This window comes from Cucumis melo, chromosome 7, assembly GCF_025177605.1.
Source record: "Cucumis melo cultivar AY chromosome 7, USDA_Cmelo_AY_1.0, whole genome shotgun sequence".
Classification (NCBI taxonomy): Eukaryota; Viridiplantae; Streptophyta; class Magnoliopsida; order Cucurbitales; family Cucurbitaceae; genus Cucumis; species Cucumis melo.
Genome location: NC_066863.1, coordinates 4,130,600 through 4,274,778, shown reverse-complemented (window position 1 = coordinate 4,274,778; position 144,179 = coordinate 4,130,600). Strand labels below are relative to the sequence as shown.

The 144,179-nt window shown below is 34.8% G+C and overlaps 8 protein-coding genes and 1 long non-coding RNA gene across 18 annotated transcripts; 3 read left to right on the top strand and 6 right to left on the bottom strand.

Moving 5' to 3' along the window:
- Positions 1-31,953: 31,953 nt before the first annotated feature.
- Positions 31,954-44,250, bottom strand: LOC103504217 (uncharacterized). The gene is made up of 16 exons (XM_051087710.1): positions 44,144-44,250; positions 37,024-37,179; positions 36,104-36,428; positions 35,815-36,027; positions 35,651-35,743; positions 35,448-35,564; positions 34,938-35,369; positions 34,791-34,847; positions 34,473-34,703; positions 34,164-34,402; positions 33,911-34,078; positions 33,718-33,822; positions 33,569-33,617; positions 33,376-33,471; positions 33,190-33,293; positions 31,954-32,077 (listed from the first exon to the last, which is right to left on the bottom strand). The coding sequence occupies exons 1-16, from the start codon at positions 44,248-44,250 to the stop codon at positions 32,074-32,076; spliced, it is 2,496 nt and encodes an 831-aa protein (XP_050943667.1). The 3' UTR covers positions 31,954-32,073.
- Positions 44,251-71,243: 26,993 nt separating this feature from the next.
- Positions 71,244-74,648, top strand: LOC103501792 (uncharacterized). Its single transcript, XM_008465487.2, has 9 exons — positions 71,244-71,469; positions 71,551-71,629; positions 71,994-72,072; positions 72,560-72,641; positions 72,909-73,017; positions 73,345-73,433; positions 73,504-73,568; positions 73,660-73,738; positions 74,339-74,648. The coding sequence occupies exons 1-9, from the start codon at positions 71,401-71,403 to the stop codon at positions 74,483-74,485; spliced, it is 798 nt and encodes a 265-aa protein (XP_008463709.1). The 5' UTR covers positions 71,244-71,400; the 3' UTR covers positions 74,486-74,648.
- A 1,452-nt stretch (positions 74,649-76,100) lies between these two features.
- Positions 76,101-79,910, top strand: LOC103501794 (probable E3 ubiquitin-protein ligase ZFP1). Of its 2 annotated transcripts, XM_008465488.3 has the most exons (7): positions 76,101-76,265; positions 76,370-76,484; positions 77,602-78,284; positions 78,590-78,981; positions 79,110-79,226; positions 79,304-79,474; positions 79,583-79,910. In XM_008465488.3, the coding sequence occupies exons 2-7, from the start codon at positions 76,468-76,470 to the stop codon at positions 79,712-79,714; spliced, it is 1,512 nt and encodes a 503-aa protein (XP_008463710.1). In that variant the 5' UTR covers positions 76,101-76,265; positions 76,370-76,467; the 3' UTR covers positions 79,715-79,910. The 2 variants fall into 2 exon arrangements, with proteins under 2 accessions (XP_008463710.1, XP_008463711.1); XM_008465489.3 differs by lacking the exon at positions 76,370-76,484.
- A 442-nt stretch (positions 79,911-80,352) lies between these two features.
- LOC103501795 (ras-related protein RABA1f) lies at positions 80,353-82,615 on the bottom strand. The gene is made up of 2 exons (XM_008465490.3): positions 82,141-82,615; positions 80,353-81,157 (listed from the first exon to the last, which is right to left on the bottom strand). The coding sequence occupies exons 1-2, from the start codon at positions 82,359-82,361 to the stop codon at positions 80,725-80,727; spliced, it is 654 nt and encodes a 217-aa protein (XP_008463712.1). The 5' UTR covers positions 82,362-82,615; the 3' UTR covers positions 80,353-80,724.
- Positions 82,616-97,842: 15,227 nt separating this feature from the next.
- LOC103501796 (basic leucine zipper 34-like) lies at positions 97,843-100,227 on the top strand. The gene is made up of 4 exons (XM_008465492.3): positions 97,843-98,514; positions 98,636-98,726; positions 98,804-98,930; positions 99,546-100,227. The coding sequence occupies exons 1-4, from the start codon at positions 97,904-97,906 to the stop codon at positions 99,719-99,721; spliced, it is 1,005 nt and encodes a 334-aa protein (XP_008463714.2). The 5' UTR covers positions 97,843-97,903; the 3' UTR covers positions 99,722-100,227.
- A 160-nt stretch (positions 100,228-100,387) lies between these two features.
- LOC103501855 (glutamate receptor 2.8-like) lies at positions 100,388-105,048 on the bottom strand. Of its 3 annotated transcripts, none has more exons than XM_051087970.1 (6): positions 104,838-105,048; positions 103,690-103,911; positions 102,263-103,506; positions 101,731-102,043; positions 101,244-101,641; positions 100,388-101,146 (listed from the first exon to the last, which is right to left on the bottom strand). In XM_051087970.1, exons 2-6 carry the CDS (start codon positions 103,865-103,867, stop codon positions 100,748-100,750), a joined length of 2,532 nt encoding a protein of 843 aa, XP_050943927.1. In that variant the 5' UTR covers positions 103,868-103,911; positions 104,838-105,048; the 3' UTR covers positions 100,388-100,747. The 3 variants fall into 3 exon arrangements, with proteins under 3 accessions (XP_050943927.1, XP_050943928.1, XP_016903069.2); XM_051087971.1 differs by having other exon boundaries at positions 103,690-103,884; XM_017047580.2 differs by lacking the exon at positions 104,838-105,048 and having other exon boundaries at positions 103,690-104,797.
- Positions 105,049-109,073: 4,025 nt separating this feature from the next.
- On the bottom strand, positions 109,074-112,526 carry LOC103501797 (glutamate receptor 2.8-like). Of its 2 annotated transcripts, none has more exons than XM_008465493.3 (5): positions 112,268-112,526; positions 110,871-112,111; positions 110,254-110,566; positions 109,765-110,165; positions 109,074-109,680 (listed from the first exon to the last, which is right to left on the bottom strand). In XM_008465493.3, the coding sequence occupies exons 1-5, from the start codon at positions 112,488-112,490 to the stop codon at positions 109,288-109,290; spliced, it is 2,571 nt and encodes an 856-aa protein (XP_008463715.2). In that variant the 5' UTR covers positions 112,491-112,526; the 3' UTR covers positions 109,074-109,287. The 2 variants fall into 2 exon arrangements, with proteins under 2 accessions (XP_008463715.2, XP_008463716.2); XM_008465494.3 differs by having other exon boundaries at positions 109,765-110,162.
- A 3,765-nt stretch (positions 112,527-116,291) lies between these two features.
- On the bottom strand, positions 116,292-124,062 carry LOC103501798 (glutamate receptor 2.8-like). Of its 6 annotated transcripts, none has more exons than XM_051087969.1 (6): positions 119,460-120,922; positions 118,131-119,374; positions 117,767-117,887; positions 117,575-117,667; positions 117,079-117,476; positions 116,292-116,929 (listed from the first exon to the last, which is right to left on the bottom strand). In XM_051087969.1, exons 1-6 carry the CDS (start codon positions 119,725-119,727, stop codon positions 116,534-116,536), a joined length of 2,520 nt encoding a protein of 839 aa, XP_050943926.1. In that variant the 5' UTR covers positions 119,728-120,922; the 3' UTR covers positions 116,292-116,533. The 6 variants fall into 6 exon arrangements, with proteins under 6 accessions (XP_050943926.1, XP_050943925.1, XP_050943923.1 ...); XM_051087968.1 differs by adding an exon at positions 123,916-124,062 and having other exon boundaries at positions 116,293-116,929; positions 117,575-117,887; positions 119,460-119,678; XM_051087966.1 differs by adding an exon at positions 123,886-124,028 and having other exon boundaries at positions 116,293-116,929; positions 117,575-117,887; positions 119,460-119,678.
- Positions 124,063-138,002: 13,940 nt separating this feature from the next.
- LOC127150336 (uncharacterized) lies at positions 138,003-139,745 on the bottom strand. The gene is made up of 4 exons (XR_007822626.1): positions 139,164-139,745; positions 138,987-139,059; positions 138,847-138,911; positions 138,003-138,248 (listed from the first exon to the last, which is right to left on the bottom strand). It is a non-coding gene; the product is annotated as an uncharacterized LOC127150336 (long non-coding RNA).
- Between the last annotated feature and the right edge of the window lie 4,434 nt (positions 139,746-144,179).

The window sequence follows — 144,179 nt, the reverse complement described above, 5'->3', positions numbered from 1 at the left end:
CTACCTTAGAAAAGGATATCATAAAAAATGCACGTTTGGGATATGGGTTTTCTTACCGCTTGACTTGTTTCTAGGCTTGGGGGGAAGCATCCTAGTCTGGGTTAGAGGGTTCAAACCTTGCTTTTCTCTATGAAACCTAAAAAAGACTGTTTATTCAATCTCAAATTCTTTGAGCCTCTCGTTCTTGATAAAAACTAGGACAACTCAATTCTATCATAAAATAGTGATTCCCGAATGAGATTTTGAGTGGAATAAGACTTCTAACGTCAATAAGAAGCTAAAAGACTTAAAAGGAGGCACGAAGCGAAGTGATTGTTAAGGAGTGCAGGTCAAGATGAACAAGGTCTAACTTTGAGCCTAGGAAAGGCACGAAGCGAAAAGCCTATCCTGAGACTGATCAATGTTGTTGGGAGAAAGCCTATGAATTTCACCTCTCTTCTTTTCTAGTTCATCAACCATAGATTTAAAGGAAATTGAGCATATTTAGCAATTGCACCTGCGCGTTAGGAAGGATGGCCAGAAACCCACAGAGCAGTGAGGACCTCCTGCTTTATCCCATAGGTAGAATCATAGGACTGTTATCATTCTTTCTTTTTTCAGAGGGTAGAATATGCTCTCGCGTGCAGGTTAGAAGGCGAATCGAGTATGAAATATTCCTAAAGTGAGAGGTTTGAAAGGAAAGGTATGAATATGCTTTCAATTCAAACTTCCTATATACATTCCCTAGTAAGATAGTCAACACCTGAACCTCTTTCAATATTATATTCACTTCTTTCGGTCATTCTTTACTCTTCTTTCGTCAGTGACTCATAAAAGAAGTTGAATAAGAGAGAAGAAGTAAAAGAAAGCTCCAGATGAATTAAGCTATCACTATTAAGTGGGGTTGGTTATGAGCTCGCCTATCACTAAAAAGATTGAGTCTGATTATGAGTCTTGTTGCCTAAGAGTTAGAAAGAAGAAGAAAGTCGTCCTAAAAGAAAAGTCCAGATGAGTCAGAAATCCATATTCACCTTCAAGGTGCGAAGTAGCTCGACTAAAAAGGAGACAATGAACAAAGGTTTGAGAAGTGACTTCCATGGTGAACATCCATAAATCAAGCCTACGGTTTTCGGTTTAGGAATCAATGAATAAGGGCCAAAGGCTGAGGAATGAAGAAGAGACCAAAGGTTTCAGGACCAAGAGCAGCAAACTATTCTTCTGGAGTTGGGTCCGTTGCAGAAGAAGTTGTTCTTCTTCGAACGATCGGGACAACTACTGACACTTGAAAGGCGTATAAGAATCCAATTTCTCCCTACAGACCCCATCATCTCAGTAAAAAGGTAATGAATCAGAATCAATCAAGCCTAATTAAGTTACCACGGATCGGTGAGGGATCAGGAAGAAGGAGGGGAACTCGTCATGGCAGAAAGAGCTCTTCTGTATCAGATTAGAAGCGACTGGAGAGAGTCTGAGTCAGAAAGTCGCTCTCAGTTCAAGGGAGTTTACGAGTCATAGTCTGTGGCAAAAGTGCGATGCAGAAAGCTTCTTATCTTATCCGATCATGCCTAGTTATAGTTATCCAGTGCCTTCTTTCCTATAGGAGTCTTATCCTACTTACTTGCAACTGAGACTGCCTCCCCACCTGTAAATCTACCTCTGATCCTACTTCATTCTTGTTCATAGTTATTCCCTTATAATGAAAGAGAATCAAGATGGATTGGAAGAGTTTCTTTGCTCCTAGTCGAGACGTCTAAGAAATGAAGAAAGAAGCTATTTACACTCCGTCCCAAGGACACCCTTGACCAACGGGGAGACTAAAAGCGATCATGCCCTTTCCCGAATCGATTCATGAAAGAGGATTTCCAGCGGGTTTAAGCGTCAAATCAAGCCCCGATAATCGGGTTCAACCTAGAGAAGAGAATGGGCCACTATTAGACTCTGGTCTCATCTCTACCAAATGTAGTCAATGACGGATGGTTTCGCATAGTCAGTAGTTTCAGGATTTACCTGAATATGGGACTCAGTGAAGAGACTAGCAAGCCAAGCCATCTCGCGGAGAGGGACATCGGTCGAACCCATTCCCATGAATATGGATGAGACTAAATGAAGGAGGAAAAGGAAGTGTCAAGGTTTCCCCATTGCGTAGTCTAGATCTTATCTTCAAGACCAAATACCTGCTTTTAATAAGATCTGTCTGTTTTAGGACTAATGAAGAATTACCGGCTTGGATCCAAAGTCATCAATCAATATGATTTCCCAAGTGAAAATCCATAAATAGAATGAAAATTTGGACTCTATTCTGAGTTGGAAAGGAAGCGAGATCATCAGTAGGAAGAGACCCCCTAACAAAGGAGGTATTACAAATCCATTAGACTGACAATATTAGTTTACGTGAATGAGTGGGATCGGATCGAGCAATCTATAGCTTTCCCTAATTTCGTCATGTCCACAAGTCCTCCAAGTTGGAGTAGAAGTGTCAGCACATTTTTCTTTTGTCCCAGGGGGAAGAGTCTAAGGAAAATGTGGATGGGAGGTGGTTGCCTATCAATGCAATAGAGAAATTGTTTTCCTTGATTTCTTTTATACTCCCTATTGAGCCTGCTGCCTACAGTTGTGGCCATCGAGCTGGGTGAGTATGGCATGAATCTAATGACCCTGGGCGTCCCTTTCCTCTTGGTTCTCGATCTCCTCCTTGAACTTGTCGATGATCTAGAGGTTAGGGCCCGAGTCCTTTTTCCTATTTCCCATCGAGTCAATTTAAACCCTTTGTTCAACAGCCTCATGATCAATGTTTTTGGGGTACTAGGAGGTACATAGACCGAGAGCTCTTTGCTTTTGACGATTGGTTGTGACCCAATCTAGAATTTCTTGCAATTCCTCGACTATTTAATCAAAGGAGCTGCTCGAGGGCAATCCTAGACGCTCAGAGTCTTACCATAGGTTTCCTGACGGTATTGTACTTGGACAAGAATAGATCCACCGTCTCAGAATCATTTCTGAAGTACAGGAAGTTGTCACAATTCTTATAGACCCTATTGGCCGATTCGCGCCTGAGAATCATGCTACTACAACTGAAGCCTCATTTTCTATGATTGGCCATAGCTTCGGCTTCCAAAAGAATCTGCTCCTGTGAGAACTAACCCCAAACATATGTTGGTCTTCTTTGACTGACAACATAGGCACTCAGGCTTCCTCAAGCTTTATGGAAGGTAAGATTGCATGCCTTACCATTTCTCCAAGGCTCCCCTTTAGTGCTTGCCTTGTTCTAGCAAGGATCGGAAAGGTTGGCAATATGATGATGGAGTTCCAAATCCTTCTACCTTTCCTCCGCTACCACCACAGAAGTGCAATGGAAGAGGGATCTGGCCCGACTCACGATTTCCTCTTGAGAAACTGTCGTCTGCCCCTCCTTTCCGATTGGGCCAGAGTGATTTTTGACATGACTAGAAAGCATAGGAACTTTGTAGCTCATTCCCTTAACATGAATCTCGCTCATAGCCCTACTTTGTGAAACACCTTCCTTCTTGTTTCAGCAGAGATGCCTCTGAGCCCCGCATAGTACTTCTTCTTCTATACTCTTGAAAGAGAAGAGAAAGCAGCTAGCATAATAAGGAACCGAGGAGTTGAATCAGCCTTCGAGAAGTTTCAAACCTTCGTGAAAGAATAAGGAATCGAGGAGAGCTCGGGCAGTTTCGGACTGAGCGCTTTGGAGGAGCCGATCAAACTGGGACTATATGTGGGTAATCGGTGCTTAGGGAATGTCTCTACTTGAATTTCTCCATAGGCTTCCCAAGGGAAAGATGCGAAGAAGCTGTTGATGATTTGAAAAGACAACCTACGGAAAAGAATCTCAAGAGGCATATTAATCTTTGTAATAGCCAAGTCAAACATTAAAACCATAATTCATGTAGAAGTCGTGTAGTAGGAGATTCCAAATAGTAGGTGGTCCCTTGGCTTCTAACCTTTCCTCTTTAAGACTCCTAAAGAAGGCTCCTCTTGAGTTTTCTTCTTCTTCTCTTCTTCTTACCTGCGACAACAAACCTACGGTAACTCATATTGCATTGTTTCTCCAGATTCCTCCGTACTTTAATATAATATAAGGCAACTTACCTACGAAAGAAAATGTCATCCAGACTACTACGTCCTACATGCTAATCTTTCTAAGAGTCTATCGTCAAAATAAAGACCTTCGGAGAGTTAAATTTGAATCTTTAAGAAGAAGTTGATCTCATCCGAAGGACCTTACCTATGGCAAAGAATCTCCTCCAGAGCCTGGGTTTCGTACCAAAAATCCCAGTTTAGTAACTTTTGGCTATAGCTAGCTACAACTTTTTGATGAAAATCAGTAAAAAAACCACTATTTTCATATATAATCAGAAAGCTCTTTTTCCACTTTTAAAGTCAAAAACGTCGACTTTTTGAAATCTTTTCAAGGCCCTACGGATCCCTTTTCATTTTCTTAACACATGAACTCATAGGTAAAAGCCCATACCTACGAATATGAGTTGCCTCCCTCCTAAAATCACTCTCCATATGAGTTATAGTTGTCTTATTCTTCTCTGATTTTCTTTGTCGCTCAGCTTCGCTAATCAAAGTAATAGTTTATTGCCATCATTAAGACCTTTAAGTCTTTTTCGAATTTCTTTGAATTAAGCTAGATAGAAGATAGAGTGAGTAAATGTGCTTTAACCTCCCCCACTGGTGGTACTTCCTTCTATAGTACCATCTTATCAGGGAAAATGTACATTTTGGTGACATTGTAGTGGCCCAGATTTCTTCTAAGCAAAACATTACGGATCCTTTTACAAAAGCCCCCACGTCTAAAGTGTTTGAGAGCCACCTATAAAATTTAGGGCTACGATGTTTGTAAACTAGCACAAGTGGGAAACTTATTGGGCATGTGCCCTAGTTTATTATATTCATATGTTTATTGTACTCATATGCTTTATTCTCTCTTATGGTGAAATTCAAACATTTTCATCGGACTAGAAGTTTTAGTCTAAGTGGGAGTTTGTTGGAATTTATGTCCTAAAACTCGTAGTTTGTAATCATATTCTATTCAATAAAGTCATTATTGAGAAATTAAATACTATAATCTTAAATCCAATAAACTAAGATCCCAAGGCTATTTTGAGTAAACTTGAACTTTATGTAGAGACATAAATATGGATTAAGTTCGAGTAAATTACCTAAATAGTCTATAGTATATAAAAAAAGGTTAGGCGCCTTATTCAGAGATACTATGGATGCAGCTCGTTTTGTAGTTAATACAAACGATGTAATCCTGAATCATTCATGTAGAGACATGAAAGTGGGGGCATCCTATGTAAAAGGTTTACATAAGGCAGAACCATGAAATAGTCACTTTTATGTTATAATGTCGTTTACTGTTTAAAACTGACTATCTCGATTACTGATGACCTAGATAACTTAATCTTGCTAACTGTAAACTATTCACACGAGATTATCCTTAGATTTTCATAGGTGAGGGTAACTCATTAGCGTTGGCCCAATAAGCCTTCCATTTCGAGGGTAAGATCATGTGGATAGTTGGGAACATAGGATGCAAGACGAAATTCACTCTTACCCGCTTTAAGGTTAGTAGGTAGATTGTTCCCTTAAAAACTGAATCCAAGTCTTGAACAAAGGGACCCTACCCTATCATTGGCCCGAGAGGGATTCGGTTTATAGGTTGAACCTTAAACCAATTGTTCAATAGTGAATCAGTGAGACTTAAGGAACAAGATGTAGCCTCAGGGGTAAAATGGTATTTTGACTCAGCCAAGGTTATGAACAACTTGGGAAGGATTAACTTACTGATCATGGCTATATCAGATGGACAGAAATATATCTATAGTGAGGGGAGTGCAACTACGAGACTTTAGTGGAATGACTCGTTAGTTAGAATGTTGATTAGCTTGGTCTAAAAGGGTTTAGCCAGTTAATCTCAGATCGTTGGAACCCATGATCTATAGGTCCATTAGGTTCCCCTGCTAACTCATATGGAATTAATTTAAAACAACATGTTAGAATAATTTGAATTGTTCGAATTAGGTAAAGAAAGAGAAACCGACAAGTATATATATGATATAGTCGTCGATTATAGCTTTAAGCAAGAGCTTGATGATTAAATGTGATTTAAATATTTAAAATATGAATAGATATTCATATTTGGAAGCTCGAAATTAATGGAAGTTGTTAAAGATGTAAAAAGTCAAAATGTTGACTTTTGACCTTAATAAGTCAAACTTTGACCGACTTTATATTCAAATGTGATTTGAATTTTAGAAAAATGAATGCAGATTCATGCTCAGGAGATCAAAATTAGTCAAGATGGACAAAATGGTAAAAAGCCAAAATGTTGACTTTTGACTTAAAAAAAGTTAAAGTTTGACTTTGACTAAAATGGTCAAATGACCATTTTGCCCCTTGACCAAAGTTAGTGGAAAAATCTAACATTTTGTTGGACAATTCCACTAACTCTCAGTGGGCTATGTGAAAGCTCATGGTGTGACACCAAGCCCGCTAAGAGAAATAAGAATTGTGAGTAATTTCACTAAAGGTTAGTGGAATAATAGGTGTTTTTTTTTATGAAGAAATTACATGGAATTTTGCATGTAATTTGCTTATAAATAGCTTACTTTTCAAATTGAAAAAGACTTTTGGTTTTTTTAAAATTTGAAAAAAAAAATTAGATCTCAACCCTCCAAATTCCATTTCCTTTCTCTTTCTTTTTCCTTCATTGAACAGGTCCAACCCAGTTCTAAATCCGAAGGTTAGAGGGTCAACTCTAGTGGAGGTCCGAGATTGTGTTCGTGAGAAGCTTTTGAAGTATCGAGAAGCTACAAAGGCAAGTTTTTCTTAATCCCTTTTTTAATATAATTAGGGCTCTCATAAAGCATGTTAATTACTAAAATTAGTTTAGTTGTAATTAGAGTAATTATTTAATCCTGTTTCCGCTGCGATTGTATACTTTCTATCACCTTCCTATTGAAAACTGAAACCGACTCCCATCCTGCGTTCTTAGTTAGAGAAAAAGAAAGTCATGAAATTCAATAGAGAAAAACCAACCAATTGGGAGTACCCAAAGTGAGGATCTACCCGATCAAGGGACCTTATTGTCCAAAAGAATTTCCCTGGAAGAAGAGCGGGTTAAGTATCCTCACCGTCTACCAATAGGTCAAATCCAAAAAATGAATGGTTGGTTTGGTGAAAGACCTTTTCCAGTTAGAAGACCAGTTGGCGCATCGATACTTCTTTGAGTTCACATTATCGATAATTCTTTGATCCTCGATCATTCTTTTCTCGTCTTGACCCCTCCTCCTTCGTGCGTAAAAGGACTCTTATTCCATTAATCACAAAATTCTTCCACTAAAAAAGTCTTCCACTTAAAAAAAGTCTTATTCCACAGGTCCTCCGAACAACAGGTTAATATGGATAGTCATTCGGACCCCTTATAATATCTTTTCAATGGAAAAGTCCTCTTTTTTTTTAGCACCTGGACCTTTAAAGTCATCTGAACCTTGATTTTTGGACTTCTTTATGCATTGAATTTCTTCTTTCTGACTTTTGAATGGTCCTCTGACTCAAAGAATGATCGGTGAGACTAAATCAATGAACAAGACTCAAAGAATGATCAAGGAGTGCAAAAAAGAAAGATTAGACTTTGGTGGTCCAAAAACAAAAAGAGAAAACAATGGGCGAAAACAAAGGCTCTATAAGGCGCGAAGCAAAATGACTTTTCAGGAGTGCATTATGAAATAACTCGACTCTAAATAGAGGAATGAGGAGAAGCGAAAGTCATTATCCTTATTAGGTTTAGGTGGGAGCCCTTTCTTTATAGAAATAACTCGACTCAAAATAGAGGTGAGAAGAATTATCTCAGAATTTGAAAGCAAATTCCTTATTCTGTCACTTAGAAAGAGTGCATTAATGAAATAACTCGACTCAAAATGATAGGGTGCAAAGCAGCTCGACTAAGAAAGAAAGGATCAAATAAGAAACTCATTGAATAAAGACTTATCCTTATCCTTAAAAGGAGTGCAACGAAGTGAATAAAGGGTGAAAATAATATTTTAGAACAAAGAGAAGCTCATTAACAGAAGTGCAACTACTAATTAAGCTACGGAGGACGACAGACAGATTCATATGACCTTGATCATCTCAAATTCTTTGACCCTTATAATTTGATGAAATCCATATTCACCTTCGTCCCATTGTTAAGGACACTAAAAAAAATAGGCTTTGAACAATGTAGATGTATCAAAGATGGAACTAATAGGCTCGATTAAATTAAAGATGTTCGGAAGGCTCGACTGAAAGGAGAGGATTCCATATATATTAGCTTTCCATTTGATCCATTAAGTCAAAGATGGAACTAGAAGAATTTGAGGAGTTAAGGCCAAAGACTTTCTACAAAGGCCGGCTACCACAATGGGAAGTTAAGTTGCTATCATTCGCCATGGAATGCCCATAGAACTCTTTCGTAGATTCGATGCTCGAGAACTCTTTTCTATGTTTTGTCAAAAGTCTAATATATCAAGGATAAAGAAATCCAAGAATCATCCTATTTGGAAAGGAAACTAGCTAGGCCTTTCACAAATAAACTCAGACATCTAAGTCAAAGGGAAAAGGGTTATCAGCCACGTCCTTGCCTCATCTGATCTCATTCATGGATGGAAACCCTAGAATTGCAGGTCGAAAGAGATGAAAGAAAGTTCTCTATACACGGAAAGGAACTCCTTTCCCAACGCCAACTAAGCGACTTCAACACGGGGACGAGACTAACTTCAGCTTCCCCAACGACTTCCTCATTCCCATCCAAAAGAAGAAAACCTAGGATCTTGATCACCACTATCTCTCGCGCGCGGTCTTTTTCTGCAAGTTTAAGATCTACTCATTCATCTTTAGATATTATGTCCACTGAAAATTGCAACCTTGACAGGAAAAAAAGACTAATTCCTCTTCTGCTGACTCAGCAACGAACACTGATGAAAGTAGAGGTTCAACTTAAATTTTTTGAGCCTCCACCCCTAGGCTTGATCTTTCCTACTCTTTCTTTGTCTCGCCTCTCCTTCTTTATCTTTCTCATCTTTTTGTATTCACTCATTTTAGGACAGGATAATCAACCTATTTATTACAAGAAAAGGATTTCTCGTTTAAGTTAGGCCTTAACATTCCCAATTTTAGAACTAAAAAGTGACTAAAACCTCACTCATACCGATCGATAGGTAGCTCTCGCAGCCTCTTTGCCTGCCTCTGACCCCTCATTTACAGTTTTTTCTTTCTCCATATTTACTTCTTCTTGTGCTATTACTAGAAAAAAGGTAGAACTACTATCCTTTCTTATCTCTTTTTCTCAATTCAATAGATCTTCTTTAGAACTAGAAAGAAAAAAAATGAACAAGGTTGAATGAATATGAGTTCCTTCATTCGTTCTCTTTCTCTCTTTCTTCATATCAAGATCAATGAACGAGTTAATGAATAAGGCTCAAAGAATGTTTTCCTTTTCGCTAATAAATGAGTATCGTCGATTGAAGAAGAAGGTCGAAAGAAATAGGCTAGCAACTACCAAGATAGAAGGAAATTGGCCTTACTGGATGAAAGCCTCCCATGCCCTTTGAAACTCACGAAGGATAATGGAAAGAAAGAAGCCTGACGCCTCTTCTCGCATTAGCCCATGAAAGAAAGGAAAGGACTTCTTGTACATGGAAGCATCTAATCTCAGACTCCGAAACCACGTAGTGTGTTGATGAGTGACTTAGACCTAGACAGTCTCCTTTATATTGCCTGAATTTATAGAATGAATTGGGATTAGAATGAGTGAAATCGCATGCTTTCTTCTTTGATAATGCATTTGAGTTCGATGTGAATGAGTGAATGTGCTAGTTGGGAATGAATGCTTGGCTGGCTTTCTTCATTCGAACTGAAAAAAAAGAAGTCATTTCTCAATTGGGAATGAAACTGACGATTTCTTTTCTCATAATTCAATCTTGAGTTCTTCGATCGAAGGATAGGGGAAAGAGTGGAAGAGCTTAGTTGTAGAGGGGAGGAAGGGATGGATAATAGCTCGACAACAAGAGAGGAGACCAGTAGAAGACTCCCAAAAAGTAAAAGTGGAATTCTCACATAAGAAAAGAAAGTTCAAGGTTTGAAGTCAGATCCACTAACAAGAAAAGCAAGCTTCTTTTTTTATGCCAAGAAGAAAGCGTTGGGTTTTATGTCCTAAAACTCGTAGATAGTAAATATAATCAATTGACTGTCATTAATAAAGTGTTTTATTATTATAATTTCAATATGTGTTATTGATTATATTATTAGTTTTGTCTTAATAACCTAAATCCAATAAAGTAACATCCTAAGTTATTTGATGAGTCTTGAACAGTATGTAGAGACATACGGGGATCAATGTTCAAGATAAGCTGAAAGGGTCTATAGTATAGGGTTAAGGTTGGGTACCTTATCCTGTTAACACTATAGATACGGCTCACTTTGTATTTGATACAAACACATTGATCCAATGTGTTCATGTATACAACATGCGAGTGAAGGTATCCTATGCAATGAGTTTGCATAAGACTGGACCACGAAATAGTAATCACTAGATGTAACTCCGTTACCTAGTTGGATTTTTATTTCATTAGGATGACCTAGGTGACTTAGTCTTAATCTTGAGTGTATTATGAACTCCTGTTTGCGAGGGATTGTCCTTTGATTTGTACGAGTGAGAGTGGCCAAATTACCGACTCAATATGCTTATCATTTTGGGGACAAGACCGAGTGGGGAGTTGGGAACATAATCACACAAGATGAAATTCACACCTTTCCACCTTTAGGGTAAGTAGATAAGTGTTCCCTTAAATAGTGTCTCTGGGACTTGAACAAAGGGCCCTACCCTCTCTATGGCACGAGAGGGGTTTCTGTTTAGTGGTTGGACCATAAACAGGTTATTCATTAGATGAGCACTAGTATTTAAGGACTAGAGGTAACTCATGGGTAAAACGGTAATTTGACTCAGCTGGTGTTATGAACACTTGTGAAGGACTAACTTACTGGTATTGGTCTATATTCGTGGACACATAAATACATCTACAGTGAGAAGAGTTCAGCTGTGAGTCTTTAGTGGAGTGTACACACAGTTAACGAATATTGATTAATGTAGTAAATGAGTTTAGCTAATTAATCTCATATCGTTGTAGCTTCTGATCTGTAGGTCCATTAGGTCCCCTTCCTAGCTCATAAAGTGTAATGAGATTAATTTATATTGGTTGTAATTTGAAATGTTCAAATTTTCTTTGGGAATTAATATAATGTGTATATGATACATATTAAAACTATAGGTTATGAGAGAAATTTATATTTGAATATGATTCAAATTATGAATTAAATTAAATATAAGATATTTAATTTAGAAATTAATTAATTGGAGAATTAATTAATAGTTTAGTTTAATTTGATTTAATTAAATTAATTAAATTAAAACTATAGGTAATGCGAGAGATATTCATTTAAATATGATTTAGATAAAAATATTAATTAAATATAATTTAATTAATTATTAAATTAATTAATTATTTAATTAAATTAATTAATTAATTTAATATATATTAATTTAATAATTGTTATTAAGTTAATAGGGAACGTGGGTGGTTTTCCCACGTTCCTATTTATTATCTCCAACTTCCCACTTCTTTCGTCATAAGAAGTGGGAATTCTTTGCGTAACAATCACAACGGGTGAGTTCTATGAAGAAGAAGACTCTCCATTCTCTCTGAAAAAATTCTCTCCATTCCTTTATTCCAATTTTTGGTTCCCACAAACCATCTCAATCTGAGACTATGAAGGTTTCCAAGTGGTGGTGCCCAAATTGGTGATTGGTAGATTCAGAGTCATCAACAAGCGTAAGTTTTCTTCTCTGTATTTTTATTCAAAGCATGTTTAACCATAAAAAAGAAATTTTGTAATTTTTGCCAATGTATTGGTATTTTTAAAGTTCCAATTAAAATTGGGTTTCTGTAATTATTCCGCTGTAAAGGTTTTTTATCCCTTCAATTGGTATCAGAGCCATCTCAATTTTAATTGAGAATTTAAAAAATTTGCATTGGTTAGGTGGGATTTCTGCATTATGAATGTGGTTTTTGCAATTGAATGTTTCTGTAATTTTGGCCGTAGATTTACTATTTTACTAAGATCAAAATGTAAAGGCTCCTGCATTTTTGGTCATTTTAATTTATAAATCTGTAATTTAGAGTCCAATTTTTGGATTCGGGGTGTTTTTCTGAGTTTTTTGACACCAAATTTGCCTAAAACGGACTACCGAAAGGTCATGAACGAGAGTTTTTTCGATTCTGTACGAAAACCGAAGCGAAAAAAAACAAATTCCGCGTCTGGAGGTTAAAGAAGAGATGATGTCATCATGACGTCACCGGCTGTACAGACGGCTTGGTTCGGCTCCAGGTTTTTCATATGGTGTCGGTTCAGGCGGTTTTGGGCCGGTTCAAGCATTTTTTAGCCAGTTTGGAGCAGTTTTTGACTGGTTCAAGGTTTTTGGGCCCGATTTGAAGCTTTATGAAGGTTTTGAGATTGGTTTTGGAGCTTTAGAAGCAGTTTTAGGATAAATTTAAGGCTTTATTATTGTAATTTTTGCTTTATTTTATCCTAGGGGCCAATTTTACAGGTTCAATTGTTATTTAAATGCTTTATGGATGTCATTTAGATAAATCCTACCTTAGGTTAAGCATGTTCATGCATTTTTATATATTATAAATGTTATAATATATGGTTTTAATGCATGATTGTGAACTTCATGAGTAATTTAAAATATGTTGATATTTTAAATATATGAAATTGAATAAGCATGATGCATGACATTACTTAGTTAAATATAATTTGTTATATTTAAATTAATGTCTTGTGTATGCTTGATTGATTTTCATATTTTATTTAATATAATTGTTATATTAATAAAGATGAAAATTAATTTGCATTGTGCATATTACATCCATAGTTTAATATAACTGTTATATTAATATAATGTATGCATGTAATATAGTTTTATTTAATTATAATTTGATTTTAATTATTTAAACCATAGTATGCATGATTATATGGCTAATTAACTAATTTTATAATAGTTATAAAATTTGATTATTAGAAACCGTCAACCTATAATAAAGAGTTGCATGCAAACATAGGATCTTAGGTTTAATTTGGTTTAATTTTAAATTGTTTAAAATTAAATAGACCTAAGATCACTTTAATTCTAATAGGATTAGAATTAAGTCTTATTTTTAGTTTAATGAAACTAAATAGGACAAATAGGATTTAAGGTTATAAGGGAACTCCACCGGTGAAGTTCTGTCTAAGGCTGGGGGTACTTAAGTTGACGGTTTACGGAACACCTCCTACCTGGGAACTGACCCGGAACCGGCGTTGAATTAACCTTATTCCTATTAGCATAAGATGTCACTAGGTAAATTAAATGGTTTGATACACCTAGAAACTTTAGTGTAAAGTTTTATTATAAGTGTTATAATAAGAATAGACTTAGTTAGATTTATTTAGCCGGAAGTGTAACTAAACCCTAAATTAATAGAACATTTTAGTGGGAGAAAAATGGTATATATGATATATCGATTTTTTGCTCTCACATCCCTAAGAGTTCACACGTGAGATCCATACTCGGCTTCATGTCGCCCTGGGCGCGGCCTCCCTTCGAAAAGTGTTTGTATGAGTCAATAACAAGGTGAATAGGGGAAATGTTCATAGTAAGTGGGAGAAGGACGCGTGTCCACGTATTCTACGATCTCCTCCATTAGGTTGCATCGTGAGATTTCTATTATCCACCTGCGTGTCGTCCTGGAGCGACCATATCTTTGGAGGGCTTGATCATATAAGTCTGAACATCGCAAACTCCAGAAATGGATAGGATTTCTTAGGTTAATCTTCAACAGTTGTCTTTCCTAACGGTAGCCTGTTGAAGCGTACCTCTGGGATCTGAAAATGGTAGGGTCACACTTACGGGATGAATTAAGTTAGTTAATGAATCCTTGACCGAACAACGATAGCTAAGAACTATAGGAATAAGAGTTATTCTGGTATTAGTAATTAGTTGAGATTGTCTCAATTCAGAAGAGGAGTAATTGATCACCCTTCGGTGATTATTGTTCTAAACTTCTGAAGTATCGTTGCAAAAACTAAATCATTAGTTTTATTAGGGTTCTTTGATTGTTTGTTTTTTGCTGAATTTATTGGATTATTTTATGTAATAGGTTAAGACAAAGATAACTAATACGGTCAATTGTTTGCTATTCCAGCATGTCTTCCTCAATTATTGCATTGCTTAAAAAAGATCAATTAACCGGTAAAAATTATGCAACGTGGAAATCGAAACTGAATATGATTCTAGTTATCGCTGATCTATGCTTCGTCTTAATGGAGGAATGTTCTCCTTTCCCCACTAAATATGCATCCCAAAGTGTTAGGGATGCATATGACTGCTGGACAAAGGCTAATGATAAGGCTTGCCACCACATCTTGGCTAGTATGTCTGACATATTGAGCAAGAAACATGAGATCATGGTCACTGCACGTCAGATCATGGACTCGCTTAGAGAGATGTTTGGGCAACCGTCCATTCAAATCAAACAAGAGGCAAATGTTGCCCATTCTAAGAGGTTTGCACCTTCATCTTCTGGATCTGAGAAAATTCAGAAGAGAAAGAAGGGAAGGGGAAAGGTCCTATTATTGTTGTTGAGGGCAAAGGGAAGGCTAAGGTAGTCATCAAGGGAAAATGTTTCCACTGCAATGTTGATGAGCATTGGAAAACAAATTGCCCTAAGTACCTTGTTAAGAAGAAAGAAAAGGAAGGTAAATATGATTTACTTGTCTTGGAAACATGTTTAGTGAAAAATGACTAAAATGCCTGGATATTTGATTCAGGGGCCACTAACCATGTTTGTTCTTCTTTATAAGAAACTAGTTCTTTCAAACAGCTTGAGGAGAGTGAGATGACACTCAAGGTTGGAACAGGAGATGTCATTTTAGCTCGTGCAGTGGGAGATGCTAAGTTGTTTTTCGGAAATAAATTCATGTTTTTGGAAAACTTGTACATAGTTCCTAAAATTAAAAGGAACTTAGTTTCCGTTTCTTGTCTTATTGAACATATGTACTCAATTAATTTTTCTATGAATGAAGCGTTCATTTCTAAGAATGGTGTACATATTTGTTCGGCTAAGCTTGAAAACAACTTGTATGTATTAAGACCTAATGAAGCAAAAGCAATTTTAAATCATGAGATGTTTAGAACTGCTAATACTCAAAATAAAAGGCAAAGAATTTCTCCAAATAACAATACCTATCTTTAGCATTTAAGATTAGGTCACATAAATCTCGATCGAATCGGGAGATTGGTAAAGAATGGACTTCTAAACAAGTTAGAAGATGATTCATTACCTCCATCTGAATCTTGTCTTGAAAGAAAAATGACAAAGAGACCTTTTACTGGAAAAGGTTATAGAGCCAAAGAGCCTTTAGAACTTATACATTCAGACCTCTGTGGTCCGATGAATGTAAAAGCTAGAGGGGGTTTTGAATACTTCATCTCTTTTATAGATGATTATTCAAGGTATGGTTATTTATACTTAATGAAGCATTAGTCTGAAGCTCTTAAAAAGTTCAAGGAGTATAAGGCTGAAGTTGAAAATCTATTAAGTAAAAAGATTAAAATACTTCGATCTGATCGAGGTGGAGAGTACATGGATTTGAGATTCCAGGACTATATGATAGAACATGGAATCCAATCCCAACTCTCAGCACCTGGTACACCTCAACAAAATGGTGTATCAGAAAGGAGAAATAGAACCTTGTTAGACATGGTTCGTTCAATGATGAGTTACGCTCAATTGCCTAGCTCGTTTTGGGGGTATGTAGTAGAGACTGCAGTTCATATCTTGAACAATGTTCCCTCGAAGAGTGTTTCTGAAACACCTTTCGAGTTATGGAGAGGACGTAAACCTAGTTTAAGTCATTTCAGAATTTGGGGTTGTCTAGCATATGTGTTAGTGACAAATCCCAAGAAGTTGGAACCTCATTCAAGGTTATGCCAATTTTTTGGTTACCCTAAAGAGACGAGAGGTGGTCTATTCTTCGATCCACAAGAAAATAGAGTGTTTGTATCGACAAATGCTACTTCCTTGGAAGAAGACCAGATGAGAGATCATAAACCACGAAGCAAATTAGTATTAAATGAAGCTACTGATGAATCAACAAGGGTTGTTGAAGAAGTTGGTCCCTCATCAAGAGTTGATGAAACCACCACATCAAGTCAATCTCATCCTTCTCAATCGTTGATAATGCCTCGACGCAGTGGGAGGATTGTATCACAACCTAACCGTTATTTGGGTTTAACCGAAACTCAGATTGTCATACCAGATGATGGTGTTGAGGATCCATTGTCCTATAAACAGGCAATGAATGATGTAGATAAGGACCAATGGGTCAAAGCCATGGACCTTGAAATGGAGTCTATGTACTTCAATTCAGTGTGGGAGCTTGTAGATCTACCTGAAGGGGTAATACCTATAGGGTGTAAATGGATCTATAAGAGAAAGAGAGATTCAGCTAGGACGGTACATACCTTCAAAGCTAGACTTGTAGTAAAAGGGTATACCCAAAGGGAAGGGGTTGACTATGAGGAAACTTTTTCTTCTGTTGCTATGTTAAAGTCTATAAGGATTCTCTTGTCCATCGTCACATTTTATGATTATGAAATATGGCAAATGGTTCTGGTTATTTTAGTAGGCTTCTCCTTATCAATGGGTACCGAAGGTGACCGACATCCTATCTTTGCAGCTCTGGAACCCTTATGTGAAAAAAGAACCCAATCATACGGACCTTCCCAAGGCTTGCTGCCTACGCCATATCTGGAACTAGTCTTTTTTCTTGCGAATCATAAAATCTTTTTTTCCGTGAAAGACTTGAATGGGCATAGATATCTCTGTATATCAAGGGGTACTTTACCCTGATCCTCAATTGAGACGATTTAGGAAAGCGCATAGAGGCGAGAGTGGTCGTGGATCAGCTTGGAATTGAGGTACCGATGTATAGTAAACCATAGAATGATTGGATCGACTCATCAGTATGGGGCGTAGCCTAGGTTAAAAGTCTTTTAATGAGGAGAAGAAGTCGACTATTGATCATATAGCTCGATTCTCGATCCAGTGCAGAGAAGTGTTAGGTCCAAGGACTACCTTCGGTGCCAAGTATCTTACTAAATCGACCTTTACATAGTATATTCACCTCCCTCCAAACTCAATTCTGAATTGGTACCAGTTTCCAGTTCCATGAGCAATTCTATAGGGTAGAACCAGATTATAATGGCAAAAGTGAGGTCAAAAAATACATCGCTCAGTTTAGGAAGTGGAGGAGACTACTTTTCAATCTATGATCATAAGCAAAACCCTCATATATAAGGAATCTCTGTGGCAACCCCAGCATTCAACTCCCTAGTAAGGGAAGAGGATCGTGGGAAGGGGATCGTAGAAAGTGCAAATTGGTCCCTCTTCCAAGGTTCGTCTACTTCCTTTTGCACTCTTTTACAGCAAGCTGATTTAACCTATGGGGGTCTTCATCAAATATCCCCTTCGCCAATTTCCTTCTTTCTCTCTGCCTCGTAAAGTTCCCCCACTACGCGATAAAGGAGTGGTCTAAGCCTCTTCTAAGAATGCCTTGAAGCATAGGTGGGATTGAAGAAAAAATGCTTCCTTTTGCTCTTTATCACCACTAGGGTGCTGCTTGAGAAGGGAGAATTCTCATCCATTAGTCTCTGCTCAACAACCACCCCTCTCGTCTTAGTCTCCAAGGAAGGAGGTCTCATAAATTCTATTTCTTGGGGCTTTCCATCTTCACAACGGCCATGTATAATATTCTTTCATCCTTCCTCGAACTTCTGATCATCACCTTCCTTCTCTGAACCTCTCCCTGCCAAATAAACAAAGGGTCAAACCATCATAAACTAGAATAAATAATAGAAGGAGAAAGGATAGAGAGGGAGCTTTCCAATGCCGCCTTGATCCTCTCAAAAACATGTAATTCAAGAACGAGTGCTACCTAGCTCGATGCATCATCATGAACTGGATGTAGCAAATGCTCTTCTTTCTATAGACCAGCCACCACCATCGAAAGCAAAAGAATAGGACAACCATTTGTATGGAAATCCCTTCAATAAGAGCTATAGGATGGAAGTTGAATCCTCTTCGCGAGGGCGGACGAGAAAGAAATTTCGCTAAAAAAGACAAGAGGCCGCATCAATGAAGAAGATCAAGGTCTTCCCATCTTTCAATTCGTGATCATGGACGAAACTCCCCCAACCTACTGTAATCTACTTTCTCACTCATTTATATCGAACTGAGGACTCAAAACTTTTGTGCCTAGCCTCAATCTATCACTTAGCAATATGATTTGGGGTGGTTCTCGGCCATCAATTAAGATCAGGGAAAGGTCGGAGATTAGACACCAGTAAAGTCAATTCTGTTGTGGAGTCGAAACCCAAGCAAAATCAGGATCGAGTGAGTGAGGAGGTAAAGTAAAGGAGTGAAGTGACCCCACTATGCGAGAAAAGAGAGAGGGTTAGGCCCTGGAAAGGCTATCACATCTCCACTCGATCCGTGGGGCTTTAGAAGCTATTATAAGAAATATGTTCTATTCATCAGTCTAATGGAAGGTATGAAAGTGAGATGGAATGAGACCATAAGCAGTTGAGTCTTAAGTAAAGGAGTGCAAAAAGAGACGGATTTCCCTCAGTTGATCAGAGCTAAGCTCGATCGCCCCTACTACACAAGAGAGGCTCCGAAGGAGTTGACTCAACCAATCCATCAAATTTGAGGGATGAACTCTACAGATTGATCAGACTAATCCAGTGTTTCAGAATTATGGGAAAGACTCCCAATAACAGGCTTGTATAAAGGCCTACCAAGAAAAGAAAAAAAAGGTGAATACACGGATCGGATAAAGAGAAGGGAACCTAATTCATGGGTCATGGCAAGACGCGCCACTCACTTCTTACTTGATCGGCAGTTTCAGCCTACCTTCTTTATTAGGTAATTCAGGCTCGATGCAGGGTTCTTGCGTCCAGAAGAGTCCCCATTTTAGAATGATGAATATAGGGAGAAGAGGGGCCTTTCACCTAAGGGAATTCAAAGAGTTGAAGATGAAATGGCTCGACCATACTGGTCCATGGTAGCTTAATTAGACTAATCAAGGTTTGTGGGGTAAGAACCCGATTCTCCTCAGCCTTTAGAGGCATAGGTCCCACCTGGATGTCCCCGTGGCTTGATGGAAAGGGATAATCTCTTTTTCTTTCTTTTGTTGTCCTTGTTGACAGAGAAGTTGCTTATTTACTCTATTTCCCACATAAGAAAATAGGAAAATCCGCTCTTTCTCACACCACCCTTAAAGAAGGGCTCAACTTAGTTAAGAGTGGTTGTGCTTGGAGAAGGAAAAAGGTATCTAAGAAAGGAAAAACTTCCCAGTATTTCATATCTGATGATTCTATTTAATAGAATAAAGGAAGCAGACTGAGTTAGAACACTCACAGGTTTAGAAAAGGGAAGGAAGTTCCTAGTAGGGTCGACCAATACCGATGTCGTTATGGGGCCTGAGCTCGTTAGTAGGGGTCCTATACTTTAAAGCCTTTCCCTAGGGTCGTGCTCCATTGGGTTGAGAAAAAGTCCTTTTGTTTTACAACTCAATTGAGCCACTATTAATCGACTTTCTAGTCAGGATCTTGAATGCTAGCATGTAGACCAAATTCAAGATTTTGACTTCTTCAATTACTACTTAGAATGTCGCCTTATTCAGAAAGTGATAGCTTTCCTAGCCTTTATCAGATTGTTAAATATTTCCCCTAATTTATCAGAAAGTGATTGATTCAAGATTCTAACTGAACTTATGTAATTTAGGAAGTAGCTGACCATTTCCAGCTTATAGAAGGTAGAAGACGATACCAGTTAGCACCTCAGGTAGCGATAAACGAATGCTCTGCGAATTGGTGCTATCTTTTCCCTAGTAAGTTTCCTACCACTGTGTAATGGGCCAGTTAGTCAGAGTGACGAATCCATATCTGGTGCATCCATAAGGAGTTCAATCCTTAGATAATTCATATTTAAACAACTTCACAATTACAAGTCGTATTCGGTCTGAGTAAACTCAGTAACTTTGCTTTTGAAATAGAAGTTCTTCCTGTCGAGCCTTACTCTTTCTCATTCGAATCTGGGCTCAAGGTGAATCAAATGGAGTTCCAATAGATAGGGGCCAGTACACATTCCCTAACTCTGGAATGCAATGTAATAGACGGTCTCCTATGAAGTAAAGAAAGCCTACGCTCTCAATAGAGAAAGACTGACTTACGATGATCCAGTTGAAGAAGATAATGACTACAACTGCAAGATCCACTCTTCTTTCACTCAGAGTTCGCCCGTCCCTAGCTATTGATTCTCCTCTTTAGTCGATCGAGTTCTTCTACTGTCAAAACTTCTGAACCAGTGGGGTACCAATTTCTCCTCATTTTCTACGCCTCTCTCTTTCAATCTAACTTCTTAAGAATTGGCTTTTTCGAGCCCCTTGAACTTCTTTCTCAATTCAAAGTGAAAAGAGCTAGATTCCCCCCTTTACTTGAGCTCAATTGCATAGTGTGGGTCTAAACTTTCTTCCTCTTTGAAGAGGGCAAATTCCTCTTTCTAAGAGTCATTTCATTCTTTTTCTCACTAAGTCTATATAAAGAGTTCATGGCTAGGGATACTAGTCGTCATATTCTTTTCTCAAGAGATCGAGAACAAAAGAATGAAAGACCCATAGGTTTGTTGGCCCTCTCTAGGACTCTCTATCTGGTCTTTCTATTGGTGTTATCGACTTTTCAACTAATGAATCAAGGTTAGATCTTTCTCCTACTTCTGCGTCTTCAATGAGATGAGAATCGAGTTCTCCTAATACAATATGAAGAGAGAATTAGTAGCTATTAGCTTGAACGTGGAAAAAGTCTATTTAAGTCATTAACGAGGCTTAGAATAGATAGCAGCAAAAGGTTGTGCAACTAAGCAATCATTTTTCATGTAGTGTTAATAAAGAAGACGAGAGCTATCTACCAACAACTGCCCTTTCAGTGGACGCCTCATCCCTTGGGTCGATCATTTCTTCCTGCACCTTACATGCAGCGTGTTCCGACCCTCTCTCCTTTGAGGGGAATGATATCACCAAAGTGTTGGGTTTATGTCCTAAAACTCATAGATAGTAAATATAATCAATTAACCGTTATTAATAAAGTGTTTTATTATTATAATTTCAATAAGTGTTATTGATTATATTATTAGTTTTGTCTTAATAACCTAAATCCAATAAACTAACATTCTAAGCTGTTTGATAAGTCTTGAATAGTATGTAAAGACATACAGGGATCAATGTTCAAGATCAGCTTAAAGGGTCTATAGCATAGGGTTAAGGTTGGGTACTTTATCTTGTTAACACTATGGATACGACTCACTTTGTATTTTATACAAACACATTGATCCAATGTGTTCATGTATGTGACATGTGAGTGAGAGTATCTTATACAATAAGTTTGCATAAGACCGGACCACGAAATAGTAATCACTAGATGTAACTCTGTTAACTAGTTAGGTTTCTATTTCATTAGGATGACCTAGGTAACTTAGTCTTAATCTTGAGTGTATTATGAACTCCTGTTTGCGAGGGATTGTCCTTTGATTTGTACGGGTGAGAGTGGCCAGATAGCCGACTCAATATGCTTATCATTTTGGGGACAAGACCGAGTGGGGAGCTGGGAACATAATAACACAAGATGGAATTCACTTCTTCCCACCTTTAGGGTAAGTAGATAAGTGTTCCCATAAATGGTGTCTCCTCGACTTGAACAAAGAGCCCTACCCTCTCTATGGCACGAGAGGGGTTTCTGTTTAGTGTTTGGACCATAAACAGGTTGTTCATTAGAAAAGCACTGGTATTTAAGGACTATAAGTAACCCAGGGGTAAAACGGTAATTTGACCAAGCTGGTTTTACGAACACTTGTGAAGGACTAACTTACTGGTATTGGTCTATATCCGTGGACACAGAAATATATCTACAGTGAGAACAGTTCGGCTGTAATTCTTTAGTGGAGTGTACACACAGTTAACAAACATTGATTAATGTGGTTAATGAGTTTAACCAATTAATCTCATATTGTTGTAGCTTCTGATCTGTAGGTCCATTAGGTCCTCTTCCTAGCTCATAAACAGTAATGATATTTATTTATATTGGTTGCAATTTGAAATGTTCAAATTCACTTTGGGAATTAATATAATGTATGTTGATACATTATAATATAAAGTTTATATTTTAATTAGACTTTATTATATAAATTTAATTTTGAATATGATTCAAACTTATATTATGAGAGAATAAAATATTTGAATGAGTTCAAATATTAATTTAATGTGAATTGGATTCATATTAAAACTATAGGTTAAAATTTAATTTGTATGTAATACATTTAAAACTATAAGTTGTGAGAGAAATTTATATCTGAATATTATTCAAATTTTGAATTAAATTAAATATAAGATATTTAATTTAGAAATTAATTAATAGTTTAGTTTAATTTGGTTTAATTAAATTTGGTTTAATTAAATTTGATTTAGTTAAATTAATTAAATTAAAACTATAGGTTATGCGAGAGATATTCATTTAAATATGATTTAAATGAAAATATTAATTAAATATGATTTAATTTATTATAAATTAATTAATTATTAAATTAAATTATTTATTTATTTAATATATATTAATTTAATAATTATTAAGTTAATAGGGAACGTGGATGGTTTTCCCACGTTCCCATTTATTCTCTCTAACTTCCTATTTCTATTTTTTTTTTTTTTTGAAGAAGAAGAAGAGGGAATTCTTTGCGTAAAAAAAAGAAAAGAAGTTCTGTGATTTTTTTTTTATCATCGCATTCTCTATAAAAAAAAAATCTCTCTGCAAAAACTCCCCCAATCCAATTTTAGTTCCCACAAACCATCTTAATTGAGAATAGAAAGGCTTCCAAGTGGTGGTGCCCAATTTGAAGTTTTGTAGATACAGTGACGTCAACGTCGTAAGTTTCCTCTTCTTTATACTTCTCTGTAATTTTTTTTAAAGCATGCTTAGCCTTAGAAATTAATTTTATACTTTTTTCTTGCCAATGTATTGGTATTTTTTTGTTCCAATTAAAATTTGGTCTCTGTAATTCTTTTGCTGTAAAGGGCTTTTTATCCCTTCACAAAGAATTGTATTTCAAAGAGGAAAGTGGGAGTCAATAAATCGATTAAGAAAGATAAACAAGAAAATCGACCCAGATGTGAGATGAAATCAATAAAGAAAATCGATCAAGAAAGAAAGATCAAATCGATAGATTTTCTCGCAAGAAAGATAGATCAAATTGATTAAGACAGATCGATTAGGACAGATCAATTAGGGAGATCAGACAGATCGATTAAGACTTATCAATTAGAGAGACCAAATCGATAAATACAAGAGATTAAGATGTAGGATTAGGCTATCAAATTGATAGATTTTCTCGTAAGAAAGAGAGATATAATCGATAGATCAAACCGAGAAATTCAATCAATAAATACAAGAGATTAAGACAGATCGATTAGGGAGTAAGTAAGACAAATCGATTAAGAGAGAGAACAAATCGATTAAGACAGATTGATCAAGAGAGAGAACAAATCTCTTAAGCTATTAAATCAATCAAGAAAAGAGATCAATCAAAGCACTGAAAGTAGAAAAAGAAATTCCATGAAGTCAGAGGTCAAGCCATTTCTTTGAATGAGATCTTGCTAGGAGAAAGCCAAGACCAGAGGCTAGAGAAATTTCCTACTCAAAGAACCGGTACGTGGTAGCTTAATTGTAGGGTAGGTGCTTTTTCATTCTTTGAATTGGACGTGAATAAGAAGATTCAGTCAGTGATCCACGTACGAAGCAGAAGCACTCCAAAAAAATGAAATGAACAAGGTGAAAAGCTCAGAATATTCCATTGACTGAGTTCCACTCCTAATAAGGGATAAGTCCTTATTCAATGAGCTTCAATAATTCTTTGATCCTTACAGTCTCAAATTCTTTGAACATCTTCTTCCTAACCTCACTCGAGTTTCTTTGTCCGTCTCCTCTCCTCTCCTTCTTAGTCAAGCTGCTTCACACCTTTTAGCTTGAATATTGGACTCCTTTCAATCGAGCCTTCGCCTAATGAATATGGAGATCTGGTCTTTAGACTCTGAGGGTTTTGAGTTCTATTAATCGATCCTCTATACGAATATAAACAAGTCAAAAGGACGGAGAAGCAGAGTAGGAGTTGAGAAGAATGATCGATAGCTATTACTTTAAAAAGAAGAGAGACTTCATAGGAGGGTGAGAGATTAGAAGGGACTGTCAATTCCAATTTGAATGAGTGGAAAGAGAAGAAAGAGAAGAAGAGAAAGAGCAAGAGCATTCGTTCTTTCTCAATTTCACTCATTAAGGAGAAAAGAAAATCAATTATCATTAGTTCAGAATGACTTTTCTCTTGTAGTGGACTCTATAAGAAGAAGATAGAACTTACTTCTGATTTTAGACAGTTGATTTCTCTGTTAATTCTCTCTTGAGTTTTGAGTCTTTTTCTTTTTTGATAATTTCCCCTTCTCTTCAAAGTCAGAGTTATCCCTAATGTTCTTCTTTGAGCCTCTGGACCCCTCCAGAATCATTGAGGCGAAGGACTATTCCATACTCTTTCTCTTTGTTCTTTCATGAGATTCATGAACAATTCTGAATGAGAACGAAAGAAATAATAGGTCTCATTCAATCCTTCATTGGAAGTTTTGGGCGATCAGAAGTGGGGTAGAGGAATTGGTCGACTCATCAAGCCCATGACCTGAAGACTCCAAGTTTGAAATCTTGTCCCCGCCTAAGAACTTGAGATGCATTTTTTGTATCAGTGGTACTTGACAAGAATTGTTTCTTATTTCGACCACTTCAAACCCTCTTCTTCTTTGCTTGAGTCACAAAGGATCCTATCAAACAATTTCCCGCCTACCTGAATTAAAGGATTCCTGCCCGTTTTAGTAATTCACAAGTGGTTTATCAAGCCCGATTGCACTCCGCAAAAGAATTAAGACATTTATTTCTCATAGATTCTTCTCTTTCTTTTAGATCTTGCCGCTACGTGGGAGTCCCATTCAACCTTGCCACCTTTCTCTTTATCGCTTCGCACTCTTATCCAATTTGACTAATGGACCCTGGCCTTAGATGAAGACAGAAATTAAAAGAAAGAGTCAATAGTCATTTCGAAATGAAATATGAATTCTATTAATTTCTTTCTTGATCATCTTCTCTTATTTCATCATGATGATTTACCACTAGTATGAAAATTTGCAGGAATTGAGTGAAAGATCTCTTCCTCATGGATCACTTTTTGACTAATTCAAGAGATCAAGGTCTCATTTGTCACATCATTCATGAGATCTCTTGGGCGGAAAGATAGAATGAAAGAGGGCAGATGTAGATGTACCATTGGTTAGCCTATGATCTAAGTCAAAAGCCTCTGTAACTGCAGCAAGAACTTATTCTACCGCCTCAACTACGGATGCTTCCTCTGCGAGCTTCAATTTCGCTAAGATGGGACAAACTCTTCCTCAAAGAGTTAAAATCTTCTTCATTGATAGCCCTCCTTGCAATATTGGAGATCCGCGTAGAGATCATTGTTCGCATCTTTCATAGACTGATCCCTCATCCTCTTCTTTTTTCCGTTTTTGGATGTGATCTTCTCATACTTATGAAAAAAGAATACGAGTCCTTTCCCAGCGGGTAATTGGATTTGACCGAAGGTTAAGGGTTAGGCTTTGAAGACATTGAATTCAAACAAAGCGAATACCCTCTCCGTCTTTTCTTGCACGAGCTTCGCCCTTTTCGGCACGGATAGGTTCCCTTTGTTCATTACCTTTTTTATTCTCCAGCTTCGAAACAAGGGATGACTATCTCCCGTCTGGTGAATCCTTTAGGTCTCCTTTCGTCTTTCAAGAGAATGCCCTTCTCTCCTTTCAATCGAGACCTCGTCTCTCTCTATTTTAAGAAAGAATCCTGGAATACAAAGTCAAATCACAAATCGAGTCAGAAAGGAGACCAATTAATTGAGTGAAACTGCTACCTATCCCGAGGAATCAATTCCTTATCGCAGGTAGAGTAGAAAGGGTGCAAATTAGATGGTAATTGTACCAGACGATCGATACCCTTGCAAATATCCTATGCTTTGCGAGTACAAGCACACACAACAAGGATAGGACACATTAAGGGCGATTTTCAGTGATATAAGGATGAGTTCTTGGAAGTCAACTTTGGCCATTCTCACTGCTGGATGAAGAGAAATGCAAATCCTCCCAACTCATAAACAAAGGCTAGGAAGATGCTCTTAATAGGGACGATTTGTCATGAGTTTTTCACGAACAAAGAATCAAGCACACCGTTCCGTGGGGGACATTATCAGCGTGTGGAAGTTTAATTTGGTCGGCCACTAAAAAACTGACCAAAGATGGTCGTTCATTAAGAATGAAGGCAGATCAAGAAGATTTCTGTTGCGTACGAAAGGTAATTCTTTCTTTTTCCTAGATTTGATGAGAGATAGATGATCCCCAAGACTAGAAAGAAGGGAAAGCGTCAATGAAGATAGGGTTTTTTAGTTGCATAAGCATAAGATAGGGTTGGTGCATCATCAGATCAATAGTCCGCGCTAATAAGGCTCAAAGAATTTGAGTGAAGCACTAGGTTGCGAACTTATAGCATGTTGTGCTTTTTCACGAGCTAAAATTTCTCCTTTTTAGGATCAACCGTATTCTAGACCAAGACTGGATTGAGGAGACCTTTTGAAGTAGGTCAATCTATCCCAATAGAATGAGAATGATTATGCCCGAGAATTAAACTACCATGAACCGATACGAGACAGGACGCGCGCAATAACTCTGTTAAAGAAGAGTGGTATTTGTTCGATCTTCATATTTAAAGGAAATGCAAACTGATTCTTTTCATCTTTGAGACTTGGTGCCCTTTGCTGATAAATGAAATCTTTGAATTTGATAGTCAAAAGGTTTTGACTTGCCTGAGACATGACTAACTCCCTAACAAATGGTGGAGGTTCCAACTTGTTAATGCATTTCCCAGGAAAAAGGAGATTCAAAGCCAGCGCTCGAGTGAGTTTACAAACGAGAGGCTCCATAGGAGCTGCGTGTGAAAGGATCAAAGAATTATCGAAGAATATTAACAACTCACAGAGGAGAGGAGAAGTGGTTTATCAAAATCTTATTTCATCTTATTATTGAATTCGCACTCGAGCAAGTCCCCACTACACGGCTATAAAAAGATTACGAGAAATAGAAAGAAAATTTCTTTCTTATCGATAGAAAGACATTATTAGATGCACTTATAGATTATCTTTGATTTTAGGCCTAAGCTCATCTTGATAAAGCAAATGAGAAAGAGAATAAGAGTTCTTGATCTTCACTTAAGATTCATATGGGATTATGAGCCATTCTTATATAATCCATTTCATATTTGTATTCATCGCACATTCGCATCTCCAAATTCATTGAATAGCCGATCAGGCTAAATGAGTTAAGAAGGACTGGGAAGGTGCGAAGTAGCTCAACTAAGAAGGAGAGGCTCAATGTAATATAAGTTGCGGGCGAACGCACGAAGCAAAGCGGCTTCCAATGAGAAGCAGATTGACTAAGAAGGAGAGGCGGAAAGAATTTGTGAGGAGAGGCACAAAGAATTTGTGGTCGGCGAAGAAATCTACCATATTCATTTTCTAGATAATATACCTTTTAGAAAAGTGACTCGAAAATCAATTCTTTTGATGTTTAAACTTCCATCTCTCTTATAGTTCATTCTCATGCAAAGGAGTCAAACCCGCTTTCATTCACCCATTTCTCACATTTATTCATGTTCAAACTCTTAGACTTTCGTCGGTTAAACCTGATCGCTTAGAGAGGAAGGACCTCGAGAAAAGAGTCTCGTGCAGCTGCAGTACGTATGAGAAGAAAGAAAGAACTAGAAGATCCCATTGAGATTCATATCTCACCCGACGATGCAAATGAAAATCTGATACCACCCTCCACCCGTCTAAACTAAGTGAACAAGTGGGTTTTGAAAAGGAAGACTACCTACTTATGACTCGCTTTCTCTTTCGCTAGTCTAATCTTTCTCTTTCTTAAGTTAGCACCCTAAAACCTCTCCTCCAATCGAAAGTATCCATAACTGAGAGAGTTGAAGTTCTAGCTCGAAAACTCAGCCGCTATCAATGAGTTCTAGATAAGCTCTAAGGCTTCGAAGGAGTTAAAAGCCTCTGCACTTGAAAGTAGAAAACATAATCACATAGAATAAGAAGGCGCACTCGCGCGAGGGAGAGAAGAAAAGAAGGTCAAGAGGAATTAATTTCTCTTTCCTTCATAAGTTTTGAACTCATCTATCTGCCTTCGAGCCCACCTGTCTAGAGTCTTTCTTTCTTTCCGTATAACCATGGGAATTCTCCACTGATTCGGAGTGCAAAATTAATCTCATTTAGATAATAATCGAAGTAGTGGCCTGGCAAGGGAGTTTCATCCCCATTTTCTTGGAGATGTCGGGTCATGTTCACTCGATGATCGAATCCTCTTTCATTCTCTAAGGCACAAATTGGTGGATTTCTTGATTGAAAGAAGTCAAATCAAGAAGCAAAGGATCAAAGGATTTGAGAAGGAAAAAGAGTGGAAAGTTAGGTCGACCGCCTTATAGCCAATTCGTCGAACCATGGATGAAACCCAAAGAGACTAATTTATAGACCAAAACCATAGATTTGAGCCTCCTCTCCTTCCTATTAGAGGGTCTCGCCTTTCTTGTGCTGCACTCCTTCTAAGTCGCTTCCCTTCTAGCCTCAGGCCTCTTGTAAGTGAGCCAATTTCACTCTTTCCCCTTTTTTCTACTTAGATTATGAAATCATTCCAAAGGCTCCAACCCACAAATTCAATGCCCCCTTTCCTGGAAATCTCCTCGCCCATAAATACTTCTTTCTACCGCGTACTGGGTTAGTCTATTCTGAGTTTGTGCTTTATTCAATACCACTATGTGGGATTTTTTTTATATAGGGAAAGATGTCAATGACCCACGGGGCGATTTCAGGAAAATAGGGGCATTCTTTCTAGTTAGTAAAATGGAATGACTAGTCAAAACCAGGGTCTACCTACACCAGGGCAGAGGCCAAGACGAATAGAGGTTGTCTAACGACGAACATAGGGTCAACAGGTCGGAGCAAAGACTCGATCAGGGGTTCAGGTATCTATCAATAGAAAACTCTCAATCGGAAGTCTATATCAGATCGAAATTAGTACGAGAAGTCAAATGAATTTTAGAATAGTCATGAATGCTATTATCAAGGGAAAGCTAGAACTTATAAGTAAGGGATAAGTCTGACGAGGTCTCCACAAAGGAAAGAGAAAGAGCTTCAACGACGAATTCTACCTCAAGATCGAATTCCTCGGCAGGATAGCCTAAGGTGGGGTTGGCTTCCTCTGTCAGTGACACAGCCTCAGACTCAAGGTCTCATGCTACCGGTTCATGGTAACTTAATTCAACGCGTAGTGGGGCTACAGAAGGAGATGAAACTGGTTGAGCAACCTCTATTTTTATGGATTTCTTTCTACTAGTATCCAAAAAACCAAAGAAGGATGACTTTATTCGCAAATTCTTTGCTCCTTTGCTCCCTCTTCCTATGGTCGAGCTACTTCTGTCCCTCCGAAGGAGTAGTCTGAAAACCTTTGCTTTTCTATTTGCTACGTAGGCCTCATAAATGAACTAAGCTTATCTCCTCAAAAGAAAAGGATGTCGCGGATCCAATCTCGTTCTGCTTGTCCTTAGTCTCGTCTTTCTCCTCCTCTCAAGCAAGAGCATTCCTCTTCTAAAACTCACTTCCCATCTAATCTAGAGCCAGGAGATCCTCTATCGGGCGACTCCTATTAGTGATTAGTCATTTGACCTCGTAATTGAAATTCTTGGGATACCTGGACCGACTAGTGGGTGCTTCCGATCTCCGCCCCTACTATGGTTTTTTAGTTAGAAGTCCTTTAATGTTTTCAAGCAAGGTTATGAATGGGGGAGAACTTTATTCGATATGCACACGATTCTTTGTTGGGAGTGAATCCCGAATCCTATTATGGATTCTTCTTATCAGAATAATGAATATCAAAAGCGGCAGAAAGAGGATTAGGTGCATCATCTGAAACAAAAAATTTGGATAAAGTAAGAGGTCCGATCGCTAAGTAGGAATATGGTTGGATTCAAGAAAGTCTTTGGTAGAAAGGTAGCATCATTTTGAAAATCCAAGGAAATGAAGCAAGACAAAAATTTAGCCTCAGACCTCAATTTATGTGGATTGATTCAACACCACAGTTCGAAATGAAGGCCTTGAAGCCAAAAGTGAAAGAATGAAAGATCGCCAGTCTGCTCCCTTGTTCATTGACTTCTTTGCACTTCTTTACAGTCGCTTCTAGCCTCTCATTTTTTTCCTTTGTAAACTGCTCGCTCCTTCCCTTTTTTTTGTGTAATCAACCGATGAAAAGGAAATTGAGATGGCCCTTGAGGATCAATTCGATGAATTCGGTGAACAAATATTCGTCCCATGTAGCGATCAAAAAAGTGGCTTTTCTTCTAAAGTGAGGAAAGGCTCTTAGTAACTGATGATCGGCTCAATAAGCTGCCTTTGAGGCATTACTTAAAGAAAAATTGTGTTGGAAGAGTCAATGCTTCTTTTTTTTTTTTTTTGGATTTCTTGTCTGCGCTAAGGACCCGCTACTATACTGGAATATAGATGTTGGCGCTACTGCTGGCGACTCCACTAGGGAATAGAAGTCTCAAATCCATGGTTTTTGCCTTCAGAAAGTTCAGTCAGACACAAAAATAAATGGAAACACTACTACAACTTTGGGTTTCAACGACGCAAAATATGTGTCATAAAGAGTTTCAACGACACACTTTTCGCGTCATTGAAGCCACTGTCAAGAAAAGCTCTTTAACGACACTTTGGAAAATGTGTCGTTAAATATGATTCGATGACACTAAAATTGTGTCATTAATACCTTCACCTTGACGCAATAAATATGTCGCTGTCATCTATAAAACGACACCAATATAGTGTCATTAATACTCTTACATTGACGCAAATTATGTGTCACCGTTATCTATACCTTGACAAAAATATATTGTCATTAATACACTTACATTGACGCAAATCAAATGTCGCCGTTATCTATACCTCGACACTAATATACTGTCATTAATACTCTTACATTGACGCTGTAATTGTGTCATCGTTATCTATACATTGACACAAATATATTGTCATTAATACACTTACATTGACGTAAATCAAGTGTCACCGTTATCTATATCTCGACACTAATATACTGTCATTAATACTCTTACATTGACGCTTTAATTGTGTCACCGTTATCTATACCTCGACACGAATATATTGTCATTAATACCATTTTATTGACGCTTTAAATGTGTCATCGTTATCTATACCTCGACACGAATATATTGTCATTAATACCCTTATATTGACACTTCAAATGTGTCACCGTTATCTATACCTCGACCCGAATATATTATCATTAATACCTTTATAACGACACTAATATATTGTCATTGTAAATGTTTCGTTACACATAGTTTTTGCCAAGAAATGTGCTTTGACGACACTGTTGCTGTTTACTAAAGGCTTATATGTCGACACATGTTTGGTGTCGTTATTATTCTTTTTCGCAGCACGTATTTCCTGTCATATATTTCTTCCTTCAAAATAATTAATTACTACATTTTAACATTATGCACATTTGTTTGGAAAGATATTTATATTGATAATAAAAAATGTAAATTACATTGTCGGTAAAGGTTTTCCAATAATCCAAAAGATAAATTAACTGTAATATATGTACGACCTAATCTAATCAAACTAATGTAGGAATGAACTTGATCGATACCATGATCCATCTATTCTTCAATTACCTACAAAGTTGAAGAAAATGAACCTTAGTCAACTTTCATTACGGAAAATGCATAAGCATAAGCATAAACATTAAGTACATTCCAAATAGGAACTTTTTAACATAAACGTCCAAAGTTCATACAACCAAGGTTCTTTATAAAAGACCCATAAAGAACACAAAAGATAAAAGAAAAACACCGACTACATAAGCATAAGCATAAGCATAAACAGAGAATCAAATAAATATGTTTCAATTCAATCTTTAAAGACCTAACAATATTCTGATTTAAATTTAAAACTTAAGCATACACGTATCCTTAGCCCCCCTTCAAAGTCATTTATAAACTTAAACATTAACTTAGCATCTCACTCACTCCTTCCAAGGTCATTATCAAAAATAAATGTATCACTCCCCTCCCACCCAAGTCATACAACCAAGTTTCTTAGTAAAAGATTCATAAGGGAAGCAAAAGAGAAATAAAAACACCAACTTCATAAGCATAAGCATAATATATAAGTAATGCAATAATTTGTTTTGATTCATTCTTTACAGACCCAACAATGTTTCAGTTTGCATCAAAGAACAACTTAAGCATAAACGTACCCCTAGTCCCAACCCCCCCGCCCCCCCAAGTCATTTCTAACCTTAGCAACTCACTCCCTCCTTCCAAGGTCATTATTAAACATAAATGTATCTCCCCCCCCCCCCCCCAATTTCCCACTCCCTCACCCCTTCTAAAGTCAAAGTTGAGCTTAAACATGAACTTAGCACTCCCACCGTCCCGCTCCCCACTTCCAAGGTCATTAATAAACCTAAACTTACAACATGCCTCCTCCATTCCACAAACACCTATGCTACGAATAAAACTACATTTTATTCGTAAAACATGTGTAAGCAGAACCAACAAAATAGCTAGCTTATCAATGACTACCATAACTGCAGGATAGTCAACACAACTATGAACAGAGATCCAGAGTACATGTCAACATGATTCCTCAAACATATGTCTAAAAATCAACAAAATAGCATTTCAATGACTACCATAACTGCAGGATAGTCGACGCAACAACACGTGTTGTAATAAAATCCACACAAAAATTCATATAAAGTTGTCTCGTTTACAAATTTTACCTTTGAGATTGGGAACAGAAAATATATTTGTTAACGAATTCAGCCCACTCCGTTCTTACGACATCTAAATCGTCCTGTGAGTATGTTGAGGTTGATCCTTCCATCTATTCATCATTTAAAAATGATTTAATATGCAACAATTGTACATAACATAAGTAGTTCAAAAAGGTAAAATGAAATACTTACTACTTCAATGATTGTCCTGTTGCTTGACAATATTATATCCCGCATGAATCGCATCACATAATACCCGCACTCCACAATGCCACCTTGCTTCGGACACTATCCATCAGAGAAAAAGAACAAAATACCCATGATACAGTTGCAAAACATAAAGTATGTTTACCTATTTCTTCTACTAAATCCCCATTCCTCATACCTTGATTATCCTCCAAACAGGCTTCTTCTTGTTCGAAATGTCGAAAGCCCTAAGAATGCATATCAAACAACGTAAGTTACACAATCATTGTCTCATATGCAACATATTAACTCATTATTGTTTTATCATAGATAAAAGTTCCAACATACATCCGGACGACATCAGAGGCATCATTGTTAATTCGATTTCTCAAAGGATCCATCCAATATGCAGTGCCTCTTGAAAAATCGATGGCTATTAGACACCAATGGTTTCTATATTGACAGGTAAATGTGAGTTAAACTTAGAATGAAGGTCATATAGTTCATTAGATGCATTAGCTGAAAAAAGTTTTGCACATACCCTGAATTGTAAGGAAACATCAAAATCTGACGATGGTCGGTCCCAAGCAATCTAGCATTCAGGATCTGTGCTCGATCTTCTTTACTTATACCAACTGAAATAGAGCCAGCGTCTGCAAACTTGTAGGATCCCAACGTTCCATTCTCTTCCATCACTTTGTAGAGGTGACTACAAATATGAATAGCATACTCGACTTTACTGCGTGGTACACGTTATTATACTATGTAATTGATGTACAAAAGAGGTAACTTACAACATGAATGCATCAATGCATTGGGTTGATATAGGCTGCATTTGACAAAATTCTTGGAGTGCCTCGAGGAATATGCAACATTTTCGTTCATACCCAAAAACTTTAGCAGGTACGTGAATTTGAATTTTTGACCCAATATAATCAAGTTCCCATAGCAATAATCGTAGTGTAACTGGTGCTCTCTTTGTATTCAGTGTCAACGACGGTAATCGCGGATCAGCTTGGTACACGCTTTTCATCTGCCACAAACATAAAATCTCATCCATATGAAAAATATTTAAACCAAATCTATTGTGAAAAACACATTACCTTTTCGTCTAGGGGAATGACTAAATGACGAGGCCATAACAACTGTGAACCAACTTCTTGGGAAAGCATAGTCCTACCTTCCCTTGTTGGAACAGGAACGAAGCAATTACCATCGGTAACCATGTCCACTGATACCTTCACGTTGTCACCGTCCATGTAGTAGTCGAAAATAGTTCCAGCACCGACAACATTGTCCTTAGTCCCAATTGCAAGTCGACAAGAAGTGCCATCCTACAATATACATTGAAAGAAAATATGATCATATTACTATATTGCATCTGAGAAATTGGAAACTATAGGAATCAAATTCATACTGACCTTCACTTTTTTCAAAGTCTCAATCGATGCACAAACATATTTGTTCTCCTCACCAACCTTCGCCGCACATAAGTGTTAATTGATAAGATATTTAATCATTAAAAAAATAACGTTTGAGTTAAAAAAATAAAAGTAGATGCTTTCTACCTTATCTTCTTTTTCTATTGTCAAGTCCTCTATTGTCAAGTCTTCTAGAACTTGTCTATTTTCTTCTTTTGCGTCATGATCATTTGCATCATCTGATGTGTCAATGCTTTTAGAAGCCATTTGACTCTTGATCTTGCTCTCGTCAGTTTCTCCCTTTGTGGCCACTTCAGGAACCTTCTTATGCTTCATTAATTCTGCTTCCAGTTCTAAGATACGAGCAGCCATTCTCGCTCGCTCTTCAGCATAATCTTCTTCTTTACCGACCTTCTTTCGTTTTTCTCTTGCAGTGTGGAAGTATTTACTTGGTGTGACGTATTGACCCACCCCTCGAATCCTTCCTGGTGGATCATTCCCTCCGATGGCTTGCGATAATATATCACAAGTTACGTTGTCCATTGAATGAGACGCACGTTTTGAAACAAGTAGGTTGTCCTATCATGAAAAGGTTATAGTATTTTTAGTAACTACACAAAAAAAAAAAAAACAGCCTTAGAAGAGGAAAGTACTTACAATTTTATTGGCCACCTCCTTTGTGTCTATGTCTGGAATTTCTCCATCTTTAGTAGTTCGTGCTTTCTTCCATACTAAAGCACGATCAATTAACTCACCATTAGATGTGCTTGCTTTCTGAAAAAGGAAAGAACATTATGATTAGTTATAACGCATTACATGTTGCATTATGTTAACAAGCATATATACTATTCTCTGCGTACCATCTCTTCGGTAAGGTTTGCATAACCTTTTCGCGACATTCGATGGTTGTACTTGTTGTTCTTTCTCCGCTCACGTCCCTTGTTGCTAACCATCTTCACACATAAACTACATTTTAGTATAATTACTGTCATATATGAATGAAGAGAATGGTGATTATAGTTACCTCAAATTGTTCGGTTAATCTGGAAGCGACAAATATGTTCCAATGCTCACGATCGATGAAAGAGTATTCTGTTGGTGGGTCTTTTAGTTTCTCCAAATCTTTCTTATATGGTAATACATGCTTTGTAGTTAGCGACGACTTGAAGTTTCGAAAACATACACTCGCATTTTGTAAAATACTCTTTTTGGATCTGGGGTCTACTACGAAGCCACCCTATTACATTACATTATATAATGAACGTTAGTGACAAAATGCGAACAACGTTACTAACTAAAGGTCAGAAAATTACCTCAATTAGTTCGTAAATTTTATCTTTGAGCTCTGTAGGTACATCCTTCCAGGATTGGTAACTGATCGGAACATGAACCCGCACGGTTGTTCCAATGAAACTCTTTAACTTGGTTGCACTTTCACCAATGGGTTGACCGAGCTCATTGTATTCAACCACTCTCTTGTGTCCATCACAACTAACCCGTGTGATCTCAGACATTCCCGTAGGTCCACGTGTACCTTTACCTTTATTAATGACTCCCTCGGTACTCGGTACGCTCGAGCAACCAGCTTCTAATCTAGCTTGTTTTCCAAGTGTCATTGTTTGGTAAGTGATGGTCCACCTGCATGAAATGACACATAATTCTCAGTATAATACACTATTCATCAACATATCAATTATTTAGGCGAAATGAAAATGAAAAACACTAATCATAAACAACAATAATCCATTAGTGAGATCCATCAAAAAGTTGACATAACATATCGATCAACATACATGAAGATTTGATAAGTTTGTTACAAGACGTAAAAGAAAATGTTTACAAGTATCACTAATCGCTCAATGGAAATACTAAAAAACAAAGCTAAGAACTGCCAAGTGGACTATTGAATACTACAAGTAGATCTTCCAGATTGGAATTGAAAGTGTCCTGCAAAGAAAGAAAGAATAATATTATTTATTAGGCTTAAAATGAATGTTTTTCAATGACTAGAATGAATGATGGGAAACTTTGGAGAAACATTATATTACCAAATGTTTATGTGTTTACCCAAGTGCCTTCACAGTCGACCCTGATATATGGGATCTCTTCATCTTCTCTAGTCATGTCTGCTGGACATTCTAAAATTGCCGGACAATGGAGGGATGTATCGCCTAGCTCGTCGTTGTTAAAATTACGAACAAAATCTTTTTCTTGTGGCTTCACAACGACGGACCATCTATCATCACTGGGATCTTTAACATAGAACACTTGTCTTGCTTGTGATGCTAATATGAATGAATCTGAATAGTGTCCTATACGATTGAGGTCAACTAGTGTGAATCCAAGATCGTCTACTCGTACTCCATTCTTCGTATCGACCCAGTCACATCTAAACAGTGTGACCCCAAAAGTGTTGTAACTGACTTCCCATATTCCTTGAATCACAAACAACGCTCTTCTTAGCCACGAAAAGAAAAGAAAAAACAATCATCGAACATCACTTCTTAGGTATTTAAGGTTATGAAAAGAAGAAAAAAGTATAGCACTCAACACTTCAATAAGATGGAATTTCCAACATAGCAAGTGCAGAATTTCAAAAGTCTTGAAACAACTTAAACATACTCGAAGTCAATCTCAACGACATCAAAGGGACCTCTCAATTAAGCAAGAAAACAAGAATCAAAACACGAAGAAGAAAAAATATATAAACTCACAAACATATACAATGTTAACGCAATAACTTACAACATGAATGCATTGGTAAAGGAAAACCAACCATAAAAGCAATAGTTGAACAAGAAAAAGAACAACAGATCAGGAAACTAATATTTAGGTACCAATAACCAAACAAGAGTTTTGTAAAGGAATGGTAGCAATATACGGGATTAGACCTGTGCAGTATTTAAGTTAAAAAAAACGTTAGAAGCTTACCGGGTAGTCGGAACCTAATGCTAAGGATGCTTTGCAACTTAAAAGTGATCTAAACCAGAAGATGTTCGGGCTGCCAAGAAAAAGATTAGATCATCAATAATCACATCTACTTTCATCAACTTTCATGTTTGTGTAACCTAATTCCAGTCACAAGAAAATTAAATAAATCAAGCAAAAGTATACATGAAATCTTTAATCCTTGTTCTGAATATACAGTAAAAAGAATAATAGCTAATTTGATCTCTCTTCCTAAATTAGATAAGTGCCCACAGTGGTTAAAATCTTTAATCAAGAACTTTCAGAAATCAAGGTTCAAAGCAGAGGAGAGAGATCCCATGAAGCGATGAAACCAGAAAATCGTCCATCACATGAAAAGAAGGGTTAATATGATAGATGTTTTTAATATGATAGATGAAATACTCATACTTATGGTTTGTTGCTCCCATAGGACAGAACACTGAACCGATACAAAGGCATCACATGGAAGCAAAGAAGCTGATTGCCAGAAAAAGAGAAAAAGGTGATCGACCATGGGGTTGAGGCATCCATGCACGAAAGTGGAAGTTTTGAGCTTGGTAAGCTCTGAAATGAGCTATGAGGCCTGACCTACTATTTAGGAAGATTTGCATTTTGATGCCCCACATATCCATTTTGCAACCAAATTTTAGCCTTAATGAACAAACGTCAAAAAAATTGAGAGGAGTTGAAAGGTTATTAAATAACCCGACTAAAAGAAGAGGGGCGAAGTGAACTCCTTATTCTTAAAAGGAGCGGCGCAAGTGAAGAAGGAGTTGAGAAAGCTTTCTTGGCAGTAGGGGCACACCCACGAATTTGCTTGACTTTAGTTTATTTTAGTAAAACGAAATGAACTCCACTAAGGGAAAAGCTTAAACAAAAAAATCCCCACTGGAAGAATGAAGGATAAGCTTTTCAAGTCAGATTAGAGAAAAAGGAAGAAATTCAAGAAAGTATATCTCATTCTCATATTCTACCAGATCGAAATCATTTAGTGCTTTCTTTAGCTTCTATTTCTTCTTGTCTTTGACTATGAATCTAATAGTCGACGATACTATTAATAACTAGTCAATTTCAAAAGATCACCTAAATGAACAAGGTGAAAAGAATATTGAATTTCGTTAGTTTCATCTTTCACTACTAACTAGCCCTAGCTGCTTGCATGAACGCTTTATATAGACTGACGAGTGAACAAGAGGAAGTAGGGTCGTATCTAGTGGGTAGAGGCCTACTTGTGACTAGCCCCTGTTCGGATGCAAGTCAGATCGACCTACAAGCTTCGTTGATAGGGCATTTATATCATCAGAGTTGTGTGAAATTGGAATTCATAGGTTTCCGCATAAGAGAAGTTAGCCAGCTGGGTAGGTTAGAATACCTACAAGATCTTTTTAAAATATGTATCTTCATATTACAACATGAATGCATTGGTAAAGGAAAACCAAACATCAATGGCATATTGAAAGAGAACAACATTGGCATCCAAATAAAACCTACTTGAACACCTTTAACTTATGCAGGACATAGTTCTCAAAGAGCAGAAAAACCCAAATGAAAAAGAGGAAAAAGCGAGATCTTAATTATCAATTACTCAGGCTAACTATTACTACTCAAGGTGGCAACATTCTTCTCTCTTATCTCTATCATTTGCAAGTGCTAGGATAAAGAAGAAAGTCAGTTTTCAATATTTAAAAGTAAACGTATATGATAAACATCGTTTAGTAAACATATATGAACTTAACTTTCAGCATAAAAAATGCCAATGGGAGAAAAGAGAATGATGGAAACGGACTGAATTATGTTAGGGCTCACGAATTACCTCAAATAGCTTTCATTACGGACTGAATCTTGATTGTTTTATTTTTGCAGAAACATTTGCGCTCCTCACTATTTTTGTGTCAAGTGCAGCCTGTGAAATCGAAAGTATAATAAAAAATAATCCTTTTGTATTTGTTGCTTCATGCATAGGAATCGATGATCATATATAGATATGACTTCTATCATTATACAAACAATATCTATATCAACCATTTAACCTTTGGAATTCTAACAAGGCAGCTTTGAAAAAAAAAAGTGGCATCCTAGTAACTTCAATACATTAAATATTTCAATGATTAGAGTTAAGCTTGTTTACAATCATAAATCTTACACATATATATTTAGATTCAAATAAAAACAACATAGATCAAACTGCTTCATTATGAAATATATTGAAATTGATAACAAAAGTATACATATAGATGCAATTTAAAAAACTGAAAATCCAAAGGGACCTGATTAGAAGTTGTTATCTAAATAGCTATAAAGTTTTTCTTCAAACTGATCAAAAGTCACCAATAATGAATTGGATTAAGGAGATAAAGGGATGAGTGTCTGAAGAATATCTGTGAAATTTGTGAAAACAAAAAAGTAGTACCTGAAGAATATCAACGTCGAGTATGAACCTTAGAACTTGTTCCTCCAAATAGACCTGCTGTCAACGGAGTAAGAAATTAAATATATTGAATAACAATTGAAAAGGAGTGGGTAGACTCTTATAACAAATAAATACTTAAACAATATTCTCGTAAACTGCTCTAAAGAGGCTATATCAAACATGATACAGCAAAAATTGTACAACTATCAAATCGACTAAATAACAACAGTAGCAAAAGAATTGACAGTTACTGTTGAAATTGCAAAAGTGGTGAACGTTTTCAGATACTTTCTATAAACCATGTAGGCAGAGCAAAGTGTTTTTCATATCCTTAGTAGTTAAGCACATGTCTTGCATCTGATAGATTTAACTCCACAAAAGGAAAATACCAAACTCCACTATTCGCACTAGATTATTCCCATAGATTCACACGATGCCTTTTAAGTTGAGAGTTGGTGAAAGGTAGAATTCCACCAATATAAAAAAAAAAACAACAATATCAAACTGAAGACAAGAGAGGTAATGAGTTAACCATTATAAAGTTTCTCGATTAACATGCTAATAGAGATTATGATGTAAACACTATAAAATAGCTTTTACCTAAATCAAATAGTCTATTCACACATTCTGGAATAGCAGCTAGTTTTGGGTTATGCATTTCTTCAACTATTAGAACAACCTTCCTTGGTGTTCGTATTGGAAACATTATGGTTATTCATTAAGTAACAACAGAATGATGAAACAATGCAATTGGATAGCCTTCATTTCTGAGATCATGATTCCATTTTCCATTACCATTCCTTCTTAAATCTATAGCTTTGCCATTGCATCTGATGTGATACAACCCAAACCTTTCCCCCACTCTAAATCTTTTTTCTGATTTTTCTTTAGAGCTCTGACCAAGTAGCGATAATGGGATTTGGATACCGACCAGAAATGACTAGAGGAAATAATGTGGACCTACAACCTCAATGTTGGTGCAACACTTCCATCTAGCTATTATTGGAGATAATGCCTTGTGGCTTTTGCTTTTTTCTCTACACTGCAGGCTTGGTAAGTGAAACCATTAAAAGGGTTTAATTTCTAACCATCTCAATTGTCTCTCTGAAAGTACTAATCCAATTTCTGTCCTGTCAAGGTCAACTAGCATTTCAGGTTCAAGAAGAAGTTCCAACCAAGACATCTTTGTCTCATAAAGAGGGTTTTAATAATTACTCGAGTAAGAACAGAAAGCGAAGGTTCTTCTTAATGAAGAGTTTAATATACAATATGCTTCAAAGAGTACGGTTCTTGAAAGGTTAAAGAGAAATTATATTTTTCACAGAAAAGAACAGTACATTTATTAAAATCAAGTGTAATTATCATTCAGCTTCCACATTAGATAATAAAGAAACTCAAAACTCGAGATTGAGTTTCCAAAAACAAATTCTTTGAGAGCACAATGACAAAAAAAAAACCTCTTTTGACTTTCAACCATCTCAAATCAATCATAAATCATAAACTTAAATCGATACCCACGTCTAAGACCCAATAACATTTTCTAAGTTACACAAAACAATGCTCAAAGAGTTTACCGGAGCTATCATTTACTCTGAAACCATCTCAAACCTCATTCTTATAATACGAACCTAAACACAACAAAAGTTTAAAAGTTGGACCGAAAACCACATCAACAATAAACTCGAAAGGGATCAAAGTCTCGATACTCACCGAGAATTTACTAATTGAACCTTAACCAGGACAATATACTAACACCATTCAAAACTCGATAACTCGAATCTTAAGACACAGTACCATATGTAAATAAAACGAGTCAAATGGACTGTAGGTAACAAGAAAATAGCGAGAATAATGCTGAAACGCCACAACACGAGCTGGACATGGAAGATTAAATGAGATTATGAAGCGCGAGGAAGTTAAAAGATAGCAATTATACATTTACATATTGCCATCTTACTTTTAAAAATGAAAGGAAAAATAAAACACGCATTTTAGAATACTATGAAAAGTTCACACTGAAGCACCAAAGTTTAGAAAAGTTTCAATAGTCTTATTCTTCATACAGAAGAGAAGATAATCTTTGCATGCATCAATCACATTAGTTTCCAAGATGGTAAGTTCAATATAACATCAAATAAAAAAATGTGTCTAATGCATGAGCTGATGAGCATGATCTTGGCAGTTACTTTCTCTTGGATGGAAAATTAGAGTTTCCTTGGATGCTGGGAAACTATAAGAAACTATAAAAAGAAAGTTCCCAAAGAAGTAGAGGGGTAAATTTAAAACTGAAAACAAAACCCCGTATTAGCGTAGTTCATACGGTTAATAAGTGATGGTTAAGTTAACTATACAAGTTTAAACCGAGAATATTTCAGTTTATAGCTAGGAACCAAGCTATCATATTACTATACACCCTTTTGAACACCAGATAAGCAGAAAAACCATATCCATCTCAAGATCTTTGACAAATGTAACAACCAAGTAAATTTTCGCCTTTTTGGTGATGGTAAATTCAATAACACATTAAACCAAAATACAATGAATCTGTGACAAAGCTTTAGCATAATCTTCGAACTTGGATCATAGAAAACAAAATAACAGACCCAAAGGATGAAGCCAAAATAAGAATGATGACAACCACAATTGATCCACTAAATATGAGTGATGATCTAATGCAACCAAACACCCTGCATTCCAAGGAAGCCTTAACATGTTTGTGTAACCTAATTCCAGTCACAAGGAAGCCTTAACATTCCAAAGAAGCTTACCGGGTAGTCGGAACCAAATGCTAAGGATGCTTTGCAACTTAAAAGTGATCTAAACCAGAAGATGTTCGGGCTGCCAAGAAAAGATTAGATCATCAATAACCACATCTACTTTCATCAACTTTCATGTTTGTGTAACCTAATTCCAGTCACAAGAAAATTAAATAAATCAAGCAAAAGTATTTGAGTCATTCGGGCCAACTTCTCTTAAATCTAATTCTGGGAGTTGAAGATCTTTTTAAAATATGTATCTTCATATTACAATAGCATGCATAATTAGAGATATGAGCCGAAAGAGAACATCAATGGCATATTGAAAGAGAACAACATTGGCATCATAACATAACCTACTTGAACACCTTTAACTTATGCAGAACATAGTTATCAAAGAGCAGAAAAACCCAAATGAAAAAGAGGAAAAAACGAGATCTTAATTATCAATTACTCAGGCTAACTATTACTACTCAAGGTGGCAACATTCTTCTCTCTTATCTCTATCATTTGCAAGTGCTAGGATAAAGAAGAAAGTCAATTTTCAATATTTAAAAGTAAACGTATATGATAAACATCGTGTAGTAATCATATATGAACTTAACTTTCAGCATAAAAAATGCCAATGGGAGAAAAGAGAATGATGGAAACGAACCAGCAAAAAGGAGCGTTCTAGGAATGAGGATGAAAGTAGCACAGCTACAGGGAAATCGAAGAGAGGATGAACCTTATTATCATGTTTGTTTTCAGTCTCCTTAAAACCAAGATTCTGAGAGTTTGAAATTCCACTTCAAGTGCATTGTCAGTTAGCTATGTTTATTATATTGTGGTTTCGGGGAGAGGGAGGGAGGGAGAGAGGAAGGGAGGGAGGAAGGGAGGGAGAGGGAGGGAGAAGGAGGGAGTGAGAGGGAGGTAGGGAGAGAGAGGGAAAAAACCTATCTTCTTTTGGATTTATGAAAAAAGGTTTTGCATACCAAAGGTTCCTAGAAAGTACAAGGTGTTCCTTTAGTCTGCTTTCTTCAAAGGGTTTAATTCGATATGATTACGTTCAAGAAGTATCACCTCTTATTTGTATCCAACATAACCATTCTTTCCCAAAGTACACACCTCTTCTTGAACTCCCATATCTCTAAGGCTATAGGCAAAATTTACAAAAGTCTCGAACTTTAGTTTTGTTTGCCCTTATAATGTTATGGATTCTCTTCTTCCAATGTTGGTTGTTCAAAGATTAGGAGAACCTTACTTCATGCACCTTATATTCCAACTTTGAAAGACCAAGGAGAAAGCTTCCAGCCAAAGCACAAAGCCAAGGTTCGACACCTAGGGCCTCAATCGATGTGGCCATCCTTGCTACATTTTCAGACCAGCAAGATATAATAAGATTATTTCAACAAACAACTTTTCAATCTACAGAGTTATCTTCCTAAATGAGGTGAAAAGAGAGGGATCAAACGTACTTCTATTGAAATTCTTTTAAAATATAATTATTCCCTTTCAATTAATGGCGTGACTAAATCGAAAATATTAAATCTATTTGTGTGTAATGGTGTGACTAAATTGGAAATATTAAATCTAATATGTGTAAAGTGTGAACTTTGTGGTTCCTGACAAATGAAAAATGTACTACACTAACATTATAAATTTATTTTGTAAATTTGTTATTATGGTACAGTTAAATAATCCCCTCCACGTATTTAGAAATGTTTGTTTTCTTCACAGGAGAGTTGGGAACAAGGAATGAAAGAGTGGTCACAGCAAAAAATTATCCATAAGCAGAACTTTTCTGTTCCATCTCGTGGAAATACAAATCTTAAGGCTAAAGGTCTTTTTATTTTAATAATATGTGGCACATAGGAAGTGTGTTTGTTGAGCTATGTTGATCATTTTGCCAATCTTGATATCAAAAGTTCAATTACCTAACCCAAGTATTGCCAAATATGTGCATACATATATATATATATTGTCGTGAATATCCTAAGAGCTACAATCTTTTCTTCATTTTCTGAACGAGATTATTGATATCAACCATGACTACAAGAGATTTTAATAAGAAAGAAGGTTAGAAAACATGATCATAACTAATCGATTGACTCGATCTTAAACAGAATATCTATACAACAAACCTCAGCCGAACCACTTAGTTTTAGTTTCACACAAAACAAACACAAGTCAAAACCGAGCTCCTAGCTAGACCAAACCCACTACGAATTTTGGTCCATGTGATCGGATGTTACTCGCACTCTAAACTCAGCTATTGAAAATTGCATTAATTAGAAAAGGGTGTCAATAGATTTTGAAGAAATCCAAAAAAAAAACAACGATGAAAAACAAAAATTGCAGCCATAAGAGAAAGGTAACTAAGAAGAAGGGGAAGAAGAAGAATAAGAAGAAGAATAAGAAGAAGAAGAAGAAGAAGAATTGTTAAAATTATTATAATTTACCTTAGAGTTGAGTGTGGGATTACGAAGAAGTTGATAGAGGATTGGCATTTTTAATTTGCGGGATAATATTATGCTCTATACACAACCTTATAATTTACCTTTGCTTCCTTTTATACACAAATTTATAATTATGTATATGTGAATGAGAAAGGTGCTGTCTCACAAAGAAAACAACCACTAACTTACAAATTAATTAATTTTGCGATGCCTTGATATCTACATGGGATGAAACTTTGAATAAAAGATAAAGCATCGAAGTTAATTCTAAAAACGACAAAACAAGCAACTACACCAACCTTAGTTCCAAAGGGGCCAACAGGATGATTTATGTCAAGTATGTCTTTTCCCTGCAAACGTTAAACCAACTAAAATGAGACTTGCATCCAATACGAAAAACACATCCATCAGAAGCCAGCTTATAAAAAATATGAACATAAACCGCTCAGTTTTTGGATTGAGAGAGACGACGTCGGCGGCCGGAAATCAGATGCGAGCGGGGGATGATGGAGGGAGAAAACGGCAACGATCGATCGGGTGGTGGAGGGAGAAATCGGCGACGATGGTGGAAGGCTTATACGGCTGAGCTCGATCGGTTGGTGGAGGGAGAAAACAGCAACGATGGTGGATGGGAGGGAGAGAACGGCTGAGGTCGGACGACTTTGAGAGGTGGGTGGCGGACGGAAACGACGGCTAAGGTATGCGAGTGGTGGAGGACGGAGGGAGACGACGGCGGAGATTGGATTGAGAGAGACGGCGTCGAAGGCAGGGAGGCGGCGCGAATGGTGAAGTTAGGGCTTTTTTTTGACACTTGTAATTTGTGTCAAGAAATATTTTTTTTTTTACTAAAATTTGAATAACCTTTTAATGACACTTTAATTATGTCGTTAATTAGCGACGCAATATTTTTGTCAAGGAAAATTGTGTCAAGAATTAATAAAATTATTTTTTTATTTGAATAAGTTTTTAATGACACATAAATTTTGTCGTTAATTAGCGACGCAAATATTTTGTCAAGAAACATTAAATAACAACGCAAAAAATGTGTCGTTAAAAAGTCTGCATTTGTTAGTTTTAACGACACATTTTTCTTCCACCCCACTCTTTTTTACTTTTAACGACACAATAATTTGATTACTAGTGTCGTTGAAACTCAAATTTGTAGTAGTGAAAGCCTATCAAAAGGAGGGCTTTGAACAAGATCAAGCCTAGGTTATCTTGGTCTGTGTTCCATAAATCAGTCCAACAAGAAGAAACTTCTGGATTACTAGTAAGCCCTTGTTCATTGAGGCTAGGCTTTCCGATTATTTTTAGGTTTCAAAGCCTAGAGTACAATGAAATAAGAAAGAAAGCAAAGGTTTATTATTCTTTCAAATCCTATAGAATAGTATGAGATTCAATTGAGTCTCTGAAGTTCAGGCTCGATTCCATTTTTTCGAGTGAGTTGTACCAGGCTCAATGAATAGAAGCAACTCCCACAGAGCGGAAAGCCCTTGTTTATTGAGATGGTGTGACCTGCTCAACTTAATCTTGCAGTTTTTCCTTCCAAACCTACTAGTCAGATTCAAGCCTACCGTCACGCTCCCAATAAGAACCATTTACAACCACGAAGGAGGTTAGACGGATTAGGCGACCAGAGTGGAAAGATAGGGCTTTCTTGTTAAGAGGGATTATTGACATTATTCGAAAAGAGTAAGATGAAGGCTCAATTAAGAAATCGGTACAAGTTCGAAAGGATCAAAGAATTTGAGAAAGCAGACGCAAGCTTCGATCCCTTACTTGTGTCGGGTTTCAGGGCGTTAAATCACCCGATATCAAGCCTATGGTAGAAGTGCACATGAAAAGAAAGAGAAAATGATAGGCTTGGTCCTTTCGTAGGCTTGATCCTTTCGTACTTTTCTTGCAAAAAACACCAGTAGAAAATCCCACTACGCGGTTATTTACAGGACAAATAGTAGTTGAGGCGCGGCCCCAGATTTCAAGCAGCTTTGTGCATTGCCTTTTTCTGAAATCCGAGGTACGGAATTGTGTGCCTTTCTTCAGTAGGTTTCTAGTAGTGTTATGAATGAAATATCTTATGCAAATATAAACTTCCCCTTTTGCGACATGAATGAATTACCAAAACCTGTCATTTTTTCTAATAAATGGAGTAGTTCACTACTCTATATAGAAAGGATCAAATCAGTCAAATGAGTAATTTAGGATTTGACATTCAAACTTCTCTCAAAGATAGGAATGGAATACTCTTGAAATCAGATCAAAAGGGTTGAATCAAGCCTTTATTAATGATTGAGTAGAGTTCTGAAGAGTTTTTGAAGTCAAAATCAACCGTGGGGAAGAGGTCAATATGGATATAAACAAGTCCTTCGTACGAGTCGAACAAGAAGAATAAGAGTTTTCCTATCGACTTATATCTGATTATTTCTGTCCTTTGTATGATTTTCATAAATATTCCAATTCCACTTGGTCTTTCGACCTTTCTTTAATGCATCGCAATTCGATAGTTCCATGGGAATGCCCTTTCTCTTGCTTTCTTTGTTCATTAATTGAGATAAGCGCACATTGAGGAGACAGAGGTTACGAAGAACAGGCAGCCCCAAGGCTAAATTTTCAAGGCTGACCAGCTCAATGAGCCGCCTTTGTTCTCTTTATCTTCTGTTAGAAAGGAGAATAGATCTGTTCAATTTCATAATTCAAGGACCCACGGGTTAGGGCCGAGTCTCATGAAGTAGGGTCGAGGCATGCTTTATTCCTTTAACGGATTAAACCCTAGCTAGGTCAGGACCAAGATGAACTAAGCTCATTTTACACCGCTCATCATAGAAGTTGTCTAAACTTCTAAATATAGATTGAAGAGGACTGAGGGCTTGATCGAAAGGAGAGAGGTCCAGAATCCAACAATTTCAAAAACTAGGCTCGACTAAAAGGTGAGGGCAGTATAGAAAAGTCTGAGAGTTCCATGTATGGATCTTGATCTAACTCCAAACTGAGACCGAGTTAGCCTGCCCGTACTATAGAAGTTGGTGTTCATCTTGATGCTCATTAAGGATTATAAATTGAGTAGCAGCAGGCTTCGTAAAGAGTTGACAAACAAAGACAACCTACTTTTCGCAAATTCTTTGCACCTTGCTACGCTTCTCAAATGTGAAGGGCAAAGTCACCCTTACGCGGAGCTTCTGGTGTTCGCTCCTCTGTTGGTGGAAATCTTCTTTTTCGATATGTCTAGCTTTGCTAGAAAGCTGGAAAACAAAGAAAAACAAAGCAAAGGCTTCATAAGGAGGCTATGCGTAGCTAAAAAACATAAAAGAAAGAAATGTAGGTGTCTTGTCCGCTCCGTTGGAAAACAAAGGTAAAAAGAAGATTGAATCGGCTAAGCTACACGCTACGCTTCAAGCAAGAGTTTTAGGCCATATAAGAAAGTAGTTTCAGGCTGTCTGTTACGGCTCTGCCTCCACTCCGAATGGATAAATACAAGATCAAGTGCTTTCATTGCTACATGTAGGATAGATCAAGTGCTTATTGAAAGGCTATGTAGATCACTGACTTCATCTTCTCATGAACCTCAAATGAAACCAAAGAAAATCAAAGAATTTGATAAGCTCATTAAACAAAGTATCTAAGAAGAGAAAACGAGTCCTTCGCAAATTCTTTGCCCCTTGCCTAGGTTAATATGGATTTCTTTCGTTGCACTCCTTTGAAGGATAATTCCTTATTCAATAAGCTGAGATAATTCTTTAATTCTTTTGTTTTGAGTCGAGTTATTTCATTAATGCACTCCTTCTAAGAATAATAAGGGATAAGTCCTTATTTTTTATTGAGGGCTTCGATCATTCTTTTCTTTTCTTTGGTTTTCATTCTTTGAATTGGACGTGAATGAGAAGATGAAGTTAGTGATCCACCCACTCCATAGAAGCAACTTGAACCTCCGAGAGTTAGTAGTCAAGGAAGATCAAACCTAAATCAAGAGTTCAGAGGACCCGTCCTTCTTAGTTCAGTGATTGAATCTACCATATTCACTTTTTTTAGGACGAGGATTCGGAAGGCTCTTGCTTTTTTCTTCTTATTCCTCAATGAACAAAGGGTGGGAAAGGGGAAGAGTGAAAGTTGGCTCTTCCTTAGATCGCCCCAAGGTCAGGGCTGAAGAGTTTGAATCTGAGGTCTCTTTGGATGTGAACCTCTCAACCTCTTCTGATACCTTTTCACTTCTAATTCTGAATTGATGAATGAACTTGACTAAGTGGATCTCCTCTCTTTTTTGACATCTAGTCAAAGCCTTTATTTATTAGTCAAACCTTGTATTTCTACTTTCCTAGGAGCAACAAGGTTATAATTGTATGAGCGGGTTCTGGTGCAGGGCAGTCTTCCGTATGGAAAGAAAAATATTTTGAGTATAATCCAGTTTAGGAACCAGTCATTTGGGCTCTTTCTGGGCTAATCCCGCATCTGAATCTATACCTATTGAGTGCAAACATAGCTTTTTCTAAGTAGAGATTATTTCTGAGTTCATTAACTCTATTCTAAATCTAATGAGAATAGAGTTGTCCGAGCTTAGCTCTTCTCAACTTCTACAACTAGGTTGCTTCGTACCGATGATTCTTTGATCTTTATTCTAATTTCTCACTAGAAATGAGGAAATTGATTGATCATAGTTATTCCTTGACTCTTGACCGAGATTCTACTTTCTCTCTCTCCGAGTCCCATATATATGAGGAATACAATAACTAGGGTTAGGATAACCTTTCCAATCGAAAGAGATACCTTCCTCAATCCACACCCCCGTTTTCAATTGAAATGGAACCTATAGCGAAAACTGCTCCATGGGGTACTTTACCTCTTCTTTAAGTACTATTTTCACTCCTCCGTAGGAGTCTTCCTTAACGTGGCAGGAGGGATCAAACTCATTTTTTAGTCTCGAGGAATGGCTTGACTAAGTTTATGAGCGGTGTAGAAGGAGAGACTCTTAGGTGAGATAGTACTCAACCTACGAGAGAGTTTACGTAGTTGTAATTGCGTCTTAAGGCACTCAGAAATTGAGTCGACTGAGTTGTATCTTGACTTAGTAGGGGAGTGCTCTTGAACTTCGAACCTCCGATCTTGGGTCTCCTTACCTAGTCTTGTTTTGGTGGACTCCTAGGACCTATAATGGATCCGAGCTTACTGGTTTCAAAAAGGAGATAGCTTCACCAGCTTCCTCTATGGTTGGGGAGTTTGTCCCAGAACTCTGATTGTACTGTATGACCTTTAGGTCTAGCTATTTCATCCCTAGTTATTACTTACGACTTTCTTCTTTTCATATACCATAATCATGAATAATCGCTTTTCCATAATCAAAGCTATTTCCTCAACAAAAAGGGATGCTACAACTGCTACGTGGGCTTCTCTCTTGGATGATGATTTCCCGACTACTGAAGACTATGTCTTAGGCTCGAGCCTTGCCACTCTTAAGTCTAGCTACAGAAGGTGGTTTCCAGCCACCAAAAAAATGTATTGAATTACATCGTCAAACGTTGCCAAATCAATACTACTATGAGAAGAAGAAGGTGAAGAGATCAGATCGTACATCCAAGAGTGAGCATCTCTTCAAAGGTCGGCGAACAACTTTTCTTCTAAGGGGAGTTAGCAAGGTAACTCAAAGCTCAAGCTAGAAGAAACCCCGTAAAGAAAGGCTTCCTTTAACCCGAGAAAAGAAAATAAGCATAAGCAGGTCAGAGCACAGCAGCTTCCCAAGCTACAAGGGTCAGGGTCGTTACAAGCGGCTCTCCTTCCAGAGCCTGTTGTGGGTTAGGTAGAGGTATGAAATGGAGCCTAAAGGTTTAGGGAAGTTGTTTCCCACTACACGGTTGAGGATGAAACCTGGGGAGTGCCCCATAGAGCTGACAACTTTGATCCAGTACCTCTCATCTTATTTATCCATCTGACGTGCAAATTCTCCTTCAAAGAAGAACCTCGAGTGGGGCAGCTTACCACTTTACGACGAATTGTCCCTTCGTGCTGATCTAGTGGTAGTTGGAGTTGCTTTTCTCCTCTTTATTAAGTGGCTTCTTATGTTCGAATCCTCACACTTCTAGCGTATTTATATGCTTTATCCCTAGGTTATCAAGATCGATCGAGACCAATTCGGGGCAAGGGCACTTCTAAAATCAATCAATCGAGTAAAGGTAGGATCTTAGATCGGAAGCTTGACCCATTAGGACAAGTCTTTTCTTTACCACTGCCGAGAGTATAACGATTGGATTGAGACCCGCCTGATGAACTGCTCAATTAGCCTTGACGATTGATTGAGCGAGATTTAGAGAGCTATCAGCCTTCTTTTTAGGGGAATGAAGAAAAAGTTGTGGCAAGGGTCCGAAGGACTTGTTTATTCCACTTAAGCTTGTTGTAGGCAATACGAGTTGATTACATTTTCAAAGCAAATGATAATCTCCCTACCTCTCATTCTTTCTCACTTGGCTAATTTCCATAAGAATATCAAAGGTTTGAGTCCATTTTTTAACATCTTTTCCTGTCCGGAGGCAAACACAACTGCTTAAGCCACAGGATAGTCATACTAAGGATGGGGACCCAGCGGACCTGGTTGAAGGAGCCATAGTTGTTATCCTTGCTTTTGCTGCTATCTCTCTTCCCTAACGCCTGATTTCATCCTTTTATTTCATTTATTTATGTGCACCCTACTATTCATGGAAATAATGGACTCATTCCTTGATGGAGGCATCTGAGTTATTGTTAGTTCTACTAATCGGTTACCTGACGTAATCAATTTCCTGTCTGTTGAAAGAAAGAGATCTGGTAAACTTATCATACATGCCCCCGATTGATAGATTAGAAAAAGAATGTGTATCTAGGAGGGTTCTGATTCTCCCACTATTTACCCTACATGTAGGATACTTCGATCATAGTAGGAATCTTGCATTGACAATTATCCTCGGGCTCAAATCCGTATTGAGAGTGAGATTTTTCGACTAATTAAGCTACCACGGACCGATGGAAATAATAGTTCAAGTGAGAGTTCCTATATTGAATATAGATTGATGAGTCCTTTGGACGGATGGAAGTGATTTCACTATAACATAAAGTTCAAATGATCTATTGATCAAAGACTAAATTCTATTTAGCTTTGTGTGAGTGGATACCATTTTCAAATGAGTAGCATAGATAGAATCAAACTTTTGATTGATCCTTCTATACTCCAAAAGGACGTCCTCAGTCCTTGTTTATTCCACTTAAGCTAGAGCAAGAGCAAGCAAAGAAGCTAGCAACACCACCCCTTTCATCCGTCATGTACTCTCAGAAGCGTGATTGAAGCTGTCGTAGTTTAGTTGGACTAACCCACTCCGTGGTTGCATAAAGAGGCCCTTTATCTATAGCTTTAAGCAACCTACGGCAACAAATGTCCTTCGGACTCCTACGGCCTCCGGACTTCGGACTGACTGGATCAGTGATGCATTCTTTCATCACACACTGAAAGAGAAACCCCTAATTAAGCTAGTCTGGACCTGTCAATATTCTTTTAACCTAATTTCTAGTAGTTCGGGATCTTTGCCTCGTCTTGTGTTGGATACTTGACTCTTATTTCGTCATAATAACCTAGCATTCTTAGAATAACAATTGTGGAAGAGTTCTGGAGAGGACAAAGAAGTACGACCAGCAAATCACTTGAACCGGTAGGTAATTACATATATGAAAAAGTCAGTCAAATTATCATAGTTCCAGGGATGTCTCTCCGTAAAAGCCTCACCCTATTTATTATGAAATATGCTAAGGGCTATTCGGTTCATTGAGTAAGGTGCAGGCGCTAGAAAGAGAGTTTATGGAAGCTTGACCTTTCACCATCACATGTATGTGCCATGAAAAGAAGAAAAAAGAGGTCCCTAGTCACGGAGGAAAGACCGAGTGCACGAGTTAAGGATCAGTACCCAACCAACAGCACTAGAGATCTACCGATCGAGGCATCATAATCTATCCTTGGATTAGTTCTTGTTCCGTAGAGGAAGTGGCCTGAGGCTAGCTCCTGAAACTACTTGAGATTTTTCCTAAACTATTATCAAGAACTACTTGAGATTGATTCGGATATGATGGATTCAATCGCTCTGCTACAGGCTAGCTCTCGCTCCAAGCAGATCCAAGCAAGCTAATTCAGTCAGTTCAAAGCAAGCTGATTTACTTTCAAGGGCATTATCCGGGAAAGTTGATTCAGTTGAAAGGGCAGATGAAGAAGCTATGCTCCGTGGGCGCCTTTTCTCAAACTTCCTGAAACCTAGCCCCAACACTCATGAACTCAGTTCCGAGATCTCTATGGTCGATTTCTCTTTGAATGACTCTTTCCTAGTCTATTTCATACCAACTCTTTCTACTAATTTGGAAGCAAAAGTATGGAATTAACAAGTCCAACGAGAGGTTTTTCGTAACTTCTTTGCGCCTTTGTTTTTGGACGGCTCTTCCCACTCCGTCCCTTCTCAATTAGAATCAGCCTTCCTTCAGTCGACGAACTCAATATTCTTTGTGCCTCAATTCAATTAAATACCACACCCTTCATCAAATGGTCTTTTCACTGATCCGACCAGGACTGAAAGCAAACTCATATGATTTAGTTGGATTTAAGATGATTTACGCTCACCTATAGTCGAGTGGGTTTTGTGCATTTTGACTAATATAGAAAAAGCATTGATCCCACGGAGCAGTTCAAAGATTCCTTTCTAAAATCGAGAAAGCCATTGAATTCGAATTCAAAGAAAAAGAAGAGGTGGGATAGGGAAAAGAAAGTAGATCACAGGTCTTCTTTCTCTCTCTCCCTATCTATTCTATAGGATGAGAAGACCTGGATTGATGGAATTGATAAAAATTAAAGTACCACGAACCTCCATGCAAATTGGAAGGAGAGGTTCTCACTGGAGGTCTCTTTCTTTAGTCTCCCTTGAATAAGAGGTTGATTCATTCTCTCTTGTCTACGCCAAAGATGATAAGGAGTGCAAGTTGAGCTACTAAATAAGGTGTGAAGCAGCTCGACTAAGGAGAGAGAGGAGCCGAAGTTAAGAATCTGAAGCTGGGCCCCTTTTTCATGCAGAATGTTCAAAGCGACTGAAAGTTCGCCTTTGAATATCTTATTGATAAGGACGCAAATCGAACTTCTCCTACGGACTCAAAAGTCTACAATAATCAACCAGAGGAGACAGAGGAGTCAGATAATCAGCCAGAAGACTTAAAAGGAGGGGCAAAGAATTTGTGAGTGGTTTTTTGTGCATTTTTCCTAATGAATCTCAGATGGTGAACCCCAAACCTAGTAGTGGTGTTTTGAACATTTGACCACCCCGTAAGAGTCGAGTTCTTCCCTTCAGACTAATAATAATGGTTTTTTGACTGATTTTTGTTGAAAAGTTACTACTAATATGGAATCCATTCGTTGCACTCCTTAACTTACCTACAGCAACGAACGCATATTCATTCAGCCTACTACATCCTAATATTACATTAAACCTTGCATTTTCTGAATCCCACGGAGTAGTACTAAACGACTGATTTCTATTAATCAACTAATTGCATAAAGAAAGAAGAAATTTCTGAACTGCGAAGAATCGTCTGAAGGAAGAACTACTTCAAGGGATGCCTCTGACTCCCCCGAGGGCTTGAGAGGAAAGGTTCCATATTCTTCCTCTTAGTCTTTCTTCCGGTAATACGGGGCTTCCTTTTAGTCTGACTTCTTAAGACGATCAGACAATCAGACGATATGGAATCGTCTTCTAAAATTGCCTTCTTTTTCTCTCTCTTTCGGATCTCAGAATTCATGTGTTAAGCAAATTCTCAAAGATCCTTTTTGCCTTGAAAAATTTTGCAAATTCTTTGCTCCTTGCCTAATTCATTAATATGGATTTTGATCATTCTTTGAGCCTTGTTCATTGATTCATTTTGAGTCAAGTTATTTCATTAATGCAGTTCTTCTAAGAATAATAAGGGATAAGTCTTTATTTTTTATTGAGGGCTTCGATCATTCTTTGAATTCTTTGGTTGTCATTTTTTGAATTGGACGTTCATGAGAAAATGAAATCAATAATCCTCGTAGCCTTTCAACAACCACTTTCTCCTTTATTAGGAGTGAAACTCAGTCAATTCCATATGAACCTTCGGACGAGTCAGAAATCCATATTCATCTTCAAGAAGAGGGTTAAAGCCCTCAACAAATAAAGAGAGGTTCAAAGAATTTGAGACTCCCACGGAGTGGTGCGAAGCAGCTCGACTAAAAAGGAGAGGATCAAAGAATATTTTTCAGAAATTGAAAGTGAAAGTCCTTATTCTTCAAAGGCTCAAAGAATGATCGGAATCTTAATCTCCATTAGAAGTCTGAAGGACGGAGGATGGCTTTCCACTTATTTCTTAGAATTTCATATAGAGGCTTGACTGATAAGGAAAGGAGTTGAGCTTTCAATAAAGAAAGTAAAAAATAATAAGACTTGTTTTTTATGGAACTGAACCGCTCCATGGGTGACATAAACCACGCATGAAAGAACGAATGGTGACCTGAGGGGATCCTAAGCTAGACCTGATTGAATTGATGCGGTTTCCCTCTTTCATTGGCCTAAGGAAGAATTTTTAACCTTGTGTCTTATCACATAGGAGTTCGAATCTCTACATAAGGAGATGTTCTGAAATCAGAAGGCAAATTCAAAGCACTAACAAATGAGAAGTTGAATCACAGAGTGCGTACGTGCGAGAACTTGAATCAAAGTTTATCCAGAAGTCTAATTTCATGAGAAGCTAAGGTGTGCACCCATGAAAGGAAAGGGTGTTGGGGCGGCAGTTCAACCCCATGGAGCGGAAGTTTCAATTCCAAAAAGGAGTCTGACTATCCAAAGACTTCTTGCAAAGCCCTTATTATGATACTCAACGGATGAGGAAAAAGTCCCGATAAGAAGGTAGGTTCTAAGTCGGACTTTTTAGGGTCTTGAAGGAGAGACTGAAATCGGAAACTCGACACGCTGGGTGCGTCGTATGAAAAGAAGAAGGTAGGCAGAGAGGGGATAAGTTGGTGCACTAAAATGGAACTTTCCCTTCACGGAAGGCCTATAGATAAGCAGCTATAACGGCCACAAATGAAAGAAGTGGGGTGGTTGCTGGAGCATTTTTGACTTTGCTTTATACGCTGCAAATGGTTGAATACCTTCTCATAGAATGTTAGAAAAGACCTACGTGAAGAGGATAAAGCAAAGAATCTTGGTGGATAGAAGATCTCTCTCCTTCATAGTGGCTAGAGTGAACCCAAAAAATGACGCACTTTTGATTTGATATGAATTGGGAATGTGTGAAACTCCAATCCCAATCCTCCAACATGAAAGCAAGAAAAAGAGATCTTGCCAGTGCGACCACCTTCGGCTACCATGTCTACCCTTGATTCTGGCTGTTGTAGCGTCCCCTCCCCTTGTTCATTGACTTGAATTCAGATCTCCACTCATTCTATGGGCATTCAATGGAGAATGATAGCAAGGATCGCACCGTCTTCCGCCTGCCTTATTATTCTTTGGCCGATTCGTTGTAGTTTAATTGCTTTGCACCAATCCCTATTATGAACCCCGAGAAACGAGAACCCGGTCATGATTCTTCAACTGCGAAGGGGGCTGCCTCTTTCAGTTACCTTTGTGGAGTGATTGACGGGATAAGGAGCGGAAAGAGATAGCTTCCAACACTCTTTCCCTGAAATACGTAGACTGGTAACTCGTACTACCCTATTCCATGGAAAAGGTAAAGCGCAAGGTAAAAAAGTCCTTTCATTGTGCGTGCCACTGAAGGACCACGTCTCATCTATCTTTCGGTAAGGAAAAAAGGCAACTGGAATGACTACTGGGTGAACTTCAAGAAGGAAACCCTATCGTATGCGCTTCACTTTCTTCATGCACCTATGCTTTCTTCCCCTTTATATAATAAATAAAGCAGCAAGTTTTTTATTTCAATCGATGGTAGGTTCAAATCTCATTGAATAACTTGAATTTTGATGCGTTCTACAACTAATTCAGGGGGAGCTGACTCTAATCAACTTCTAAAACTTTTCCGTGTAAACTCCTACAACGTAGTTGCCTTCGCACCGCTACGTGAGAGTCAAGCATATTTCCTTTCCCACCCATAGTAATCCATTCTTAGGCTAGAAACTGAGAGAGATTCCCTGGACCCTATCCTGGGTGCCTAACCCTCTCCCTCTACCCGATCCATCCGCAGCATAATAACTGTATTTTATAGAGCCCCTGTTCATTGAGGCGCTTTTTCTTTCCCTTGATTTTTACTCTTCAACTCTCAACTGAATTGGGCGAGCCACTACTCATTGGAGAGTGAGCTTGAACCTCTCGTGGTTCAAGCAAGGGGCGTTTTCTGTCATAGTAGCCCACCATATCTCTTTTGTGTGCGCAAACCAAGGAATGGTTTTTTCAACAAAATAGGAATAGGCGCCATAATCCGTAAGTACTAGGATCTTGATTGAAAAGAGAGATGTTGTTGAAGGGAATGAAGTAGTGTCATCGATTACCTAACCACCTTAATGGAAAAGATTGACAAGCATCAAATCCCGGATGAAAAGAAAGAAGTCTTATCATTCTCGAATGACTCATCCTTATAAACAAAAAAATAAGAGGTCTAGCAGATTTCAAAGTCAGAAAGTGAAAGTCTACTAACAAGAAAAGCAAGCTTCTATTTTGATGCCATCTTAATAAGTCGCCCACTCCACGAATTACTATCAATGACTAATTTTCTCATATGGATTTCAATCATTCTTTGATAAGGAGTTCGCAGATTCTTTGCTCCTATCCTTATTTTTTTTAGTCGAGTTATTTCTAAAAAAGAAAGGGTTCCTAATAAGGGATAATTCCTTATTCAATGAGCCCTTCTTCATTGATTCGTTTTGAGTTGAGTTATTTCTAAATATAAGGGCTATAATGAAGGAGTTTCGCTCTTAAATTCTTCTCAAATTCTTTGACCCTTTCATTTTGAGTCGAGTGATTTCATTAATGCACTCCTTCAAATAGTGAAGGGATCAAGACTTCGATTTCAACTCCTAACGGAGCCTCTCTTTATCATTTGGAGTCGAGTTATTTCATAATGCACTCCTGAACAGTCGTTTCGCTTCGCGCCTTCGCTACTAAAATTAGTGGAATGAACAAGGACAGAGGACCTCCTCCAGAGTATATAGGTCCGACCGCCCCCTGGGAATATAGAAGATGAAAGTAGCAAATAGACAAACTTCATTTGCCTTTTTATTCTGTCCTTAACTTAAGGAAGACAGAGTGGACTGCCACCCCTTTACTCTTCTATATCCTCTTATCATGATTTATGGATGTTCATTGATTTATGTCTTATTTTTCTTCCTTTGAATTCAAGAACTTATGGGCTTTCTCTTTCTTCATTTGAAACTAACTGAACTTTCCTTTATCACTAGGCTTCCGCTCCGTGGGCATTGACTATCATACCCAAATGAGGCGACGAGTTCTTTCCATTTAGGTAGTTCAACAATGGAAACAAGATCCACACCAAGATTCGAAAGGGGTAAAGCTTCCCCCCATTTAACCTATCTTAGCTTTTAGCTAGTTCTGTCCTCCATTTCTATCCTTCGATTCTTCACTAGGACTCCCTGTCTTATGGAAGAACCTAGCCCGCCACTAGAAGGTATCAGATCGAGTTTCATAGATGGCAAAAGGACAAAATAAGGCGAAGATGAATTGAGGAGACCGAGGTTGATAGCTTAACCTCTATCCCTTTCTTTGGAAGCCACAGTTGAGGCGTTCTTTCCTGCAGAATATGGTGCTTGATCGAGTAGGCTAAGCTTATAGCAAAAATCTCATTCTCATAAATCTAAACAAGGTTGATTTCCGACTTGATTTTCCCAGTTTGGATTAAAACTTCCTTTTTGAACACGAGAAAGGTATTCAGTTCCATTCGAATCAGTCCTCCAGACGGGTCAAATGGAGCATAAAGAAGGGTCACACCACCCATAGCGTCGGATTGAGGTTGGAGAAGAGGGGTAGGAACCACTAGGTGGGCCCTACTATGATAGGTTAGAACCTTCTCGACCAGAGTACATTCTCTAGTTCTCATAGGTCACTTCAAATTTAAGGAAAAGAATATGTACGAAAGTCAATGAACAAGGAGAGTCTTGTGTAGAGAGGGGAGAGCAAAGGCTGGATTTCCGCTCGAAAGACAAGTCCTTTCTGTAGTTTCTGATAGAGATTAAATGAGCAGGGCAGAAGAAAGACCGAAATTCTACTCTAATTGCAATTAATTAACAATAAACCCTAAACGAAATAAGATTAAATATAGGGTTTTTTAAGAAAAACTTACATTTGAAGCTTCGATTGATGCTTGAACCACCACTAGGGTTGACCTACTATCCTCCAGACTTATAACCGGGTTGTGGGACCCGTTGGATGAAGGAAACTGGGAGAGAGAAAGAAGATGGAAAATAAAAAAGGAAATAAGGGTTGGGTTATTATTTTTTTAAAATTTTTATAAAAACAGCAGCAACCCAATGCCAAGCCCCAACCTTAAAGCCCTAAGAGCCCATTTTATAGAGAATTCACATGTAATCACATGTGCCAACAACACATAACTCACTAACCATTAGTGGGCTTAATGTCTTCATAGTTTGCTAACACCTAGCCCACTATAGTTAGTGGGTTTATCCAACAAAATGTTGAATTTTCCCACTAACTTTGGTCAAAGGATAAAATTATCATTTGGTAAAAGTCAAACTTTAACTTTTCAAACCAAAAAATCAACGTTTTGGATTTTTATAATCTTATTCGTCTTGACTAATTTTGACCTTCTAAGCATGAATCTGCATTTATTTTCTTAAGATTCAAATCACATCTGAATATATTACTGGTCAAAGTTTGAGTTTTCAAAAGTCAAAAGTCAACATTATGATTTTTTACAACTTTGACTATTTCCATCTTTTTCGAGCTTCCGAGTATGAATCCACATTCATATCTTTAATATTTAAATCTCATTTAAGCATAAAGCTCTATTAGTAATCTAAAACTGATGGTTATATCACATATACTTGTCGTTTCTCTCTCCTCCCCTATTTCAAACAATTTGACTTATTCCATCATATTGTTCTAAGTTTATTCCATATGAGCTAGCAGGGGAACCTAATATACCTATAGATTATGGGCTTTAATGATCCGAGATTAACAGGCTAAACTCTTTTATATCGAGCTAATCAACATTCGTTAACTAATGGGTCATTCCACTAAAGTCTCGTAATTGCACTCCCCTCATTATAGATATATTTGTGTCCATTTGATATTACCATGATCAATAAGTTAATCCTTCACAGGTTGTTTGTAAGCTTGGCTGGGTCGAAAAGTACCGTTTTACCCCTAAGACTACATCTTTCTCCTTAAGTCTCACTGATCCACTATTGAACAATTGGTTTTAAAGTACAACCTATAAACTGAATTCCTCTCGGGCGAATGAAAGGGCGGGGCCCCTTTGTTCAAGACTTAGATTCAGTCCTTAAGGGAACAACCTATCTACTAACCCTAAAGCGGGTAGGAGTGAATTCTGTCTTGCACCCTATGTTCCCAATTATCTACCCGATCTTACCCCTGAAATAGGAGGCTTATTGGGCCAACACTAATGAGTTGCCCTCACCTATACAGATCTAAGGATAATCTTGTGTGAACAGGAGTTCACAGTTAGCTCGGGATTAAGATTAAGTTACCTAGGTCATCAATAATCGAGATAGTAAGTTTTAAACAGTAAACGACGTTATAACATAAAAGTGACTATTTCATGGTTCTGTCTTATGTAAACATTTTACATAGGATGCTCCCACTTTCATGTCTCTACACAAATAATTCATGATTACATCATTTGTATTTAGGTCATTTACTCGAACTTAATCCATGTTTATGTCTCCACATAAAGTTCAAGTTTACTTAAAAATAGCCTTAGGATCTTAGTTTATTGGATTTAAGATTATAGTATTCAATTTCTCAATAACGACTTTATTGAATAGAATATGATTACAAACTACGAGTTTTATGACATAAATTTCAACAGTTTCAACATTTGCCTCATCTGTGGGTGGTAGGGTTTCATGACGCCTCATTAAAGTTCTTCATTAACTTGACTCCCATGAGATTCACTCTTTTCAGACGTTCAAACCCTCTTTCACATCAAATACAGGCATTACAACAAGAAAAAGGATTGTGGTTGCCTGTATCGCGGCTTCAGTCTCTTAATAACTATGAAGCCCCACCCCAATCTCAGTCGCAGGGGTTAGTTAAAAGCCCCGAGCAGCTTTCAAGGTTGAACCAGAATTTTTCTCATAAAAAACCTTTCTTTTCTCTTCGAGCCTGGCGTTTAAAAGAGAAATGGAATCCCGATTAGGGACGTTCAACCTTTTAACCATACGAAGGAGATTGAAGTGAGAGAAGATGATAGTTGTTCTACCCCATCAAATTATTTGAACCTAACTACAGGGTCTCGCTCGTTAACTAAGAATACTAACTAGCTACCTCAACTGAGAGATATTCCACCCTCGTCAGTCAACTAAGTATGGACGCTTCTATCTGGGGTCGAGGCTCCCTCTCCTTAAGAGGATCTGATCACTCTTCTCCTTCTACAATCGTACTATTAGGGAAAGCTTGCCTCTTTGATCCTCTCTCGATATTCCACCTTTTCCCAGGTTGGAATAACCCAAGACGCGCAAAAGAATGTTCTGGGACATATATGATAGAGTTAGTTGTCAGCCACTTGCCTTAGGACTCATACCGCTTGTAGGTCTCACTCAATTATATCCCTCCGATCTCAAAATCGCTTTCTCCTTGATTCTTGCTTCCTAAGAACTTGATCATGAAAGATCCGATCGAAGAAGAGAGAAAACTAATGAATTAGGGTATAGTCAGGAAGTCCCAGGTTCGGACTAGTAAGGGATCTCAACAAATAAGTTAATCACCTGGCCAGATATGTTCTTTCGTGGAAGAAAGTAGCTCGACTTGAGAGTCAGTAGCTGTCGATTCTTCCTTTATCCTCCGTTTCTGAAGTAGCTGAGTTTCAAGAGGATAGGTGGGAATCATACCATTTTTGATATCTTCATAGAACTCAATTCCCATATGAGGTTTTATCGGTAACTAAATAAGAAGGGTTGGACCCATCCCACTCCTAGGTGAGGAATAGGCATTCCATCTGTACTTGCTAAGTATGAATAGGGAAAAAGAAGAGTTGTGTCACGGAAATTAAACTACCACGAACCGGAAGAAATGTGCCAAGAGGGAATGTACTCTTGAGGTTGAGGGATGAACTCTATGGAAGACTAACCCCATGAAAAGTCAACAGCATCACCGACTAAGGCTTATAGCGAGCCTTATCACGAGTAGGAAAGAAGTTTAAGTTCCATCTTTTCTTTCTTCAGTGGAAGAACAAAGGTCCAGGTAATAGGTCCGGAGGCGCGAAGCGAAACGACTGTTCAGGAGTACATTAATGAAATAACTCGACTCAAAACAATAGGGTTTGAAAAAGCTCGACTAAGAAGAAGAAGAGAGGGGCGAAGCCACTCGACTGAGGTTAGGAAGGAGAGGTTCAAAGAATTTTCAAGTGAATTCGTTATTCTGCCAATGCTAAGGAGTGCAAGTTGACCTACTAAATAAGGAGAGGAGTTGAGAAGAATTTGAGAAGCGACTGGAAAGGAGTCGGATTCAGTCTCAGTTTAGGAAGAGAAGTACTATTCTCATCTCATCGATGTTGCTAGAGGAAGGATAGTTGTCCGAGGAAGCCAGAGATACAATCTGAATCAGTCTCGAACCTTTGATCCATATCTTCTCTTAAGGTCTAGTCCCACTTTATCAGAAACATCTAATTCAAGATCTGATCAAGTCTAGCCTACCCCACGTAGTAGTCAATCTAGGGGATGGCTTCTTGGATTCTCATCCCCTCTCTGATCTCGACTGATTCATACCTTTCCCGCGTAGTGGAAAACTCATTTGAGAATGACCTTGAACTTTCTTCTGATCAACTACCTTTTCAATAGTAAGGTAGAATTGATCGAAGAAGACCTCTGCTTCAAGAGTTGAAACAAGAGTTGCTACTTCAACGGAAAGTCAATGAACAAGGGATCGAGCTTAGTAAACTGCAAGGGATGAAACTATTCTCCCCCTCTAAACTCAAAGTATCTACCTTGTTCACGCGCGAATGGACATTTTCTTGTCAAAAACCTTGATTTGGACTCCTTCCATAAGAAGAGATACATCAAAATAGAATATGATCCTCTTTTTAGTAGGTTTAGCAGAATTTATGTTGAGAATAGATGGAGCCATAGTTAAGCAGGGAAGACTATGCGTTCCGAATATTAGTGAGCTTAAGGATGCTATACTAGAAGAAGCTCACAATTCAGCTTACGCTATACATCCAGGAAGCACCAAGATGTATAGAACTCTGAAGAAGACTTATTGGTGGCCTGGTATGAAGTGAGAGATAGTTGAATATGTCGATAGATGTTTGATTTGTCAACAAGTTAAACCAGTGAGGCAGAGGCCGGGAGGACTCCTTAATCCCCTACCAGTGCCAGACTGGAAGTGGGAGCATATTACCATGGATTTTCTATTTGGATTACCCCGTACATCTAGAGGATATGATGGTATATGGGTAATAGTAGATAGACTCACCAAGACAGTGCGGTTTATACCGATTAAAGCAACGTCTACACTAGATCAGCTAGCTAAGTTATACGTCGACAGGATTGTGAGTCAACATGGAGTGCCAGTGTCCATAGTTTCAGATAGGGACCTGAGGTTTACTTCTAATTTTTGGCCTTGTGTTCAAAAAACAATGGGAACAAAGTTGAAGTTCAGTACCGCGTTCCATCCCCAGACAGATGGTCAGTCAGAGAGGACCATCCAGACCTTAGAAGACATGTTGAGAGCATGTGTCCTTTAGTTTAAGGGAAGTTGGGATACCCACTTATCACTTATGGAGTTCGCTTATAATAACAGCTACCAGTCTAGTATCAGCATGGCACCATTCGAGGCTTTGTATGGTAGACCATGCAGGACCCCTGTGTGCTGGATCGAAGTGGGAGAACAAAATTTAGTTGGTCCTAAGTTAGTACAAGTTACGTCAGACAATATTAAGCTGATTAGAGAAAATCTAAAAATAGCTCAGAATCGACAGAAGAGCTATGCAGATAAGCGACGAAGAGACTTAGAGTTCCAAATTCGAGAACAAGTTTTCTTAAAGTTATCTCCGTGGAAAGGTGTTCTTCGTTTTGGGAGGAAAGGTAAGTTGAGTCCTAGATATATTGGTCTGTATCAGATAATAGAACGAGTTGGACCAGCAGCCTATAAACTTGAATTGTCAGCGGAACTCGCTCGAATACATGATGTTTTTCATGTGTCCATGTTGAGGAAATATATTTTAGATCTATCACATGTGTTGCAAGTACAACCAATTGAACTGAAAGAAGACTTGAGTTATAGAGAGAAAGCAGTTCAGATCCTCAACAGGAAGAACCAAGTTTTGAGGAACAAAACGATCCGGCTCGTGAAAGTTCTTTGGAGACATCATGGAATAGAGGATGCAACCTGGGAGTCAGAAGATCAAATAAGGAGGAGTTACCCGACACTCTTCACCTAAGGACTTCTAAATTTCAAGGACGAAATTTCATAAGGGGGAGGTAAGTTGTAAACCCGAGATTTCCCTAGGATCATTTTCTCTTTTCATCTATATTTATGATTACTAAGTTAAAAGAAGAAAGAAAAGAAAAGAAAGGAAGTGGAATTGGACAGCACAAAGCCCACCACCGACAAGCTCATTTTTAAGTCCAATTTCATTTCATTCCTCCATCATTTTCCATCCAAACTTTCAGAGCACTTTGAGAAGAGAGTGAAAAAAGAAGAAGAAGAATTTCATGGTTTGAGGTTAAAGAAGATAGGAAAAAGTTCATGCAAAGCTAGCCATTGTAGAATCTTGGTGCAACTGTCAACCTCTGGTTTGTTTTGTTGGGTTTGAGCTATCCAGAAGGAACTAAGCGGTAAGGTTTGATTTTCTTGAAAGTTAGTTCATTTTCCAACAAATTTCATGAAGGAAGCTTGAGCTGAATAGTATGAGAAGTTAATGGTTTTTGAAATGGAAAACAGAGCACAGGATTTTCGAGCAAACTAGGAGGATTTCTGGTGTTCTCTGATCCTTTGAGTATTCTGGAAGAGCACAAGTCGAATCAGAAGCTCTATTTGATATGGTTGGAAAGCTTGTTCAATATCCTACAATTTTGCATGAAGATTTTGTGAGCCAAAAATGACTTTAAGTATCTTTTAAAGTAAAGCATGTGTTAGCAAATATTGTATAATGATTTAAAGTTTTTCACGAGCAAGCTGAATAAACTTGATTTTACAAAAGATAACGATAAACAAGCATGTTTAAATGTTTTCGTGTGACTTCGTGGAGATTTCCATTGACTACATGACTGAGATATTGAGCCTGAGGCTATATGGTACCGTGTGCACACAGGTTATATTTTCGTTGTCGACGTTGAGTGTACTCCGTGACAACGATGCTGTCGTGAATGTTGGGCGGGCCCCACTACGATAAAGACGATGGGAGTGCTGGGCGTGCCCTACACCACGTAGATCGATCATGTTAGTTAAAACGTTTGATGTATTTGTTATGCCTTGCTAGATTTTTTATGACGAACTTGGAAGATATTTTAGAAAGCCTTATTTATTACACGTTTATGTTAAATGCTTTGATTGAGCATATTTATACGTCTAAAGGTTTATCACATGTTTTGACGTTCATATTTAGAGTTTTAAATTTAGTCACTCACTGAGCCTCGTAGCTCATTCTTTTCAAAATGTTTCCCACTTTTCAGGTAGAGATCGAGCTTTCGGTACCTAATACACTGCCAACATCTGCTGAAAGTTCCAGATCAAACTCCAGTACGTGGTTGGAGTTGTAATTTGAGTCTGTTCATGTTGAAATGTTTTGTAAGGTTTGTATAATATCGTCCTAGAGATCGTGGTCGTAAAACTCTAGTTGTATAGATTTTGGTCGTGATATTTATATCAGGTTATTTTACAAACCAAGTGATGTCAGGACTGCATCTCGTGTATGTTGGGAAGGTTTTCGTGGATTCCGCTGTGTGGTGTTCCATGTTGAATATTCTATATCTAAGATTAATATGTTTATCAGGTTTAACATTTCAGTAGGGTCAACAGGGATCGTTAGAGGAGACGATGTCTGTTGGCTTCATACTGTCTTTCGGGCTAAGACAGCAGGTGGTCCGGGAGGGGGGTGTGACATCAAGTGTAGGCTTTCTCTTTCTGACTTGGTTGATAGACTTGAATCTTTTTAGTAGGTTTGGACATAATATCTTATAAAGAAGATAAAGGACTCAAATTCTTCTCAAAAATCATATTACATTGAGCCTTGTTCATAGCACAAGTCCAAGAAAAGAAAGAAAAGGATGAAAGGTAAAGGAAGATAGGCTTTCTTCTAATAGTAGAATAAGAGGATTTTTCAGACAAGATTACTTAGAAGAAAGTTCAGTCGGAAAGCCTACCATAACTAGTATATATTCCATAAATCAGTCAGGATATAAGGGCTTTTTCAATGACTTACTCAATCAACTCGACAGGAATCAAGGTCAGACTCCTCTACACGGTGCTCAGCCATGAGACTAAGAAGGAGAGGTGGAGGAAGCTCTCTCATGCCCCTGACTACTCTATTGGCTTTTCACTCAATTTCCTTTCATTCTAATTAAGCTACCACGGACTAGTAGCTGGCTCATCAAGATTATTCGTTGAGTAAGCTATCCTAACATTGTGCAGTTTCATTCTCAATTGAAGTTGAAACCTCGGACTCAAGGGAAGAAGTCTTAGTGCCTCCCAGCAACTAGGACTAACGCTAGAACTTAGAACAGAAAGTATCACTACAAGAAAATTGAGGTTTCCCGACGCACAAAGGCGTCAAGAGATATGTGAAAAAGTGTCGGAAAATCCTTTTCTAACGCATAAATCTACGTCGGGGTCGAAGTCAAGGAAAATAAGTCAGGAGAGGATCTCCCGATGCACAAAATAGAGCGTCAGAAGATGTCAAGGGATCTTCCGATGCTATATTTGTGCGTCAGGAGATCCTCTATTTTTAAAAAAAAAACTTCCATTATTAAATGTAAGCTTTTTTTTTTTTTTTTTTTTGCAAAACCGAGAATGAGATCTAAACAAACGAATGGAAAAATTAGCAAAGCTAAGGCAAAATTAGAAGTAGGATTAAAGATTTTAGAGCAAAATCTAATTTAAATAAATAAATCACAAGAAGAGATAGGGGCAGCGGTGGCATCGAAAAGGAGGACTGAGAACATAAAGAACAATAACAAAAAATCAACAATAAAAACAAAATTTACACAATCAACAACAAATCCACAATAAAATGAACATAGTTTAAACATTATTGACACAAATCCACAAAACAGTTACAAGTTTAATTATATTTCTAATACCTAAACCAAAATAAATAAGAAAAAAAATTGGCTTACCGTCAGCAAGGGGCGGCAGGCGAATGTGAAAACCAGACAACAGAGATTAACGACGAAGACCAGATGGTGGATGGCGATGAAAATCTTCTTCCTCTATCTCTCTCTCTCTCTCTCTCTCTCTCTCTCTCTCTCTCTCTCTCTCTCTCTCTCTCTCTCTCTCTCTCTCTCTCTCTCTCTCTCTCTCTCTCTCTCTCTCATTTTTCGACTTCCTTTCAAATCTGTCAAACAGATCTAAAAAATGGGTTTTAAAGGAGAACTCCCAATGTTATTATGCATGGCGTCAGGAGAAGTTAAATATATTTTAAAAAATTATAAACATCATCTGATGCCATACACAACGGCCTTGAGAGAAGTCAAATATATTTAAAAAAATTATAAACTTCTCCGACTGATAGTTCTTGATGCATGCATAGAGCGACGAGATAAGTTATTATTCCGACATTATTCACCCAGACATCAAAAACGTTATCATCTTTCTCGAAAACTCTATCATGGCATCAGAAAAAATTCCTTTACCCGACGTGTAAAAGTGGCATCGAGATAAAGTGTATTTTTTGACGTCGTTTCTTCCGACGCCTTTTTGTGCGTTGAAAAAACCTCGATTTCTTGTAGTGTATCTTGGGAGCGAAGCAAGTAGCTTTCTTGGGGAGTACCTTACTACTAGGGGAGTACGAAAAGGGTCAAATAGGATAAGCCCATGGAGTGGTAGCAAGAGATCTTGAGTCTGAGGCTGTGTCACTGAAAGAAGAAGCAAACCCCACCTTAGGCTATCCTATTAAGGAATTCGATCCTGGGGCAGAAAGGGATAGAAGTTCTTCCATTGAATAACAGAGTTTACGCCTCCTAAGTGTGAACTATTTCTTAATAGTTTTCGAGTGGTGGAAGGTTAGAATACGACTGATAAGGATTATCACGACTAAAGGGATGAGGAAGAAGGTCAGATGGGAATTAAACTACCATGGACCGATGCAGAGGTGAGGTCAATATTCTTTTATATTCTGTCGAACTTGTTTATATCCATATTCACTCCTTTCCAACTACTTCTTTGTGAGAACGGATTCTTTTGTTCCTTTCTCACTTTCATCTCTAGCCATGGGAAAACCCTACTTTTTTGACATCGTTCCCAAAGAGCATGTAAACCCTCGTATTTGCACTTCGGATCGGATCGATCGGCTAAAGCAAGAGTAGTTGCATTAACATGAAGAATCTCTCAATCCTTTAGAGTCAACTGCCTACCTGGACCTTCATTGTGCTTGAATCTCTTCCTTGCCTAGGCTTTTGTATTGATTTGAGGTTTGAAGTGGAACACACTTTCTAGAGGTTTCAGAATCGAGACAAAGTAACTTGACTTAGTACGGTAGAGGGACGCTCGCCTAGAAGTTTAGTCCACTGGGGAAGCATCAAAATTCCATTCTTCTTTCTTTCATTCTTCTTTTTTGTCTTTTCTTGCTGTTGTAAATATGGAAGAGAGGTTCGTATGAATTTCAAACTCCTTCATCTACATGGATATAAACAAGGACTGAGGATCAAAGAATTTGAGGGGCCTAATTAAGCTACGTAGGACGAGAGAAATCCATATGAATCTGAAAGGAAAGGTTTAAAGCTCAGAGGTTAGGAAGGAGAGGTTCAAAGCCCTCAATAATAAGGGACTGTTCAGGATTAAAGAATTTAAGAAATGGAATATTCTGAGCTTTTCACAACTCTCGGAGGTTCAGGTTGCTTCTATTGAGTACGCGGATCACTAACTGAATCTGCTAATGAAGACAAAATCAAACCATGAAATTGATGGTAAAAGATCGAACTAGCACAATGAACTCATTCACTCATATCAACTAGAAAGATGATTCTCTATTGAGAAATAGAGTCAGTTCAGAAGAAAAAGAAGTTCAAAATAATGGATTTCTAGTCTGAAGCAAAAACAAAGGTCCAGGTGACTAGTATAAGCAAAAAAACTTGAAAAAGTTAATCTACCTACCAGGTATGAAGCCACCGTCGCTTCCATCAACATATCAAGAACCAATGAGTCAATCTCTAGTTAATGGTGTAGGTCCGAAGATTGGGTCGACCAGGGCCACCCAACTCCGTAGTGAGGGGCTCATGAAAGGGTGCCTACAATTTCTATCGTGTAGTACAATGTCCCAATTCGCTAGCAACACTTGGATTTACTATCTCTTTCGAGATCATTCTTTTCATCAATCATATTACAATAATATCGCGAGAGGAGTGAAAACAGGCTTTCTGACTTTCTAGTAGTGGCAGGGCGGGATAAAAGGGGAGGAAAGGAAAGGAAAGAAAGAACCTTGGTGGAGCACAACGACTTAAGAATTAAGCTACCCCGAACCGAAGTGACCTAATCAGCAGTAGTAGTTCCTTCTTGTTCCTTGTTCCTTGTTCCGAAGCGAAGCGACCTAATTAGGAGTATTTCATCAGTAGTAGTTCTGGAGCTCAGCGACCTTAGAAGCAGTAGTAGTAGTGGGTTTTCCTTCTTCCTCTTCCGGAGCGAAGCGACTTAAAATCAGTAATAGAAAAGAAACAAAGACAAAGATGCCCGCTTAAGGCATTCCATACGAGCTGGTCAGAGCAAAGCAACCGCCTGATAAGCGAATTCGTTAACAAGAGGAGGGGAGGACAGGTGACCGGGGGAGCCTAGACGGAGATGGATAACTCAAACCCATGATCCCCATCGATTCCATGATTATAAGTTCATTCCATGCCAGGCCAGACCATAATAGGGCTAGATTATATACATTCTAATTATGAGAAGGGGTCATTCGAGTGTATTTAAATCGATACTATGTTTACATATGGATCCCTACGTCTTTACATTCCATTTAGGTCGACGGATCTTCTCCATTGAAAGATTCTCATTCTTTCTATTATCCCATTTTCTTTCAAACATGGATAAGGTAGTGGTTCAAGCCGGTTGAGAGTACGAAATAAGACTCATCTCAAATTCTTTGAGGATGTCCCATCCCTAAGTGAATGTTTTTTATTTGACTGGTCACGAAGTTCATAAAGGGTTCAAAGAATATTTCAAAACAAAGGCTCAAAGACTGGCGTCGAGCTATTTTTTCGCAGGACCTCCCCTACAATATCGTCACCGCAGTAGAGTTTCACAACTTCTCAACAAATTATTGAATACAAACTTGAAAGTTATAAATCTCTCCAACAATTTTAAAATTTTAGGCTAACACCGACTAATAATTGTTTTAATTTAAACTTTAAATTTAGAAGGTTATAAAGATTTAAACTTTTAACTTTCAAGAATTCAAAATCTAAATAATGTTTTTGAAAAAAAATTTGAAAAATTAAAATCCAAAAGTTAAGAAAAATTAAAATCCAAAAGTTAAGAAAAATGTATAAAGTGATATATTATATGTGAAATTATAAAATGAAAATATTTTTAAACGATGAAAAATTAGAAATTAGAGCCCTCCTCTCCTTCCTTTCACTGTTTCCCGGTTTAGGGCCACCGGGAGAGAAGACGACCGAAGCGGCGGCTACTATTAACATGTAAATTGTGGGAGTCGGACGTTAAAGTGGGAGCTTCAACATTATGACATCTCAGCTCAAGAAGAACCCTAAACCCAAATTACTCAACCCCAATTGGGCAATACTCCAACAAGTACTTCTTCTTCTTCTTCCCTCCATTCCTCGTTTTCCCTTCTCTTTCCATCACTGATTTCTATCTATTTTTATCCTGCAGAAGCTGAAACCCCATGGTTCAAATCATTCAAAGGCCTCTACTGTCCCGAAATCCGAAGCTTCATCAAAGACCCTTTTAGGTAAGAGTTCTTCTTCTACCCCTCGGCTCAAAGTTGCTTCCCATTTAGAGCATTATGAACCTTCATGCTCATGTTCGATGAACTCTGTCTTACCTATTATCCTTAATTCTATGCGATTGTATGAGCCTCACTAGTTCAAACAAAGAAATTGAGAAGTGGGTTTTGCAGCAATCGTCGCTTGAGATAGTGTGCTTTTGATTTTTGGAACTTGGGTTTTCTTATTATTTTATTTGGAAGTTCTTAGTTCACTAAATATTTAGAATAACTAAACAAGTTCTTCTTTCGGTTACATTCTGATGAATCCACGTAGTTTTTGTTGTCATAACGTAGTGATTTAGTTAACTAGGGCGACATGGGTTTACAGGGAAACGCAAGGAAAGATCTGATGTGGAGTCAAATCATTCCCAGAAGAATATCCTCATTCCGGTGAATGATGACTTTAGGTAATCTTTTAGAATTATTTTTTCTTACTTGAAGAACATTGTAAATTGTTGACCACTTACTTTAGATGCAAATTGAAAATATTTCTAATTGTATTACATAATCACCAACGACTGGAGTGGTATTGATAAATGCTTAATGATAATTCAATCCTCGATTATCATAAGTAGCAAGTTCATGTGACTAAATTATGCTATAAAATTATGATTGGACTTGGAATTAGACATATCAAGTTCTTTGTATGGATTCTAATCCTGTAGTATTGGCAAATGGCAAATTGTGAAATACATTGTAGTACATCTTCTCATAGTTCAAAGTTTTAACTTTTAAGTTCCTCACTTCTCCCAAAAAAAAAAAAAAAAGAACAAGAAGAAGAGAGAAAGAAAGAGAAAAGCTCGAAGTTACTCGGTTCCCTGCTTTTGTAATCTTTGCCAAACATCGGATTTTATGCTCAGTTTCAAGATAGTACTGACTTTATACTTTTGCCAGTCTTACAGATGAAGTAGCTATGGATTGTGAAATGGTTGGAGTAGGTCAAGGTAACAAAAGTGCCCTTGGACGTGTTACACTGGTATTCATTCCTTTTTGAATTTGATCGCCTGTTATTCGTGTCCATGTATCTGGTTTTTTTGCATACACATGGAGAGAGAGCCTCTTTACATCCTCCTTCAATCAGGAAAGAGGATGGTTATTATTATTGTTATTTTTATTTTATTTTTTTGGAGGGGTTGATAGTTCAACTTGCATTCTGATAAGTAGCAGCTTCTTAGAGCAACAAAGCATGACATTTAACTTTTCTATACTATTAGTTGCTAACAGTACTGGCTATTAATGGCAGGTAAACAAATGGGGGAATGTTATATACGATGAGTTTGTACGCCCGATAGAGCGTGTGGTTGACTTTCGGACCCAAATTAGTGGCATAAGACCCTGCGACTTGAAGAAAGGTCGCATTTGTTTTCCTTCTTTCTTTTAATATGTATATTTTGTTGTTTGCTCTGCTGTTTCCTTAAAGAGTTTAATGATGTTGAAGACTCTAATTTCTAGCTATGTACGATCATACCATTATATCTGTTAGAAAATGAATGCTTTGCACTAATATGCAAGTGGAATTTTGAGTCGGTCGATTAATGATGGTCTGGGATTTGAATTTTTGAGGTTTTTGCTCCCAGTCAGTCTTTCATCCTTCGATTTCCAGTTAGGATTTATATTCGTTACGTTAATTTAGGTTTCATATATGTGATTAACTTATTGATTTAATTTTTTAATTTCAGCTAAGGATTTTCCAACTGTCCAGAAGAGAGTGGCAGAGTTGATTAAAGGAAAGATTCTTGTTGGCCATGCCTTGCGTAATGATCTTAAGGTATCTAAATTAAAATGGTTTGAAGTATAAACCTGAAAAGTTATATTCAAGTTCTCTATTGATTTGACAGGCATTACTCTTGAGTCATCCCAAGAATGACGTGAGAGACACCTCCGAGTACCAATTCTTTCAGAAGTAATAATTTTGCTCCCCATTGTACTTTATAACTTCCACCTTTTAAGTTCTACTTTGAAATTCATCCATTCTCAATTGTTTGATTAAACAGGGAAGGATGTAAAAGAGCTCTCCGCCATCTTGCAGCCGAGTTTCTTGGTGTTCAGATCCAAAATGGGGAGCACTGTCCTGTAAGTTCTCTGATTTTTTCGTAGTCTCTTTTGTTAAACTGGAGAGAAATCGGGGTATTGATTATAAAGCCACTTGGGTTGACCTAATGGTCAATAAGGGTCATGAAAATAATAAAGGGACTTAAATAGAGTGGTTTCAAGCCATTTTAATTTATATTCTATGTGAATAACCTAATATTATAGAGTTGAGAGTTCAACACTTATCTCTCGATAGACTGACATAAACTTGAAAGTTTAAGGATTAAACTTGTAATTTAACCAAAAAAAATTCTACCCCTGATATTTTATGGTAATTACATCTTACAAGGGTCCCACTTAACCACCATGTTACAACTTCCAAGAGTCCTACTTTACAACCATGTTACTTGGATTCATCCTGAGATTCATGATCTCCCATCTTGGTGGAAATTAAGTACCTTATCTTACCTCAATTTGCAAATTCTGGGAATCCATATATGTCATTCTGGCTTCCTCTATTACTATCTATGCCAACGGCTTGCAATGAATTTATTCATCTGGTTTCTAATACTATTGATATGTTTTCATGGGACATTTTGTTTTGATAAATCTGTGAAATTTGGATGCAACTTTCTTTTGTAGGTAGAAGATGCTCGTTCTGCCATGCTGCTCTATCAGAAGAAAAGAAAAGAGTGGGAAAAGAGTGTTAAAGCTGAACAAAAGCTTAAATTGAAGCAGAAAAAACGCAAGCCAAGGAAGAAATCCAAGGATGGAGGAGGTTTTGAATGATCAATCAGACTCCTAATAGCTTAATCCGACTTTAATCTTACAAAAATGTGTAACATGTTAGTATAGAACTTAGAATGAGTATTTATTACGGAGATTTGAAACCATGAGTTCCATTCTTTATTATGAGTGAAACTATTGGCCTGTGATATTGGCCAAATTTTGATCTTCGGCCTCGAAAAGAATTATTGGATATTGATGTTGAAGTGAATAATATTGTGCTAATGTTGTGATTTTAAGTTTAAAAGTGAATAATATAGTTAGGTATATAATAATGTAAAAGTAAAATAATGCTTCGATTTCTTGTTTTTGAATGAAACAATGACATGAAAGAAATGCTAAATGACATAAAAGAAAGATCGAGAGGAAATACTAAACGTCGACACCACTTGATTTTTAGGTCAAACTAAGACCGACAGAATTGAGTGAAAAAGCCATCAGATATCTTAATAGTAATCTTTCAATTAATTGTTCTACATTATAAAGATTGTTCTCCCATGTGAATTTGGTAATATTGAAGGGCTAAGACTTTACTTAACCTTATACCACATCACACTTACAATGAGATTATGAGCTTTCTTTCTCACTTATCTTGTTTTGTATGGACAATTCAATCTACCTTACTTTTTATGAAAAGACATTCATTTCTATCTTTTAGGAAAATATAAAGTCTAATATAATTATCCTAATATATTCTCTTATGCTGCTGACCATCTATCATCTCAAGAGTAGTGTACTCACTGCACTTTTTTATACCATACATTTCACTAAAGGGATGATTTCCATTGATAAACGTGCAATTATCAATGGATATCAATTATTCGTAATCGTCCAAAGATTTACTCAAAACATATCTATTCTTACCGCATCTATATCTAATACATATCAATAAACAACACCTCAATCTACGAATCAAGTATAGCTCTACGACAAAAGGCATGAAATTTTTCCTTAATCTTTACATTTGTTGTAATTGGAAGGGAAGAAAAACTCACTATATGACTTTCAATCTTTTTTCAAGCCATTTATTTTCTTTATATACAAAATCCACTTTTAGTCATGAGGTTTGAAGTTCTGGTTATTTGATCTTTGAAGTTACAAAATAGACACTGTAATCCTCATGTTTGCTAAATACTTCTAAAAGATTTATGAGTTAACTTGACCGTTAGTTTACTAATGAAAAAATGATATTGCATGTTGAGTTGACACGTTTTAATTGACATAGGTTTCGTTTGAATTGATTTAAGAAAATAATGTTATTGAAGAAACTCATTTTTTGTTTAAGCTTTATTTTTGTAAAAATTATTTAAAATACACTTAAAACTCTATTTTGAGTGACTTACGAACGCTCTTATTTTTTTCAAAATAACTTATATTTTTTAATTAAACACTCAAAAAATGTAATTCAAACATATCACTAATACTTTTCTTACTTTTTGCTTGAGAGGTGGAATTAACTTAGAGATTATTTAGAAACATTTAACAAACACGAGGGATTAAATTGTTTCTTTACTAACCAACTAAATAGACAAACTTAAAAAAAAATGCATTTTGTCTTTTTTTAATTAAAAAAAGGTATGTGGTTAAATGAAGTGATAAATTACAATTCTTTTTTTGGGAAGAAGAAAAACAGTTGGCTGAGTCCAATCAGAAATCTAATTCTGGAAGAGAAAATGGGAAACGGAGAGGGACGTTTAGATGCTATCGATTGACTAAATTCCCTAATACTCATCTTCAACTTCTCAACAACACACTCTCTCTCGCCGATCATACCGCATTCACTGTGAGTTCCTTCTCCCATTTCGTTCTTTTTCTCTGTTTTACCGATTCTATCTTTGCTTTTTCCCCTCTTCCTGCGCTTAGTTACTGATTTTCGTTATCTTTGAGGTCAATTTATTGCATACCCTTTCTTTGATTTCTTGGGAACTGTTGGAGTTTGGTGCTGATTTCTTCCAAATTGATGAACATGCCAAACTCAGTGGCGTATGATTGTGAGCATTGGGTATTTTCCCTCTTAGTTTTGTTTTCTTTCCCTTTTTTTTTTTTTTTTTTTTTTTTTTTTTTATGGGGGGCGAAGCAATATTGTTTAACTGAAAGCCTTATTCGTGGGATTCATGAAAACGTTGATGGGTATGGATGGAATGTTGTTGCCTTTACATTTTAGTATGCATTGCACATTTTTTAACTAAGATGTTAATGTAGAGTTGTTTGTGAGTTTTGCGTGGACTTTGAGTCGAAGCTGTTGAATAAAATTCATTTTCTGAACCACCTGCCTACTTATATAAATTTAGAATTTGGTGAAATTATCAATTAACATTTTTACATTGATTGTGTTAGTATTCTCTCATAAAACCTCCCAATTGTATTTTTCTTCTTCTTTCTTTTTTCTTTTTTTTTTTTTTTTTTTTTTTTTTTTTTTTTTTTGTCCTTCAAAATTTCACTACCCAATATCTCCTGTACATTGATCCTAGGCATTGAAGATAAGGATAAGGGTAATTTTATTGGAACATCTTGAGACGAAAAGAATGGGGATTGTTGCCAGTTTTGTGGATAAATCTTAGGAATGATGTTGGATGTTGAAAAATAAAAAACCTGCTGATTATCTCCCATGGATTTAGAAAATGGGTAAAGGTTTTTTTGGTTGGAGTAATGAAAACACTCTCTAAAGTAATGTAAATACATGATATCCTAAAGTACTGGTGATTAATAGATGCATTAAAGTTTTCTTTGGGTGCTTTGCTCATGCTACCTTTTCCCCACTACTTTTCTTCACAACTACTGTGCCGATCTTTACCTCCTTATTAGTGCTTGAGAAGCTTGTGCCAATGTGCAATTTTTCCATGATGTATAATTCATATTCCTTGGCATTAGTAAAATTTCTACTTGTTTAAGCATCTGTTATGCTTGCAAGATTTTTATCTTTTCTCTCATATGGAAAGGTAAATATGCTTATTTTCAGTACTTTTATTCTTGAGATGGTTCTCTTCATCACATTCAATCTCCCATCATTTTAATAAAACGAGTTCATCGAGTGAATTTTCTTATCTGACAAGTTAGATGTTGCTTGTTTATATCATACAACAGGATACTAATAAACATATTTTTGGTTTTGAGAGTAGGTATAACTGCACTTTCATGGACATAAGGGAAAGAACTCGTGTCCCTTGTCATACACCTCCAGCAATGGATATGGAATTAGATCAACCAAGTCTTCTTCCAGAGCTTTCTCTTTCTAGCCAGGGAGCCTTCTCACGGTGGAGTAGCCATTCGATGGTAACAGCTTCCAGAAACTCAATGACTCCTGATGCTCAACATCTACCTGAGCATGCTAATGGCGCCATACTCTATGGAGTGAGCCAACGCAGTGGTTCTAGGATTCAGTGTGCTCAAGATTTACATGTCACAACTGCTGCCAATTCCTGTTCTTATCTGACCTCACCATATGGTAATCACAATCAGCATTTACCATCTCCTAGAAATGGATTGATTGGAAATCCTGCAGATACATATGCCAGGAATAGTCATTTTATTGAAGGTGGATTTCCGTACAAGAGAAGATTTTCTGAAGGGTTCCCTGTCAGTTTCCAGGGTCCCAATAGTTCAGCAAGCTTCGAGTCTTTAAATGCACCTTTTAATTCAATACATGGCTATGCTCGTAGCCATTTGATTAGAGGAGACATAATGGTTCAGCACCAACAGCCAGCTAACAATGCTCTTTGGTTAGACCACCCTGTAAATTTTAACTTTGAAGATCGAAGCACTTGGACCTGGAACCAAGCTCCTGCTGGTTTCCCTATTCATGGTATATTTTTCTTCTTCATTCTATTAAAAAGGATTGATTGTTCAGCTATTTATTGCATTTTTTGTGTTTTTCTCCAATTTTTGTTTATAACTATTTCTCAGGAGGTAATTGGTTGCGTAGTTACATGAAAGATTTTTCTTCAGATATGCTACCCCTTCTTCCATTTAGGTTGCTGGAACTTTAGAAGTTTTTCTTTTCAAACTACTTTCATGCTAGGAGATGCTGTGTTAAAGTATAATGTTGAGTTCTACTGTCAATTATAGTTTAAACTACGTTGGTGTTTATTGCAATTCACGACTTTACAGGGGACAGTGGGATTAGAGGCTTTTCAGAAAGTTTTAACTCAGGAATTCAAAGTTTTAGTGAAATGTCTGGGATGAGTTCTCCAAATTTCCAGCATCCTCCTTCCACAATAATCCAGCATTCGAGTCATCGAGTTCCATTACCACAGGCACACTTGCAAGGACAAAGAAGCCAAAATATCAGTTTACATCCCCAAGCAGCAGCTACTACACCAAGGGTTACTTTGAGTTCTGCTTATGGGATCATGCACCAGTATTCTGAGCTAGAGCCTAGGCATACAAGAGATCTTCCATTTAATGACCACATAACATATAATTTTCATCAAAGCTGTGTTGATCCAGAGACAATGTTTCGACGCCCTTCAACCTATCAACTGAGAGTTCCAGAGGAGGACGTAACTATTTTTTCTATATTTTTGCCACTGTTATACAAATTTATATTTCTGCATTATTTTATTAATTCATGCTAATATCATATTAATGAGTTTGATGAGATGAGATGAGATGGATTTGGTGTATGCAGGAATTCTCTGTTCGTGGGGCTCGGGCATCAGCTTCAGCTTCAGACTCCAATGATATTGGAGGTTTTAATGATACATACAGAGATATGCGCCTGGATATTGAAAACATGTCATATGAGGTGAAGTAATTCTCATTTTCTGGTTTCAAGAACTTTGATTTTATTAATATAAAAATATGCTTAATACCAATGTATAGGAGCTTCTTGAATTAGAGGAACGGATTGGCTATGTCGGAACTGGGTTGTCTGAGGAAATAATTATGAGTCAGCTGAAGACAAGCATTTCTATATCATCTGCTAGGGATGTAAATTTAGAAGTCGGCGCAACCTCTATGAATGAGGAAACGAATTCATGCACCATATGCCTGGTAACTTCATCAATGTACTTCCTGCTTTTGTTTTAAAAAAAGTTATTTGGACTATATGTAACTGATAGCAATAATATCGTTTAAAACGTGGCCTGAATGAATTTATAGGATGTCATTGATGACGGGACAAAGATCGGAATCCTTGATTGCGAACATTATTATCATGCAGATTGCTTAAAACAATGGCTGCTCATAAAAAACGTTTGCCCAGTCTGCAAATCGGAGGCATTGACAAGATGAATGAATTGGGCTGATTTTGAACAGTTGAGTTACGGTTTAGCTTTAGCTGTTCATTGACGATCAAACAATGATCGGTTTAAACTATATTGTACGTTTGTAAATGTCTTGCACATATATACAACAATAAGACTCCAACTCATTTTTATTTTGTTGGTTTCTTAAACTGTGAATGCATTTTTGTACATAGTTGTGTTTATATTGTGAAACTGTACATGTGAAATGTTTAGGCTTTCTGTGTATTTGGTATTTTGTTATGTTATTTAACATAGATTTTATCCTTTTAGGACTATTATTGTGATTTTGGCATCCTTTGTTGTTCATCAATGTGTAAGGTTAGGTTTTGGGTTCTATAGGCTTGTGGAGAGGATCAAAATTGAATCAATTCTCATTACAAATTTTAACAATACAAGTTGAATTTGAATTGAAGCTTGGTAAAATTTGAGAGACTAAAATCCAAGTGCCACTTTGATAAAAAAAACCTAGTAGGGCAGAATCTTGTCTCCCACCGCAACAAATCTTGGTCAACTGTTTGTATAGTATAATATCTTCAAGGATAGTTTGATTTTGGGGAGGGGAAAGTTGGTAAGTAAAGTGAATTCTGTGGAGGAATATAACATAATCCCTCATAGCATGCAAAATTGAAAAAACTAAAAGAATTCTGCTCCCATTGAACAACTGAACATTTACCTACATACAACTTCAGTTTAACAGATCTCTCTATATCTAGAACAATCTGATACAATTAAAACTATGGGGCATTACAAAAATTAAAACAATAAAAGAGAGTGAGCTTGGACAAGAAAGTACAAGGAATTTGACAATAAGAAGAGGTGTCAATTTCAAAAGACTTCAAATATGAATCCAACCCTCCGAGAAGCTCTCCATCACCGTAAAAAATGACCATAAAGTAAATGTTCGTTGAGCAAATCCAGGAGTGGAAATTCAAGACATAGCATAATGAACTCATCCTTTTACTCCTTTTTGATGACCTCATATTCAAAATGATGATATCATGAAGAGCAGCAACCAACTTTCTTCATTGCAGAAACATCATCCTTGTTTCCAACGTTAATGGTTTGTCCTTTAGGCAACGCTGCAGGATCCTCTCCAATTTCAAGTGCTTTTCTGCAAACTACACGATAGATTTGGGTTAGAACTTCGGTAAAAGCATTCTCGACATTCAGAGACTCAAGGGCAGATGTCTCCATGAAGAATGTGTTCTCCTTCTCTGCAAAGGCCTGGGCATCCTCAGTTGATACAGCACGCAAATGTCGCAAGTCTGCCTTGTTGCCAACTAGCATTATCACAATATTTGAATCAGTGTGATCCCTAAGCTCTTTCAGCCATCTCTCCACATTTTCAAATGTCACGTGTCGTGTGACATCATAGACAAGCAATGCACCAACAGCTCCTCGATAGTATGCACTCGTGATTGCACGGTATCTGGCAAAAAGAAGCATATAAGAAATCACTTTTTCACTAAGGGTCCTTTATCTTTTGAAAACCATGAAATCTCTACAACACTTTAAAGTCTTCAGTATTACTCATCCAGGCTTCAACATTGCCAAATTTACAAACACATACTAAAAGAAAAGGCAAGCCTTGCATACTACATTTTAGTAACGCGCCTCAGATGTTGGAGTTAAACATGTAACGAGGGTTTTCCAATTTCAATATGATCCACGAAGTATATACAAAAATCACATGATGCACGATGGTAATAGGAAATATAACCACCTTGCTAAAAAATGAGGAAACAAACAAATCAATACAGGCTGACCGAGAATGGAAACGCACAGAGCCAAAATCACACTACAATCCACAGGAAAGAAGAACAGTTTCATTTAACTGAAAATGCTGGCATGACATCCATGAAGAAACTCAACCGAAATTTCCAACACTGCTTTTTAAAATTTCTATAACAATGCAATTCAGATTTTGTCTGGGCACAAACAAGCATTATTCTCTAATCAGATCCAGATCATTATTTTAAAGAGAGAATTCAGACTACTCTAGGAAATGAGGTCCCACGTGAAAATCGATAGTGACATCCCCTTATCGATCAAAATTCACAACTCCAAAATTCTTATCAAATTTCTTGAGACCGAAGGTATCTAAAAAAGCAAAAACATAATCCCAGAAACTCAAATTACAATAACGCGATCATCATCTCAAGAAGCACGCAAGCAATCCGTGATAATCAATATCTGAAAGCTACTTAATTTCAGATGCCCAACAACATAAGAACACACCAAAAATCCCTATAAACCCCTCCCCATCTTTCCCAACAAGTTAAAACATCAAAATCTTAAATTATAACATTAGATCTCAATAAAGAAATATAAAATAAAGTTATCAAGATCCACACCAAGACAATGCCAGAATCCATCAGAATCATGGAAGTAAAAAATAACTCATTGACAAACCTTTCTTGTCCAGCGGTGTCCCAAATCTGAGCCTTGACGATCTTGTCATCAACCCGAATACTCCGAGTGGCGAATTCAACACCGATTGTGGATTTAGACTCAAGACTGAACTCATTACGCGTAAACCTGGAGAGAAGATTGGATTTACCCACACCCGAGTCACCGATGAGAACAACTTTAAAGAGGTAATCGTAATCGTCGTCCGTTCTATACGCTGCCATACTTAATCAGGTCGAATCCGATGACTGAAATTGGATGGGTCTGAAAAAATGGAGCTCAAAAGGTTTTGAATTGTTGAAGACGATCACTTCGCAACGTTGTTATGGTGAAATGGGTTGGTTCATCTTCAACCTTCCGCTGCTTCTGGGCTTAGTAACGGACTTGGGACTTGGGCTTTTCAATACCAATATCCAAATATTTTAGGTTTAAATCTTCGCTCTCACTTTTAAATTCTCTATTTTAGTCCTTCAACTCTACGTTATCTTTCGTCTGGTCTTTACGAAAAATGAAATATAGATATTGGCGTACAAATTCAATCGAAGTGTATCTAGTAGGGGTGAGTTTTTGGTTAGTCGGAGTTTGCTTTCCAACCAAGTCGATATTGAATCAATTATGATCGATTTAGTAAATGTACAAACTGACTACGACTATAAAAGAATACAATTTGATCCTTCGTCCTTTTCAAATGTTGTTGATTTAGATTTTTCTCTTATCGATACCAACCAAACTTCTCTTTATCTTCATCCAATTGATTTTGGTCGATCTACTCAACTTTTTAGTCTATCATGTCACTTCACTTCGACAAGTCCACGTACCCACACTAATACATTAATTGATATATTTAAAATCATATTAAATAACTTTAAAATTATCGAAGTTTTATCAAAATTATAAGGATTGAATTTTAACATTTAGAAGGATAGAAATTAAATTTTAACCTTTTCTAGATATTTATGGAGCAATGAACAATTTAGGAAATTTAGGTATTTATGAAAATTTCCTACTTACTACAACAACTAGCAAAGTTATGCCATTATTGGCTCAACGAATTGGACTTGGCCCATGCAACAAACTTACCTCCAAAGCTTAATTGAATAGCACAATTCAACGTAAGAGATCCACGTAGCAATTAGATTTAAAGTATTAATATATATAACAATATTTTAAAAAATTATAAATATATAAAAATATTTCGTAGTCTATCGATGAAAAAAATTTGTCACTAGTATTGTAAATATTGGTATATCGAGAATACAAGTCTATTGTTGATAAATTTATCCATATTTACAATTTTTTAAAATGTTGTTATATACTTAACTATTTTTCTTAAAGTTGATACCTATTAATTACCTAAAAAAATTCGAGATTTTGTACTTAACGTAATTTGAGGTTTTGTGCTTTTAAGTTTAATAGCAACGTTTTAAATATATATTTCATGAATATTAATTTTGAAAAAGATTTTTAGTTTTCATGAATTCCATCGTTCAAATTGAAAAAAAAATTGTATGTATATATATTAGCAAAATAAATCAAAATATAGCAAAATATTATATTAAACAACGTTATCGAGAATAAGAAGTATTATAATTGATAAAATCTGAAATTTTACTATATTTTACAAATATTTTCAAAAGTCGTTTTTTATTTAAAAAATATATATCATTTTTTTTTTCAATTTAAACGATATAGCTCGTATTATTAAGTATATTATGTATTTATGAAATATAAAAATGGAATGAAATAGATAATATAGAAATATGTGTTTGGATATAATACTGTCTATTTGGAACCAGATCCTTATGATTTTAATATTTTGATACTTTTCATAAAATTGTTTCATACCAATGAAAATAAAAATAAAATCATCGCTAAAACCAGTTCCGACCTATAAAAACTACATTATGATAATGATAATAAATAAAACTTTTCTTTTCAAAGGAGTGTTTTTGAGTTTTGGAAAACCAATTTCGATAAAGTCTGTATAACATTGAAGAAATAAATTTTCGTAAAGCTTAGTACATGCATGAGTAATGAATATAATTTTTTCAAGGAAGCTCGGGTTCATATCGATATATATCTATGTCAAAATGAGCATATAACTCAATCGATATAGTGTTTGTATTAGGGGTATTCACAGTTCGCACCGAACCACAAAAATACAAAAAAAAATCTCATTTGAAACCTAACTGAACCGATCATCTTTGTCAAACCGAACTGTTTATGCATAAATAAAACCGAATTATCGAAACCGAACCATTTTATGCATATATATTAGAATCGAAATTCTTTATAGACATTATACATAAATAAAAGACCTACAAAGTTACAAACATAGATTGAACTAATTTGTATAATAATTAAATACAAGATGTAGAAATTTTAAACATTGTCGACATTCTGCCTCTTGCCTATAATATACAAAATTTTAAACCAAAAGAATTAGAAACATGATCTTCCAACTTTTAGAATGAAAATAAGGGTTTAAGTGCCAGAGGGTGTCGTCTTCGTCTCCCTATGTCGTTCGTGTTCGAGCATCGTTCAAGTTCCACTTCCAATACCGTTATATATATATATATATATATATATTATTTATTTCTATATATATTTAATTTTTTAAATAAAAGCAGTTCGGTTCGGTTTTCGAATCGGTTTAATGTCTTAAATCGAATCGAACCGCATACATTCAGTTACGATTCGATTTTGGTTCGATTTATCAATCGGTTCAATTTTCAACTATTTTTTGAACATCTCTAGTTTGTACCATCAATTTCGAAATTAAATAATCAATTCCTTTGTCTTATGTATATGTATATATATATATATATATATATATATATCATAACAATCTTTAAAATGAAGAGATTTTATAATGTATAACCATTTTGGTATAAAAATATGGGTAATTATAATAGGTAGCAATTTTTAGAATAATTATTAAGTATGTAGTAATATTTAAAAAAAATTGCAAATATAGCAAAGTATATCAGTGATAGACTCTTATGATTTATCAGTGATAGACCAACATTTGCTACGTGGTTTATCAGTGATAGACTCTTATCATTGATAGATTTTGACAGTTTTGCTATATTTGCAATTTTTTTAAAAAAATGTTACTATATACTTAATTATTTTGAATATAATTGCTACATTTGCAACTATCCCATAAAATATTAAGTATATGTCAATATTAAACAATTTGCAAATATAGCAAATTTTTTATTTTTTTTTAAATATATTCCAATGTTGCCCTTTGTTTTAAAAAGAAAATTGGCACGATTTTCTCCTTCTCCATTTTCACCCTAATTTCTCTTCTCCACGATTTTCTCCCTTCTCCATCTTTACCACCGTTTCTGTGATTTCCTCCACGTTAAGCACACCTTCTTCTGCCTCCAACGACACCTTCTTCCACCTCCAACCACACCTTCTTCCGCCTTCAATCAGACGTCGTCTTATTGTCTATGATTTTCTCCTACTTTTGTTAAATCATCTGGTATGTAATCAGATATTTTTTAAAGATTTTAGATTTGATCTTTCTTTTTAGTTGTTTCCTCTTATTTTAGTTTTTCCGTTTGAATCTTTGTAATCTTTGATTTCAGTTGTTTCCTTTAATTTTAATAATTTTTCGGTTTGAATCTTTGTAGAATATTTTTTTGTCAATTTCATGTTTTTAGGTTAAAAGAATTACATGTTCCTTTTATTATTATTCTTAAACATCGATGATATGATCTCATCTTCTTTGTAGAATTACATGTCTATTAATGATAGTGATAAACTTGTATCCTAGTGTATCACTAATAGAAGTCTATCACTAAACACTATGATACAAGTCTATCACTGATAGACACTTTATCTTCTATCAATGCTTCAATGTAATACTAGGATGATCACTATTTTTTTAATTCTGTAGTAATTTGGAATTATGATTAAGCTTCCAATAGTAGTGTTTCATAGTGGACAATGGGATGATACAAATAGTTACTTGAATTACAAGACTACAGGCATATTGGTTGATGATATGACGTGTTTTGAAAATTTAGTGAGTTTGATATTAGGAGAAGTTCAATTTGATGCATCTCCTTCTTCAATACAATTGTCAATCTTATTCGATTATGGTATCACTGATATTCAAATTGTGGTTCAAATTCAGAAAGATAAAGATGTTACTTGGTTTCTAAATTTAGTTAAAGGACAAATTACAAGACATCCATTAGTTGCTCATGCTATTGTTCATGTCTCTAATATGGATTTAGAATGGTCTAGTGTTGTTGACAGTGGGATGGATAATTTGTGTTCTTTGCTGCCTTCTTCTTCCATTGATGATGATTTTCAAATTCTTACAGATATTCATGTTAGTAGCTTGTCTTCTACATTCGATTTGAAAGAAAAGATATGTTTGCAAGCAAAGAACTACTATCAAAGTCATTTTACTACGTTGCTATAAAGAACAACTTTGAGTTCAAGACTGTGAGATCAAATTCTAAATCTATTGAGACAAATACTTCAAAATTGGTTTTATGATCGAAGGAAAGTTGCATGTTGTATGAGAACTATTTTAACTAGTTGGTCTGAGGGAGAATTACGAATACAACATCAAAACTCAAGAAGCTTCGCAATAAGTTTTTGTGTTTCACTGTTTATTTATTTAATTAGAGGGTAATGTAACAAGACCTATCAATGATAGACTCTATCGCTGATGGATTCTTATTAGTGATTGTCTATATCAGCCATAGATTTTATCAGTGATAAACCATATATGTTGACTAAGTTTTTTTTTTTTTTCAGGTTAATGCTATTAATGATGTTGAATTTCAAGTGATTGATGGAAGAAAACAATTTCAAGCGTTGAGTAGGACGACCGCGAAAACAAAGAATACTATCAATTGACGAGAAGAAAAGTCACTCAAAATGCAGCCATTGCCATCGTGCTGGTCACAATCGTAGAAATTGTAGGATTCCACCATTTTTACAGTGACGTGATATTATGTTTTTTATAATAATCTTTTAGCTTGAGCATATAGAGCATTTATTTTGTATGTGTAGTAAATACTTTCTATTTGTTTGACTCAAACCGTTCAATAATAATCTACCTTTTTCTCAATACTATAAAAGTAAAAGTGACTTTATTGTAAAGTCTATCACAGATAGTTTCTATCAATGATAGATTTTATTGTGTAGTCATCACCAATAGTTTCCATCAGTGATAGAAACCAATATACAATTGAAGGAACTAGAAGGGATAATTGATGAAAGGAATGGTTCAAACCTTTCAATAATAATCTACCTTTTTCTCATGACTATATTGTAAAGTAGTAATATGAAATAATTCATTATAAAGTCTATCACAGATAGTTTCTATCAATGATAGACTTTATTGTGTAGTCATTACCAATAGTTTCTATCAGTGATAGAAACCAATATACAACTGAAGGAACTAGAAGGGATAAATGATGAAAGGAATGGTTCAATAAATACTAATCTCAATGTAAACAAAGATAAAAAACTTGTAATGTTTCAACTTGTAATCCAACATTTTTCTTCATTAATATGGTAAAATCAACTAACAACATATGAAGGTCCAATGTTGAGAGATTTGTACATCAAAACAATGTGAACTCTATCACAAATATCAACAACACTATTGCACTACAATATCCATCTACTTATAATTGAGAGATTCACAAATCAAAACTAGGTGCAAGATCCTTTGTTCTAGGAGAATGTCTTGCTGGTTTTGGAGAATCTTTCTTCTTACCTCTTGCATTCTTTTGCTCTTTCACATTCTCCAACACTTTCTTTGATGGTTTAGGTTGTCTCTTCGACCTAGCATTTTCAATATTCTTCGCTATTTCCATAATTTTCACTTTTGCCTTTTCTTGAACAACCTGAAAAAATAATATTGAATTAGAGTTTATACATATATACATTAAGTCTATCATAAAACAACAAAATGTGATTATTATAATACCTTCACTTTGTTTGATGTGTCATGCACCATTTTTTACTTATTTTCACGATGATTATCATCTTCCTTAGTTTCCTCGTTATCTTCAATCTTTTGCAGATATTAATATTAGTATTGCAATGAAAAGAATTATAGAAACTGTCATTATTCTATCATTGATAGACTTTTGAATCACAATTGAGATCTCAGAATAGTCTATCACCGATAGAACCCTATTACTAATAGACTTAAATCATAGAAAGAACAGTCTATCATTGATACAATTCTACCATTGATAGACTTTTCACTCACAAACATAATAGTCTTGGAAAAAAATAAAAGTAAAAGAACTAGAAGCTTTAATAATTTACCTCTTTCTCTTTAATAACAATCTACCAGTGATACAAACATATAATAACAATCCAACACAAACTGATAGAAACATATCACTGATAGAACATAAACAACATCACATAAAAATATACATTAAACTAAATTATCTACTAACATCCTAATGCAAATAAACTAAACATCCCTCAAGACTATCAGTGATACAAATATATCACCGGTAGACCCTAACCTTATACACTAACACACAAACCTAAAACAAATCAACATGTTAAACATTTCAACATAAACAAGTTAAACATCCTCTATATCTGTCAATCAGTGATAGAAACACATCATTGATAGACACAAACTGAAAAACAGAGCACAACCAAACAGAAAATGAAGGAATCAATTTCAAACAAATAGAAAAAGAAGAAAATCTTCTTCAAACAGGTTACGACCAAACGAAAACAAAGATACCTTACGAAAATAACTTACTATTTCAAACAAAAAGCAAATAACTTACGATTGTAAGATGAAGTGGAGAACGTAGCGCGGCGGAAGGAAAACAAAATAACGCAAACCAGAATCGGCACCAGAAAACCAAATCGGAGTGCAAAGAAAGTAGAAGAAAATAGAAAATAGGAGGAAAACGTGAAGAATCTGCTTGAAATCGTATTCCAAAAGCTTAATGTGTATATGTAAGGGTAATTTCGTCTTTTTTGTTAAAAATTGCCATATTTGCAAAAAAAAATTTAACTTTTGCTATATCCTTAATTAATTTAAGGCCCAATGCTATATCTCCGCTCACCCCTAAAATGAAATCAAATGTACCTTGAAATATACGAATTTATTATTATCGATATTGTTAAAAATTGATGCAAGAATCCTAATCTCTTCCATCATAAACTACCTTATGGTACAAGTCAAATGGAGCATAATTTGGGTACAATTCAAACACAATTTTTCTCAATTTCTACGATTATTACAAATTCGAAAGTCTAATTTTAATCAATACTCGTAGAAGTTTGAAGACAACTTTTGTAATCAAAAGTTTGGGAGTCTAAATATAATTATCAACTATATTTTAGGGATAGTTTTTGTAATTTTTTTAAAACTTTTTAATCAAGGAATAATTGCAAATGTAACAATTATATTCAAAAAATCAATTATATAGCAACATTTTTAAAAAATTGCAAATATAGGAAAATCTGTCAAAATATATTAATGATAGGAGTCTATCATTGATAGACCATGTAGCAAATGTTGATCTATCACTGATAAACCATAGGAGTCTATCAACAATAGAATAGACTTTACTATATTTTGCAATTTTTTTAAAATATTACTACATACTTAATAATTATTCTAAAAATTGTTATCCATTATAATTACCATTTAATCAACAAGACATTTTATGTAAGGCGAACTATATTTATATCCACTAACGAACTTAGCATAAGCCCAAAAAACTTAGTCCTCCTCATCTTTGTGCTTGCGTTATATATATATATATAGACACACACTGACTTTGTATTATTATATTTAGTTGGCTTAATGATAAATTGGTTTTCTATCCTCTCTGGATCCAAATTCAAACTCTAACTTTTACTATTTTTTTAGATTAATTTTTTCAAACTATAAAGCTTTTTGTTCACAAAATTTCTACATCCATGACTGTTTTTGGGGTGAGCATGATAGACCAAAAAACAAGTCGATCGACCAAATCAAAGTCGTTCAATTGGAAAATAAGAGAGGTCGATCTGGGTCAATTTCGAAAAGTTTCAAATCGAGAATTTTTAAAATATATTTTAAGTATTAAATTGACTTGACAAAAACGACTGATCGACCGACTCTTACTCATTGATATCAAAGTCAATTTGACATTTTACTAAACTGACTCCGACTAACAAATGATGACTTGTAACCACTTATATCAAACCATTTTAAAAAAAAAAAAGTAAGCATTAAGAACTATAAACGTACATTTATCCTTTTAAAATTTTTGTTTCACATGATTGTGTCTATAATACAAACTTTTTTTAATCTAAAAAAAGTAAAAAGAAAAAGAACAACCTTATAAAATATTAAAATTTAATAAATAAAATTGAAAGAAAAAAGAAAAAAAAAAGTAGGTTTTATGGAGTTGCTTGGTTGGTGTTTCCACGTGCTAACTAATAATAGCGTTGTCGTTCAAATCACTGCTTTCCCGTACCGTACTTTTGTATTATTGGGATTCTCAAATTACAATTAAACTAATCCATTTATTTAGTACTTTGATTATTTAATTAACATTTATTTCTTAGTGCCTAAACCCTTTATATATATATATATATATATATATGCTTAATGACTAATATTAATTTTAATTAATAAATATTCTCCAAATGCTCTGCACATGCTGCCCAGCTAAATTAGAGTTGTTTCTTTCTTTCTTTCTTTCTTTCTTTCTTTCTTGGATAATTGCTAGTCCCAATATTGCTTCTTGCTTGGGATTATCAAAATCTAATTATTCCTCATTCTCTTCAAATAATATCAATTTGGTTAATCAGAAAATTATCTATACTTGTGATTAAGAAAACGTACAAGTAAGTCATTTTTAAATAATAATAATTAAACCTACTAAATGCATCTTATTCACTTACATTATGCATAAATATATATGTTTTTTTTATTAAATTCATCCATTAATATTCGTAACAACAAGTATTCTTTTTATTAGGTATATGTCCTATTTTGGTTCATATATTTCCTTTCAATCATTTCCTTTTAATTCATGTACTTTTAAATGTTCAAATTTAGTCATAAAAAACAATTAAACTATACGAGTCTTTGCTTTCTATATGTATATATAAAAATTTTGTAGTTGATCTAGAAAATATATTGACAGATGGTTAAAGATTTAAACTTGAGTTGGAAGAGGTTGATAGGCAAAGTAACCACTAAGCTAACTATAAATATTAAAAAATAAATTGTTATCTTTATATATGTTATATAAAGACAATAAAATTGAGGGGACTCTAGCCCCTAGACCTATACTAAATCCATCGGTATATATATATATATATATATATATATATATATATATATATATATATATATATATATATATATATATATAATTATTATTATTTTGTTCTTAATTTGATGAGGAAGCTATCCAATTATACTTGTATATGAATCTACTTTTAAATTTATCCTTAAAACACTCGTTATTTTTGGGTTGTTTGAATTTTTTTAAAAATTAAATCTTACTATTTCCACTTTTTAGAAATTACAAATAGGCAATTTTACAATAAATATATCTTTTTCTTCTTAAAAGGGTTATGTTATTTTTTTTGATATTATTATACACTAAAAACAAACAAAGAATAAATAACTTTATTAATATGTTGTTTGTTCTTACTATAAAAAGGATAAAATTAAATATCATAAAAAAATTAAAACTTTTAAATTTCCTCAAAGGATGAAAAAGAAAAACAGAGAAAAAACTTTGATTACTAGGAAAAAAAAGAACGTTATGTAAATAAATATTTTGAGTTTTCATTCCAAAAAGCAATGAATATACACATTTTTAAGATAAGAAACTTATTCAAAATAGGTTTAATTTATTTTACGTTTATTTAAAAAATTTTGAAAATTATAGACGAATCGCCTTCCGTTGGTCTCTATCAAATCTATAAATATCTATTAGTGATAGAATATGAATTTTTTTTTATATTTTTGTAGATATTTCAAGTTGCTTTGTCATTCAGAATAATTTCTCCCTAAGATTTATTTACTTTGCCACTATTGATGTTTTGAAAATAATAAGATTTATTTACTTTGCCACTATTGATGTTTTGAAAATAATAGTTTTTAGAATTAATTTGTGTTTTGTATACTAATTAAAAAAAATAGTATTTAAAAATTTATCTTTTTTAATAAATTTTGACCGATAATTTATGGCATGCATGTTTGGTAACTTCGTTTACTTTTGGTTTTTTGTTTTTTAAGTTAATTTTTAAATAACAAGTGTGTTTGGCAATAAGTTTATTTTTTTAATCAATTTTGAAAAAAAGAAAAAAAAACAAGTTTTCTTGTAATAAATGATGTGCGAAAATAAACACCATTTAATTTAAAAATAAAAAACTAAATAATTATCAAACGAGATTAAAAATACCGTAAAATGATACTATGAACGTTTGTTTATACTTATTTTATGTGGCTTTGAGATTTTGACATCATTTCCTTAACTTCAAATATAATAAATCAATTTGATATAATAGTCAAATAAAAGAAAGTAAAATTAAAATAGTTTGTAAATAAATATATTTTTTAACACATGGTTTTTTATTTTAACAACTACATTTTTTAACAACATAATCAAAAGTTTTGATATCTAACGTAGAAGTTCATATTAATTACTCTTGAATTTACCTACATTGAAATGAATACAAATATATTAATTATATATCTTGAAGTTGAATCAACATTTTAAATAGGAAGTATATTATATATATGTATGCATGTTTTGTTCAAAAACATATGCATTGATTCCATCCTTGTTTGACACATTACTTAATTTCCCTTACTAACAACATGTCAAACTTATTCCTTTTATTAGTCACTTTAGATATTAATTAATAACACTTTTATGGTTTAATTAAATATTTAAACTTTTATTCCATATTTATAATACAAACTTAATACTAGAAAAAAAAATACAAAGAATATATACATTTAGTCCTTCCTGCTTTAGATTATATATATTTTTATTTTCTTTCCAATTTTATAAATTCAACCACGAAAAATGAGGAGAGAAAATAAGAAAGACAGAATCAAGATGATGAAAGAAAATTAAAAAGAATTCTTTTTCATATATAACTTCTTTTTTGTGGTTAGAGAGACTTTTTAAATTCATTCTTCAAATATCAGAAACTAAATTGGCTAAATTAAGATATGAGGAACTAGATGCAAATATTTTTATATAACTCAAAGCACCAAAATTTTATTATCTATATATATATATATATATATATATATATATATATATATATATATATTAGTCGAACTATATTAATTTTTATTAATTTAGACAAACTATTAATTAATAATGATTATTTATCCTTACAACATTGTCATCTAAAAAATTTACAAAAGTCTCTAAACATCATTCTAAAAGAATGATTGTGAAAAGAAAAATATAAAATTGAGGTGCCCAATAAATAAATAAATTATCATGATCTCTAATTTTTAGACCCCTACCTTAAAAGAAAAGGAGAATCAAAAGAGTAAATCTCATTTCTCTCCCTACCTTCACGAATCTCATTCTCAATTTTTATTCTATATCCGACTCCTCCATCTTTTCGTTAATTACTTTGCATGCATGCTTATTCTTCCTCTCCTGCAATATGTGATGTAACAAAAAATGTATTAAGCGAAATACATAGCTAAGAAGGATGTGAGATACCCACCACCTTTTTTAGTCTCTTCTAATAATTTTCCGTCAACTAAAAACCTATGTTTATCTGTTCTTTTATCATCTCTAATCCCTTTCAAACAAAAATTATATTATCTATTTAATTTGTTAAATAATTAATCATTAGTCATTTTGTTAAAATACAAAATATATTAATTATTTTGGAAGTAATTTAGGGTGAAAAACACCGCGTGGATCGAAAAGAAAAAAAAAAGGTAATAAATGTGGAGAATCCTAAATTTATGGGGATTGATCCAAACGTGGAACATGGCATGCATTATTATGCATTTGCGTTGATCATATTCACCCCCTTATTTATTTATTTATTTATTTATTTATTATTCTTTCAAAAAAAAAACTGTATAAATGGTAAGTTTTTAATATATATATATATATATATATATATATATATATATATATATATATATATATATGTATGTATGTATAGGGTAGGGATCAATATGAAAAATAAAGTTGGGGCGTGGGTTTATTTAATGTATTAAAACTTTGAAAAGAAAAAGAAAATGATTGATTAAATGTTGAATTAATTCACACCATCCATCCATTATTTTGTTTAAGAAAATTTCGACATTAAAATTTATTATTGTATCAATTCATATCTTAAACTTTGTCAATTTTGCTAGACTCTTAGTCAAGGTTTTCTTTGAAAATTGTCTATGTACAAGTATTGTTCCAAAAAAAGTGAATTGAACTTAGTAATTAAAAATGTAATTAAGGATATACTTTTAACGACTTTTCAATAATCATAATTAGTGCCCCTAATTATTTTATAATTAATTTTAATTTTTACTAATAGTATAATAATAAAAGATAATTAACTTTGGCTTTCCCTTCACTCTTGAGATGATGAAATGTAGAAGGGTAGAGAATTAAAGAGAGAGAAGCTCCCATGTGAGTTTGATTTGGGGACAAAGCAAAGGAAGGGGGAAGGTGGGCTCTTTGCAAACAGTTCACATGGGGGATGGAAAAGGGATGAGGACATCATTATTCTTACAACACACACCCTCTCCCTCTCTCTTCATCTTCTTCTTCTTCATTTCTTTTTCTTTTTCACAACCCATTCAAAAACTATTCAATAACCATATATAGACTATTTGAATAATATGTTCATCGAGTGTTTATGAGTTGGATTATTGAATTACATGTATCATTCATGCATGCACACATTATTTTACATCTTCCTTAGAGGTTAACATATGTATGTACTCATCATTGCTCCACCAATCCAGTTGAATTATGTTGATTAGCTCTAGTTGTAGCATGTGTTTAAACATCGATTTTGAGCCTACCTCTCAACTAGGTTAATAAAGATGAGTACGTTCTTTTGACCAATAGATCAAAAGTTCGAATCATTTATTTAATTTACTTTAAAAATTGTTTGGGTGTTTAAGTTCTTGTAAAGAAATTCGATGAATGCTAATCATTCATACAATTATGTTAAATTTATGACCTTTTACGTTTTTTAGTTTCCGAGTTTGTGTTTAGTCCTTGAATTTTCAAAGCGTCTTATGTGACTTTTAGTATTCAATTTCATGTCTAATTAAGATGTTTATGAAATTAAAAATGGTTTATAAAGATTTTCAAAAGTTTTATTTTCAAATATTTCTAAAACTTGAGTTTTTATCTAAATTGATATATTTGATATCATATGTTTTTTTATTTGAATCCATAGATCTACAAAGACACAAAATAAAAATCTTTAGAGCTTGATTTAATAGACCTAAAATTCAAATTGAAAATTCAAAAGTACTATATTAGACAAAAAAAAAAAAAAAAAAACTGTTAAAAGCTTAGAGAATATATAGACACAATAAATAAGGTAAGGAACATACTCCCAAAATAAAGTGGATTTGTGAATTCTTTCTTCAACTATAGGGACGAAAAATCAAACCTCCAACTTTTAAAAAAATGTCAATTATCATTTGACTTAAGTTCATTTTACTGAATTCATTTCTTGAATTAATACATGAGAAATGTACAAATAATATGATATTAACACAGCTAGGAAATAATAGGATGTGTAATTGTTTTAGGGAGTAGTGAGTGATATTTGGCATATGGATTGATTGCTAAATCAACAACATGATTAATGGGAGAGATGTTCCTACAAAAGAATTTTGGGTTACCTACTCAAAAATATTAATTGTTTATTATCATCCCCTCATTAATTTCTTATTGTTTCTTCACTATTTATATCTCATATATATCTTAATTATGACACTCATATATCCATTTAATGCTAGCTAGCAAGAAATTTATAGATTTGCACTTTCTATTTAATAATATTACTAAGAAATATTTGTATAGCCACAAGTGCCTACATTAATTAAGATTTTCTATTTCCATAAAAACCCATATTGATTCATTAGAGTTTGCTATATAGACTAACAATAATAGCTTAAATAATTCGTTATCAAATTATTTATAAAATTATTAGGATATGAATATTGGTTTGATTTAGCTTGATTTGAGTGTTAATGTTGAACGTAAATTAACCAATAATTTAATGTTATTTCTCTGTACGACGATTATTCATCGTTCTTGTAATCCTAAGTGTGAAGGTAGTGATAGTCAAGTCAGAAGTAGGCATAACGAGCATATGCCACGTTGACTTGATGTTGTTTTGAGTTGTGGGAACCGAGTATGGACTGCTCATCTCGTGTTACTAATGAATGTAAGTATCTGAAAAAGTGAAGTTTTAAGTAACTTGACCGAGAATGTTTTCGCAGTTGGGATTTTATAAACAACATACGCAATAACAAAACTTAAAAATTAAATCATTAGTTACTTATTTTTAAAAAACGTTCAACACTCAAATCAAGCTAAATTTAATCAATTACACTCCTAGATAGCAAAATTTATAGATATTTTGAACTAAATGGAACAAATTCATTAGACAACATATATGCTATTTATTAATAAGTTTCCAATTTTTATTGTTTAGCTCTTTTTATATTCAAATTAATATTGTCAAACCATAAACCACCATAGCTTCATCACCCCATTTCAATATAATTTATTTTGAATGTACTAAGGTCTAATAAGCTAAAACAAAAAAGAAAAAAAGAACACAAACACAAAGTACATAACTAGGACATAAAATTTTCATCCATTATCACATATCCACATTTTCATTATATATATATATATATATAAGTCATAAAATACAAATAACTAAACATAGTGAAAAAGGTAAACTTTTCCTATTAACATTCCAAAAATAAACATTTTCATTGAAGAAGGTAAACTTTTCACTACCTAATAATATACACATTTATCCTAACTTTTCTTTTTATGAAGTAAAAATAATGAGAGGGATAATGTCAATGACAATGGGTCACATCGGCACGTGGTGTCTGATATCTTTTGTATAAATATACATACACTCACACACACACACACACACACATATATATATATATATATAAATATGTTATAATAAATAAAAATAAAAATAAAATGGAATTTTGGATGTTAAAATTAAGAAGAAAGAAGAATGGGGGTTTTAGTTGCATCTCCCACAGCTGTTGCTAGCTGTCCCTAATCCCCATCCCCCCATGTGACCCACTTTCCCTCTCTTTCTTCCTATACCTTTGCCTTTCCTTTCATTTTTCAATATATATATACAAACACAACATTCGTATAGTAAAATGAATCAAAATATTCTATTGTTAATAGAGGTTGATAAGTCTAACAAATGCCTATTATTGATAGTTACTATATTTTAAAAATTTGTCATTTATAATAATTCTCTTACAATATAAAAAGTTTTATTGATGATAGATATCGATATATGGATATTATCTTTTTAAATACATTTGTAGTATGAATAGAAAGATGTGATATATGATAGGAATTAAAAAAGGAAAAAAGGATTATAATTATATTAGTAAACATTTTAAATTATTCTTCATATGAGTTGGTTAAGATTGGTTCCTAATAAACCCATTTCCTCTATATTTGAATTAACACACTTTGTTGTTCCTTTCTCTCTTTAATTATTACCAATTATGGCTCAATTGCCCCCCAAAATACCCTCTTTCCCTCAAAATTGGCCTCTTTTTCCTCCTCCTCCTAATTCAATGCCCAATAATTTATCATCTCCTCCTCCCCCGCCGCCTTCCTCCTCCTCCTCCCCCGCCGCTTCCTGGCTCGATGATTTCCTCGACTTCTCCACCGCCCGCCGCGGCCTTCACCGGAGATCCATTAGCGACTCCATTGCTTTCCTTGAAACCACCACCACCACCACCGCCGCCATCACCAACCCTTTTTCCGATCAATGTCGTAACTCCTCCTCTGCTGCTCTTCTTCACCCTCCTCCTCCCTTTGACCGCCTTGACGATGACCAACTTATGTCCATGTTTTCCGATGACATTTCCATTCCTCTCCCTCCTAACTCCCCTTCCAATCCTTCCACTCCTTCCGACCAAAATAGTAATAATGATGATAAAAACACCCCCACCGATGAGGTTATGTTTTCCCCACCCCTTCCCCCGCCGATGAAGAATGAACCTGCTGACGGTGAAATTAGCTCCTCTTCTCAAGTTCTGCAGCAATCTCAACCTCCTCCCCCGCCTTCCTCTGCCGTTGATAACTCCATTGATCCTAAACGAGTTAAAAGGTACGAAATTAATTTGACACATTCAATTATACTTAATTATAATTACGATTATCAATAAGATAATGATAATGAAATTAGAATTAAAGAATAACAATGATTGGTGGGGTTTTTTTTCCTTTAGAATATTGGCAAATCGACAGTCAGCACAAAGATCGAGAGTGAGAAAATTGCAATACATTTCTGAGCTGGAAAGAAATGTAACTACATTACAGGTATGAATCGAATTGAATTGAATTTAAGTAAATGAAATTAATTAGTGTTTAATTAATATTTGGTTTTGTTGTGATAGACTGAAGTATCAGCATTGTCCCCAAGAGTGGCATTTTTAGACCACCAAAGATTGATTCTAAATGTTGATAACAGTGCTCTCAAGCAAAGAATTGCAGCTTTGGCTCAAGATAAGATTTTCAAAGATGGTACATTCCTCACTTTTCATACCCATTTCTCTCTTCTCTCTCAACTTATGATTCACCACAATCTTTTCACTACTATCCCGTTCATAGCAATGTACTCTTCTGTTCTACTCATATTTGAATACATTATTAGATGATATATTATTCTGAATAAATTGTAAATTTGGTCCCTAGATACATTATTTATAGTTTAATTTTTTGTTATTATAATTGAAATTTAATGTCTATATGGATTATATATGACAATTTTATTAAATCATATGTAAGGATCAAAGGTTCAATTTAACCTATTTCTTTAATTCATGTGTCCCACATAATTTTTGTGGACAGTCAGCAAAAATATAGCCAATATGTGGTTGTAAAAAAAAAGTAGGTTTATTTTGCAAAGTCCATCAATGACAGAACATATCACTAGTAAAATTTTTGTTATATATTTAATTTTTTAAATATTACTATACATTTAATTATTATTTTTAAAAATTAAATTTTATTTTATGACAAGATATGAATTTCTAGGTTTTTGAATACTAAGGTAGTACTGTATATATTTTTTTTTTAAAAAAAAGTTAAAAGTGGCTTGGTAACTAATGTTCTTTTTTCCATTTGTAATGAATGTAGCTCATCAAGAGGCATTAAAGAAGGAAATAGAGAGATTGAGGCAAGTTTACCACCAACAAAGTATGAAGAAAATGAGCAACAATCAAAATGGGGCGATGCAACCGCAAGCACCGTCGCCCGGTGAAGGTACGCCGCCGAAAGCGGCTGAGACGGAGAAAGAGAAGGCTCTAAGTTGACCGTGAGAAAAGGAAAAAAACGAATGAATGCTAACACAAAATCAAACTTTCTTCACGTGATTTCCTTCTAATACCCACTTGGATGTTTATGTTGGTGGGACCCACTTTGACAGCTCCACTAATCAATGGTCAGCATCTTGACACGTGGATGGATTCATTTAGGATTGGTGATTATGAAAAAACAAAAAAAAAAAAAAAAAAAAAAAAACAATTTGTTTTTCCTTTTCTTTTTCTTCTTCTTCTTCTTTTTCTAAATTTTATATTAATTTTTTCTTTTAAATATTGGGGTTTTTTCTAGGGTGGATTTATTAATTGGATTAATTAATGTATTGAAGCAGATGTTGTCAGGAATTGGTGGTCTAATTGTTTGAATTTTTTTAAATATATATATATATATATATATATATATATATATTTATGCTTTTCTTTTGTAGCTGATACAAATCATGTGAAGATGTTCTTTATTACTTAGTTCATTTTGATGTTATACAACTCTTTCCAACTCACAGACTCATTTTAAATTTTACCTGATTGCATCATCTTACTTGTCTTAGATGTATTATAGTATATAGCTCCTATTTGCGTGAACAAAAGATGGAATAACTACTAAATTGTGTATCAAACATATCTTTCAAGAGAACAGAGAGAATAAGAGAAAAACCAAAATGAAATAAAAGGAAACTAGGAGTCGGTAGCTACTTGTACATTAGAGGATAAATATGCTAAAAAAGTACAAATTATAAATATGCTTAACAGATGTGTCTGGGGCTTGAGCCGTTACATAAAGCATCTCAAACAAAGAAAAACATTACCCAACAATCACTAGCCTTAAAAGTTAAACACTATTCTTTGGTTACATAATTTAATTTTTACATTCTAATCTAAAACTCTAGAAATCAATTTTTTTTTTTTTTCCTTTTGAAATGAAAATGAATCATCTGATTCCCCAAGTTATCGAATAGAGCTCTCTCATCATTTGATTTCAATACAACAGAAAACACTCTAACCGTTCAAACCACCTTTCTTTTACTGGACTTGAATTTGCAAGTTGGTGTCGTTCGAGAAGTTATTGGAGACAGTCATTTGCGACTCATCGCTTACTCGTCGAGAAAATCGCCTCCTCTGGTTTCCCCAGTGTCTCATTATAGCTATCATTAATCTCCAAATGGTATTCTGTTGAAAATTGAGGTTATGAGCATTAAAGATGTATAACGTGAGGGCTATTGTTGATACTCCTCCACTCAATACAAACAATATAAAGAAGCTGCTGGGACTGAGGCTTGACTTTTCACCCTTTGAATCCTCATCCTCACATTTCTCATTAGCAATCATGCTATCTTCCAAATCTCTGAACTTCCCGGTTTCGGATACCTTAAGCAATGCTTTGTTAATATCCGTTAACATCGGCGAGCCTCTTGGGAATGCCTGCAGGACACAGCGTGATGCCAAAACGAAAAGTATTAGTCGTTTTCCAAGTAATATGCAAAGAAAAGAATATAGCAGCAAAGAAAAAAGGACTTACAAATCCAAATCCTCCAACTTTATAGGTTGGCCCAGAAACCATGAATTCCCTGCAAAATCTTGCAAGGAATATTTTTACAAAAGGGACTTCAAGAAAAGCAGCTGCTATCTCCTTGTTTCTGAGAGCTTCAGCATAATCATCAGGTGTAGAGTAGTTTCTTATGTTTTCGGAACGAAAGTGTAAAACTTCCTCCAAATATCTTTTGACAAAGGATCCTCTGCCAAATCCGACTAACGCATTTGCCCTTTGAAGAGTTTCAATATCCGTTACAGTTGGTTCAAGCTTTTGAATAGTGAGCATGCTTGTAAGATTAGCAGTATATATTTGAGTTATCACAAGTGCCATAAATAGCCAAACCACCATAGTCATTCTGGACAAGTTACTATGCAGCATATTACCTATGTTCAAACAAATCAGCCAATATGATGTTAGATTATCTGTTTTCCCTCCAAATGCAAAATAGCAATTCATTAGTTCTGTTGGTTACCATGTAAGGAGAAGAGAGTGGTGAAGGATGAGCAAAGCATGGTTCCGGCTTGATTAAACATCGAACCTTCATGACCAGGATAGCGATTTCGTTCTATGAACCAGACTACAAAGCCATTGTAGACATTCATCAAAGCAATTGCAAACCACATGGTCACTGTAAAAGGCTTTGTGAACATCAATGCTCTATTACTTGTATCTTTTGTGGTAGGAACTACCATCACAAGTCCTGCTTCTGAGTAAGGATGTGTAAACTCAGCATGCTTGTAGCGTCGTGATAATATCGCTATATCACCTACGGCTGCATCGAAGTTCTTCATAGACAAGCAGAATAAGAAAAGATTGTTAGAAGGGGAAAGTAACAATAATTTTTGTAACTTTACATGTTTTATAGTGTATGATACTCTTCTTGCAAAGTTTTGTTAAGATGAGATGGTAGTTCATGTGATTAAGTAATGTCTGATTTGAATAAAACTTTTATATGCATGCAAAGATAAGCATTATATTAAGAAAATATGAATATTTTTCGTTACCTTCTGGTAGATTTGCTCCACCAAATCATCATATGGTCCATCGAAACGAAAAAACTGGTATGGCAGAGAGAAGTTAAGGTTGTCTAAGGTTGCTTTAAACAGATCAATTGCAAGTCCATTGAAGGATAAATTGTTTCCCATAGGATCTTCTTCCACATGCACATACTCTTTGAACATGGAACTAGTTGGCACCCCAATTCTCAATGGAGTGGCATCTGTTGGTACAACCCATCCCCTTGGAGTTGTAGACGATCCACCAGGCCAAAGCACTTCGACGAGATCCTTCATCGACGAGCTAGAAGACGAATTTTCCCTCAACTCTCGTGAGAAGCCTAATTTATTAGACCAGAAGCCTAATTCTCTATAACTTCTCCCCATCAAATTGATGATTTGAAAAGTATCAGATGAAGCTAATTGTCTGTCCTTAAACTGAATCTTTCCACTGAGTCCTTGAAAATCAGTGAGCTCTATTTTCTCCATCAAGTGATTACCCTTTTCTTGCATTTCACTCATTGCCATAGCTACTGTCCTTGCAGCATCATAAGCCCGAATAGCGAAAATACCAGGCTCATGATTGTCCTCATCATAATGCTCTAATCTAAACCTTTGAGAAAATCGATTATAAAATTCGTGAAATGAAGGATTGTTTTCAGGGAAGAAGCTCTTGACTCCAACAACTCCTTGTAGTAGAGTGTTACTAGAAAAATTTAAAGAATATGCAAGGTTTGTGAAAGAATCAGTAGCGATCCAAACATAATCCTTTCCCATCATTCCCATCTCTTTTGCCATCTCAAATAGACGCATTGCCGACTTAAAAGACATATGAACTACAAAAATTCTGCTTGATCCCCTTCTTAACCTTTCCAATTCTTTGGAAAATAAATCAGAATCAAATTGAGAGAGACCAACAAATTCACTTACTTCAGCTCCTACGTCTCTGAGGGCATGTACAAGATGAGGAAATATTCCAGTGGTTGATAAATCTTTATCTTCATATATAACATTGACGAGGTGCCAATCCCACGAACTGACAATACCGGCTATAGCCCTCATTTGATTTAACTGAGAGGGAGAAGCTTCGACCAAAAATTTGAACCTCTTGTTCGCATACTTTGGTATTTCATTAACTAACGCTAAAACTGGAATCTGTTTCTCATCTCCAACCTCAGCAACTACGGATGTCGCTTCCCAAGTTTGTGGTCCTATAAGAACCTGGACTCGTTGCATATAGATGAGATCATTTGCTGCAAATTCAATAGAACCTTTAGATTGTAATTACACTATAAACTCAGTTTGATTCCTAAGAAGTAACTTGTTTAAACAACAATTCAATGAACAAACCAGGACACTTCATAGCTAAGAACAGTTCAATTGACATGGCAAAGGAAAGCATTCGATCAAATTCAGAAGAAATATAAACTCTCTACCTGCAAGAGCTGCAAGATTTGGATCACTTTTGTAGTCTCTGATGACAAGACTGAAACTTTTATTGCGAAAGGAGTTAAAATCCTCAACAGCCATCTGCATAGCTAAAATCTCTTCCTTACCAATCCTGGAACTCTTGTCTACAATAACACCTATTTTGCCATTTCTGCTATCGTCCATCGTCGAGTTCGTGTTTCCTTCAGTTCCATACACTCCATAAACAACTAAAGCAAACAACATGAAAGAAAACAGAAAATGAAACTTTCCCATTTTTCATAAAGGCATAGGCCAATGAATCTACGTTCTCCTCTCTTATGTATATGAAGTAAGAAGCTCCGTCTTTCTTTATATTTTTCTTGCCAACTAATTAAAACATTGGTTTCTTTGGATCTTAGAATCCAAAAGACTAGGAAATCATAAGATTTCAAGCCTGTGTCATTGACCATTAACTTCAAAGTGTTTGACTCTGCCTAGAATGATAAGTTGCAAGAGCTTGGAGAGGTATTGATTATTTTAATAGAACATTGGTCAATATATGTGTTCAGACTGTATAAAGAATTGACTCTCTTATGCATTATGAAACTCAAAAGTGTTCCACGAATTTTCAAACAAACATACACACCAAAGACAACCATTTTCTTATTAGTAAAGTCCATGTAATTCAAACAATTCAATGAACAGAAAGAACTGATCCCGGCCTTTAGAAAAATAGAAATGCTAGAATATGTTATTTTGCTCTTCAATCGCTTCAAATAACAAAGTATGGAGTCATTGTTTACATTATTTCCGATTTTGACCTTAAAATTTAGGAAACTAGCTCATATAAACTCTACTCCGGAGACACAGTTAATATGTAATTTAAAATATTTTCCACTGCCCCTGAAATTAGCTAACAAACTCGTAAATCACCTGTGTCGATTCTCTATTGTTTACGGTTTTTTCAAAAATCTTTATTTGTTAATTCCATAGCAAGAAACTTAGGTTACCCATTTGGTTATTTCAATCACAGATACAATAAAGAGCATCAAAGTCCGAAAGCAAAAGGGTAGTCTTGTTTTTGGCGAAATGCAAAATAAATATGCAATTGGGGGGAAGGGAAAAGGAAGAAAACATTAGAAAAGTGAAGAATATTCAAAGGAGAAATACATACAAAAGAGAATAAAGAATGAATAAAGGATTGACTATGTTGGTGAGGAGTCATCATCATGGAGGTGGTATCTCTGAATGTTGTTTTGTATATTCAAATAGAGAAAGAGTATATAATCTGGAATTGAATCTTTCCAAGCTGCTTCTAATACTAAAAAATTTCTCCAACCATTTTCTTTGGGGGGCTCTTGAAATATTTTAGGCATTTTTATTCCATTTCTTGTAAGTTGAATTTTTCGTCCACACTGACATTAGACTTGGTGCTATATACATATAGTTGGACTATTTTTTAAGACAAATTATAAAAAATAGAATATTTAACAAAATATTTATTTTTATAAAAAATTTAAATGTAATGAATTTAGTTTTTTAATAGTTTTGTTAGTTTAAATAATTTGTCAATTTTTTTTTTTTGAGAAAATTCATATTTAAATATAACAAAATGAACCAAAATATTTACAAATATAACTTAATATCACTAATAGATATTAATAAGCATTGATAAAATCATTTTATCAATGCTTATTAATATCACTAATAGATATTAATAAGCATTGATAAAATGATTTCCTATCACGTGTAGATGCTAATAAACTATGGAATTTGACTACCTTTGTAGATATTTTTAGTAAGTTTTGTAATTTTTCTTTCACGGTTATGATAAATATAATTATCAATTAAGTTTCCTTTTATAGCAAAAAAAAATTAGTCCATCATTTTATACCGTTAGATATATATACACGCTTACAAAAATATCGATTACCGTTTTAAAAGTTGATATTTCGTATCTTTATTATTAAATAATTGGAATTTGTAATTTAGTTAAGGGTTCAACTCGTTTACTTTGAGAAAAATAAAATCGATAAACAATTTTAAAAAAAATATGTCTAATATTTAAAAACTTTTGGATTTTGTTGCCGATTACATTCAATTTAATCTTGACTTTAAGAAGAAAGAAAAATATGTTTCAATAAAAGGTGTATGATTTAACTAGCTAGTTGAGTAATGTACAAATGGATAACTTCCAAAAAAAAAAATATTAACCAAGTCATGAAGTTAAATAGATAGACACATAATCAATTAGGCCTTGGTTTTCTATCAAAAAATTTATGAAAACTTTAACCAGATTATCATCCAATTAGCTTTTATAAGAAATTACGAAAACTTGACGAGTTAAAAGACAACCCATTATTTATTTTTTTTACTATTAGAATAACAAGATTCAAACTCATAATTTTTGAAAACTTAACGAATATAATTTTCTTACTTCTAGTTTCGACAAACGAATAATAATCGGGTCCTCTTCTTTTCAAATAAAATACACAAAAAGACCGAATCACATGATCAAGATCACCTGCATCCCACCTCCGGTATAATTTCTCAAGTCATTATCGCAATTACAAGTATATTTTAACAAAGAACACTATCATTTCAATGACCATTGAGGATTTCTTTTTTTTAACACTTAGAAGTTGAATCATAAACTTTTGAAATTCAATACATTAAATATATCAATAGTATATAGTTTAAGGATTGAAAATGTATATTGATATATACATGTTGGTTATTCTTTGTATAGTCAAATATTTTGACCATATGTATTACCTTTGAAGTAATATGTAATGTACATATAGTACAATAACAATGATATTAATATTTTTTTATGGATAATTAAACTAATAAGTTTGAAATAGTAAACATGGAAAATCCATGTTGGCTATTTTACAAATCATAACTAAAAACCACATAATGAGTAGTTGGCAAAAACAAGTTTGTTGGACCAAATCAAAGTTTTTAAATTTTTTTGGGAATGTTAAGATATCAAAATGACAATATCACCAGTTTTTGTACCTTATTACATGTTTCTACTTTTGTCTAAATTCCTCAACTTATTCTTACTTCTACATTGGGATTAGTTAAGATTTTGTTTAAATAATTATTTGGATCTCTATACTTACTTTAACTCAATTGACTATATATATAGAATCAGTATAACAAGAAGGTACTATTTGTTTTAGTTTTTTTAATTTTCTTTCTTATTGATAACTTAATTGATAATTCTTATCGTGCTAATATTGATCAATTTTTAATACACATCTTAATCTATTGAAAAGTTATCGATTTAAATCCTAAATGTTTATTAAACCATTTGCTACTAATTTTAAATTATTTACATTTTATTATATTAAAATAAACTTAAAATCACATCACATGATAAAAATATTTTTCTCTTAAAATTCTATAAAAAAAGCCAAAAAAAAAAAAAAAATTAAGACGTATTTTTTTCTAAATAAGTTAAAAAAAAAATTGAGAAGTTTAAATTTATTCGTATATTATTTATTCTTCCGTTTCGTAGTATATATTTTTTTTCTTAAAAAATTTGTTCTTTTTTCTTCCATTTCGTAGCATATATTTTTTCCTTAAAAAATTTGTTCTTTCTTTCTCCGTTTCGTAACATATTTTCCAGTAATGTTCCTCCTATTTTGATTTTTCACATATGCTGCTGAATAATACATTTATATTTTGTGATTTGTTATATATATACTACTGCATATATTCTATAATACATACACATATTTTTTCTCATGTTCTATAATTTTTTCTTACTCAATTTATATACTATTGCATATATTCAATAATTACCGCATGTTCCAATCATCTTATTCATATTTTTGTTTAGTAAAGTTTTCGTGAACAATATATACATTTATATATCACTGATTAATCTACCTTTATTATGTGTTTTATAATATATATACATCTTATTTATATTTATGTTTTTTGTTACATATATACTACCTCATATATTCAATAATACATAAATTGTAGTTGAATTTCATTATATATTTACTACATACACAGATGATGTTATCAGTATATACATCTGTATATATACAATAACAGGTATTTAGTGACACATATAGTTCAGTTTCTTTCCTTCATGTTTCGTATCGTTTTCTTTATTTTTTTTCTCGATTCAATTAGTATTTTCTTTGATTTTGTCCATATATACTACTGCATAGAACATTTATGTTATGTGATTTGTTACAAATATACTACTGCATATATTCAATAATGCAAAAATTGAAATTGTCACCCTCCCACCAAATGGAAAACGTTCAATTGGTTGACCAAAGAAGATTAGAATTTCTTCTAAAATGAAGTTCAAGGGACGCGTTAAATGTGGCCGTTGTGGACGTGTTGGTCATAACCGAAAGAGATATAAATTTTCCTTATTGAATTAGTTTTTCATTCTTATTATTGGACTTTTAGTATGTTGTTTCATAATTTTATTTGAAATATTCATATTCTAGTTTTTAATTCAATTATTTCATTTCCATATTTTTCCATAAATTTTCAGCGTACTAATAAAAGTTCATCAATTTATTATATTTAATATACATAATCATTATTGTTTCAAACATAACTTATTATTTTTTACATATAATATGAATATTTCAAATAAAATACATAAATCAATTTAACAAATTGAAAACACAACCTTTCATTCATAAAATATACAATGTATTATTTCGTATATACTATTCATAAATCAATTTAACATATCCGACTGTGGAAGAAATTTCTGGTAGAAAATATATTGAATTGGTGAAGGACTTTCAGGGTGAAAATTTCTAAAATTATTCCGACAAATGATGTGAGTAGAAGACGGAGGAAGAAGGTAAGCAAAAAATTGGACCACTCGAGCAGAAGACGGCGGAGGAATTAAGAAATTGCATTACGAAATATATTTTTAAATAATATTTCTATATTAAAGCATGTATTATTTGATTATAAATAAATTATATTTATACGAGGAAACGTTTTTTGATTTATTTAATTATTGAATATTAATTAAAAATACAATTAAACAAATTATAATGTATAGAATTATGATAACAATAATGAAATTAAGGAAATAATTATATCTTAAATTCGGATTTGAGATATAATTAATGTTAATTATAAGAATAAAATAGTCTTAAAAATAAATGAATTCTTATTTAGATAAAAATCTGAAAACTTAGGATTTTTTTGAAATTTAGTAGAGAAATTAGATCTTTCCTCACCATCTTTCTAAAAGTAATATCAATAAAGTCATTCAATTTTTAAAAAATGTAATAAAAGTAATAACAATAAAGTCATTCAATTTTAATTTTCTATAAATTTTTGTTTTCTGTTCTCATTTTTACTTTTATCCATTTTCATTTATATGGTATTTAATAAATGGAGACTCAGATTTATTCTCTAAGCAAATGAAAAACTAAAATTCCAAGGGAAAAGAAGAAAGAATGAGCAGTCACTTAACATAAATGTCAAAGATATTAGAACATATCATTGGAATGTGCAAAATTGATTTCTACAACCTTTCAAAAAAAAAAATAAATAAATAATTCTATATATATCATCTATCTATGCAAATTTGTTAATCATCTATGCAAATCTGCAAATTTCTAGACCTGAATTTGCAGGTCTACAGCCTTTGGGAAGTTCTTGGGTTCAGTTTGTGGCAAGTCGCTTACTCGTCCAGAAAATCCCCTGTTGTGATTTCTCCAGCGCTTAATTACAGCCAACATGAGTCCCCAAATAGCGTTCTGTTGAAGATAAGATTTATAAGCACTGATAGTGTACAATGTTAATGCTATTGTTGATACTCCTCCACTCAATACAAATAGTAAAACGAAGCTATTGGGGCTAAGGCTTGAACTTTCAACTTTTACATCCCTATCCTCACATTTCTCACTAGCAATCATGCTTTCCTCCAACTTTTTATACTTCCCACTTTCAGATACCTTAAGCAGTGCTTTGTCAACATCTCGTAACAGCGGATAGCCTCTTGGAAATGCCTGCAAGACATCACGAAGCAAGAACGCAAAGTTAAATCTTTTCTTTTATGATTTTCAAAGGCATAGTCAGAAGCAACATCTTACAAATCCAAATCCTCCGACAACGTAGGTTGGTCCAGAAATCATGAATTCATTGCAAAATCTAGCAAGGAATAATTTTGCAAAAGGGACTTCAAGAAATGCAGCTGCTATTTCCTTGTTTCTGAGAGCGTCAACTAGGTCGTTCGGGGTAGTGTAGCTTTTTATATTTTCAGCAGGAAAGTCTAAAGCTTCTTCCAAATATGTCTTGACAAAGGTTCCTCTGCCATTTCCAACGGATGCATTTATTTTATGGAGAGTCTCGATATTTGATATCGACGCTTCAAACTTTTGAACAGTGAGCATGCTAGCAAGATTGGCAGTGTATGTCTGAGTTATCACAAGTGCCGTAAATAGCCAGGCCACCATAGCCATTCGTGATAAGTTACTATGCAGCCTATTGCCTTCTGTCAATAAAATCACCCAAAATGATGTTAAACAAATGCAAATGCAAAAGCAAGAATGAGAAGTAAACTCAATGGTGGTGTCGGTTACCATGCAAGGAGAAGAGAGTGGTGAAGGATGAGCAAAGCATGGCTCCAGCTTGATCAAACATTGAACCTTGGTGTTCAGGACAGTGATTTCGTTCTATGAACCACACGACAAAGCCATTGTAGGCAGTTACCACGGCAATTAGAATCCACAAGGTCACTGTAAAGGGCTTTGTGAACAACAATGCTTTGTTACTTGTGTCTTTCCGGGTAGGAACTATCATCACCAGTCCTGCTTCAGAGTAGGGATGTGTAAATTCTGCGTATTCTACGCGTTCTGCGGTTATTGCTATGTCACCTATAGCTGCATCAAATTTCTTTATAGGCAAATAAAACAAAAAAAGAAAAAAAAGATAATTAAAAGAACAAATAAAACAATAATTTGTGTAAGGCTGATAAAATGTGTGGGAAGAAGCATTTTTCCATTATAATTCATTGTCAGCTTTGATGACTAAATCAAACCGAAGTAACTTAATGTTCAAATGACGTCTTGGTAAGATTAGAAGACAGTTCATACATTAAATTATGGCTGATTCAACTTAAACTTTTATATGCAAAAAGAGAAATGTGAGCAGTTCTTGTAGCCATTTATAAGAAAATTATATGAATATTTTTCCTTACCTTCAAGTAGATTTCTTTCACTAAATCATTATAAGTGTCGTTGAAAGGACAGAAGACATGTGGAGCAAACGGAAGGTAGTCTAAGATTTCTTTAAACAGATCAATTGCAAGTCCATTGAAGGTTAAATTGTTTCCCGTAGGATCTTCTTCCACACGTACATACTGTTTGAACATGGAATTAGTTGGCACCCCAATTCTCAAAGGGGCGGATTCTGTTGGTACTACCCATCCCCTTGGAGTTTTCAAAGATCCACCTGGCCAAAACACGTTGTCAAGTTTCTTCATCAACAAGCTAGAAGATGAATTTTGCCGCAAATCTTGCGAGAAGCCAAATTTATCCGACCAGAAGCCTAGGTCCCTATAACTCCTCCCAATCACATTGATGATCTGAAAAGTATCGGCTGGGGCTAATTTTCTATCCTTAAACTGAATCTTTCCACCAAGTCCTTGAAAGTCAGTGAGCTTTATTTTATCTAATAAGTCATTACCCTTTTCTTGGATTTCACTCATTGCCAAAGCTGCTGTCGTTGCAGCATCATATGCCTGCACTGCAAAAATACCGGGCTCGTTGTTGTGCTCATCAAAATGCTCTAATCTAAACCTTTGACAAAATCGAAGATAAAATTCACGATATGGAGGATTTCTTTCTGAGATGTAGCTCTTGACTCCAACAACTCCTTGTAGTAAAGAGTTGATAGAAACATTGAAAGAATGTGCAAGGCTTGTGAAAGAATCAGTGGTGATCCATACATAGTCCTTTCCCATCATTCCCATCTCGTTTGCTATCTCAAACAGACGGAGTGCCAACTTGAAAGACATATGAACTACAAAAATTCTGCTTGACCCTCTTCTTAGCTTTTCCAGATCTTTAGAAAATAAGTCAGAATGAAACTGTGAGAGACCGACAAATTGACTAACTTCAGCTCCTACATCTTTGAGAGCATGTACAAGATAAAGAAATACTCCAGTGGTTGAGAAATCACTATCTTCATATATAACATTGACTAGATGCCAGTCCCCTGAACTGACAATACCAGCTATAGCCCTCATTTGATTTAACTGAGAAGGAGAAGCCTGGACCAAAAATTTGGACCTGTCGGTTGCCCATTTTGGTATTTCATTAGCTAATGCTAGTACCGGAATCTGATTCTCACTTCCAACCTCAGCAACTACGGATGCCATTTCCCAAGTTTGTGGCCCTATTAGAGCCTGAACTCGTTGTACACTTATGAGATCTTTAGCTGCAAATTCAATAATTTGCTTAGATTTCATTTAGGTGATAAACTCTGTTTAATGATAGAAAGTAGGAGTAAAGAAAAAACAAAGACTCCTTTCTAAGTTCAATTGACAAAGACAGAAATTTATTCAATTAACTTAAAAGAAATGAGAAGTCTGACCTGCAAGAGCTGCCAGATTGGGGTCATTTCTGGTATCTCTAATGACAAGACTGAAATTTTGATTGCTCAAGGAGTTAAAATCCTCTATAGCCATGTGCATAGCTAAAATCTCTTCCTTACCAATCCTGGAACTCACATCTACAATGGCCCCTATTCTACCCTTTTCACCAACAATCATCGTTGCACTCGCATTTCTTTCGGTTTCATGGTTTCCAGAAACCATCAGAGCAAACAATAAGAAAGAAAACAAAAAGGGAAGATTTCCCATTTCTTGTGAGAATGACTATCTCCTTCCCAATATATATAGTGTAGCAAGAACCCCGTCAACTCTGTGTACTTCTCATTCTAACTAGGAAAAGTCATTTTTTTTATTCGCATCCGTTTGATAACTTGTCGTTTACTGTTTTTATTTTTTTAAAAAACGGACATATTTGGTAAGGTTCTTTATTTTTCGTTCTAAAAAAATTATAAACCTTTTCCATTATATAAAACATTATTAAAAATAAAAGAAAATAATTTTTCGTTCTGTTCTCAATTATTTTTTATAAGATTCACTTTTCTTTTTCTCAATTTATTTCTATTTGTATTTTTTCCTTTTTCTCAATTATTTTTGTATTAGTTTTCTTTTTTTTGTTCTCAATTATTTTCCTATCGGTTTCCTTTTTCTTTTCCATTTTTCACTCCACGTGATTTTTTTTATTCTTCTTACCTTCATCGTCTTCCCCAAATAATCGTCATCTTCCTCTTTCTCCCATCGTCTTCCTCTACACGTCATCTTACTCTTCGCCTCTCATCGTCTTCCTCTACAAGCCGAACTCTTCCTCTTTGTCAAATCCAAAGTTTTCGCCCGACTCTTCCTCTTCACTGGATCCATAATTTTCGTCTTCCTCTTTGCACGGATCTAGATTTTCGTGGTGGGTTTTTATCTAAAGTATCATGGGTAGTAGAATTAAAAGTTAACTTTTGTTTTGTTTCTTTCAATTTTGAATTTTTTGGATATAATAACTTACCTTAAAATTAATATTAGATTCTAGATGTCACAATGAAGTTGAAATTGATGGATTAAAAAGCGAGTCAACATAAAAATGATCCGAGTGAGAAATGATATTGCCAATCAAATTTGGACAACATTTAAATGATAGATATAATTTTATGTTTATGTTATTATTTTTATTTGTTCACTCGTATTTTTTTGTATTAAATGAATAAACTTTTGATAATTTTATTTTTAATGTTTAATGTTTAATTGAATTAGATGCGAATAAAATAAAAAATATATCTCAAAGAAAATCAAGAAACAAGAAACAGTTATCAAACACATATTCTATTTCTGTTTTTTTTTTTCAAGAAACAAGAAACAAAAACAATTATCATACACATTATTGCTTCTTATTCTAAAAAAAGAAGATGTTACTAAACGGCCCCAAATGTCCAAGTTACAAAAATTCAAGTAGGCATCAACGATCATATTCAATTTTACCCTTAAGATCTTTAATTCTATCTAAAAGAATGATCAAGAAATCTTGACAACCAACTTCAATACATTGATTATTTCAACTATCATTATTTACAAATATTTAAACAAATAAACATACGTGCTTGTTTAGTTTGTTTACATGAGAAGCTCAAAAGTACTTCAGAAGTTTTCAATTCTTGAACATCGCAAACACAAATCAAAGAGAGTCCATTTTCTTACTCTTAAATCATATGTTGATTCGAAAGTTTAATTATATATCATCTAACACCCTCCTCACCTGTAGACATTAAATACGATGAATCCAACGAATGAAAATCAATATTAATTAACGAAGAAACAACAATGTAATATTTGAACGTATTGTTATACTCTAATTCCATCTAAAATCATCCATTACCTCAAAAGCTTATGCCTTTGATATTGTTGGAAATATTCTTACAACTCAATGAACATCAACATGGAAGAAAGTAGGGAAGCAAATAGGTTTAAACCCTAACTTTTACTATTCTTGTGATTAAATATACTTTAATAGCTCTGTTTTTATTGGCCATTAAAGTATTGGAATGAACCCAGATAACAAAATTTGCAATCCAATGCGAGATCAATGAAAAAGTGAGATGGGTTAGTGAAATGAAAGGCAAAAGTGTTGGAAGATTAAAAAAATTCAAAGTATAAGACTTCCCTTTGTAAATTAAAAGATGCTGAAGGAAGATATGACAAAACAGGAGGGGTCCGGAATCTCGAAATTTCTCTAATTTCGTGAAGCATTTGGCTGCTACGTTTTTATTTTTTTGTGTTTGTATCGGCAATCTCAGGAATTTCCTTTACATTCTTGCGGGTTGAATTGGTCGTCAAAATATTTCCATTCAAAGGATCCCCTAAATTTCACGTTCGAAGAGTTGTGGCTAAGGTTTAGTTGAATGCAAATCCGAGATTCAAATGAAACAAACCATTTTGCCCGAAATAATCATAATCATAATCAACCAAATTTGAGATTACGTACTAATTCTTTAGAAAAATCCTCACAACCTGCTAACTTACCAATGGCCATGAAATTCTTAACTTTTGTAAATGTATTTTTTCTTAATCTATCATATATCTTTAAAAACTTAAAAAATCAAACCAAACGGGTGTGTTTTTATAAAATTTGGGACTAAAAGAGTATATTTTTAACATTTATTGACCAAGCGCAAATATTCATCAAAATCCAGGAACTAAAAGGTAATTTTTCCAAAACTTTCTTGTAGTTTTTGGATGCAAAATAGATTGTTTTTAAATGTAGCAAAATGAACTAAAATATATTTTTAAAAAATAAAACAAAATTTTAAAATGATTAGATATTGATCAATCGTGTTCAAAAGCAATTCACTTACATTTACAAACATGATTTATTACAATTGGTATATTAATATGATTTTATTATGAATCGGTAAACATGTCCGGAAAATCAAATATATAATTTCAATCACAAGATCTAGTCTTGAGTCAAAACATTTTGACATGTGACTAAGTTTATAATATAATAATCATACAAACTTCGACTTGTGACTAAGTCTATATTTTAAAAATCATCCAAACTCTTGTGGACTAGAAGTAATTTTGACAAATACAAAATAGAAAAGAAAAAGAAATAATAAATAAATTCAAATAGTAAGGAAGGGAATTCCACTTTTTTTTTTTTTTTCCTTTAGGGGCTCATGGGAAAATTAGCAAATTTTGAAGTTTTGTTTGCAAAAATAATATAAAGGTTCCAAAATTGTGGATGTTTGGCTCACATTTTTCAAGGGAATTTTACATTTTTCTTTTCTTACTTTTATTAGCTAAATTTCATATTGTCGTATTACTATTACACAAAAAGAAAAAAGAAAAAAGAAATAATAGGTATACCTCCTAATTTCATAAATGTAAATGTAAGATTAATTAAATCACTTTGTTGTTGAATTTTATGCCTCAGGAATGATCATCGATCGATTGAATTTGGTTTTTCAATTAAAATGCTACTAAACCAACTATGGTCATTTAGTAAGTGTTCAAATTGACCTCGATCGTCGATGAGTAAACGTTAGTCAGTTTAGTTTTTTGAAATTTCTCGATTTAGAATTTTTTCAAACCAACGTCGATCGATTTCAGTTTGGACAATTAACTCGAGTTTTTGGTCTATCATGTATGCCCATCCTATTCCTTACTGTGTATAAATGTTTATTATAGATTCAATTTGCCAAAACTCAAAAAACAAACTCTTGAATTTGCTATAGACTCCAATTTCTCATGGATGTTTGGCCCATAAGCCCATGTATTGTGTGTTGAGTTGTCCCAAACAACTATCCATTTGGGTCCTGAAAAGCTCATTATCCTCATACTAAGCCTTCCTTTTTCTTTACTCAAATTTTTTAACTTTTATTTCAACTTTATACATTAATTAACACAGAGAAAGCATTTGAATCTAAATGGTGTATTCCATGGATCAAACAGTTCATTTTCCATCTTTTTGCAAACAACTGGAAAAAAAAAACTGTTTTTATGTACATTTATCTCCGATGCTTCCATTGGAGTTCTTTTTCGTTTATTCAATCTTTCTCCTAATCTTCAATAATAAGATCGAAGTTGCTCTAGAACTTTTAATCCTTAGAATTACTATAGAGCACTTTCATTTTCCTTCTCATAACTTAGTAACATGATAAATTAAGATATGTTTGAAATGACTTGTCAAGTGCTAAAAACAGTTTTTAAACATTAAAAAAGTGCGTTATAAGCACTTGGAAAGTCATTCCAATCCTATATACAATTTCCTACGCTAGACTTTGCATGTTTGTGGCGTTTGGAAAGTTATTCGGAATGGTATGTGGCTCTTCACTAACCCGTCGAGAAAATCGTCTTCTATGATTCCCCCATTTTCTCATTACAGCTATCATCAATCTCCAAATAGTATTTTGTTGAAGATTAGAGTTATGAGTAGCATTATAGACATACAATGTGAGTGCTATTGTTGATACTCCTGCACTCAGTACAAATAGTAAAAAGAAGCTGTTAGGGCTGAGGCTTGGACTTCCATCTTTTCCTTCCCCATCCTCACATTTCTCACTAGCAATCATGCTGCCCTCCAACTCTCTATACTTTCCTGTTTCAGATACTTTAAGCAATGCTTGGTTCACATATGGTAACAACAGAGAGCCTCTTGGAAATGCCTACAAAAACAATTTTCCAAACAAATATTTAGAATGCAAAACGTTAGAACTCAACAACACAATTGTATAACCTATAGAACATATTTTGTTCAAGTAAAGTCGTAGAATTCAATGCAGAAAGTGTAAACATAGCAACAGCAAGATCTTACGAATCCAAATCCTCCAACTTTGTAGGTTGGCCCAGAAATCATGAACTCTTTGCAAAATCTTGCAAGGAAAAGTTTTGCAAAAGGAACTTCAAGAAATGTAGCTGCTATCTCTTGGTTTCTGAGAGCGTCAGCTAAACCATCGGGTGTGGAGTAGTTTTTTATGGTTTCTGTAGGGAAGTGTAGAACTGTCTCCAAATATCCTTTGACAAAGGATCCTCTGCCACATCCCACAAATGCATTCATTCTTCGGAGAGTTTCAATGTTCGATATAGTCGGTTCAAGCTGTTGAATAGTGAGCATGCTAGTAAGATTGGCTGTGTATATCTGAGTTATCACAAGTGCCACAAATAACCAGACCACCATGGTCATCCGCGACAAGTTACTGTGCAGCCTATTACCTTTAACAAAGCAAATCAACCAATATGATGTTAAATTATCTGTTGTGCTACGAAACATAAAAATGGAAAAACAATAATTTATCAACAGTTTTGGTTACCCTGCAAGGAGAAGAGAGTGGTGAAGGATGAACAAAGCATGGTTCCGGCTTGACTAAACATCGAACCTTCGGGTTCAGGACCGTGATTTCGTTCTATAAACCAAACAACAAATCCATTGTAGACATTTACCACAGAGATTACAATCCACATGGTCAAAGTAAAGGGCTTTGTGAACAACAATGCTCTATTACTTCTATTATTTATTGTAGGAACAATCATCACAAGTCCTGCTTCAGAGTAAGGATGCGTAAATTCGGCATGTTCGTAACGAGATGATACTATTGCTATGTCACCTACTGCCGCATCGAATTCCTTCAACAGGCGGAACAAGAAAATATAGTTAGAAGCAGAAGCCTCCTTCCATGAGATTTCAGTGTTAGCTTTGATTACTTAAATGAAACAGAAGTATCTTCAGACAAAGTTTTGATCAGATGAGATTACAGTACATTCTATTAAGTTATGAATGATTTGAAAGGAAGCTCCTAGATGTAAACATAAAAAGAAAGGGTGTTTCCATAGCCATATTATGAAGTATATGAGAAAATTTTTCCTTACCTTTAAATAGATTTGCTTCACTAAATCATCGTACGTTCCACTGTATGCATAGAACTTGTGCGGCAGAGGGAAGCACAAATTGTCTAAGGTTGCTTTAAACAGATCAATTGCAAGTCCATTGAAAGACAAATTGTTTCCTATCTGATCTCCTTCCACATTTACATACTGCTTGAACATGGGACTAGTTGGCACCCCAATTTTCAAAGGCCTGGCATCTGTTGGTATAGCCCATCCCCTAGGAGTTTCCGAATATCCACCTGGCCAAAACACTGGGCCAAGATCTTTCATCGACGAGCTAGTAGATGTATTTTTCCCCAACTCCCGTGAGAAGCCTAATTCAACTGACCAGAAGCCTAACTCCCTATAACTCCTCCCCATCACGTTGATTATTTGAAAAGTATTGGCTGGGGCTAATTTTCTATGTTTAAACTGAATATTTCCTCCCAATCCTTGAAAATCAGCGACTTTGATGAATTCAAACAAGTGATGAGCTGTCCCTTGGGATCTACTCATTGCCATAGCTGCTGTTCTCACAGCATCATAAGCCTGTACGGCGAAAATACTAGGCTCATGGTTGTACTCATCAGAATGCTCTATTCTAAACCTGCTACAGAACCTACGATAAAACTTACGAAATGGAGGATGGTTTTCCGGAAAGTAACTCTTGACTCCAATAACTCCTTGAAGTAAAGAATTGACAGAAACATTAAAAGAGTGTGCAAGGCTTGTGAAAGAATCAGTAGTGATCCAAACATACTCTTTTTCCATCATTCCCATCTCTTTTGCAGTTTGAAATAGATGCAATCCAAACTTGAAAGACGTGTGAACTACAAAAACTCTACTTGGCCCTCTTCTTAGCCTCTCTAATTCATTGGACAATAAATTAGAATCAAACTGAGGGAGACTCACAAGTTCACTTATTTCAGCTCCTACATCTTTGAGAGCATGTTCAAGGTTAGAAAATATATCTGCGGTAGAGAAATCTCCATCTTCATATATAACATTAACCAGTCGCCAATCCCACGAACCAATAATAGCAGCAACGGCCCTCATTTGATTAAACTGAGATGGAGAAGCTTGAACCAAAAAAGCTAATCTCTCAGTTGCCCATTTTGGCATGTCATTAGCCAAGGCTAGAACCGGAATCTTATTCTCACTTCCAACCTTGGCAACCACAGAAACTGCTTCCCAGGTTTGTGGCCCTATGAGAACCTGAACTTGTTGCATACTGATCAGATCTTCAGCTGCAAATTCAATGGTTTACTTATATTGTGTTTAAAACTACTTAGGAATACATTCAATACAATTAAAAGAAACATAAACTCTTACCCGCCAGAGCCGCTTGATTAGGATCATTCTTGGAGTCTTTGATGACAAAACTGAAATTTTGATAATTGATGTTGTTGAAGTCCTCTACAGCCATCAACATAGCTAAACTTTCTTCCTTACCAATCCTAGAGTTTTTGTCTACAATGGCTCCTATTTTTCCTCTTCCACCATCAACCATCTTTGAGCTCACAGTTCTTTGAGTTTCATGATTCCCAGAAACTATCAGAGCAAAGAACAAAAAAGAAAACAGAAAGGGAAACTTTGTCATTCTTTTCAGAAAGAGGGAGAAGCCTAGAGCTTTGCTTTCCCCATTATATATATTTGCACAAGAAGCCCTTCTTCTTTATGATTTTCTTGTTGACTAATATATGATATTTGTTTTCTCCTTCTTTTTTGTATTAAAATCACTAATAAATTTTAAGATTTCTCGTGTGACAATTGACATGAACAACTTGCTTCTTAGAATATTAACGCTGACTGAGTTAAACCTTGACCACCAACTCTGAATACCAACGAACATGGACAGACATTGATTAGCTAATGAAGTTTCATGTTTAATAAAAAGAAATAACCAAATTCTTACAGAAACAAACATGTCTCAGACACACCCATTTCCATGTCCAATTCATTCTCCTTGAAAAATCCAAAGAACAAATCACTACAAAACGGTAGAAAATAGGTCCAAAATCCCCTCATCTCTAAACATTTTATCTTTGGTCTTCGCCATTAATGTTTTTTACAAGAATTTGGAGATCCCACTTTCGGAATTAATCCACGAGTACAAAAAAAATGACCCCTTCTTATCATCAATGACCCACCCACATCAAAGCATCCAGTTTTGTAACGTATAGAGATTCATTTTTTATCACAAATTCGTTAAGATCTTCATAGTGTGAGATATTCATGAAAACACAATCTTTATAACATATCGCCATACGGATGGTCATTCGTATAACGAGCTAAGAAAAACATGGCCATCCTAGCGCGATAAGTTATATAAATACAATAGATCATTCTAATGCAATCAAAAGGTTATATTTCATTGAAGGGGCGAGTCATCACCACATTGACTTGACAGAGCTAAAAAGGAAATGGATGGAGGAAGGGGAAAGGAATGAAATATTAAAAATAAAAAACATTCATGGTAGAAATTAGGTAAAAGAGGAAAAGGAAAACAGAAGAAAAGAAAACAAATCAATAAGTCAGGGGGAAGTTGAGAGGGATGTTTTTTAATATAGTTACTATTCAAACGTGCAGAAGCGGCCAGAAATGAGTACACCGGTAGTGAAAGCTTTGAAGCCGGCCGCCTTCAAAATTTTATTGTAAATGAAATGCATTGGAATTTTCCTACATTCTTCTTTGGTTTCCCAGAAAGTTGGGGTAAAACCACCAGGGAACTTCCCTCGACTACAATACTTCCTTCCTTTTGACAACTATTTATGTATTAAATTTACGTTGACATTTCCATTTTCCACTCTTCTTTTATATATTTTAAATTCCAAAAAATATACCATCTTTTTTTTTTTCTTCTTCTTCTTCTCATTTTAACTCGTCCTATAATAAATCGAGAATTGTTAATGAGAGCAAGAACAAAGAAAATATGAGCTATTCATCAAAGAGTGGTAGGGAAAATGGGATTTACACGTGTCCCTTGGCTGCCAAAAAATAAAATTATATTCCCATCTTTCGCACAAGCACAAGCACCCGAGCCCATTATATTCCCATCTTTCGCACAAGCACCCGAGCCCGTTCGAACGGACGGCGGCGGTGCATGTGTGACAGGGTTATGCTATCACCACTAAACTTAGTTTGTAGTCCTCTTGAAAAATAGGAGTTTATATTTCCTCATCCTACTTCAAGATTTATCCATGTGGGACAAACTTGATGGTTTTGCTATTTGGGCCAAGCCCAATAAGTCATTTCCAATAATCCCCCACAAATGACTGCTATAGCAAAAGTTTTCGGGTAAGTGAAAAGAATGAGATGTGTTCTGAGCATAGAGGAGATATTAAGCTTAGGCACCAATATCCGAAGATTTGAATTGATGCGTAGTAAAGTAAGGCAACAACCTTGGTTAGAGGGAGTGAATTATATCTTGAACTCCTTGTAACACTTGGTTGAGACCCTTACGACACGCTTTATCTCTAGGGAAAAGCCTTTGTTTCTGCAACATAAACTTGTGCCTTTTGGCCATGCACATAGACCGAACCTCGGGTCGTCGTGAGAGCTCTAGAAAGAGACCTTTAAACTCTTTCATAGAAAGCGGCCCCACCTTCACTGTCACGTTATATGCTCCATCAAGTTTGTCAAGTCAAACCACTCAAAAGAGCTATAGAGACTTCATTGTCCATACTGATTATGAACTCATAGGTTTTGGATTATCCATCTAGTCCATTTAAGGACTGTCCACACCATGGGCTATGAACCATCAAATCTATCGCAACAGACCACCCAATAAGGGGGTATGGACCATCAAGTCTATCGCAATAGACCACCCATTTATCAAGTGCTATGGATCTCCGAAGGGCTTCAGGCCCATGTTCACAGAGGAATCTAATACCATTTTCCTTGTTAGTCCTTTGGTTAAAGGATCAACCAAGTTCTTCTCAGATCGAACAAATTCCAAGGAGATGGTTCCTTCCTTTAGCAGTTGTTTTACTACTGCATGCCTAAGACGTATGTGTCTACTTTTACCATTATAAACACTGTTCTTGGCAGTACATATCGCGGCTTGCGAATCACACTATATGGACACCGGTACAGATGTCCCTCACAATGGTACATCTCCTAGTAGATTTTTGATCCACTTAGCCTCCTGTCCTGCCAACTCTAGTGCTATGAACTCGGATTCCATCGTGGATCTGGCTATACAAGTCTGTTTTGTAGACTTCCAAGATATAGCTCCACCTCCGAGTAAAAATACATACCCACTAGTGGAGTTAACCTCATCATTGTCTGTGACCCAGTTTGCATCACAATATCCTTCTAGTACGACAGGAAATTTGTTGAAGTGTAGACAGTAATCTATCGTTCCTTTAAGATATCTCAACAGATGGCGCAAGGCATCCCAGTGGTATCTATTAGGATTGTGTGTATATCTACTCAATCTACTGACAGCATATGCAATATCTGGTCTAGTGTAGTTCATTAAATACATCACACTGCATATGATCTTTGCATATTCTGGTTGAGACACACTATCTCCTTTATTCTTCTTAAGATGTTTACTAGCGTCAAAGGGAGTTCTCACAGGAGAAAACATCAAATGAGTCAAACTTCTTTAGTATTTTCTCTACGTAATGAGATTGACATAGAGACAAACTGGTTTTGTTTTTCCTGATTTTAACACCTAGAATTACGTCTGCTTCTCCCAGGTCTTTCATTTCAAAGTATGACGAGAGGAAAAACTTAGTGTCAGTTATTAGTTCCATGTTTGTTCCAAAGATTAACATGTCGTCAACGTATAGACATATTAATATGCAATCAACTCCAACCATCTTTGAATAAACACACGTGTCAGAGGAATTTATTTTAAATCCATTGGTTATCAACGTGTTGTTAAATTTTTCGTACCACTGTTTGGGAGCTTGCTTGAGACCATATAGGGACTTTCTAGTTTACACACTTTGTTTTCTTGCCTAGAGATTTTAAAGCCTTCTGATTGTGTCATATAAATTTCTTCTTCTAAGTCACCATTTAAAAAGGCTGTTTTTACGTCCATTTGATGAATAAGAAGATTATGTATTGCGGCCAAAGCAATCAAGGCCCTAATTGTGGTTATCTTAGTTACAGGGGAATAGGTGTCGAAATAGTCAACACCTTGTTTTTGGGTATATCCTACTACCACTAATCTAGCCTTGTATCTTTCTATTAATCCATTTGGTTTTGTTTTCCTTTTAAAGATCCACTTACATCTAATTGGCTTGTTTCCTATAGGAAGATCCACCAGTTCCCATGTATGATTCATGGCCAGTGAGTCCAATTCACTTTTAATGGCCTCTTTCCACATACTTGAATCTACAGAGTTTAGCGCTTCTTGGTAAGTTTTAGGATCCTCATCTATTAAGAGCAAGTTTGTGAAGTTACAGTCAATTTCATCACGCCTTTCCACTATGAAGGTGCTTAGGAAATCTGGACCGAAACTTTTCTCAGTTCTTTGTCTTTTACTTCTCTTAGGTTCTAATTCACAACTTAGGTTTGGAGTATCAACAGTTTCAGAAACAGGTGTTTCACTAACGATTTCAGGATCATGCATTCTGTTAGATAGGCTAGGAGCATACAATGATTGTTTTAACGGAAAAACATGCTCAAAGAATTCTACATCTCTAGATTCGTTTATAGTTTTGTCATTTAAACACATAAACCTATATGCAGCACTATTTTGAGCATACCCAATAAAAATGCAGTCAAAGGTTTTAGGTCCTACCGTAGTTTTCTTCAATGCAGGAAGTGGTACCTTAGCCAAGCATCCCCAGACCTTTAGGTAGGAAAGATTTGGTGCATGTCCTTTCCAGAGTTCGTATGGAGTTTTGTCTAGCCTTTTGTGGGGAATCCTGTTAAGAATAAAACATGCAGACAACACGGCTTCCCTCCACATATTATCAGATAGACCGGAGCTTAATAACATGGCATTCATCATTTCTTTAAGAGTTCTATTTTTTCGTTCTGCTATGCCATTTTGTTGTGGTGAGTAGGGAGCAGTAAATTCATGGATGATACCATTTGATTCACAAAATTCTTTAAGAGTTTTATCGGAATACTCACCACCTCTATCTGATCTTAATCTTTTTATCCTTTTTCCTAACTGATTCTCAGATTCTGCCTTGAATTTTACGAACATACTGACAGCTTCATTTTTTGTTTTTATCAGGTATATCTTAGTGAATCTAGAGTAATCATCAACAAAGGATACATAGTAGTTTTTACCACCTCTACTAGCAGTGGTTCTAAAGTCGGCTAGATCTGAGTAAATTAATTCTAACAGCTCAGTAGTTCTATATTCAACTGGTTTGAAGGGCTTTTTATGGAATTTACTTTCTATGCAAACAGGACATTTACCAGTTTCATGCGTCTCAGAGGTATTAATGAGTCTCATGTCTTTAAGTTTTCTAATTGATGCAAAGTTCACATGTCCTAGTCTACCATGCCATAAGTTTGCAGATTCAATCAAGTAAGCAGAACTGGAAGCATTTGCATTCATAGAAATCGTGTTTAGCACAAACAGACCATTAGACAGATACCCCTTACCGACAAAATTTCCATTTTTGGTGAGGACAACTTTGTCACCTTCTAGCACAATTTTAAGCCCGGCCCGATTCAACAGACTCCCAGACACCAGGTTCCTACGTAGGGAAGGGACATATAGAACATTACTTAAAGATAAAGTTTTTCCAGAAGTTAACTTTAAAATAACCTTCCCTTTCCCGATTACTCCTGCAGTGGCTGAGTTTCCCATGAACACGCATTCTCCATCAACAGTGTCTTCGTAGTCATGGAGTAGTTCACGATTGGTGCAGAAGTGTCTCGAGGCTCCAGTGTCGAGAATCCAGTCCGTCTTGTTTTCTATCAGATTGGCTTCTACTATGGCTGCTATGATCTCACTGTCTTGCTCTGCTATATTGGCTTGAGGTGTTGGTTTCTGACTTGGCCTCCCTTTCCTCTGGTTGCATTGGTATGATTTGTGCCCTTCCTTTCTGCACACGTAGCAGACCAGCTTTTTCTTCTTAATTTGTCCCCCAGTAGTCTTGAATTGTCTCTTCTCTGAGTTTTTCCCTTTATGTCCCTTTTCCTGCTTCGTTCTGTCTCTGTTCACAAAGGATGATTCGACTAAGTTAGCATTAACTGAATTTAAATTTTGGGAGGCTAACTTATCTTTCAGTCTGTTGGCTTCTTCCGTGCGCATATGACTGATGAGTTCCTGGAGCTTTAGATCCTTCTTCTTGTGCTTGAGATGATTACGGTAGTCATTCCAGGATGGAGGAAATTTTTCCAACAGGACATTTGCTTGAAGTATTTCGCACATCTTCATGCCTTCAGACAGGACGTTTGTCACCAAGTTCTCGTACTCATGAATTTGTTCCACGACTGGTTTGTCGTCAGTCATCTGGAATTGTAGCCATTTTCCAACTACATATTTTTTCCGTCCAGCATCATCTCCTCCATACCGTGATTCCAGGGTGCTCCAGATGTCCTTGGCAGATTTTTGGACTACGAAGAGATCAAACATCGGGTCAGACATATGGTTTAACAGGTGTCCTCGAACAGTCTTGTTATCCTTTGCATATTTTTCAGGATCAATCACTTGGTCCTTCTTTACTTGATCAGTGACAGCAACAGCTGTAAGAGGCCCCGTAGATGATTCTGGATCAGAAGATGTTGACGTGGTAGTTGGGGGGTCAGATGTCGGGAGATCTGTGGTGAGGACATAGTCGACTTCTAGTTGCTCAAAGAAGATTAGCAACTTTTGGGACCAACGGCGGTAGTTTGTTCCGTCGAGTGGCTCAAGTTTAGACAGGTCCGGTAGGATTTTGTTGGAAGTCTTGATCGACATAATTGCTTTCAGATTGTTAGAAGGTAAGGTCGATCAGAATTATTGCTGTGTCGTGACGAACCACTGCCCTGAAAGCAATTTCGGCTGACCATGGTGCTAATCGTTATGTCGTTTGCTCCCCAAGGTTAACACAGCTTTCCTGGTACGAACGTGCACTCGTAAGTACAGGGAATAGAAACAAAGGGCTTATAAGGGCTCAGAACACAGGACGAATGAGAGGAAGAGAGGATTGAAGTAAATTGTGTGTTTTGATGGATGAGTGCTCTCCAATTTATAGAGGGGTGAGGGAGGAAGTGTATGGAGGAGAGTCTTTAACGGGAAGAAGGGGACGAGAGTGAATTTCGCAAAAGTTTGGCAGAGGGAACGTTGGACACGTTTCACGTACGTGAATGCCTTGACTATCTAAAAAGGTTACACGTGTCCCTTAGCTGCCAAAAATTAAAATTATATTCCCATCTTTCGCGCAAGCGCGATTGCCCAAGCCAGTCCAACCGAACGGATGGCGGCGGCGACGAGCGTGTGACAGGGTTATGCTATCACCACTGAACTTAGTTTGTAGTCCTATTGCAAGATAGGAGTTTATATTTCCTCATCCTACTTCAAGATTTATCCATGTGGGACAAACTTGATGGTTTTGCTATTTGGGCCAAGCCCAATAAGTCATTTCCAATAAGTAGAAGTTGGAAAAGATTAATTTTTTTAAATAGGGGTCCTTTTTCATTTGAATGTCACAATGAAATTTCCACCATAATTTACATTTCCTTACAAGATGTTGAGTAAGGATATTGAACCACAAATATTAAGTTATAGCGTAAGTTTTGTTGCAATATTGCATTTAAGTTATGCTCTTTACAAATTAACAAACAAAGATTACTTGAACTTTAGTTGATGCTAAATATCCATCAGCATTGACTTTCTTTATTTAATTTAATTGTACTTTTAAATAAATAAAAGTATAACAAAATATCACGATTCTTTTTCATTCAATTTTATAAAGATATTATATTTTGTTAATATAGCTAGGTTCATTTTGCTACATTTAAAAATAGTCATAGGTTAAATTCATTAATTATTATATATTTGTGTTAGAAAATCTCTCCAAAACTTATATGAGAATAATAGTATAGACATGTCAAATAAATTTTAATTTTGAATTATAAAATTAAAAATTGAAAAATAACTAAACAATGATATTTGAAACATCAAAATCTAAAAAGTTCTGATAAATTAATTTTGAAAGTGATGGAAAAGAAACATTTGTTTTAAAGTAATTTTAATAAATTTACTAACAATTTGTTGTACCCAACAAAAAACAAAATGATTAAAATTTTGTTAAAATCACTTTTAATCACAAAATTCTTTTACATAATTCCTTTAGATGGGTGGAGATTTTAAGTCATTCCTATTCTAGTTGATGTTTTATCTACTCAAATATATAATTACGATTATTTTACTCTAAATATCATTATAATAAAAATATTTTTATAGACAAACATAAATATTGTAATTAAAATAATTGCTTAAATCTACATGAGATTAAAAAAACCATATTCTAGATAATTTGTACATAAGTTCCTCTTACTTCTTGGAACCAATTCAAAGTTGTTCGTTAAGACGTTTAGAAAATATTGATGTATAAAGTCTTCACCAATATTTTGTCTTACATGTATGCACTCACTCCAACCTTTTTTATTATTCTCCACTGTATCACGATAATTTATTTCTTACTATATTTTATTTGAAATTGTTACAATTTTTGAAATAACCGCTAACTACTTGTAGAAAAAGCAAATTTTTTTGAGTATTTGATACTCTTTAAATTTGTTTAAATATAAGGAAAAAAAAGGCAAAAACAAAAACATATTTGATAAGTTAAAACTAGATTTGTTTTGAGTTAGCTACAATGATTACATATGACTTTATTTAAATAGTTACAAGTTAATATATTTAAGGATTATAAGTTCTCCGTAAATTTTTTTGTTAAACTATATACTATATTTTACAAAAAGAAAAGTAAAAAAAAAAAAGCAAATTAGATTTAAAAATAACTTTTGAAAAAATATTACATAAAATAAGATGGTTTAGTTTAAAATAAACACTAGAAATCAAGTTTAAAAATTTTAATTTTCGAGTGTTCAAGAATTAATCTCTCCCTAATTTTTTAAACTATTCAAATTGCCAAAATACCATCAATAATCTGCACTTTCATTATGTTGTCGTGGTATTGGCCACCTTTACCTATCACTGCTTGTAACCTATTCTATTGAAACTTTCAGCAAGTATCTCTAAGGTCCTCCACTATAAGTATCTCTAAGGTCCTCCCCAACTCTAACGACTATTGTCGACCATCATCGTCGTTGGTGATGTCTGCTATTTGGCAAGCTTCTATGACCACCTCCCACAAATATAACACTAACTCTAATGTTGAACATTCTATACAACAATTCTAATAATTATTATTTTAATATCAAGATATCTTTTAGAATGATTTGACATTAATAGAAGTATTTTTTATATTACAAGAAACTAACCAAAGTTTAGGTATTCGTTGTGATGTTAAAAATGTATCAAACTTTACATTAAATATAAATATGAAAATGTTTAAAATTCTTAAAACCCTTTTTAAATTAAATTTATAGGATAGTTAAATATAGGCATGTAGATAGATAGATATATTTAATAATGATATGAGAAAATGGAGGAAATAGAGAGAAGCCAACAAACAAACAAACCTCATAAAGCCTGCCTTGGGCTGGCTTTAGTGGGCCTTCAAGTACAAGCCCGTTACTAAGAACTTGTGTGTTTTCTTTAGTTTTTATAAGTGAAATCGTATAAGGTTTAGTTTGGATAAATGATAATTTTATAATTAAATTGTCAAAATAGCAAAACAATTAATTTTCATATAATAAATAGGACAACTATACCTTAAATGATTCTACCGATTGACAATATAGATTCCTAAATATAATAGTAAGAAAAACCATAAATACTCTATAATTAATACATACTATGCACTCCCTTTAATCTTCTAATTTCCCCCCAAAAAAGAAATCGTCATCCGTAAAACATCACATTTTCTGCATGCAACCACTCCACTTCTCCACATACGCATGACCTTTCTTTTTTAATCGGTTTGCACCACCAATTGCTTTTCACCGGAACTTTTAAAATTGCTCCCCACTTAATCGCTTTGCACCGGAACCGTTCCCATATCTCTTTCCACCGATCTTCAACCTTCTGATCGTTTGTACCATTATGTTCGTTCTTCAACTTTCCATTGGATTTCTGCAGTTAAATTTTGAAAACAATATCCTTTGCTACGTTGTTCGTTCAAATTTACGTTTCTGCTGAGCGTTCCGGTTGATTGTCAATATGGTCTTTCGACGAATCTTTTAATTTTGTTTCTCTTAGTTCCACATTTTTTCCCTAGATAATTAATATTTGCATTGTATTTGACATGATTCTAGGGTTGAGATTTGAATCTAAACTTAACTATTTGCATTATATTTTTCATAATTTTAGGGAATGACTGGTATTTACGTGCACTAAGAAATTTGAGTCTTTTAAATGATTTTTCGTTACCTTTTTAATGTTTTTGTTAGTAATTAATTATGGCATTATCTTTGCCATTATTTTAGAAAGTATACACTTTCGAATGTATAATTCCAAAATTTCAAAAATGAAGATTTGAATATCTTTTTCGTTAATTTCTTATTTTTTTATGATAATAAACAATTACTGCATTATATAGTTTTGAATCTATAATTATTGAATTAAAAAAATTAAATATTTGAAGTTATTTTTGATTGATTTGATGGTAAAAATCAGAATAATTAGGGGATATTGAAACCAATTGAATATGTTTAGGAATCTCGGAAAGAATATAATAATTTTTTGATTTAGTTAATAATTATCATATGTGGGTGTGTTTACAAATACACTTTAATCGGATATGTGAAATTTTTTTAGATTTTTCGATCTCATAAAATACACTGTATTTGTATCTGGACAGTTCTCATCCGTGGAGAGGTAATTTCGATCCAAAAAAGTGAGAAAATATTTAAGGCAGTTAGTTTTGTCATAAATAAAAAAAAAATAACAGTTTGCTATTTTTCTATTTTCTATTCTTATATATTTCATTTCCACGGATTCCTCTTGTAAAAAAATGTTGAAGATGTAAGCTTATTAATAAATTTTATGTTAGTTTTGTTACATCAATAGTAAATAGCTTGTAAATTTTTTTTATTTAAAAAAAACTTCAATCTACAATAGATAACGTGGAAGATATAACAACTTTTAAGATAAACTGTTAAAGAGTAATTACAATTAGTAGTATTTTTAGAACAATTAATCGATGATATAGGAAACTTTAAAACAAATAGAAAATATAGTAAATTTTCTTTAATATTCTGATTATTTTTTTGTTTATTTCAAAAATAGTCTTGATTTCAAACGAAAAAAATCTAGCATGATTTTCTTCGAATCCTCTTAATTGAACATCCATAATATTTGTTGGGATTCTCTCATCCTTTACTCGCTCAAACCATCAACATGTTCGACGTTTTCTCTCCTCCTTTGCTTGTGTGGAAATTTGTAAGAAACGATGAAATTGAGAGTTTTGACAAATGATTTTTTTTAGGTTCCGTCGTAGAGAAAATTGGAAGCTAAGCTAGTGAAATTTTTAACTAAAGCAACAACAATAGAGTAGTGTAAAATGTTTAGAAATCATTTAATCAGGCAAAATTCCAAATGGAATATTTTTATATAAGAAGTTTGTGAATTTAGACTATAAGTCATGTCCTTCTAATTAGAGAAATCTCATCGATTTTCATTCATATTTTCGTTCTACCTTTTCTTTAATTTATCGTTAAAACGAACATGTCGTATTCCATCGCTTGTTCATATAAATATTTCTACAATCAATTCCATGAAACATTACCAGCAACAAAAGTGTTTTTATGAAAAAAAAATCAAAATAGGAATCTATACATTATCTTGGAAAATAAATCTAACTATTCTTTTAAGTCTATACTTTAGTGATAAAAACCTAACATTGATAGACTCTAATCCACACAAAATAAACAACAATGAAACTATTTTTCTTGAAGTCTATAAAACCTATCATCAATAGACTTAAATCGACGACATTAGAAAAACAATAATGAAACAATACTTTACTTATTTCTTATGAAAATAAATTCAATTTATTTTTCAAGTCTATCGATATTGGAAACATAGTATTGATACACACTTATTAACAAGTTCACTAAACTAACAACAATTATATACATATTATTCTTACTTTCCATATGAAAATTCAATTTTCTCCAAGTCTATCAAGGATAGAAACCTATATTTTCTTACTTTTTAGGAAAATAAATTCAACTTTTTTCCGGTCTATAGATGAAAAAACCAAAGCCTACCATCAATAGACTATTAAATACATAAAAAAAACATAATTGAAACTATATTTTCTTATTTTTTATGAAAAGCATTTCAATTTTCTTCAAGTTTATCACTAATTGAAATTCATGATTAATAAACTGTAAATAATAACAGGAAAAAAAAATTTACATTTTCACTTTTCATGAAAATATATTCAACTTTCTTCTACTCTACTACCGATAGAAACCTATCGTTGATAGAAAGTACTAATCGACAACCTCATAAAAACAACATTGAAACAATGTATGTTTTTACTCTTTGTGAAAATAAATTCAATTTTCTTCAAGCCTTCTGATGATAGAAACATATCATCGATAGACTAAAAAAATATTGAAACTATACATTTTTCTCTTTTTTTCATGAAAACATATTTAGTTTTCTTTATAAGTATTACTGATAGACACTAATCAACAACATCAAAAAGTAGCATCATAAACTATGTATTTTCTTATTGTTTGTGAAAATAAATTCAACTTTCTACAAGTCTATTAGTGATACAAATCTATTTGATAGACTCTAAACAAGTTAATCATACACAATTTTCATGAAAATATATTCAATTTCTTCTAACATTGATAAACACTTATCACCATAAATAAATAAAAAACATTCAAAACCTATGGAATTTTCTTACTTTTCAAGAAATAAGTCATACTTTCTTTAAATATGTTTTAGATAGAAATTGATCATTTATAGACTCTAATGAACAACAATAATAAATAAAAATTTATCATTCATATAAGCATCAACGATCAATTTCTACGTATTATTCAAAACTAAACAAAATTTATGAATCATGGTAATATGTATTCAAGGATATGTGTATTTTCATCTTCAATAAAAGTTTGTCGATAATAAAAATATATAGTTCGAACCATTATTAATCAATTTTGTCAAAATAAAAAGATCAATCACGAACTACAATAATATATTTTCAATTATATGCTTCTATGATTGATAAAAATCTATCACCTATCAAAGTATATCATTGATAGTGTGATACATTCATTCATGTATAAATTACAATATAATTTTGGTACCGAACATGTATGTGAAGGCCTAAAATACTATTTATTTTTATTTGTATTGAATATTTTATTTTAAATTTACTTGTTTTTTAAATTTCTACTCACTCTATTGTCATTAAAAAAGAAAACCAATTTGAGTTTCCAATTGAATTAAAAAGGCTGTTGAATAAACAATAAGTAAAAGAAATCACACTCCGATCTAATATGAACTGATTTAAATTCAAAACAAAAGAGAAAAAGTATATCTACTAAATCCATTGCTTAATTTCAACCGACTATTCGAATATTTCCAACTCCTTCACTGACACGTTGGTGTTGATGGCCATAAATGTAATGGCTACCTCCAACAAACAATAACAATAATTTTTCTATAATAATAATGCCAATTCCTCCTCAACTCAATTTTAAAACAAATAAATGACTAAATTATTAAAATATATTTACTGTGCCTATCAAAATTTCTTGTGTCTCTATACCTATCATATCAATGTTTGTTATAGAATCTAAAATTTGACAATATTTTGATTATTTAAAATAATTTTTAAATATATCCTTTATTCTTATGTATTTACAAAACTTTAAAATAAGTCAAAAAGTGATAGCTTAAGTGTAACTTTAATTTGTATTTTAGCAATTTGGGAAGTGAGTAGAGGTGAGAAATGAGATTTAATTTTTGGATAAATGTTTGACCTTTAAAAATGTTATCCTTATCTGTCTCTAGGTAACGCCATCCAGGTGGAGGATAAATTCTGGATATTTCAGTGTGTCTATTGCCGACATCCCCAAACACGGTGGATACAGCGTCTGACGTGTCCATTAAATATAATTTTAAATTTGGAATTTAATTTCCAAGTGGACAGCAACCTTTCCTCATAAAGCAATACATTTAATGCACGGATTTCGTCCACCCCATTGCTTTTTTCTTACGTCTTACTACTATCATAAATATTGTAAAATTATTTCCTAAATAATATGATACTTAAAGTGTACCATTTATTCTACTTTTATTTCTTGTTTTTTCTAACTTATATAATTGTATAAGATCCATTTTAAAAGGACCTTTTATTTAAATATAGTAAATAAAAAAAAAAATATTTAGATATATATTGTTGTTTTGAAAATATTTATTATATTATTGTAGTTTTTAATAGGTCAGATGTAAAAAAAACGAAGCATACTACCTTTATTTTAAAAAAAACGAAACAAAACAAAGGTCTGATCTTGAATACTAGACGTAGTAGTGTTGAAAAAAAAATCCGAATCTCACATTTCTTCTTCCTGGATGCATCTGTCTTCTTCTACTTGCGTGAATGGTCTTTCACGGCCATTCCATCAAAAATACTACTCGTAATCTTTTTTTTTCTTTAAATCTCCTTCCAATTTTCTTCTCTCCACCTATTTTCTCATCTCTTTCCAATCTCCTTCTTTCCCACATATTTTCTTTTCTTTTTTTCACTGAATTAACCATTACTTATCTTCTTCTTTTTTTCAAAAAAAAATATTTTCTTTTTTACAATGAAGAACGAGATCTCCCTCATCGGTGACAGAATATGTTTTTCTTTAATTTTATTATCGTTATTATTTAATTAATTAAGCTTTATATTTAATTAATTAAGCTTTGTTAAATTTTATTAGTTATGTTAAACATTAAATTTGGTTAGTTTTGTTGTTAAATAATTAAAGATAATTTTGTTATAATTTTTTTAATTTTTGTTAGATTTTGTTAAATTTAAGGGATTTAGATTTATGTTTAATTATTAAACATAATTTTGTAAAACATAATTTTATTAGATTTTGTTATCGAATAATCAAAGATAATTTTGTTATTATTATTTTAATTATAGTTAGATTTTGTTAAATATGTAAAAGGATTAGATTTATATTTAATTAATTAAGTATAATTTTGTTAAATTTTATTAGTTTTGTAGGTTAGATTTTGTTAAATAGTATAAATGATTTTAGAAATCTTAAATATTTGAAAATTGGACTAAATAATCTATTATTCTATTATGCATAAGCTTATTGCGTACAAAATGAAAATATAAAATAAATTTTAATTTATGTGTACAGTTATATTAATAAATAGTAATTAAGATTGTTTTATATTTTTATAATATATTGATTGTTTTTCTTTTCTTTTCTTGGAAAATGACGGACAAAATTTTGGGATTTATGTTGTTTATGAATGGTAATATGATTGATGGTATTGATGGAATTGATTTTGACCAACTAGTTTGTGGAGGTTTTACCATAAGTGTAAACAGTGGAATTGTCTTTGAACAATTTATTGAAATCGTAGGATCATCAGTTGGTATAGATATACGCATAAGTGATATAGAAATCATATATAGACATCCAAATCTAACTTCCTCGGGACTAATAAGGTTTATGTCATCCCCTATACCAAATGAACAAGCAATGAAACTAAGTTTTCAATTGCAATACCAATCCCGAACATGGTGCATCTATATGTCAATGTGAGTAGAGTGGATTTGGCTATAAACCTGAATTCATAACCATTTGGTCAGCTCGAAGATCGAACTCAGGTTATTGTCCCTGACTCTAAACTAGTTGCATTGCCGGTATATGACGATGAAGAAATGGTGGCTAATAATGAATATAGGGACTTTCGAAGAGAAACAAATGATGAGTTTGAAGAGTTTGACTTTGATGGTCGTGAACATGAATTACCATCAAATACACTCACTCAAATAGATATGGATGTAATAGATAGTATTCGTGAACACGACCCGATTGTAGCCCCTGTGGTTGTTGACAATTCAGAACTGTATAAGGAAATGATATGTCAAGATAAAGAAATACTTCAACATATGGTAAAATATTTTGCCATTAAGAATCATGCACCATATGAGGTAGTGGAATCAACACCGACTATCTGGGCAATTCGATGTAAGAAGTGGGTAGGAGGGTGCATGTGGAGGCTTCGTGCATCGAAAAAAAAAACACATGGTATGTTCGAGATTACTAAATTACCTGAGCAACACACGTGTTTTTATTCCAAACTCAGTCAGAGTCATGTACAATTGGATTCTTCAATAATGGCCCAAGAGTTTTGTGATGCTGTAAAAGAAAAACCATCAATGAGCATCGCATAACTACAGTCCGACATGAAAACAAAATTTGGATATCATGTTCCTTATCACAGAGCATGGGATGGTAAAAGAAAAGCAGTGACAAAAGTGTTCGTTGATTGGGACGAATTATATAAACTTTTGCCCAAGTGGCTGTATATGGTTAAACACACTAATCCTGGAACATGCGTGGAATGGAGAGTGCATGACACAAACATTGAAGGGTATGTCGTTCTCACTTCTGTATTTTGGGTATTTGGTCCTTGTATAGAAGCCTTCAGCCGATGTCAACCGGTTATTCAAAAAGATGGCACTCACTTATATGGTAAATATCGAGGCAAGTTGTTAATAGCCACATCCGTCGACTCAAACGGACATCTTCTCCCACTTGCGTTTGCCATTGTAGATGAGGAGTCTGCAGATTCCTAGGGTGGTTTTTGCAGCACCTGTTGTATTCCATGATGAGGTATGTTTAGTTTCAGATCGACATGCTGACATTATATCGGCTGTAAATAATCCAACAAATGGATGGACAGAACCTCAGTGTCACCATAGGTTCTATTTGCATCATATTGTCAGCAACTTCAATAAAAAGTTTAATTTTAATACATTGAAAAATTATGTATATCGTGCCGGATGTCAATTCCAAAATCGAAAATTTAATAAAGCAATTGAATACATCAGACAAATTAATAGCAACTATTTGAGCTTTTTTGACGACATTGATACTGAGCAATGAACTCAAGCACATGGGCGACGAATTTAGGTATAGATGGATGACGACAAATCTATCAGAGTGCATGAATGGAGTCCTAAAAGGAGCTCGAATGTTGCCAATAAATGCTCTTGCTCAAGCAACATTCTATAAATGTGTCGATTATTTTGAGAAAAGAAGAGAAGAAATTAGAGTTTCATTGGAACGTCGAGATAAATACACCCAATAATAATTTATAACATGCAATTAGTTTTGAATAAGCCTACAGTACTAACTGAAGTCACTTTGCAGGTACGCACTTGATAAAATCTTGAAATGGGCTGCAAGATCTAGTAATCATGAGGTGCAATCATATGATTGACATGAAGGCGTGTTTCATGTGAAAATCAGACGCCATAGCCTTAATGCGAAAGGAGGAAATATTCAAATATTAAGGTTGATGCTTCAGAACGATACTGTTCATGTAACAAATTGTAAGCTTTTGGCATACCATGTTTGCATTTTATGGCGGTTTGTTCGCGATTTAACATGAACTATGAAGATTTCATTGAGGACTACTACAAACTTTCAACGTATGTTTCATGTTACTCTCCTCAATTTCAGCCAGTACCACATGAAGATTACTGGATCACACCTGTTATGCCCGTCTTACATCTTGACCCATCATTGTTGAGAAAACCCGGTCGATCGAAGAATTCACGATATCATAATGAGATGGATTGGAGGGAACCAAGTTCTCAAATACAATGTGGATTTTGTGGTCAACGAGGTCACAATCGAAGGAAATGTCCTTTGTTACAGAGACGAGCACCTGATAATTAAGAAATTGTGTACTTGATTTTTTTTTGTGTACCAACTGGTTCGATAAACTTATTTTATATAATCCATTATGTAGCATTTTTTGTTGTACCTACTTGTTTACTTTCTAATTAATATTTTCTGTGTAGATTATGACTTTAAACCCATGACCGATTGATTCTAATGTTCTGTATGATCAATCTTTTCATCGATCTTCAATTGTATGGGACGATAAAACGATAGGTGAGTTGGGTTGTATACGTAGAGAGGTCGTAGTCCAACGCAATATCCCACTTCACCGTAACATATTGCCTTTGCTCCAAGTATTTGGATTTTATGGGGTGGCTAGATTGGGTTTCATCTAGTTAGATTGGCACTTTATTACTGCACTCGTTGAGAGATGGAGATCGAAGACGCATACGTTTCATATGCCCACTGGAGAGTGCACTATCCCCTTACAGGATAGAAGTATTATTTGGGATACCTGTCGATGGAGAACCTGCTATCAGTCAAGTGCATGAAGACTGGATAAATTTATGTCAGATGTTACTTGGTGTGGTCCCACCTGCTAATAAAATAAAAGGATCAAGATTAAATCTCACGTGGTTGGCGTCACAATTTCTAGGACTTAATGGCGATGCAGAAGAGGAAATCATGATCAGATATGCAATAGCATACATTTTACAATTAATGGGTGGAAGTCTATTTTATGAAAAATCAGGTAGTTTTGTGCATCTGATGTTCTTGCCACTATTGGGTGATTTACATGAGGCGGGTCGATACTCGTGGGGTGGAGCGTGCTTGGCATGGTTGTATAGACTTGGGCTTGGTAATAATTGTAACAACCCAACTCCTTATGCTAAGCCGAAGTTATTACTAGAGGTAAAACACATGATTTAAACCATAAAGTTTAGGTAAAACGAATCAAGTTCAGAATTTTATTTACGAAAATCAAATCAGCATAATATGGAAAATGAAAAAAGTTAAAATCCTACTCGGGCCCTATCTACTTTTAAACAATGAAATAATGAATAGGAAGGAAAATAAAACTCAAGTACAAAAGTTCTAAAACGGGGTAAGTGGAAGCAGAAATCCCTATGGCTCGCCACGGTCACTTCTGGTCGCTCGCCAGCTTGCCTTTGCCCCTACCTCGGCCTCTACCTGAAAAACATGACATGAAGAGAATGAGTATAAAATACTCAGTAAGGGACCCACTACTAGTCCCACTAGGTGCCTGTTAGCTTCCTATTAGAGTCCTGTAAGTGGTACCCAATCTCTGGCACGTTCACGAACACGTGCAACATGCGCTCCCGTAGGAACAAAAATCTGGTCTTCGGTGTCCTGGGGGAGCACCTAGGACATGTTGGTCTGTAGCGAACTCGGGGGTAACACTAAGACAATCGGGATGCGAGGACCCCGTCGAGTCCCTCGAGTCATATCTATAACCATGCTAGACTGGCGTCCCATCGGACCACACAGTCCTAAATAAGTGGTGATCTCGAAGGACACCCATGCAGGTACGACTCTAATAGACTAAGCTAACAAGTACCCTAACCATAACACACATGCACATAGCATCATCATGTAATCATAACAAATCATGTCACCATAATATCATGCCATCATGTAACTACATCATCAATCGCATCATGCTCTTATGAATTACACGTCTCATACAGCTTAGTCCTTAACATGTACAATTGGAGGTGTATGTGGTCTCATGGTTCTAAACATAGAGCTAGTAGTAGAAATCTCTTACCTGGAGATTTACTCGACGAGTCCTAACCGCAAGACAAGTGTGCTTTCCAAGCAACGAGGTCCTAACTGTTTAATAACACCAAAATTCATGATTAAGTCACCAACGACTAAAGGCTCAAAAACTCAGTTGAAATAACTTACCCTAGGTCGAGGTTGCAATGCTTGAGCCCCTACTGAAGAAATCCACGCTCCAAGTCAAATCGTCCAAGGTGGCCTTAAAAGAGTTAATTTAATTTAGTCCAAATTAAATTATTTAGGTTGCAGTTCAAGTCTCGTCTGGGTATGCAAGGAAACCCATTGACTTACCCAAAAACTTACCACTGACACTTGGGGAAAAGACCAAAAATTAGGTGGCTAAAAGACTTGGCGGCTCGGCTGAAAAAGAATAGGGACTGACTCGGCTTGGCACAGGCGCGACTCGGCTCGGTGCAGAAACTGTGCGAGTGCGGCTCGGCTTGCGGTGCAGGCGGCGCGGCTTGCACACAGAGAGAGCTGGACGCGTGCGGCTCGGTTTGCGACTCGGGGCGGCGCGCGGGCACGGAGCAGTATGCGGACGCGGGTTCAGCTTCGGGTTCGGGCGACGACTGGAGACGTGCGGCTGACGACCGACGGTCGCTGTTGCTCGACGACGCGGCGGACGAAGTTTCACGTGGCGGCAGGCGGCTACGAACGGATCGGCTGCGGATCGCGAAGGGTAACGCGGGTCGGGTCGGCTTCGGGCGACGGTGTGCAGGCGGCCGCAGCGACGCTTGGGCAGGAGTTCGCTGAGCGCGGCGGATCTGCGACGGGGCTTCGCGGCCAGCGCGCGGCGGGGTGGCGGAAGGCGGCGGCGGCGGCTGTTAGGGTTTCTTCTTTTTCCTTTTCTCCTTTTCTTTTTCTTTTTTATTTTCTAGAGCACGGCTCCCAAGGCTTATTTATAAAAGAAAATATCCCTTTTTCCTTTTCCTTTAAATAAATTCCAAAACCAACCACCTTCTCTCTCTCCAAAGCTCATGAAATTTTCCTTATTATCCTCAACTAGGTCCCCACATCTTTCCCTTAACCAACCAACCTTTAATTTAACAATACTTCACCAATTATTTCCAAATAAAATACTTATTATCTAAACAAAATAAAGATTCCAAACCTCATTTAATCGCAAATTTCAAAATGATAAGGTTCTTCCAATAAATTTGAATTTTCCATAACCACACTTAAATATTAATAACAAATGGGAAAAATTGAATTTGTTGGGGCGTTACAATAATTTCCCATAATATCTTCATAGCTTACACATGCAAATGATCATCTACTACCTGGACGAGCACTTGGTTCATGGTGTGCTATTTTATTTTAATTTATATCAAACTAGTTTAATACTAAATGAGTGATATAATTAAATCAAAGGAAAACTTACACAAATATAACAAAACACCAAATCTAAATGATCGTATACCAAATTTTGAAAAAAAAAATTGTTTAGATTTGAAACCCCAAATCTAAACGATCGTGTAGCCAAATCTAAACGATCGTATACCAAAATTTGAAAAAAATTATTTAGATTTGGAACCCCAAATCTAAACGATTGTTTAGCCAAATCTAAACGATCGTATACCAAATTTTGAAAAAAAATTATTTAGATTTGGAATCCCAAATCTAAACGATCGTGTAGTCAAATTTAAACGATCGTTTAATTAATTTGGGGTAGCCAAATCTAAACGATCATGTAACAAATTACACGTTAGGCCTCTAGGATTTTTCCATTTTCAGAATTGTTCTATATAGTGTAAATACTTTACCGCTTTTTTATATTTTTGAAAAGATCCCTAAATCAAAATCTAAAATTTACTTTATTAATACAATTGGAGAGACTAATTTTGTGTAATTAGATCGGCTACTCATGTAGTTAGTCAGTATAGGTACATGTTCGACCTTCTTCAGCGTGATTCAACGTGATCAAGTATGTCGATACTGAAATTTTAATTCCTTTATACATTAGTAAACATATATTTATTTATTTTTAATGTAACGTGTGATGTTTTAGATTATTTGGGAGTCTTACAAAGATGTGATTGATAATTTGCTAAATTTTTGTAAGATCGGTCAAGATATATGACAGACCATCAGTCTTCTCATATGTTTCCATATTGGTGAGTGACATCATCCCGATTGGGTGCTTAGACAGTTCGGCCTTAAACAAAATATCTCATCAGTATGCAATACGGAGCCACTTCTACATAACATTGACTTGAGAGTTACAAATTGGTCCGACAGGGTTGCACATTTAGTAGTGCGATGGCGATCTCATAGAAGATTTATGGCAATAGGAGTTTCGATTCAACAATTTTATATGAATGTGACTCTAGAATATATCCATTGGTATAATAATATTACGAGGCTCTACATCACTCGACCAGAAGCAGTCGTAGGTCATTTGGTACATATTTAAATAGTTTATAATTACTTAAATTATTTATTCAATTAAATATTTCTAATTTTTTTTACAATTTAAAGATATCGAACAACGCAAAACTTCGTGATGTAGCAGATGATCCACAACAAGTCCTTGATATATGTAATAATAATGAGAGGTACATGGAGGAGATACATAATATGTACGATCTACGTACCTATTGTACCTCCACCAGTTCATAGGGGACGTGTTCGAGTGGAAGAAGCTGAACTCGATGAAGTTTACCATAATGTGGAAGAAGTGCCTCCTACGACACAAACATAGAGCCAAACTGGTTATGGTAGTCCGATGACGATGATGCCAACATTTGGAGCAGGATATTGTAATTCTGAGGTTGGTACAGGATATTATGATGTGGGGGTCGGTCCATTGTCTTCATACATGGATGTCGGTCCATCAACTTCTTACATGCATGGACATAGACGTGGCTATGGGGAACATAACGAATATTTGTATGAAGCACCTGCAGATGTATCAGATCGACAAGAGTACGAACAAGAACTAGAGAACTAAGAGAATCGAGAACAACATAGAGTTCAAAGTCAACGTCGTCAACCAGCTCGAAATCGACGACGCCCGGGTTGTGAAACACATTGATTTTCTTTTATCAATCAAATAAATGTAATTTGGTTATTAAAAATTATTTTAATTTACATTTAATTTTTTAATTACGCATCATTATTAAAAACGATTCATTTAATTATTTAATTATTTAGAAATATTCATATAAATTTTAATATTGAAAAACAATAACAAAAATTACATTTTTTTTGACAAAACTATTAAAATGAATACAAAGGGAGACAAGAAATTTAAATTAAAAAAAGACATAGGAGAGAGAAACTAAAACTACCACGTTATTCTAAATATTTTCAAAACTACAATATATCAATAATTATTTTCCAAAACTACAGTATTTATTCAAATTTTACCATTTTAAAGACCCAATTCTTTAAAAAAAATGCCAAATACTCTCTTTGCACGATGATGTCATAATTGTGTGAAAATACACATTTATCCTTCCCTATTCATTTAGGTTTTCTTTTTCTTCTTCATTCGCTCATCTTCGATCTTAGCATGTCATACGACTTCTTCATCTTTGGTGCAACGGCTTCTCTAACACCAACCATGCGACCCCATTGCCAAGCAAGCCACCATAGCTAAGTGAGAGTAACCACCAACAAGACACCAAGGTTGAGCGAGAGTGACATCGATCAACGACATTGAACAAAGACAACAAAATTGGATGAGAGCGATATTGACTTTCACATGAGAAATTCGGTGAAAGCAAAAAGCGCGAGACTTCTTTTCTAAATGAACACAAGCGTATTAGAGTAATTTCAAATGCTTTGCAATTTGATTTAGTCTTTAATTCACTAATTCTATAATAGTTGGATTTTATCATCATACCATGACAAATTTTAAAATTGTAGTAACATGACGTTTGAAAAATCAAAGTGTATATAAGAATAAGAAAAGTGATTGCATCAGTATTTAAAAATTTATGGCTAATAAAATATTATTACTCCAAATTTATTTTAAAATATTTTATTTTTAGGAGTATTCAGATTTATTCACATTTCTAATTTCTAATAATGTGGTTCAACCAACCTTAGATCTATTAGTTGGGTCAAAATTATAAGCTTATCTTAGTTGATAATTTCGTTAAATTAAAACAATAACAAAATATATATATATATATATATATATATATATATATATATATATATATATATATATATATAAAAAGACATATTTTAAAAGTAAATGAATGGAGATATTTTTCAACTACCCAAATACTAGTTTATTTTATTCTATTTTAACACCCACCATTTAATGGAATCCACCTTTTGTGAATAAAATAAGACAAAACTATGGAACACAAAGCAAGTGAGACACGTGCCCCCTTGGCGCCACATTCACTTCAATTTTTAGTGTCAAATAATTCTTTTTTAATTTTTTTTTTTTTTTTTTTTCAATTACAAAAATATTAAAAAGAGAACAAAAGAAAAATCTCATAACAAACCCAAATATTAATAGTTGGTTATATTTTATAAATAGTTTTAATTTTTTTTCTATATTTAAAAATGAGTTGAAATTTTTTTATTTTTTTTTTCATGTTAAAATTATTAGTATTATTATTTTTTAAGTTGAATGAATTCCACAATGAAATTTCATTATTACTCTTAGATGATAATGGTTGAAAAGTAGATTCAAAATTGAAAAAATGCTAATATTAGTAACTATATTCTTTATGTGATGAAGTAGAGAAGTTATGAAATTAATATTGATTTGTTTCTTTCTGTTTCTGACTCCTTCTTTTTCTCCGACGCCCAACATCTTCGATGCACTAATTTCATAAAAGAAAATTTCTCTTTCCTTCTTCTTCTTCTTCTTCTTCTTCTTTGACAGACCAACTTCACTAGAACTCGTTTTTCCTTTTTTTCTTCTCTCTCTCTCTCTCTTCCTATATTCTTTCTTTGGCACCACCATCTTCCACCAAAAATTGTGTACATACTCCAACTATTATGAGACAAGGGAGAGAAAGAGAGTGATTTGTGAGTGACCAACAAAAGAGAAAAGTGATTTATGAGTGAGGCACAAGTTTATTTTGGGTGTGAAATTAACAAAAGGTCAACAAAAATTATTTATTTTAAAAAAGCAGGGCAAATTTTATTTTCCTAGATATTATTATATAATTGTTATAATTTCTAAGTTTGAACGTATAAATTTAATAGCTCAATTTCTACAAACATATAATTGTAATTATTACCCCTGTATTTTGAGTAATTTGTCAAATAATGTTACATCAAGATAAAGATATATATTTATGTTGTTTACATTTACTTTAATATTTTATATTTGTACACTTGAATTTGTGC

Excerpts from the sequence above, each read along its gene's own strand:
- LOC103504217 (XM_051087710.1), bottom strand. The coding sequence starts at position 44,250 with ATGGCCACATCGATTGAGGCCCTAGGTGTCGAACCTTGGCTTTGTGCT. Across the intron at positions 37,180-44,143 it reads TATAAGGTGCATGAAGTAAG|ATGTGACTGGGTCGATACGA; the intron begins GTTCTCCTAATC and ends CACACTGTTTAG. Across the intron at positions 34,403-34,472 it reads TCATTCCCCTAGACGAAAAG|ATGAAAAGCGTGTACCAAGC; the intron begins GTAATGTGTTTT and ends TGTTTGTGGCAG.
- LOC103501792 (XM_008465487.2), top strand. The coding sequence starts at position 71,401 with ATGACATCTCAGCTCAAGAAGAACCCTAAACCCAAATTACTCAACCCC. Across the intron at positions 73,018-73,344 it reads ACCCTGCGACTTGAAGAAAG|CTAAGGATTTTCCAACTGTC; the intron begins GTCGCATTTGTT and ends TTTTAATTTCAG. Across the intron at positions 73,434-73,503 it reads CCTTGCGTAATGATCTTAAG|GCATTACTCTTGAGTCATCC; the intron begins GTATCTAAATTA and ends TTGATTTGACAG.
- LOC103501794 (XM_008465488.3), top strand. Across the intron at positions 78,982-79,109 it reads TGAGAGTTCCAGAGGAGGAC|GAATTCTCTGTTCGTGGGGC; the intron begins GTAACTATTTTT and ends TGGTGTATGCAG. Across the intron at positions 79,227-79,303 it reads TTGAAAACATGTCATATGAG|GAGCTTCTTGAATTAGAGGA; the intron begins GTGAAGTAATTC and ends ACCAATGTATAG.
- LOC103501795 (XM_008465490.3), bottom strand. The coding sequence starts at position 82,361 with ATGGCAGCGTATAGAACGGACGACGATTACGATTACCTCTTTAAAGTT. Across the intron at positions 81,158-82,140 it reads GACACCGCTGGACAAGAAAG|ATACCGTGCAATCACGAGTG; the intron begins GTTTGTCAATGA and ends TCTTTTTGCCAG.
- LOC103501796 (XM_008465492.3), top strand. The coding sequence starts at position 97,904 with ATGGCTCAATTGCCCCCCAAAATACCCTCTTTCCCTCAAAATTGGCCT. Across the intron at positions 98,727-98,803 it reads GAAATGTAACTACATTACAG|ACTGAAGTATCAGCATTGTC; the intron begins GTATGAATCGAA and ends TTGTTGTGATAG. Across the intron at positions 98,931-99,545 it reads AGATAAGATTTTCAAAGATG|CTCATCAAGAGGCATTAAAG; the intron begins GTACATTCCTCA and ends TAATGAATGTAG.
- LOC103501855 (XM_017047580.2), bottom strand. The coding sequence starts at position 103,957 with ATGGGAAAGTTTCATTTTCTGTTTTCTTTCATGTTGTTTGCTTTAGTT. Across the intron at positions 102,044-102,262 it reads TGGAGCAAATCTACCAGAAG|AACTTCGATGCAGCCGTAGG; the intron begins GTAACGAAAAAT and ends TTGTCTATGAAG. Across the intron at positions 101,147-101,243 it reads AAGTTGGAGGATTTGGATTT|GCATTCCCAAGAGGCTCGCC; the intron begins GTAAGTCCTTTT and ends TGTGTCCTGCAG.
- LOC103501797 (XM_008465493.3), bottom strand. The coding sequence starts at position 112,490 with ATGGTTTCTGGAAACCATGAAACCGAAAGAAATGCGAGTGCAACGATG. Across the intron at positions 110,567-110,870 it reads TGAAAGAAATCTACTTGAAG|AAATTTGATGCAGCTATAGG; the intron begins GTAAGGAAAAAT and ends TTGCCTATAAAG. Across the intron at positions 110,166-110,253 it reads CACTCTCTTCTCCTTGCATG|AAGGCAATAGGCTGCATAGT; the intron begins GTAACCGACACC and ends TTTTATTGACAG.
- LOC103501798 (XM_008465495.3), bottom strand. The coding sequence starts at position 119,727 with ATGACAAAGTTTCCCTTTCTGTTTTCTTTTTTGTTCTTTGCTCTGATA. Across the intron at positions 119,375-119,459 it reads TAATCAAGCGGCTCTGGCGG|CTGAAGATCTGATCAGTATG; the intron begins GTAAGAGTTTAT and ends TTGAATTTGCAG. Across the intron at positions 116,930-117,078 it reads AAGTTGGAGGATTTGGATTC|GCATTTCCAAGAGGCTCTCT; the intron begins GTAAGATCTTGC and ends TTGTTTTTGTAG.